The sequence below is a fragment of the Mercenaria mercenaria genome, chromosome 17 (assembly GCF_021730395.1).
Source record: "Mercenaria mercenaria strain notata chromosome 17, MADL_Memer_1, whole genome shotgun sequence".
In the NCBI taxonomy this organism is placed as follows: Eukaryota; Metazoa; Mollusca; class Bivalvia; order Venerida; family Veneridae; genus Mercenaria; species Mercenaria mercenaria.
Window position 1 is genome coordinate 68,877,143 of NC_069377.1, and position 124,711 is coordinate 69,001,853.

Sequence of the window (124,711 nt, forward strand, 5' to 3'; positions counted from 1 at the left end):
TTTGATATTTTTATCAGAGTCATATAATGCAGCTTTCTACCGCAAAATTTTCTGGAAACTCAAGTTCAGATTCTCATAATCGAAGAAATGATATACTTCCCATAGGCATCAATGTTAACTTCAATGCCGATTATCTCCCCCAAAAATGATAAAAAATTGAAAAATCTCTCGGTGAAACATTTTTAATTTTGAATGTCTATAAAGTGACCAAATTTCATTTAAATATTATCATCCAGTTACAAGATTTGAATTATGACTATTACACCATGTAATCCTTAATATCAAACTGTGTAGGTATAAGGTTTAACTCAACAAAAACAAAATAAAACCTTTCATATCAAAGAGACAATTTTGTACCAACAAGAGTTGTCCGTAAGACAGCGCGCTCGACTTATGAATTTGTCAAAATTCAATTCATGTATAATGTTCAAGAGATACTGAGAAAATTATTGGGCCTGCTATGTGAACTATTATCCTTACAACCTCTTTTGAAGTTATAATGCAATTATCTTCATTGGTTTCAGATATGTTCATGGAAAACAACAATTTTAACACATTTCCAAGTCAAAATGGGGACTGTTTTTGTTTTATGGAACTTGGTGAGTAAACATACACTATGATCTCAAAGGTTTGTGTGAAGTTCAAATCAAATGCACGACTGGGCTTCAGAAATATAGAAAGGAATGTCAATTTGGGGAAATTTTCCAAGTGAATAAAGGGAACATTTTTTTTTTCAAAACAAAAGTCAGAGTTATAAGACCTGGTATGTGAACTTGTCTTATGAGCCTTAAAACACATTTAGTTTTCAAACTTACATCTGTATACATGGGTTCCAGAGATGGGGCAGGACTGGGCGATGATTCATATATAGACCCCACCCATAAAACAAGGTTTGGTGGGGGTATAATGGGTAAAATTTAATGTTACAATTGTAAAATATCCAAGTTATGTTCACACCAGTATATGCATATACAGGTATACACTTAACTAATCCTCTAACAATTAAGTCTTGTTTTAACAACATCTTTTAAAATACTTCACCAAAACAAGCCTTTATAATAATCTATTGTAAACAACATATTAGAATTACAGCAAAATCAAGTTACGCAATCACATAATTTCATTTATTTTCACACTTACACATATTTCAGAAAAGTCACAAAATACAAATTAATATATAAATTTCATTCATTTAAGTATTTAAACTTGCTCGCATTTTATTTGTAAATTGGAGTCATCTAAAACATTTATTCCAAACTGCCTTTTTGAAAGTGTCATATGGGATAATTATACTGACATGTCAAAATATTTCAGAAGGGGAGTAACTCATCCAAGACACTTTTAACATGAATAATGAACATACCGAATAAAACGTACATTTGCTGTGTATATATTACAGGACTTCACTTCTTTTGTATAAATTTATTAATGTTAAGATACTTTCTATATCATTATATAAACATTTTCACAATATTAACCACAAGTATATGTCAGTAGCTTTAAATGATCAAACCTATAAATTTATTAAATGGACAAAAAGATGTATATATTTTAACTCTAAAGGACACATAAGTTTGATATGGCTGTAATGTTTATGCCAAGTTGTTTAAATATCCATGCATGAATAAGTTACTGCCTGGAATAGAAAAATTATCTAAATCTTTAGTTTCTAAGTGTTACCTTGACCTCTAAGGGCCTGGGTCTTGTGCAAGACATATTGTCTCATCATGGGAAACTTTTATGTAATTGATGGAAAAGTTAAAGGGGACAAACAAACAGACCTTTTTTACTTTTTACATACAATGAGACCTTGACCCTTCTTCAGCTTGGGGTTCAGGTGTTGTGAACCAGATCAACTCATTGTGGGTAATATTTGTACCAAATGATATTAAATCGTTGTTGGATGGTCGGCTTGAGTTGACCTTTGACCTCTGTGATCTTGACCTTTGAGCCAGGGATCTGGTAGTTGCAAATGACCTGACATTGCCTCATGGAGCATATATACATGTATGTGCCAATTAATATTAAAAGCCTGTGATGGATGGCAGAGTTATGTACTGCACACGGAAGTGTGGGAAGGACTGATGGATGGATGAAAAAGTACTATTCCATAGTCCCTAATGGGGACTTATAAACTTAAAATTGAAAATTTGAAACTTTTTGGCACCTGAATGACTGACAATTGATTGGAAAATACCTTATTAAAATCATTTAATGATGAAAAATTAAGTACTTGTGAAGAATCAGAAAACTATTATTCCTATTACCAACCTTGGAATTCTTTAAAATGGTGTAATAATATGACTGGTATTGTTTTATACTTAGAGAAAGCAAGGAAAATCCCTGTTACTGATTCTAAGATGAATCAACAAGAGGGTCACGATGACCCTGTATCGCTCACCTGAGTAATATGAACTACATTTTTCAAATGTCAAACTGATGATTTTTAGAAATTTGGAAGATTTTCCGATGTACAATCAAGTAACCCCTGGGGTCATGATTTGAAAAAAGTTTGTAGAAGTCTACTAGACAATGTTACATATCAAATATCTAATATCTAGGCCTTCTGGTTTATTTTTAGCAAATTTATGAAGATTTCCCCATGTATAATTAAGAAACCCCTGGTGCTGGGTCAATTTGACCCGGGGTGTGTGTGTGTGTGTGTGTGTGTGTGTCAAGATTTGAACAAATTTTGTAGAGGTCCACTAGGCAAGGCTACATGTCAAATATCTAAGCTCTAGGCCTTCTGGTTTATTTCTAGAATTTTTTTTGAAGATTTTCCTATGTAAAATCAAGTGACCCCTGGGGCGGCGTCAATTTTGACCCCCGGGGTCATGATTTGAATAACCATAGTAGAGGTCCACTAGGCAATGCTACATGTCAAATATCTAAGCTCTAGGGCTTCTGGTTTTTGAGAAGAAGATTTTTTAAGATTTTCCTATGTAAAATCATATGACCCCTCGGGCGGGGTCAATTTTGACCCCGGGGTCATGACTTGAACAAACTTGGTAGAGGTCCATAAGGGAATGCTTCACACCAAATATCTAAGGGCTTCTGTTTTTTTTTTTTAGAAGATTTTTAAAGTTTTTCCTTTCGGTTGCCATGGCAACCAGAGTTCTGCATGGAATTCAATTCTTTGAAAAAATTTTGTAGAGCTTCACCCTAAGAACATTCCTGTGAAGTTTGGATGAAATTGGCCTAGCGGTTTATGAGGAGATGTCGTTTAAAGTAAAAGTTTACGGACAGACAACAGACGACGGACTGTGAGTGATCACAATAGCTCACCCTGAGCCTGTGGCTCAGGTGAGCTAAAAATAAGGTTTATGTTATTAACATAGGGTATACATGTAATTGAACAAGAGGACCATGATGGTCCTGAATCGCTCACCTCTTCCCACATGACCCAGTTTTGAGTATGACGTCATTATTTGACATAGTGACCTAGTTTTTGAGCTCATGTGACCCAGTTTTGAACTTGACTTGACCTAGATATTATCAAGATAAAAATTCTGACCAATTTTCATAAAGATCCATTGAAAAATATGGTCTGTACAGAGGTCACAAGGTTTTTCTATTATTTGACCTATTGACCTAGTTTTCGAAGGTATGTGACCCTGTTTTGAACTTTACCTAGATATCATCAAGGTGAAGATCTCATGAAAAATATGGCCTCTAGAGAGGTCACAAGGTTTTTCTATTTTTATACCTACTGGCCTAGTTTTTGACCGCATGTGACCCAGTTTTGAAACTCACCTAGATATCATCAAGGTGAACATTCAGATCAATTTTCATGAAGATCCATTGAAAAATATGGCCTCTAGAGAGGTCAAAAGATTTTAATAATTTTAGATCTACTGACCTAGTTTTTGACCGCAGTTGACCCAGTTTCAATCCTGACCTAGATATCATCAAGATGAACATTTAGACCAACTTTCATACAGATCCCATGAAAAGTATGGCCTCTAGAGAGGTCACAAGGTTTTTTTATTATTTGACCTACTGACCTAGTTTTTTAAGGCACGTGACCAAGTTTCAAACTTGACCTAGATATCATCAAGGTGAACATTCTGACCAATTTTAATGGAAATCCATTCACAAGTATGGCCTCTAGAGAGGTCACAAGGTTTTTCTATTTTTAGACCTGCTGACCTAGTTTTTGTCCGCACATGACCCTGTTTCGAACTTGACCTAGATATCATCAAGATGAACATTCAGACCAATTTTTATACAGATCCCATGAAAAATATGGCCTTTAGAGAGGTCACAAGGTTTTTCTATTATTTGACCTACTGACCTAGTTTTTTAAAGCACGTGATCCACTTTCGAACTTGACCTAGATATCATCAAGATGAACATTCAGACCAACTTTCATACAGATCCCATGAAAAATATGGCCTCAAGAGAGGTCCCAAGGGTTTTCTATTATTTGACCTACTGACCTAGTTTTTGAAGACACGTGACCCACTTTCGAACTTGACCTAGATATCATCAAGGTGAACATTCTGACCAATTTTCATGAAAATTCTCATGAAATATATGGCCTCTAGAGAGGTCACAAGGTTTTTCTATTTTTAGACCTACTGACCTAGTTTTTGACCCCACGTGACCCAGTTTCGAACTTGACCTAGATATCACCAAGATGAACATTCAGACCAACTTTCATACAGATCCCATGAAAAATATGGCCTTTAGAGAGGTCACAAGTTTTTTCTATTATTTGACCTACTGACCTAGTTTTTGATGGCACGTGACCCAGTTTCAAACTTGACCTAGATATCATCAAGGTGAACGTTCTGACCAATTTTCATGAAGATCTTGTGAAATATATGGCCTCTAGAGGGGTCACGAGGTTTTTCTATTTTTAGACCTACTGACCTAGTTTTTGACCGCACGTGACCCAGTTTCGAAGTTGACCTAGATATCATCAAGATGAACATTCAGACCAACTTTCATACAGATCCCATGAAAAATACGGCCTTTAGAGAGGTCACAAGGTTTTTCTATTATTTGACCTACTGACCTAGTTTTTGACGGCAGGTGACCCATTTTCGAACTTGACCTAGATATCATCAAGGTGAACGTTCTGACCAATTTTCATGAAGATCTTGTGAAATATGGCCTCTAGAGAGGTCACAAGGTTTTTCTATTTTTAGACCTATTGACCTAGTTTTTGATGGCACGTTACCCAGTTTCAAACTTGACCTAGATATCATCAAGGTGAACATTCTGACCAATTTTCATGAAGATCTTGTGAAATATATGGCCTCTAGAGAGGTCACAAGGTTTTTCTATTTTTAGACCTACTGACCTAGTTTTTGAAGGCACGTGACCCAGTTTCGATCTTAACCTAGATATCATCAAGATGAACATTCTGACCAACTTTCATAAAGATCCAATGAAAAATGTGACCTCTAGAGTGGTCACAAGCAAAAGTTTACGGACGCACGCACGCACGGACGGACGACGGACACTGCGCGATCACAAAAGCTCACCTTTGTGACAGGTGAGCTAAAAACATAAAATTTCATTAAATGTTTTTGCCACAACTGACATTTATCAAAGGTTGTTAAAAATATCAACAGTCACCATGTTTATTATCTATGAATCTAGTTACAATGCAAATACAGGACAATAGTGCCTTTGCAGGAAGTCATTTTCTCATTTAGCAGTAACTGTTGGTATTGGCCTTCAAACTTAATTATCAAATAAATTATAAACTATGTCTTTTGTGCAGACTGTTCAAATCCTTTCCCCATTCACCTTTTTACAGTTTCTGATTCATAGAACACACAGATCATCAGCAATGCCAAGATTTGTACTCCCAAGATTTGTTTGAGTACAGATAATAACATTGTCTTTGTTTTGAAGCTGTCCCTTCTCACATCCTAACTTGTGAGTACTAACTTGTGAGCAAATTCATGACCATCATTTTATTATTCCTTCCAAACCATCATCAGGTAGCAAGGGAGTCTTTGAATGCCATGTTGATGATTTTCTTTGTGAACTCCACCAGTGAAGTCACCATATAATACATATCATTGCTTTGATCTTCATCTGTGAAGTAAGTATGGAACATAGTATATTAAGGTTACAGGTGCTAAAGCAGTCATAAACTTAACTAAAATGTCAAGAACATTCATATAGAGCAAATATATAAAGTGTAATCTGAAGCAATAAGAAACAGAAAAGAAAGAAGTTGAGCAGGCGACTGAGGGTCTAAACAGACTACCCCATTCATTTTGCTTGGATGCAGATGATCAACTTAACATTTATTTTTCTTAATGATGATTACACTTCACAGTCTCTATTTCCTACTTATTTTCTGTGCAGCTTTAAATAGGTCAACCTTTGAATCATTTTCTTTTTGGTGAGGAGGCTGATCTATACATGTGCACTCTTTATGAATAAATATTGGAAAATTCTGGAACCTGTGATTTGTTGAAAAAGTAGGAAATGTTACCAACAAGAGCTGTCACTATTGGTGACAAATACCCCCGAAGCATGCCCAAGAATACCACAACAGTTGTCTGCACAAAAAAATCACACATTATTTTGTGACCTTTACCTTGACATGAGAGACCCGGGTCATAAGTGTGACACACCATCTCAATATGGTCAACATTTGTGTCAAATTATTTTCAAATCCCTTGGTAAATGGCAGAGTTATGACCAGACAAGAAACACCTTTGACTTCTAAGTGTGACCTTGACCTTGAAGCTAGGGGTCTGGGTCTTGCGCATAACACATCGTCTCAATATGGGGAACATTTATTCCAAGTTATAAGAAACAGACCATGTTAAACTTTAACCTAAATGTGTGACCTTGACCTTAGAGCTAGGGGTCTGGATCTTGTGCATGACATGTTGTCTCATTATAGGGAATATTTATACCAAGTAATTTTAAAATCCCTTCATCAATGGCAGAGTTATGGACCAGACACTAAACAGACCCTGTTAACCTTTAACTTCTAAGTGTGACCTTAACCTTGGAGCTAGGGGGCTTTTTCTTGCGCATGACACATTTCATTATGGTAAACATTTACGCCAAGTTATTTCAAAATCCCTTCTTGGATGGTAGAGTTATGGACCAAACACGAAACAGACCCTGTTAACCTTTGACTTCTAAGTGTGACCATGACCTTGGAGCTAGGGGTCTGGGTCTGGCGCAAGACACGTTGTCTCATTATGGTGAACATTTATGCCAAGTTATTTTAAAATCCCTGTATGGATGGCAAAGTTACAGCCCAGACAAGAATTTACACGGACAGTGCGATTTTTATATGCCCACCTTTGGGGGCGTAAAAATACCAGATATTGCCTACCAGATACTGAAATACTACTTTGCTTAGTAAGAACTTTTTTACTTATCCTTGACTATTATTATAATAATGCATGGCTTCATGGGCTTCCTGCAGGGCAGTGTTTATATTAAGGTGCTCACCTTTGCCCAAATTAAAACTTTGCATAAAGAGGTTCCTGTTATCTTTCTACACCATCAAAGCTTGAAAAGTTTCATATAAACACCTTACATGTATTTGTGTGTCCTGAAACACAGTGCAGAAATCCAGAATAGTATAACTTACCGAATTCATGTAGATCAATGATCAACTCTTTGAACATATCCATTATACTTGAGAAAAAGTTCTGTCGTTCCTTAACATTGTCAATCACAGACAGCACATGTCGGATCATGGTAATCACGTAATTCAAGCTCAGGCTATTCTTTACACATACCTGGAATACAAACAAATAAGACTGAAGACAAACTGTTATTAACTCATTCCTAGAACACACAGCTCAATTATGTTTAAATTGTTCTTTACAGGTACATAGAACACAAACACATAGCTCAAAGTTAGACAGCTGTTTACTCATTTCAAGACTTAAAACACAAACAGAATGCTCAAAGTTGGACTGTTATAAAAATTTTCCTAGAAGAACAAATGGCTCAATGTTAGATTGTTCTTTATAAGCACCCAGAATACAAATACATTCCTAGAACACACAGCTCAATATTAAATTGTTCTTTACAAGTACCTAGAACACAAGCACTTAGCTCAAAATTGGACAGTTGTTTACTCATTTGAAGAACACACAGCTCAACATTAAGATTGTTCTTTATAAACGCCCAGAACACAAATACATAGCTTAAAGTCAGACTGTTATTTACTCATTCCTAGAACACACAGCTCAACGTTAGATTGTTCTTTACAAGACTTAGAACACAAACAAATAGCTCAAAGTTGGACTGTTTTTAACAAAGGCTTAAAATACAAACTCATACTGTAAAGTAATTTAATTTTGTGGGCACAGATTTAGGCAAAATTGACTATGAAATCCATAATCAAAGGCCTGAAGGGCCTGAGTCCGCTTATGATTGATGTACTGACAGTATAGTCTACCAGTTTCAGTTTGTTTTTAGTTTTTTTCCCCAACTAAAGAGAGATTTTGTTACAATATATGAAATGAACATTCGGTCGATGCCTAGTAAAACTTTGATTGACATTATACAAGTATTTAAACCTAATATATTTCTCTAAAATTGAAGAGTGGTTCGCAGAAATAACAAGAGGACCATGATGGTCCTGAATCGCTCACCTCTTCCCACATGACCAAGTTTTGAGTATGACGTCGTTTTTTCTATTATTTGACATAGTGACCTAGTTTTTGAGCTCATGTGACCCAGTTTTGAACTTGACCTAGATATTATCAAGATAAAAATTCTGACCAATTTTCATGAAGATCCATTGAAAAATATGGTCTCTAGAGAGGTCACAAGGTTTTTCTATTATTTGACCTATTGACCTAATTTTCGAAGGTACGTGACCCTCTTTTGAACTTGACCTAGATATCATCAAGGTGAACATTCTCACTAATTTTCATGAAGATCTCATGAAAAATATAGCCTCTAGAGAGGTCACAAGGTTTTTCTAATTCATACCTACTGGCCTAGTTTTTGACCGCACGTGACCCAGTTTCGAAACTGACCTAGATATCATCAAGGTGAACATTCAGATCAATTTTCATGAAGATCCATTGAAAAATATGGCCTCTAGAGAGGTCAAAAGATTTTAATAATTTTAGACCTACTGACCTAGTTTTTGACCGCAGTTGACCCAGTTTCAATCCTGACCTAGATATCATCAAGATGAACATTCAGACCAACTTTCATACACATCCCATGAGAAGTATGGCCTCTAGAGAGGTCACAAGGTTTTTTTATTATTTGACCTACTGACCTAGTTTTTGATGGCACATGACCCAGTTTCAAACTTGACCTAGATATCAATAAGGTGAACATTCTGACCAATTTTTATGGAGATCCATTCACAAGTATGGCCTCTAGAGAGGTCACAAGGTTTTTCTATTTTTAGACCTGCTGACCTAGTTTTTGACCGCACATGACCCTGTTTCGAACTTGACCTAGATATCATCAAGATGAACATTCAGACCAATTTTCATACAGATCCCATGAAAAATATGGTCTTTAGAGAGGTCACAAGGTTTTTCTATTATTTGACCTACTGACCTAGTTTTTGAAGGCACGTGACCCACTTTTGAACTTGACCTAGATATCATCAAGATGAACATTCAGACCAACTTTCATACAGATCCCATGAAAAATATGGCCTCTAGAGAGGTCACAAGGTTTTTCTATTATTTGACCTACTGACCTAGTTTTTGTAGGCACGTGACCCAGTTTCGAACCTGACCTAGATATCATCAAGATGAACATTCTGATCAATTTTCATGAAGATCTCATGAAATATATGGCCTCTAGTGATGTCACAGGGTTTTTCTATTTTTAGACCTACTGACCTAGTTTTTGACCGCACGTGACCCAGTTTCGAACTTGACCTAGATATCATCAAGATGAACATTCAGATCAACTTTCATACAGATCCCATGTAAAATATGGCCTTTAGAGAGGTCACAAGGTTTTTCTATTATTTGACCTACTGACCTAGTTTTTGACAACACGTGACCCAGTTACGAACTTGACCTAGATATCATCAAGGTGAACGTTCTGACCAATTTTCATGAAGATCTTGTGAAATATATGGCCTCTAGAGAGGTCACAAGGTTTTTCTATTTTTAGACCTACTGACCTAGTTTTTGATGGCACGTGACCCAGTTTCGAACTTGACCCAGATATCATCAAGGTGAACATTCTGACCAATTTTCATGAAGATCTTGTGAAATATATGGCCTCTAGAGAGGTCACAAGGTTTTTCTATTTTTAGACCTACTGACCTAGTTTTTGATGGCACGTGACCCCGTTTCAAACTTGACCTAGATATCATCAAGGTGAACATTCTGACCAATTTTCATGAAGATCTTGTGAAATATATGGCCTCTAGAGAGGTCACAAGGTTTTTCTATTTTTAGACCTACTGACCTAGTTTTTGATGGCACGTGACCCAGTTTCGAACTTGACCTAGATATCATCAAGATGAACATTCTGACCAACTTTCATAAAGCTCCCATGAAAAATGTGACCTCTAGAGTGGTCACAAGCAAAAGTTTACGGACGGACGCACGGACGGACGGACGACGGACACCGCGCGATCACAAAAGCTCACCTTGTCACTTTGTGACAGGTGAACTAAAAATGTTGAAAGTACAAACTACAATTTGACAGATGACACTAAGATACTGCCCTTTCCCCCTTTTTTAAATTTTTTCCAGAAAAACATTTGCCTCGGGCATTCCCAAAAGAGGCAATTACGGCTGGTATATATTCGCAAAAGGAAAAATTTGAATATGACAATTTATAATATTAAAATTTTACAGTGGGGGTTTTCCCACATAAATATGTAAGGAAGGGACGAAAAAAACAAAAAATTTTACAGAAAATTTATAAGGGGCCTTTGGCGACCCCCTTTGTAAAAAGTTAGGAAACTGTTAAATCAAAAAAAAATAAGTGATGTAAAATTTAAAGTATACTTACTTTCCCTTTAAAGAGATACATGAAAGTAAATGCTGTTTGTGCCCAATATAAAGTGAAACCCGATATTAATAAATGCAGTTTTTTTTTATTTAAAACAACCCTTTTTTCACTTCAGACTTGTTAACCCCCTTAAAAAATTCATGTCTTTTTAAACCCGAATCCATCCATTTTCCCAATTACCCCTTTTTAATTAAAGGAAGCCCAGACGGGCCCAGACGGGCAGAAAAAATTTTTTTGAGCCATTTTTCCCGTGGCCCGGTAGCAGGGGGGTGTGGGGGGGGGAGTTTCTTTCCGTTTTAAATTGCAGTAAATTTTGGGAAAGGGGCCTTTGGGGCCGGGTGAAAAAGGGGCCCAAATTTTATAAAACTGTAAATGGCAATAGGGGGAAGGGTGGGGAGGATACCCCCCTGGCAAAAATTTTTTTTTGGGGAAAAATTACCACAAAAATTTTTGGGAATATGAAAGCCCCTGAAAACAGCCTTTGGTGCGATTTTAACGAAAATCTTCTGTTTAAATTTCAAAATATTACTTAATTTTTTTCCCTAGAAATTACAATTCCAAAGTTTTACTGTCACCCCACCCTTTTTTATTTTCAGATAAAGCCTCGGGACTAAAATAAAAGACGGGTTTATAAAATTAAATTTTAGGTGTAATAAAAATAAATTCTAGAATTTTTTCTTTTACAAAAATATCTATCATGAAATGTTACTTAAATTTTAAAAAATTTCAAAACACAGCTCGATTTTTAACCCAAAATTTTAAATATCCGGAATATTACACTTTTCTCCATTTTCAACAAAATTTTTTACAAATTGTAAAGATACAAAGACATTTAGCAGCAATTGGCATTATCGGGCCCTTTTAAATTTTAAGGGTTTTTAAATTACCTCTTATTTAAATTTTTTCAAAAAAACCGTTTTTTCCCCGTTCGTCAAAGCACCAAACATAGACGATCTATTTTGGGGGTTTTTCAAAAACTACAAAAAATACAATTTAATGTTTCGCCGATTTTTTTTATTTCTCAAAAAAATCAGAAATAAAATAAATTTTTAATATCAGTAGAAAATAAACAAACCAGTAAGAGCTTCTTTTTCCCCGATTTTTATCATTTTTTCCCTGACTGCAAAATTAACCCACCCCCCAAAGTCGAGAAGCGTTTTTATAAACGGTAAACGCTTGTTCCCCCGACAAGTTCCAGAAAGGTATTTAGGATTCACCCCGCGAAGTCTCACGGAAAATTAACTACTGCACATATCTTTTTTCGGGTCATTTAAAATAAGCTGCCCCAAAAATTAAATTTCATCGATGGGGGTAAACTCTGATAACAGACTTTCAAAGGGGGTTTTTCAGAGGTACCCACTCAATAAAATACTAAAAGAATGTTCTGGAACTATTTTTGCTTTTCCCCTGGTGTTACCAACCCTTTTGTAATCTGCCCCCTTTCATAAAATGCACAGCGCAATCAATTTGTTATTTACGCAATGATTTTTAAGGATTTTTTTTTGGGAAACGGACAGGGAACCCAATGGATTTTTTTGGGCCCAAATAAGTTAATTTTCATTTTTTATTTGAATTTGTAAAACATCATATTTGCTATTTTGGACAAAAGGGCAAAAATTCGTCACCAAATCATATTTTCAATGTTTTAAACCAAAATCCCCCCAAAATCTTTATCGTTTTTAATGTTTAAAAGGTTACCGGGAAAAAAAATACTGGTTTTATTCAAAGTTTTGCCAATTCAAGCCCAAAATATGACAGTTTACATCGATATTGGTCATAGCAAATAGGTTTGATATAAATGAACTCATTCGATAAATAAACCCTCTTTGAAATTAGAGACAATCTAAGGGAAACCCTACATAAATTCGCTGTTTGGGTGAGGCCATTTAAGAATAGAAATGGGGTCGGAAATTTGTAAAACCTTTGACAGCGTTAGCCGACTAAAAAATTTGCCCCATGTGAATATAAATTTTTTTTCTGAATTTTTATTTTAAAACAGGTCCAAAAAAATTAAATCAAAAAGAGGGTTTGTTTTGTACTTTTTTGCCATTTTTTCCCTTTTAAAAAAACATACGATGTGAAAAAATTTTTTAAATCAACTTTATAAAATGAAACCTTAGCATTTCCCGAATTTTTTTCAATGTGCATCCCGAGGCAAATTTGTGGGTGGTTTTGGTGTGTATGGGTGTGTGGGTTTTGGGGGGGGGGGGGTGTACGGGCAGCCCTAAAGATGATAGTCTAAAAAAAAATTACCCTTTTTACCTTTAAAACTTTTTAAAAAAATAGATCTACCAAAAGGAAGATCGCCGTGAAGTCACGCTTTAAACCCATCTGTTTTTTCTATGGTAGGCAAAAAAATTTTTCTACAAAATTGTTTGGGGTACTTTTTGAAAAACACTGTAAGTTTAAATGGTTTTTATACTTAAACCCTTTTATTTTGAAACTAGAAGTGTCTGTAGGGCACGGGGTTTCCCCCCCCGGTAAAATTTCTCCCAAAAAAGGGGCAAAAAATTCAAATGTTTGTAATCTCAGTTTGAGGGTATAGCCCCCAAAAAACATTTTAAAGAAAAGGATTTATTATTCAGACCCTATACTTTTTAGCTATTTCAAACACAAACAAAGAACCACTTTTTTGGCTATTTCAAGGGCCCCTAACTCTGTAATAAAGCTAAGAAATTTTTAAAAAAGAATGCCAAGTTGCAAAGGCACATCACGATAAAGACTCCAGCAAAGGTTTTCTGAATTTAAATCAAATCTTTTTTAGCAAACACTAATTAAGGGGAAAAAATGCATTTTTTGCTATTTCCGGGCCATAACTTTAAAAATGGGGGGAAAGCCCGCCAAAAAAATTTGAGGTGTGCAAGTTAAATCATGAATTTAAAAATCATGCAAGTTTTCAACCATTTTATTTAAAATTCTTTTTGAGCTAGGTGGGGTCACAAAGCGAAAATTTTTACATTTTTGACTATTTTCAGGGGCCTAAATTAAAAAAAAAGGGGGCGACCCAAACGAAAAATAGGAAATGCCCCAAATTCTTTCCAAAGATTAAAAACTCATGCAAGGTTTCCCTGAATTTTTAACAAAATTTTTTGAGCAAAGGGATGTCACAAGGTGAAAATGTTTCATTTTTTTTACTATTTCCGGGGGCCCTAACTCTGAAAAAAGGGGGCGGAGCAAGATGAAAAATAGGGGGTGCGTAAGTTCAAACAAAGATTAAGAAAACATGCAAGGGTTTAGAATTTAAATCCCAAAAAATTTTTTTAGCAGGGGTGGGCACAAGGTGAAAATGTGCATTTTTTGGGCATTTTTGGGGGCCCAAAACCGGGAAAAAAAGGGCGGGGCCAATGAAAAAAAAGGGGGTGCGTAAGTTCAATCAAGATTAAAACTCAGCAAGGTTTCATGAATTTAAAACAAATATTTTTGAGCTAGGGGTGTCCAAGGTAAAACTGTGCTTTTTGACTATTTTAAAGGGGCCCCTAACTCTGAAAAAAGGGGCGGAGCCAGAAAGAAAAATAGGGGGGCGCAAATTTTTATATTTATGATTTAAAACTCATGCAAGGTTTCATAAATCAAACAAATACTTTTTGACCCAGGCCCTGTCCCCAAGGTAAAAATGGCATTTTTTTTAAATATATCGGGGCCAAACTCGAAAAAAAGGGGCGGAGCCAAAGGAAAAATAGGAGGTGCACAAGACCTATTATGATAAAAAACTAATGCAAGGTTTCATCAATTTATACAAATACTTTTCGAAACTAGGCCCCCGTCACGAACTTCGGACGCACAGACGGATGGACAAGACCAAATCTATATGCCCCCACCACTCATGGGGGGGGGCACAATAATTATTAAAAGTAACTTATAGATTGCTTGTATATAAACTTTCCAATGATAAAAAAAAATACTGATAAAAAAATCACATAATTTGTGATTTAAAAGGGTAACTGGGGGTAATAGGCCTCAATTTCATCAAAAGCTACATACAACTTTATCCCTGGAAGCTTTAAAAAAATGTCAAAAGATAGAAAAATTTTTATTAATTTTTATTTTTTTAAACCCCATTTTTAAAAACCCCTCTTTTCATCACTGTACACTTTTTTAAAAAGGGTTTTCGAATAAATTGCAAAAAAAACAAAAAAAAACCCTATACAAAATAATGCATTCCACATTAACAAAAATCTGAATGAAAACCCGTATAATTTAAAAAAAAAAACAAGGTAAAAAAAAAAAAAAAAAAAAAAAAAAATGTATCGGTCAGTTAACAAAATATTGTACAAAGAAGTGGGTTTGAGCAGGCTTTTTGAAAGCAGCTAGCGTGTCAGCTCCCTGATCTTGACAGGAAGAGAGTTCCAAAGCTTTGGAGCAGTGCACGAAAAGCTGCGATTGCCATACATCATGGTATTAGATTTGGGCATAACCAGTGACAGCGTGTCTTGCGATCTTAGGTCCTGACCGGTTTATACACTTCTAGCATATCCCTAATAAGGCAGGGGACTGATGTGTAACGCCTTAAAGGTGTGGGTCAGAACCTTGTACTGCACCCTGTATTTCACTGGCAACCATGAAGCTCCTTCAGACCGGTGTTATATGATTGCGACGGGGCGTCTTAGTGATTACGCGAGCTGCAGTGTTCTGGACATGTTGCAACTTGTTAAGTTGCTGTTTGGTATACCACTTAACAAGGCATTACAGTAGTCTAAACCGTGAAGTAACACAGGCGTGTTTATAAGGGTTTTTGTGGCATCACTGGTAAATACCCGTCTGATGTGACCTATTCTGCGAAGTTGTGCATATCCAGCCCGCACAACCGAGTTGACTTGTTGTTCCATATCCATACCGCTGTCAAATACTGCTCCAAGATTCCTAACACATTTCGTGGATTTATCACAGAATCACCGACCTTCACAGAAACGTCATCAATGTAACTTGGAGTTACGCTTTGATGTCAATAGCATTACCTCAGTTTTGTCAGCATTGAGCTTCAGCATGTTGGAATTCATCCACGACACAATTTCAGTCAGACAGCTCTCAATGCGGCGCAAAGCTTCACTTCTGGCCACAGCCTCTATCGCTTAAAAGATAGGTATAATTGAGAGTCATCAGCGTAGAAATGATGAAGAAGTCCATGACGTCTGCATATGGCACCCACGGGTTTAGTGTACATGATATAGTTCTTTGGACCAAGCACTGATCCCTGGGCACACTGTATTTCATCAACGAGGCGTCGACAACTCACCATCAACGCATACAGTTTGATAGCGGTCACTAAGATATGATGACATCCATGCAGTGCTTTGTCTGTGACTCCAAAATGATGTCGAGCCGGTGTAACAGTGTTTGGTGATCAATCGTGTCGAAAGCCGCAGAAAGATCGAGTAGCACGAGGACTGTTACAGAATTCTGATCGAGAGATTGAGATGTCATTCTGTACCTTTATCAAAGCCGACTCAGTTGAATGAAACTTTCTGTAAGCAGACTGCAGTCCCTCATGTAGCTCATTTTCACTCAAGTGCCGCTCAAGACGCGCATCTACTACCTTTTCTAAGATTTTTGAAATGAAAGGGAGGTTAGATACAGTCTGTAGTTTTTGAGAATGTTTGGTTCAAGACCTGGTTTCTTAAGCAGGGGTCTTATCCTAGCACTTTTAAACTCTTTTGGTACATAACCTAATTCCATTGATGTATTATGATGTTTGTTATCAGCGCAAGAGCTCGTCGAGACATTTCTTCAGAAGCCATGTTGGTAAAGGGTCAAGTTCGCAGGATTTTGTTTGGAGATTTTTGTATAATTTGTTCTACCTCTTCTATCGTTGTAGGAGCCAAATCATAAGACAGTTTGCTACTTCTTGGTGTTCGGACAATGCAAGTCTACTGAATCACGATCAGTTTGGCTATGCGAAATAATATCATTCCTATGTCTCAATTTTCTCGATGAAAAAGTCACTAAACTTCTGCGCAAGTTCCTTTGGTGATGTGTTAGAGGACGGAAGCATCTTGGCTGTCTCCTAGTAGATTTTTGGTTATCTTGCCAAACTTTTGTGGTCAGTGCCACACGACTTCACCTTATCAGAGAAGTAGTCGGTTCGGGCCTGAATTAGGAGTTTATTCATGGTAGCACATTGTTCCCTATAAAGTTGATGGTCGATTGTTAGTTTTGATTTACGCCACTTCCGCTCAAGCTTGCGTTTTAAGTGTTTAGCCTCATGAAGTTCGTCTGTAAACCACGGACAGCTAGGTCGAAGAACGATAGTTTTTGTGCGTAAAGGAGCGTGTTTATCTATCAGTAAGGATAATCCTTTTGAAATAAGGTGCATACTGACAAGTTATATAGTGACAAAAGTTCTCAAAAATTTCCTTTAGATTACCTCTCCTATTTTGTTATCTCCCCTGAAAACTAGAAAAAAAAAATATGATTTTCTCCTTTTCCCTATGGGGAATATTAGATTTGTTTTTGATATTTGTATCAGAATCGTTTAATGCAGCTTTGTACTGCAAAATGTTCTCAAAACTCAAGTTCAGATTCTCATAATCAAAGAAATTATATATTTTCCATAGGCATCAATGTTAACTTCAATACCCATTATCTCCCCAAAAAATGATAAAATTTGAAAAATCTCTTGGTGAAAAGTTTTTAATTTTGAATGTCTTTAAAGTGACCAAATTTTATTTAAATATTACCATCCAGTTACAAGATATGAAATATGGCTATTACACCATGTTATCCTTAAGAAAGTTTAGGCCCTTAGAAAAACATCACTTTTTACAAAAAACATGGACGTTTGGCGGCCCACCCGATCACTGTCTTATCAGTTGTAACAAGAGCTGTCCGTAAGACAGGCAATGCTCAACTATTTGAATTACTGTTTCAGAAGCAGGAAAATGTTAACCTAAATGTTAAAATATCTATAGAGTTTCAATCCAGTATCTGCATTAGTTTTGGAGATAGTAACTTGCATGCAAAACTTTAACCAGAAGTTTTACCATACGCAGCTTTTCATGGAATTACACACTAGTGTATCATTGCAGGTTCCATGTGCACCGCCGTATGAACACATCTGCAGATGTCTCTAAATTGTTTTTTGTACTTTTAGCATGTGTAAATGTTGAGTTCTGCTCAACCCGGGGCTAGAGGGCGTGGACGGTAGCATCAATTTTCACTATCGTCCATGAACAGGCTCAATCAAACTGAGCCTGCAACATTTTCATTTTTGTCGTGTTGAACGACCTGTGGAGTTTACACTTTTTCTATTTTATGTTCAAAAGGGGCTATAATTTGACCAAAATGCCAGAGTTATGGGACTTGATGCAATAAACTAGTTTTATAACCCTAAAAGCACATGTGAAGTTTCAATTTAATATCTGCATTTGTTCTGCAGATAGTAACTTGCACGCAAAACTTTAACCAGAATTTTCTAAGTCTAAAAGGGGGCATAACTGCCCAAAATACATGTCCGAGTTATGGGACTTGACCCAATGAGGTTGGTATTCAGTGAAAATGACTTCCGTTTATACTGCTCTAGTGTTAAAATGGAAGTTACAGTTAAAGGAATAATTCTTATTTTGAATTTTTACATCTTTAGCTGATTAGAAAGCTTCAAAGGTGTAACATTATAAAGCATTTTTCATGTTATTATTTTGAATTCTTTGAATTAAATAATTTACAAAGAATTCTCTGCTATGTATTATCTTTTTTATATTTTGAGTTGAATACTTGGTGCATATAATTGCAGAATTTAAGTTTCACTTTTTTTTTTTTTTTTTTACTACTGTAGAATACCCTGTTTTTACTGCTGTAAAAGGCACTGTTTTTACTGCTTTTTTTGCTTTCTGTAGGTTTACTACAGTAATTTTGTTTTGCTGCTGTAAAATTAATTTACTGCTGTAAGAATTTTTTTTACTGTAGTCAATTTCACCATTTTTACTGCTGTAAAATACGCCATTTTAACTGCTAATTTACACCCTTACAGAAACAAGCCTCTGTGGCGTACATGCTGCGTATGCAGGAGGTCACTAGAAACATTTTCAAGTACGCAGCACAGACTCTAAAAATTTTAAGGGAGTACACTCCCATGTACGCGGGAGGGACTTGTACAAAAAATAGTACACGGAAGTAAAACCGCAGATATTTTGAAATTTTGTCCCGTACACTTCATATACCGGGAAAAGACTTTTCCAATTCTTTTGGCTTTTATACGGGTTTTTTTTTTTTATAATTTAAAAAGCCCGGAAGTAAACTTAATAACGCAAAAGGGACTTTTTTCTTTTTCTTTTGGTTTTTTATATTTTAGTTTTTTTTTTAGGTAAAAGCTAAAGGGACATTTCTGCGGGAAAGGGTTTTTACATTTTTTTTTTTTTTTTAAGCAAAAACTTGTTTTTCCGAAAAATTTTTAACTTAATAGCATAGAGTAGTTCAGTTTACCGTTTTCCCTAAACCCAATAAACCAAATTTTTTTTTTTTCAAACTATTTGAAATTTTTTCTTTTGGAAAAGGGCTTACATCTTAGGGGATTTCGGCCTCCCACTTTGCTTTGCAGTGAAAAAATTTATTTCTTTTTCATTTAAAATTTAAATCCTGGAGCTTTCTAATTTGGGAAAATTTTGAAATCCCCCCCTTTTTTATTTGAATTTTCTTTGCTTTAAACTTTTTTGTAATCCCATGAAATAATTACCAAATAATCCCTTTCAGCGCCTGAATGAGAAAATTTTATACTGTCACTGTTCTTTAAAATATTTCCTTAAGAAAAAACACCTTCTACAGTTTTATAAAGGCTTTAATCCTTTTGTTAAAATAATTAAGGCCTCACCAAATTAAAAAAATTGTTCATCGGGTTTGCCCCCTCGTAAATTTTTAGAATGTTTTTTTTAATTGCGCTCGCCCCCTTGGAAAAAAAAACAATCCAAAAATTTTTTTTTGGGGCTACCTTTTCCGGGCGTAAAAGTGTAAAAAATGCCCTTTTAAAAAATTCCAGTCCTAGATTTGTTCTCAAATGGATTTTTAAACCAAAAAAAAACAAACTACGCAACAATCCCTCATAATAAATCATAACACTTTATTTTGTTTTCTTAAAGGTTTTTTTTCCCCTTGATTTCAGTTACGCCCCTTTTTTCAAATGTTTTTCCAAGTTAAAATGCTACAAAAACCCGATTTATTTCATTTTAAAAAGGGGTGAAAAAAAGCAAAACTAATTTTTTTGATAAAATCAATCTACATTAAATTTGGTAAGGGTAAATCTTTTAGCCCTGTCACTTATCTTTTTTCTGGGTTTTTTTTTTGTCCAAATTACAGCATTTTTCATACGAAAGTTTTTGGTTTGGGGGAAGGAATTTACATTATCCAGCAGTTTCGCCACAAGAGTACACAGCATGTATGCAGCAGGCTACACAGCATGTACCCGCAGACTCGGGCCAGAGTACACACAGCCCATGTACCCGCAGGCTCATTTGCATGTGAAAAGTGTATGTGCCGCGAAACATGCTGCGTACTATTCCCCATACTAATTTCCCTCCAGTGTACTCCTGTGTACTATGTAGTCCACAGCATGTACGCAGCAAGTAGTACGCGGCAGAGCTCTTTTGCATGTAAAAAGTGTACTACAAACGACAAATCGGTGTATGTGCGGTGTATATCCTGCTACTATTTAAACCCCTTTTGATTCAGTACACATCAATCTACGCTGTATGTACACAGCAAGAGTACGCAGCAGGCCTTTTTCTTCTGTAAGGGCATATTTCAAACAGTAATACTGTAGGTTTACTGGAGTAAAATCGAATTTACAGTGCCTTTATCTATGTTGTTTTAAATTTGAGTTGAACGGTATTTTAAGGGATTTACTGCTGTAAAATTTGGAAAATTACTGTCCAAATACTGCTGTAAGATTTCGTACGGGTTAAAATTAATCAAGTGCATGTAGTTTCTGAAATACACCTTGTTTTTTAGGTACACACTAAACTTTTACCAAATATTCTAGGTTGAAAACGTATCATATTTTGTATTAAACTCAGTCAAGATTATTTTTTATTTCAATAGGTTAGATGACACAAAAGCCTTATGTAAAGTTTTAATCCAACACATATATTGGTTGCTAAGATACAGGGTTTTCCCTGACGCACAAATCCTGCATCATAGTCGCACTTTTCTGAGAAATGACCCGTAAAAATAAATTCTGTGTGTCACAGTGGACCCAATTTCTTGAAAATCTAAATCAGGCCAATTTTGTTTACAAAGAGCGATTTTCTGAAAATGTACTTTCAGTTTCATAATCAGCATTCCCATTCACGTGAAAATCCGCGTAATTCACGCATAAAAAGTCACTTGCACGAAAGTTTTAAAATTCCACGGGTACAATGCATGCGTAAATAATCTGACAGAAAATACATTGTTCGTCCATAAAGAGCCGAAATTCGAGTAACCAACATATTTTTGATCCGCACAAAGCAAATTAACCGCATTACACACGTTTGACAATTTGCTATTGTCAAGACATTTTAATTTACATGCCGATAGCACATTTAAGCTCCGCCTACTCCAGTACTTGTGAGATTTTTGCGAGAACTGTGACAGCGAATCAATTATTCGTAAAACTAGACGCAATAGTATTCCAGCCAATCACGCGCTTTACATCTTTGACCCCTTCCAGATAAATGTCAACATGTGCAATGTTTTCGGACGTTTTTTTTTTCAATAAGTTGTTGAATAATTAAGTGGTCAGCTGGCATCTAGTACACAATTATTTGGTCTCCATTTTAAAAGAAAGACTCGTAAGCTGCTTGTTTATTAATATTTACAAAATGACCGGCAGACTGACTTTCATCGGGCAATTTTCTACAAATTACTTTCATTTTATTCGAGTCCGATACTGTTCATGCTAAATAAGTATCATAATTTTTTGTTGCTATATGTTGCAACAAGATACAGCAGCCAAAAAAAAAATGTTATAAAAACTCCGCGGGTGATACCTACCATCGTCTGCTTGAATTTTTGAAAACAGTTTTCTTTTTCAGAATTATGAATAAAGAAAAACTCATTGCATGGAAAATGATGTATCTAAGAAAAAGAACGGTCACATCAATAGTTTTTATCCATAAACAAGAAAATTATAGCCATCTTTTCAAATTGCTTCACAAGCTTGCTGGGTGTGTGTGGTGGTGGTGGTGGGGGGCGTATATCCTTACAGAAGCAAGCTTCTGTGGCGTACATGCTGAGTATTTGCTGTGTATATGCCGCGAACACAGTAGTACGCCAGAGGAGTACATTTTTCATACAAACCCCAGCCACGTACTATTTCGAAGAGTACCAGCATGTACCGCAGGGGGTCACTATACACTTCAAGTATGCAGCACAGACTCTGAAAATTTAAGGAGTTACACTGCATGTACGTAGGGGGGACTTGTACCAAGAAAATAAAGTACACTGCAGTACACCGCAGATACTTTGGGAAAATTTTTGCAGTACACTTCATATACGCGGGGAAAGGGCTTGTACAATTTCTTTGGCATTTATACTTATTTTTTTTTATAAGTTAAAGTCTGAAGTACACTTCATATACGCAGGAGGGACTTGTTCATTTTTTTTTTGGTGTTTATACTTAGAATTTTTTTAGGTAAAAGTCTGAGTACACTCATGCAGGAAGGATTTGTACATTTTTTTTGGAAGCAAGAACTTGATTTCCGAGTAAATTTTATCTTAATACATAGAATAGTTCAGATTATTTTGAACAATGAAAATTTGCCAAACTTTTTGAAATGTTCATTTATAAACTTACATCTAAGGATTTCTGAGCTTAACCTTGCATGCAATGAAAAATATTTTCTTTTTTCTTTTTGAATTTTTTTGGGGGCCTAATGTAATAAATTTTGGGAAAAAAAAAAATTGTTTTTTTTTTTAGTAAAGTAAAACCTGTATATGCTTTAAAAGAAAAATTGAGCAGTGAACTGTGTCTTCCCCCATGCTCCCCAAATTTATCGAGATTTGCCATATGTTTTAAGGCACTTGTTCCTTAATTTCCAAAGTCGAATTATGGGCTTTTTAAAGTCCTTTTAAAAAATTTAATTTTAAACTAAATAGGGATTTTGAGCTTTAATCTTTTTTGTTTGATTAGAAAAGGGCTCACAGACCAGTAAACCTTTTCACAGCATTTCCCCACAAGATACTAGCTGTACGCACGGGAGTACACAGCAGTAGCCGGGGGGTAGAACCGCACCATCTGCATGTGAAAAGTGAAGTGCCGCGTACTGCGGCATACTTTTTCCCCGGTGTATTTCCCCCCCGCGACTTTTCCTCCAGCTACCCGTGTTTATGTAGTCCACGCAGTAGCAGCAATTAGAAGGGGCAGAGCTCATTTGCATGCAAAGGTACTAAAAACATACTTCGGTGATGTGTGGGTATTCCCTACATTTAAACCCCTTTGATTTCCCCATTTCCCCCTAAAAAATAGTATTTTTTTTTTTCCCCCTTTCCGAGGGGCTAAAATTTCCCCTCAAAAATAAAAATAATTTGCCAATCAATTAAATCATAATTCACTAGATCTAGTTTTTTATTTATTTTATATAGAAAACAGTTCCCCGGGTTTCCCGCTTTTGTTTACATCGCACTGGTTGGAGTAACTTCCCTTGATAAATCAAAATATCGAAGGCTTTATTTTTCTCCCAAAACAACGCGTTGAATGTTATCTGTACAGGGCCCCAACGAAAACTTGATATTTAAAAAAAGACATAAATAATTAAGAGGGAACTGGGAAATTCAGCTTTTTTCTGCATTTTTAAATAAAAATTTTTTAGATTTTCTAGCTTTACAAATTGCTAGGGGTAAAGCATACTGCCATGGCAACAATCTTTTCCCTGTGGGTTCAAAAACCTCGGGCACTGAAAATTATTTTTTTTTCACTTTTGTAAAAAATAATTTTCCCCTTATGAGCCCCTGTAGTCAAAACAAAGAAGGTATCTAAAGCCGATATGGAATCAAATATTTTTAATATCAAAGATGATATTTTAAAAAATGCATGCACTTAAGCCATGCAAAAAAATGAACTACTATTGCGTTTAAAAAGCCATATATCAATTCAAACCTTTTAAAAAGAAACAAAAAAAAAAAAAAAGAAAAAAATAAATAAAAACGAATGAAAAAAATCAAATTGAACAAAAACCTCATGAAGATTGAACCCACAAAGATTGGTTTAACCCTTGTTGTCTGAAATTTCCCCAACGACCATGTTGCCATTTAAAAAGGGGGATTTTTAAAAATAAAAGAATACTAATTTTAAATTGTCAAGTAATGGGTAACCATTATAAATTTTTTATTTCATCAGTTATCATGAAAAATCGTCCTTGTGTTTGGCGGAATACGTTATCATTGGGGGTAGTAAAGATTTTCATTCTATTTTTTTTGGCCGGTAGTGTTTTAGTTTTTTCCATCCTTTAGTCAGTCAAGGGTTTTATTTTAGCTTTGGGGGGGGACGTCCAAGCATCTTTTTTTGATGGCTAAAGGTGAAAACCTTTTGCGATCCTTGCTATCCCAAAGATTTCTAAATGGGCCAAATAAAACCTGAAGGATTAGTTCCAAGGTTTCTCAAACTTCAAACAGTTCACTGCATGAAGAAATTTAAATTGTGTCAAATTCCCCCTTTTCATGACCATATACGTTAATCTGTCATATTTTTGACTTTTAATTTGCAATACTCGAATGTAACTCTTAAGCATAAATTGCATTTTAAGAAATTTCGCAGGCTTACAAACTTGGGTAACATCCAGGAAAGACAAAAAATAGTTCCACGGGCTCCAGATAAGATGCTATTAGCGAAATTACGTATAGAAATAAAGCAAATACGATGCTATAATTTCTAAGGTATAGAAACGTATATAAAATTACAGAAACGCAACAATGCCTTTTTTTTAAAAAAAAATCTAATCGTCTGGTGCGTTAGGGAACTAAATTATTAATTTAAAATTTTAATAAACCCACTAAAGATTTCTATAAACTTTTTAATTTTTTATCATAAAATAAATTATCGAAAAAAATTCTTACGGGTTTTTTTAGACTTCTGAATTTTAAAAAATTTTTAAATTTATTTTTGGAAATAAACAAATCCAAAAATTAAATTGTTTTTTTTTTGTTTTTTAATCGAAAGTAGTTATTATGTTTTGTTTTCCAAAAAAAATTTTTTTGAAAAAAAATAAGGTTTTTAAAAAGTAAATTATTTTTTTGAACTGATTTGGTAAAGTTTGAACAAATTTAAATTTTTTCAAATGGAGAAAAAGGCGTTTTCGGTTTTTAAAATTTTGGGGAAATACAGCTTTTATGAAAATTTTGAAAAAAACTAAAAGAAAGGAAAATGGTGACTTCTTCGACATCAATCATTACCCTCAGGCATTTCGCCCCTTTTTTACAGTTTTTTTTTTATGTAAATGTAAATTAAAGGTGCAAATTAGAATTTTTCGTAATAAAAAAACGCATCTATTGTTTGGAAGGGCCATTTTGGTTGTAAATTTTGGTTTGTTTTATGGATTCTTAATCCCCCGAAAAATTTTTTTTTGTTATTTTTTGGTTTGAATTTACATTTTGTTTTGTCATGTACATGCCTTATGGGGCCCAAAATTTTAATAAACTTTTAAAAATAAGTTTATTAACACAATTGAATTCCCCTTTTCTTAGTTTTACGTCGTATTTTTCCCCCTCCAAAGGGCACCGACCCCCTTCCCCCAAAACTGAAAAAAATCACTGCATGTACCCACTTTTCAAAAAATCAGTGGGAATGCTGATAATTATATGCAGACTGCATCACCGACTTTCTATATTTGCGTCGATTCAAATTTCACAAATTTAATACCCAGTCCGATACTTTGACTGATTAACACTTTGTAACAGTTGTTATCGCTGCTTGCTACTTGTACCAGTCTGCTGTTTACTAAAAATATTAAAATGGCTCAAAAGCAAAGCAAGCTGACGATGTTTGTGACATCGTCGGCAGCAAGTACAGTAGGACCCAGCAGTTCAAATCACCTGTTTCTACAATAACACTGCCTGGTAAAAGTACTAAAACCTATTTTAGCACATATATAAATAAAAAGTCAAACATCAGCTGTTTTTATCATTTTATGCAGTGACAAATATGAGGAAACACTTCAGTCTGTATAATCACTAGTATAAGTAAAACAAAATTTTATAAAAAAAAACCCTAAAAGTATAATAATAATAATAATAATAATAATAACGACTTTATTTTATGAGGCTAACACATTTGGATCTGTATGACCCCCAAAATTTGGAAATGACCCCCAGATGTGAAACACTGGGGGTCACAATGACCCTCATTTTCAAAAGTCAAGGGAAAACACTGAGATATGAACTTACATGCAAAACTTATCCAAGGTGAGGATGTCAACAAAGGCGACACCAACACCAGAGTCAACAGAATAGCTCTCACTATTTTTCAAATGCACTTGAATTTTGAAAAGTTCGGCAATTTTATATATGTATATCAAATATTTACACACAATGTTTTCCAAAAAAATGAAATAATTGACAAAAAGTGATACTGCGTGTTTACTTTTTTAGAGTGTACATATCGGTTCAGTATTCCATAATTGGGCAATTTGACTATATGTGTCTCAAAAGTTAGTACCAATAAACTGATATTTTACGCACTCTTATTGTAGTAACAATTAAATGAAAATAAGGAAATGAAATGCAGCTAAGTAACATGTATATGTAATATATTGGCTTTACATTATCTTGAAATTCTCAGAGTTACATATTCTATGTTATTTCTCACACTTGTATTAAAGTGTTTTGCGAAAGTCTCAGTTTTAGTGATCTCAGACCTCAATAGAAAGTGATGTTGCAATAATAAAAACAATAAAATTACTTTACACAAGTTTTAGTACAGTTAATGTTTTAAGACTGCGGGAGTATATCCACACACTTCACTGAATGTTATTGATGGCAAAAATGATATGCAGCATGTCCGGTTAAAAATGTTCATTTTGAGTGTAACTCCCTTTGGGGCCTCTTGAATTATATATGAAAGTTCAAAGAAAATGCAATATGTCTTAGTTTTTATATGCACTGGAGACTATAGAGGATAAACATTCATTTCTTAATTACATGTTAATATCAATGTACTGCAAATTTTAACATACTGGATACGTCACATCATCATGTAAATGCCGTCTGACAGAGAACCCCCAATTTAGGGCCTCTTGGTTTTTAATTCCACTTGAAAATTACATTTATACCTCAAATTAAATTATATAGTTGAATCTTTCCACTCTATTATATATTTAAGTCAGATTTACCTTAACCTGCTATTTAAACAGCATTTTACTTTCATTATTATTTCTTATCACGTGCACCTCTTTTGGGGCCTCATGAAAACTTGAAAAGGGATACTTAAGCCTGGTATCCACCCTGGCTGAATTCCATATACCCTAACGAACATTTTGATGTATAATACCATATTGTACTAAAAAATGCCTACGGATTTTTTTCTCGAGGCTTTCACCAACTGTCTAGTGAAAGATATTTCAATCTTACACTGAAGCAAACAAACTGCCTCTATGTCTTGTCAAAGTAAAAACAAAAACTTACAACACAGAATGATGTAGTCAGACTCGACAGCTCCAATGTCCTCCCATTAATAGCTTTACTTATGAGCATTTTTGAAGTTATAACATCCCCACACAGAATAAGAAGATGAGCCACATTTTCTGCCAGCCATTCATCTGGTGAACCTGCAATTATCAGAAACATATGCTACATAATACAACACTTCAAAACACAGTTGAATAAGCAAATTTGATGAATTAGTATCCCCCACCAAAAGGGTTTGTGATGTCAGGAATGGCAAAAAAATATATCTGGCAAAAAGTTAAGGATGTTACTAAGAAACAAATAATTTCATTAGTCAAAATCAATTTAACAGAAAATGAATGCTTTTTTTTCTCTTTCTTGTGTGTATGTGTGTGTGGAGGAGAGGCATGCATGATCAAGGTTGTGACTGGGTGAAGGGCATGACTGGGTGGAGGGTGAGGTGGGGGAATGGTACAACTTTGCATGTTGATAAATATTCATGGAAGGTTTAAAAAACAAGAGGACCATGATGGTCCTGAATCGCTCACCTATCCCCACATGACCCAGTGTTGAACTAAGTATGACATCGTTATTTCTATTATTTGACATAGTGACCTAGTTTTTGAGCACATGTGACCTAGATATCATCAAGATAAAAAATTCTGACCAATTTTCATGAAGATCCATTGAAAAATATGACCTCTAGAGAGGTCACAAGGTTTTTCTATTATTTGACCTAATGACCTAGTTTTTGAAGGCACGTGACCTACTTTTGAACTTGACCTAGATATCATCAAGATGAACATTCTCACCAATTTTCATGAAATATCTCATGAAAAATATGGCCTCTAGAGAGGTCACAAGGTTTTTCTATTTTTCGACCTACTGACCTAGTTTTTGACCGCACATGACCCAGTTATGAATCTGACCTAGATATCATCAAGCTGAACACTCTCACCAATTTTCATGAAGATCCATTGAGAAATATGGCCTCTAGAGACATCACAAGGTTTTTCTATTTTTAGACCTACTGACCTAGTTTTTGACGGCACCTGACCCAGTTTCAAACCTGACCTAGATATCATCAAGATAAACATTCTGATCTCTTTTCATGAAGATCTCTTGAAAAATATGGCCTCTAGAGAGGTCACAAGGTTTTTCTTTTTTTAGATCTACTCACCTAGTTATCGACCGCACGTGACCCAGTTTCGATCTAGACCTAGATATCATCAAGGTGAACATTCTGACCAATTTTCATAAAGATCCCATGAAAAATATGGTCTCTAGAGAGGTCACAAAGTTTTTCTATTTTCAGACCTACTGACCTAGTTTTTGACCGCACATGACCCAGTTTCAAATTTAACCTAGATATCATCAAGGTGAACATTCTGACCAATTTTCATGAAGATCCATTGAGAAATATGGCCTCTAGAGAGGTCACAAGGTTTTTCTATTTTTAGACCTACTGACCTAGTTTTTGACCCCACGTGACCCATTTTCGAACTTGACCTAGATATCATCAAGATGAACATTCTCACCAATTTTCATGAAGATCCATTGAGAAATATGGCCTCTAGAGCGGTCACAAGGTTTTTCTATTTTTAGATCTACTGACCTAGTTTTTGATCCTACGTGACCCAGTTATGAACTTGACCTAGATATCATCAAGGTTAACACTCTGATCAATTTTCATTAAGATCTCATGAAAAATATGGCCTCTAGAGAGGTCACAAGGTTTTTCTATTTTTAGACCTACTGACCAAGTTTTTGACCGCATGTGACCCAGTTTCGAACTTGACCTAGATATCATCAACATGAACATTCTGACCAACTTTCATAAAGATCCCATGAAAAATGTGACCTCTAGAGTGGTCACAAGCAAAAGTTTATGCACGGACGGACGACGGACGCCGCGCGATCACAAAAGCTCACCTTGTAACTTTGTGACAGGTGAGCTAAAAAACTAGAAATGTGTCCATAGGACACAGATGCCCCCACTACATAACAAAGGACATATTTTTTTTCCTAGGTCAGGGGCCATAACTCCTATAATACTGAATGAATCCGGACGCGAAACCCCAGGTGCACAACTGCACATGCTGACCAACATTCCTGTAAAGTTCTGTGACTCTACATCAAATACTTTTGGAGCTAGGCGCGACACAACACTAAAATGACCAATTTTTAACTAAGTCAGGGGCCATAACTCCTACACAACTGAATGAATCCAAACGCAAAATCACAGGTGCACAACTACACATTCTGACCAACACATTCCTGTAAAGTTTTGTGACTCTACATCAAATACTTTTGGAGCTAGGTGCGACACAACACTAAACTGACCAATTTTTACAAAGTCAGGGGCCATAACTCCTACACGACTGAATGAATCTGGACGCGAAACTCCAGGTGCACAACTACACATGCTGACCAACATTCCTGTAAAGTTTTGTGACTCTACCTCATATACTTCTGGAGCTAGGTGCGACACAACATTCTCGGACGGATGAACAAGGGCAAATCTATATGCCCTCCCCCCCCCCAAAGTGGGGGCATAAAAATAACAAGAGGGCCATGATGGCCCTATATCGCTCACCTGAGTACCATTGCTCTTAATGATAAGATCAAGTTTTGACATAGATCACATAGGCATACACTTTAAATATCATCAGGATAAATATTTTCTTGTAACAGTCCCATTTGGTCCGAGAGCTCACGGACTTTTATTGCAACAATTGAGGCCAAAAGAAGTTTATACATTTTTGGAAACACTATTTCATATCCTCCATGAAAACCCATTTCTTAAGTGTCAAAGTCGTGCCTATCTATATTTTGTTCACTTATGTTTGTGATATGGAAGGTTAAACTCACTTGTAAAAATTTAGGGGGTAGGGTAAAGTTTAAGTTTACCAATCTTTTCACTGTTTAGTTACAGTAGCTGTTTGATTGTCAGTAAATGTATATATGTCAACCAATGTCAGCAAAAAGAAATTCATCAAAAAGGAATGAAGGGCAAACTTGATATTTAAGGTCAAAGGTCAAATTTATGTACAAATCACAAAAATTGGCATATTTGAAATTTATTTTTATTCTTAAAAATTAGTTTGTTATCATAAGTCACTCAGTTTTACTTATGTAATGTGTTTATATCAGCCAAAGTCAGAAATGCAAATCTTGTTGCAAAACGTCAAAGTCAACCCTGATAATTGAAGGTCAAAGTTCATTTTCATGCAAAAAATGTGAAAAATGTTACCTTTACTTTTTTAATCTGTTTAATATGTATTCGCATTATTAGTCACCGAAGTTAATTTGATTTAATGTCTGCATGTCAGGCAAAGTCAGCAGTGCAGATGTAACCCCAAAACTGCCAAGGGTAAAGCTTATATCAAAGGTCAAATCTGAGTGAAACTTTGCATGAATAGCTTCCTGTTTGAAATATAAATGCTATTCCTAATCATTATTAGTAATTGCTCGTGATTTATTTTAGTGTATATGTGTCCCACAATGTCAGTAATAAAGATATCATCTGAAATCAGAAAAGTTCAAATGTGATATAAAGGGTCAAAGGTCATTTTCATGTAAAAGGATGAAAAAAATGGCTCTTTAACTTTTCTTCTTGTTGATAATATTTTGTCGATATTAGTAAACGATATCAGTTCATTTAATGTATAAATGTTAGGCGATGTCTAGTATGCACATACAATTTCAAAACATTCAAGGTCAACCATAACTTCAAAGGTCAAAGTTCAAAAAAGTGAATAAAATGTTGCAATAATATCACCTGTTTGTAATAATTTTTTATGGTTTAAAAGTATTTGTTTTGTCATTTTAGTAACTGATCGTTTTTCATTTTACTGTATATATGTCAGACGGTGTCATGGAAGAGAAAATAAGTCAAGGTCGAACCTGGTATTAAAGGTCAGGGGTCATTTTTATGTAAAAGATCAATTTGTAGCATACTTACTCAATACTTTGTTCAAAAATAATAGCTCTTGTTCAGCGTTCGACACTAACTTTTTTGCCAGGTATCCCGAAGGAATACCTGCTGGGAAATTTAGGAATCCCTGCTGAAAATTAGGAGTCCCTGATAACAAAATGTGGTAAGAACATGAAAAAAACTAAAATCTAACAAACACAACTGTTTACAGTACTAAATGTATTTTATTTCCACTTTATTTCCATTTTACATCAATGACAACAGTAGCTAGTATGACTTTTGCTGTAAAAGAATAATGCCATTTCTGTCCAAGTCCTCTTCCCCCTCATCTTCACTACTATCGCACTCCTCTGCCATTTGTTGTAGTTCGTCTAAATGTATGCCGCCTAGTTCATTCCCCCTTATAACCCCCTTATCTGTAATCATTTTTTTGACATAAAAAAAATTCCGAAAAGTCTCCCTTAAATAAAAAAAAAATTCAAAAAAAAAATTGTTCCGACCTACCTACCCTAATTTTTTGAGCATGTTACCAGATACAAAGATTTTTTAGGCCTGATTAATGCAACTCCCACAGACTTTATCTAAAACTAGTACATTGGTCATAACAGATTTTCTTAAACATTTCATATTTTAGTTGTTTTATTTTGCACATTGCCTAAAAGTGGGTGGGGTTTAGTGTTTGCATGCTTTTATTATCAGCAAATTCTTCTAAACAAGAGCTGCTTTGGCAACAGTGATAATATTTTTGGTAAATGCAGACGTTTTATTGGCTTTTTATTTTAGTTTGTACTAGAAAAATCTTGTAAGAAATGATAAAAATGTTCGAAAATGTCGGTCTAGAAAGCGAGTGACAAATACGAAAAACAAAAGTAACAGTTAAAGTTCTAGAACGGATAACTGTTTTAACTTTATTTTCTCATCATACCACGTATAATTTCTGCTTATTTAATTTGTTTTGCCCAAACAAAGCCTCGGCCAATGATAATAAATTTGTTATAGACCGTAACAGCCGACCGGCTCATGTAATCGTATCGAGCACACAAAATAATGGTACAAACACGATAATCTAAGGCTGCATTGTTTATCAATTAACTTGTAAACATTGATCAATAAACACCTTTGATAATGACATGGCATATTGTACTAAATACAAACCGCGAGATAAGCACGTGTCATTTGGCGCGTGGCGTGACTGACATCTGTCGGTAGCTAATTAACATACGACGCTCCGCCTACTGCCATATTTCCGCTTGTGCCGGCGAACAATATTGAAATTCACTGGGATTTTGATTGACAGGGGGCAGAACTATCGAACTCGGAACGCATCTAAGTAAATTTCCGCGAGTCAAGCCGACGCACGTGCCGTAATTTATGCGGGTAAAATACGAGTTTTTCTCGATTTTCGCGGGTCAAAACCCGGGACCTCGGGTCAACTGAACGCCCTGGCTTAGCAAAAGACCGATGTTTGAGCGAACAAGACTGGGGAATTTCATTTTTTTAGAATCATATTTTATCTGAAAATCAAGAGTCCCGACGGAACACCGAAATTGTGAACTTTAGGATCCCTTGCGGATTTTTGGTGTCCTCGGGATCCCGGGACACCGTTAGTGTCGAACGCTGTTGTTAGAATTTTCTGTTGCAATTTATTTTAATGTATACATGTAAAGCAAGGTCAGGAATGTAGGTCTTATTCAAATAAGGCAAAGCAAAACCTATTCCCAAAGGTCAAAGGTCAAATTTGCGTGAAAATTAGCCAAAAAAAATAAAACAGTATTTTTGCAACAATTTTTCATTATTTTTTAGGGTATTTAAAAACTTTTAACTAATTATTATTCATTTTAATGTATTTATAACAGATGATATCATTCTTGAAATAATAATGAAAAAGTAGTCAAGGTCAAATCTGACATTAAAGGTCAAAGAAGAGGGCCTTAAAAAACTCGCCACTATGAAAAAAAGACTGGCTTGAACAGGTTGGGGAGTGAATGCAAAGTTCCTCTGCAAGTCTACACAGGCAACGTACGATACATAGCATAGTACGCATCAACCTCATTGGTACCTGCTTCCAAAACCAGTAAAGATAAACTGGACAAGGTTAAATTTCAGGTCTCAGGGGCAATGAAAACAACTCAAATAAAATGAATCGAAAAGACAGCCAACCCTGAACAATTAGAGACAAGACGAGAGTACAAAGCTTTTGACCGTGCATAGAAGGCAAAGAGACTACCATCCCACCCACTTCACTCAAAATTCGAGAGCAGAACCAAGAACAAACTGATAAGACAGAGTCTTATCCACATCGTCAAAACCTGCAAAAATAGAAAGCAGCAGCACTGGACACGGAGGCAGAGCCGCTCGAGCCCAATGAATGGTTTCCCAGACAATGTACTCCCAAGATCACATTTGAGGTGCCAGGAGTAGAAAAAAAGGGAAAGCAAAATCAGGCTAACCAACAATCTCTTACGCTAGAAATGATCAATAACTGCTATCCAGCACACTCTTGCATCCAAGAATATACCAATGGATCAGTGAAAAAAGCAGTTCAGAAAGCTTGGGGTGGTGCCTACATCAAATTTTCAGACAGCTCCTCCTTCATACTCTCTCATACAGTCGGCAAGAGATGCTCCAACTACAGATCCAGATGCAAGCCCTCACATCAGCGACACTGGAAAGTATGAGCGAGGAGAAAAGGGACAATATATTCCTAACAGACCCCAAGTCAGCTCTTCAGGCTCTCTCAGCAGATCCATCAGACAACTTAATCAGACAGCTGTTGAAAAACATCAGTCTCCTGCCTGAGAACAACAATGTAGCATTTCGATAGATTGCTGCACATATGGGCATAGCTGGAAATGAAGCTGAGCACAATCTTGCAAAGACAGCAACCAGATAAATACAGCCCAAACCTCAAACTTAATACAGAGAAGCTCAGACTCTGTGGAAGAACAGCTTTGCGTCAGACTTGAAGAACATAAATGGAGGTTACCCGCCAAATCATGACTGTCTACACAAGCTAAACAGCCAATTAGAGAAAGCTAAATGTCAGTGCAGATCAGAGGAACGAACACCGTTTCACATTCTGCAGAGTTGTTCCTATCTGGAAGAAGCACGCCAGAAAGTTTGGCCAACAGACATCCCATTTGAGACCAAGCCGTGAAGAGATATCAGCGACCTGCAGAATACGATGCAGTTCATTGCCGCATCTAATCATAAAATATAAAACGGCCATAAGAAGATGGAAGGCAGTAAGGAAGTAAAGGCTAACTTTAAAATGAATTAACATCAAGCTATAACAAGATATGTTTGAACAAAGAAATAAAATAACAATGCTATCTTTTGTATTTATTACCCGAAAATGAATTTTAAACTTTAACTTCAGGACTGATCTAGACCCATGTCTTATGATATCTCCATTGTAGACATTGACCCATATATAGATAATGTATATACATGTATGAGACTTCAAGGAATAACCATAAAATATTAATATTAATAATGACAAAATACTTTTAAACAATGAAAAGTATTGCAAAAATGCTACTTTTTGCGATCTTTCACGCAAATTTCACCTTTTACCTTTGATATAAGCTTTAACAATCACTGTTTTTGAAATTAGATCTGCATTGCTGACATTGATTTACAAATAAACATAAGACAAAATTGCTTTCAATGAACAACATGACAATATAATTTGTAACAAAGAAGAAATTAAAAATGCTGTATTTTGAATTTTTTTACATGAAAATGACCTTTGACCTTTAATGTGAGGTTAGACCTTGACTTACTTTTCATGATTATTTCAACAGTGATATTGTCAGTTGTATATATTTGAAAATGAATACTGATCAGTTTTACTAGTAGTGACAGAAATAACCTACACAATAAAGAATCGAAGCCTTGAAATGTCTGATGGTTGCGGGTTTTTGGTAGATTTATTTTCTGTTTAAAATGCCAGTCTATGAATATACATGAATGAGAAACAAATACAAATTTAATGTGCATCATATCTAAGATGAACTCTGCCTGACCCCGCTGGTGATGTAACCATGGGCTGGAATACCTTATCATTGATAGATCTTATATAATCTAAATGGTTAGTGTGAGTGGATACATGTTGAATAAGAATTTCTTGTTCATTGATAATTCATCCGCACTGTGCATGAATGGGACTATTTTGTGTAGCACATGAACATCTTTTGGATTTGATTTCTGAATAAAATAAAGATGCTATGATAGTCAGAAATACACTTTAACTTCGGTAGCGGGATAAACCCGCAACCAAAAATCATTGCAAAATTCTTGTTATTTTGCAAATTCTTACACAAATTTGACCTTTGATAATAGGTTTGCCTTTTACTTATAAGGATAAGACCTACATTGCTAACAGTGAATTATAACAACAAGCTATTTTTGATTAAAGTAATGAGTAAGTATGGTAAAGGTTGTGATTTTTTATACAAAAGTGACCCCTGGCCTCCAATACCAGGTTTGACCTTGACTTATTTTCTCTTCTATGACATCGTCTGACATATATACAGTAAAATGAACAACGATCAGTTACTAAAATGACGAAACAAATACTTTTAAACAATAAAAATTATTACAAATAGGTGATATCTTTGCAACATTTTACTCACTTCTTTGACCTTTGACCTTTGATATTATGGTTGACCTTGAATGTTTTGAAATTGTATGTGCATACTAGACATCGCCTAACATTTATACATTAAAGGAACTGATATCGTTGACCAATATCTACAAAATATTATCAACAAGAAGAAAGTTAAAGAGCCATTTTTTTCTTGCTTTTACATGAAAATGACCTTTGACTCTGTATATCACATTTGAACTTTTCTGATTTCAAATGATATCTTTATTACTGACATTGTGGGACATATATACATTAAAATAAATCACGAGCAATTACTAATAATGATTAGGAATAGCATTTATATTTCAAACAGGAAGCTATTCATGCAATTTTTCACTCAAATTTGACCTTTGACCTTTGATATAAGCTTTACCCTTGGCAGTTTTGGGGTTACATCTGCACTGCTGACTTTGCCTGACATACAGACATTAAAACAAATTAAATTCGGTGACTGATAATGCGAATACATATTAAACAGATTAAAAAAGTAAAGGTAACATTTTTCACATTTTTTGCATGAAAATGAACTTTGACCTTCAATTATCAGGGTTGACTTTGACGTTTTGCAACAAGATTTGCATTTCTGACTTTGGCTGATATAAACACATTACATAAGTAAAACTGAGTGACTTATGATAACAAACTAATTTTTAAGAATAAAAATAAATTTCAAATATGCCAATTTTTGTGATTTGTACATAAATTTGACCTTTGACCTTAAATATCAAGTTTGCCCTTCATTCCTTTTTGATGAATTTCTTTTTGCTGACATTGGTTGACATATATACATTTACTGACAATCAAACAGCTACTGTAATTAAACAGTGAAAAAATTGGTAAACTTAAACTTTACCCTCCCCCCTAAATTTTTACAAGTGAGTTTAACCTCCCATATCACAAACATAAGTGAACAAAATATAGATAGGCACGGCTTTGACACTTAAGAAATGGGTTTTCACGGAGGATATGAAATAGTGTTTCCAAAAATCTAAAACTTCTTTTGGCCCCAATTGTTGCAATAAAAGTCCGTGAGCTCTCGGACCATATGGGTCACGTACTAGTCAGGGCCAATCTCCATAACAAGTTTGAGGGTCCTAAGGCTCAAATGCTGCATTTTTGTACTAGCATGACTATTCCTTACCCTGGAAGACTTAAATAACATTTTAAACCAATCTCATTAGATGCTGCTGAGGTATATTCATTTACATAAAATAAAGGGAGGTAATTTGTCATAAAGTGGAAGAAGTAGAAGTATAGCTTGATCCCCTGAAAAACTGATCTTCACTCTTGAAAATATGATTGTTAAGCTGAAGAGTCATTGATTTTCAGAACCTACCAAACACCCCGGCATTTATGTAATGCAGCTATAAATCAGGTACACATCTTTGATCAGCATTTTAAATTATGTGCGATATTGTCAAGGTATGTACAAAAACACTTTGTTTTAAAATCTGTGTTATTTTATTTATTTTGTGCCCTTTTCACTTGCATATGTACTTAAATTGGAACACTGTGACAGTCTGATTCACTTATCTATATATCGTTAATGAATATAAATTTTTGTAGTTTGTTACTTTATAACCACCCTTTATTAATAAATTTTTGAGAATCTAAATAATTATCTTGTGCTATAAATATCAAAATAGAAATTACTACTGATCTAAAAATAGATTACTAGTAGCAAAACCTTTAACTTCACCAACATTTCAACCCGTAAATGATAAAAATATATGCAAAACTAAACTAAAAGGCATGGTACTAAGCACAAGTACAAAGTATGTTTGAAACTCCATGTGTTGTTTCAAAGGAGTAGTCCAGACAAACTTTTATGACAGACAGCAAGACAAGACATTTGAGGATGCATGATCAGCTATTAATAGGTCTGCTTCTCTTTAATTTAACGTTATTTCTTATTTCTGACTTACTTGTGATTTCATCAATAATACTGACAATGTCATCTTCTGACCACTCTTCTTTATAGTGATGCAGAATTTGAAGGGCATTTGCTAATTCGCCTATATGTTGTGTAGATTGTGCTGCAGTTGCTGGGGTGTTCTCACTGAGTTCATACCATAATATCTCATCTGTAACATTCATAATTCACTGTTTTAATACATATATACACTTAGCATCAAATATCTTATTCTTTACATATTATGACCATCATATTTAACCAGTAATTTCATTAGGAACATCTATGAAGATTATCATATTTCAGCTAAGAGCTGCAGCCCTAAAATGTGAATGGTTTATTTATGCCATAAAATACTTCAGATTCAACATCAAAATATGAACTCCCCTTACAGAAACAAGCCTCTGTGGCGTACATGCTGCGTATTTGCTGTGTATATGCCGCGAACACAGTAGTACGCCAGAGGAGTACATTTTACATACACCGCATGCCCCGTACTATTTCAACGAGTACACAGCATGTACGCAGGAGGTCTCTAGTACACTTCAAGTACGCAGCACAGACTCTGAAAATTTAAGGAGTACACTGCATGTACGCAGGAGGGACTTGTACAAGAAAATAGTACACTGCATGTACACCGCAGATACTTTGAAATTTGTTAAGTACACTTCATATACGCGGGAAAGACTTGTACAATTTCTTTTGGCATTTATACTTAGTTTTTTTTTTATAAGTTAAAGTCCGAAGTAAACTTCATATACGCGGGAGGGACTTGTTCATTTTCTTTTGGTGTTTATACTTTGAATTTTTTTAGGTAAAAGTCTGAAGTACACTTCATGCAGGAAGGATTTGTACATTTTTTTTTTTTTTTGGAAGCAAGAACTTGATTTCCGAGTAACTTTTATCTTAATAGCATAGAGTAGTTCAGATTACCGGTATTCTGAACAATGAAAATTTGCCAAACTATTTGCAATGTTCATTAGTGAAGCTTACATCTTAGTGATTTCTGAGCTGCACCTTGCATGCAGTATAAAAATATATTCTTTTTCATTTTGAATTAATCCTGGAGCTTTCTAACTTGGATGGTAATTGAAAAGCCTTATTTGAACTTCGTTGCATTACATTTTGTAATACATGAAATAATTACCAAGATAATGCCTCAACAGCGCCTGAATGAGAATTAATAGCTCTCACTGTTATTTGAATACTCTTAAGCAAAACACCATTCTATCATGTTTTATAAAGGCTTTAATGCTCATTATGTTAACTCATTAAGGCCTCACCAAATTAAAAAGTTGTTCGTCGGATTTGCCGCTCGTATATTTTCAGAATGTTTTTGGCTAATTGAGCTCGCCCCATTGGAAAAAATCAATCCAAAATTTTTTTGTGCGCTACCTTTTACGGACGTAAAAGTGTATAAATGCTTATATAATTCCAGTCCTAGATTGTTCTCAGATGGATTTTAATCAAAATAAATACATACTACGCACACATCGTCTATAATAAATCATAACACTTATATTTAGTTGCATTAAAGTTGTTTCCCCTTGATGCAGTTACGCCATTTTCTTCAAATGTTTACCAAGTTACATGCTACAAAAACTGATTTATTTCATTGAAAAGTGGATGAAGAAAAGCATACTAATTTATTTGATAACATCAATCAACATTATTTTGGTAAGGGTAAATACTTATTGATGCATGTCACTTATCTTTTTTCTGTTTTTTTCTGTCCAAATGATCAGCATTTGCATACGAAAGTTGGTGGGGTAAGGAATTTACATTATCACAGCAGTTTCGCCACAAGAGTACACAGCATGTATGCAGCAGGAGTACACAGCATGTATGCAGCAGGAGTACACAGCATGTACGCCGCAGGACTCGGGCCAGGAGTACACAGCATGTACGCCGCAGGGGTAGTACACCGCAGGCTCATTTGCATGTGAAAAGTGTATGTGCCGCGTACATGCTGCGTACTATTTCCCGCATACTAAATTCCTCCAGCGTACATCCTGTGTACTATATAGTCCACAGCATGTAGTACGCGGCAGAGCTCATTTGCATGTCAAAAGTGTACTACAAACGTACTATCGGTGTATGTGCGGTGTATATCCTGCGTACTATTTAAAGCCCTTGATTTCAGTACACATCATGTACGCATCATATACGCTGTATGTACACAGCAAGAGTACACAGCAGGCCTTTTTCTTCTGTAAGGGTCTCATGCAAGCTGTAAAATATTTCAGCTGTTAACATTCAGTACTGTATACTTATTGAATGGCTTATCAAACAGATAGTCAAATCTATCTGCTCAAGGTCTGAACCATTGTTGGAACTATATATGTATATATATATAGCACAAACTATGGACCTGTGACTTATCTATATATTCATAAATTTTATAATAATATTAGAATATTATATATATATATATATATATATTTATATTATATAGCACCCTTTTCATGATAAACTCGTTCAAAGGGGATTTACATACAAGGGTAGCCACACAGGTTGCCATTCATCCTATACTAGTACAGACAGACTGCAATCTGACCAGAAGAACATATATCTAGAAAAAGCCCCAAGATCAGAGAGAGAGAGAGAGAGAAATCCATTAGATAAGGCCAGCAAACTTAGCTTAGGTCTTTGCTTATTGACATTTTGGTTGTTTAACGTGCCCAGTGTGTAACACCAATACATAGGTCCAACATTTTCTGGGAAGAACTAGTGCTGGCTTCTTCGATAGGTGGGAGACACTTAAGAGCATCTCAGAAATTTTCAGACCATAAAGCAGGATTTGAACCCCACCCCTCTGGATTGACAGTCAAGCGTGTCACAACTAGACCATCAGGCCAACTATTTGAGAAATTAATTCATTTTTTTGGAGTTCATGTGAAATGAACAACAGATTAGGAACAGTAAACTGAATAAGGTACATTTGTGTAATCAAGAAAGTAAGAAGGTTTGTAACTGACATGTCTTCATGCCATGCTAATCATTTGTAAAATTATTTTCTTTTAATCCGTACATGAATGACAAAGTTAAAGACAAGACATTAAAACTTGATGGAAGAACAGACATTGCAATTACTATATGCCACCCCCAGGGGATACTTGATACATTAAAAAAACCACTAGAATACCTGATAATACTGGTCCATACAGCAAGAAAAGAAGTCTTGCCTGATACACAAGTGGCCATGGTTTGAGAATTCTAGTTAACCAGAAAGCTCTATCCTGCAGTGATGAACAATGGTCAAGAAACACTCGTCTGAAAAAACATCTTATCTCAAATTCTAGTCTTTGGTGACCACCTGAAATAGAAGCACCTGTTTATCAACTAAATGTTGAAACATTTTGCAAATGAAAATATGCAAGACAAGAGCAGTTTGTAAAATACATATATACCCCCTTGATGGACTGTTGGAAGCAAGTTGGCATGTATTTTTGCATGCTGTAAACTTGACCGTAAACATTTCAGGAAACAGTAACAAACAATTTAACAACTTCTCCTGCTTAAGGACATTTTTCACACAAAAATATTGCCTGTCAATATGATGCAGGGGTGTAAAATTCTTTTTCACACCACTCGCCCTGCAGGACTAGTAGCTAGTAAAATCTACTCGCCCTTAGTGAACAGTCACTCGCCCTAATAATTGACATTTTTAATACTGTCACGTTTTATGGAAGGAGAATTATGTACAAGCAAATTTCAAACATAACACATAGCTCGTACACTACGTTTCCTTTTTGATTATTCGTTTTTGTTACTCTTAAATTTCCTTTTCACACGAGACATTTTTCTTTTACTAATTTTGTCATCTCCACCACCAAGTTGCTTTCCATAATAACTGCATCGATAGTAAAAATAATCACATTCTAACCCCTACCGTAGTTTCCCAAAGTGTCAGGAAATTATTAAACATCAGTTATTTTCATTTTCTCAAAACTTATTTCCTGAAAAATAATTATTTTGAAAAGTGTCCTAAAAATATGGACACAATAATCATCATCCACCTACCCGTCTTGAAAACGAAAAAAAAAGTTGACGATCATCGGTAATTATTCTGTTGATAAACTAAGTAACTGGCCTGTTTTCATCATCAATTAACATCCTCTCAAAGAGCTAAAAGAAGTGTGTCGGTATCATGACATCTGATGTGGAGATCAAAGCGGTATTATTGCACGAGATTGTCATGGCATTACGTCATATTACAGTTTTCGCGCCATGTGACCTATTTGCCCTCAAGGAATTTACATTATGTTTGAGAAGAATATTTTATAAAATAAAAATACATGTACAAAGATTCATTTAAAACTATTAAAAACCGCAACAACATCATTTTGTTTTATTTTAAAACTACATTTCTATTTACGTCCACGAGACCTTTTTACCAAAAAAAAAAAAAAAAAATCGTTTTACTCAATGTATTTAAATTGCTGCCGCTTTTTCATTATTTAAGATTTTTTAATTCTGTTTTTTGTTCTTTCTGGTCAAAAGTCCGAATTTTATGCCCATAGTATGTATCACTTATTTTCTCTTAGAAAGAAATCAGTAATTAAGATCGCGCTGTTTGAAATTTAACAAATGATTATATGAAAATTCGACCGTTTTCATACAATTTTGCTTACATTTCCGTCGATATTTTATTGAACTCTTAGTAGATTTCAAATTGTATTACTTCTCAAGCGATGTTGAAAAACTGAAGCGATAATGTTAAAAAATGAATGCACTACGCACGTTTTTTGTGTACGTGTCGATAAACAAAAGTAACGGAGATGTAAATTTAATATTACGATAGGTCGCACGTGCTCTCGGAATGGAAAATTACTGGCATGACGTTTTGATATCTTTACGCTTCGCGGATAAATTCCAGTCAATCAAAGTAGCAACTGAACTATCTCAAAGTTTGTTGAGGCTTTTCAAGATGTAATTTCTGAATTTCATTAAAGCTACGACGTAAAAACCACTCGCCCAGTTGGTCGAGTATACAGCGAGATCCACTCGTCCTATCCATACTTTAACTCGCCAATGCGAGCGAGCGAGTGGAATTTTACACCCCTGTGATGTCCTCTTACATATTCAGTAAACATACCAAAATTGTCTATAAATTATAATTGTATACATTTCATAAAGGCATATGTAGTTTAAAAATGACTGGAAATCTATAACTGGTGAAATCTAAAACTCACTGCTTTCAAAAAAAAGTTGATATATGTATTATTAAGATCTAGTTGTGACTTTATTTTCAAATCTGTAAGAAAATAGAAAACAAGGGCTGTCACTATTAGTGACAAATGCCCCCGAGCATTTACGCCGCAAAACAATTTAAAATCCCTTCATCCATGGCAGTTCTTGGCCGGACAAGAAACAGACCATGTAAACCTTTAACCTCTTAAGTGTGACCCTGACCTTAAAGCTAGGGGTCTGGATCTTGCGCATGACATGTCATCTTATTATGGTAAACATTTATGCCAAGTTATTTTAAAGTCCCTTCATGGATGGCAGTGTTATGGACTGAACACCAAACAGACCCTGTTTTAACATTTGACCTCTAAGTGTGACCTTGACCTTGAAGCTAGGGCCCAGGGGTCTAGGTCTTGCGCAAAACACATCGTCTCATTATGGTGAACATTTATGCCAAGTTATTTCAGAATCCCTCTATGAATGGCAGTTACAGCCCAGATAAGAATTTACACGGGACACACTGAAGGACAGTGAGATTTTAATATGCCCACCTTCGGAGGCGTAAAAACTTGAATTGTGTCCATATGACACCGTCACACGGATGCCCCCACATACTGCGCCATCCCCTAAATAGCAAATTTTCTTGTACCGACCATCTCACATGACGATGGCTTGGCGCAAAACGGGTCCATCTGCATTTTTTAAAATTTTACAGGAGAAGCAAAAAACTGTTTCTTTTCTTAAGAAAAAGATGAAACTGACTTAAATTAAGAAATATCACTAAACAAAATGAATGGATTCCATTCCTAATCACAATTATTTTTTTAATTTTTATGGAAATATTACTTTTGTGACTTGGACTTATTTGTACCAGGGTTTTCAGTGCAAAATAGTCCATCTGCAGATGGACCTATTTTGCACTGTAATTTTCTATAGCAGGTCAATAATTTAATGCAGATAAACTTATCTTGCATAGCATAAAGACACAAAACAAGAAAAAAGAAAGTAAACTTTAATTTCTTTATTTCTGAATTTAAGCTAATTTTATGATTTCAAATGCAAGCAGTTAAAACAAGAACTGTCCTATCATTAAGAATGTCCTGAAAATGATAATTCAAAGCATAAAATAATTTATACTGTACTTATTATATCTATAAGGTAGAACAATAGTAGGAGTGTTATTTACAAGTATATGTACCAGTATGTGTTTAATTATCTGATTTTTTTTTTCATAATTAAATATTTTACAAATTCTTGAGTAAGTAATAATCATTTATACATGTAAATAAAGTACAATTGTTATTAATTGGAAACAACTCAAAATAAAAAAGTAGGGAAAGAATTCACAACAGCCATATACCCCAGTACACTGGAAGTAAAAGTATCAGCATTTCTCTATGCTCCTGTGCATTTATAAAAACTTTGAAATAAACATTAAATTTACATTCAACAAGGTAATGCGTATGTTACAAACGTTCCTAAAATTCAAAAATGTCCTTGGAACAATGATTCAAATGTATTGAAGTAAACTAATACTTCCTTTTCTGATGCTTTGTTTTAATGATAGTAACAAAACATTTTGTCAGGCATTTTTGTTATAAACACACAATTTTATCAGCATTTTATGAAATTGTTCAAACCTTATGGCTGTACAATATCAAAACATAAAAATCTATTTTGGTGTACATGGCAGTAAAACTGCACAGTTTTTTTTCAAAAGTTCTGACATTTGTCCACCATGTCAGTTATCTTCATGCCTAAGTGAATAGAAAAAGTTGTGGTGAACTCGTGGGATCACATTTGAACTGCACAAACGGACTAGATCATTATATTTAGCAGATGTGAGTTTTGGCAAGTTGTTTCCTGGTAAAGTGTACATCCGCTGAGGATGAGGTAGACTAAAGTCTGGAGTTCTTGATAATCCTCTTGTGCTTATGTTGCGAACATTAAGGTTCACTTCTACAGATGATTTATCACTGTAAGTTATATTAACAATCTCTGGATTTTCATTTTCAAAAGACACAACCTTTATCTGCATCCATTTTATTTTCTGCCCTCTAGTGTCAACATCTAGATTTACTATTGACTTAGACAGTAGTTTAAAATCTAAAAAGTCATTGGAATCTAGTTCCTTGACCTGGTAAGGCCTTGGATTTTGGCGTGCCATTCTAATTGTAGCTGCCCATTGCGGAGTTGTGTAGATGGACTTTCCTCTGCTTGCACGCTCAATGGTAGCATGAACCGAGTCATTTTCATTTTGAGTATGTCCACGTTCAAGAAATTTATGCTGCAGTGATTTGAATTTTAAGTATTTTTTGGCATGACACAACATTGTCAAAAAGTAGCGGTTTCTGTTCTGCCCGCTGCAGTTGTCTGGGGTAGAGTACGACTTTAGTTTTGCTTTGTTTTGCCTTCAGCTTTAAGTAGCGGTAAACACATGATGAAATTTCATTTGGTCCTCTACCAGACTGTGTCTCATTCCAAAGAAAGCAGAAGCCATTTCTTGTACCAATGTCATACACTGTCAGGTTATATGTACACAGTTTACGGCTGTAGTATAGGACAGACTCATTACTGTGTGGTGTTAGAAGTATCTGCTGCAAGTCGAAACAAGCAACTGCTAGTTCCTCATCAGTTTGGCATTTCTCCTTGTCTTCAGCCTTCATCTCCCTAGCCCATGTTTTGCATTTCACATGTCTGTTAAACATATCATTCATGTTGCTTTTCTCCTCCTCGCTAGCATTTTCGTATCTTGCACATAAATCGCAGCGATCTTTCACTGGTTTGTGAAAAGCCAGATTGAAATGTCTGTCAAATATGTAACGGTATGTGTAGATTAGAAACAGGACTGTCATTACTGCTTTCACACTTGGTCAAGTACAGACTGTACATTCTAGGAACACTAAGCCCTGGTTCTAGATAATATTTTTCAGATCTTTACGGCAATAATGGGATTCTATTTTTGGGAATGAGTCAATATGTTCTTTTACTTGCAGAAGCTGTTCTGGACGGATTTTGTTTACTCTGTTTGTGTGCTTACCACGTTTGTCAGGAGAACAAATTCCACTTGCAAGGTTTTCTTTATTAGGTCCTTTGCGCAATGCAGTATCAACTGCTGTATGACTAATGCCTAAAGTATCCAGGAAAAATGTCTTGCATACACGTACAAGTTGCCCATCTGCTTTCAAATGCCACTTCTTGGTGATATTCCGAACTGATCGTGCATTTGTTGTTCTTTCGCTTTTTGTTTTCCCACAGTTACCCAGCATGAAAGATAATCCCTCTGTCTCTCAACATCACCCGTTTTCCAGAATTCATGAAATATCTTCTGTCTCATTTCATCATGTATGTTTTTGTGGCATTTGAATTTACACCTATCACCACAACCCTTCCTTAGGTTACGGGCTGGCTTACTTTTTCCAGACATTGATATGTATGACTTTCCACTATTTCTTAATTTCTTTGCTATATTTCTCTTCCAGTTGCTTTCATTTCTTATACGTTTTCTTCCACGGTTACCTAGGGAAGAGCTGGATTCTAAGGTTGTTTTGTTTGCAGGTGTTGCAACAAGCTTTTCTCTGACAGAACTGAGTGGTATATCATCATCAGAATCACGCTTTGTAAAAGATCTAATGAAAGGCTTGATTCATTTGCAAGTCCTTGCAGAATTATTTCATCAATGAATGAGTCATTGAATAGTTGTTCCCTGTGTGGTGAAGTTAGAGAAGCACCTTCCATTCTGTTTGCTACTGGGGAGCCTGTTTTTCAGTATATGGATGACTGATCTGTGGAGATGTCACTTTCACTACTTAGATCACTTCCTTCAGTTGCATAAGACAAATCAAATTCAGATTGAGAATCCTCATGGAACTCCTTTTCAATTTCATTTACTTTGTCCTTCAAGTTTTCACTTATAGCATACAAGGTGCAGTCGTATTCACCATCACTGATAGTTGAGAAAGCGTCAAAGTCATCATCACTACTATAAGATTCTTCAGAAGTAACAATAATCCGGGTTAGTTCAAACAAACCAAATCACCTTTGGTAATGTGGTTGCAGCTAGATGTCTAATGAATTGGCACAGATTTACAAGACTTTGGTGTTTGGTTAAAATGGCTTTTCCATCAACACATGACATTCCAAGCTCATTGCGACTGTGTGGATCGAACATAAACACTTTGTCATCTCGTTTAAGTATTGTTACAGTATAGCATCCAACAGTTAGTAGTGCTAAGTCTTCTACTTTCTGCACTGAATCTTCCAATGTCATAAAGGGATATTCCGTATCCTTCCTGTCAAGTGTCCACAGCACGGTAGATCAAATACCACAGGATATTTTGAGTTTTGAAACATCACACTTTTTGGTAGTTCAGATACCAAGAGATGGTCGTTTGGTTTTTCAAGATTTAGATACAGTTTGTCCCCTTCTGTAAGTATTGTGTCTAAATCTGATGATATCCAATCTGTTGGATGTTTTTCTTTGCTGTATATGGCGGCAACAAGGCTGTTACAGGTACACTGTTTGCCTGCACCCATAAAGCTTTGGTCGCCTTGGTGCAAAGATGCTTGAACTTCCATTTTGAACTGAAATGAAATAAAAGATTTAAAGCTATAAAACCCAACAGAACAACTTATAATAAAAAAAATATCTATCTGTAAACAATATTACTAAATCATAAATATAATAAAACTTTAATATTCATTTTGAATTATTATCAAGAAGGAAAGCATTTTCTTTTTTTTCCTAAGGTTATATTACTGGTAATGACTTATTAATTAATGCAAAAGTTGATTCTATTTGCATGTTTTATCCTGACTTAGCATTCAGAATATGTATTAAAGGAACAATAAAACAATTCTTACCTTATCTGATGCCATTTTGCACAGTCGAAATTCAAGGTTCTAGTTATAATTCAACTTCAAAATACAGATAATATTAAAAGATAAATGCTACTGTAGAGTATAAAAAGGACTAGGTCTGAAATGAACATTATACAATATAGTTTGTCAACAGGCTTGTCTTTGAGAAATAAAATCTGATAAGAAGATACTATATAGCACTAATGCTCAACTGACAAGCTTTCTATCACAGTAAGAGTTGGCAGAAAAAAGCAACACTTCATGTGTTTAATGAAAGGCAACTATGACACTGTTACTTTTACTTAAGTGACATTTGATTACCTTATCAGGTACTCAATCAGATTATAATAACAGATTACTAATATGTAAGCTTATTTTTTGGTCTTAAAATCTATATATATTAATTAAGTATGTTTCTGTCAGCTGAAACTTACATTCCAGTATTTTTAAACAGCTAACTGGTTAATCTAGCATTAGCATTATCATTTTCTATGAAAACATCAGTGTAAAATAAGCCCAAGTGCAGAAAGACTTTAAGAGATAAGTCAGATTATAATGCAAAACAAGACCAAGTGCAGATGGACCTATTTTGCATTACAAATTTGATAAGATTCAGATAGACCTATTTGCTAATTAGAAATTATGTAATTAATTAATAAGATTTTTTTCACAATTTTTTCGGAGAATGTGTGTCTCATCATGCTTTATCCAAATATGCAAAAAAGTGATTTTGTGAAAAATTGTCAGATGGACCGGTTTTGCGCCAAGCCATCGATGAAGGTGAAAGACTAAAAGTTTGAAGCAAATTGTATTCAGATAATATTGTGTATCTTGGAATCCATTTTTTCAAAATGTGTACAAGGAGTTGGCCAAAGAAAACAAGAGCTCCGCCAAGTGGGGTAATATACGCCCGAAGGATTACATCAGAGGATGGGAGCAAAATTTAAAACAAGAGGGCCATGATGGCCCTATATCGCTCACCTGTTATCATTGCACTTGAGGACAAGAAGGTCCTCAGAAAAAATATCTAAGTCCAAAGGACAGGAACAACTAGAACTGTCACAGGAGTGACTCATACCCCCACCATACGGTCTTGTCACAGAAGAATGGCAACCATAAGAAATCTTAAAAATACTTTGGTGTACTTCATCCTAGGTTTCCACATAGAAGTAATACTAGTATAATACTAGTAAATATATTAAATCTCTAATATTAGAGATACACTAAAAGTGAATACAAAAAAAGTGTCTTACCGGCCCATGTTACCACAGAAAAATGTTTTTACTTTTTACAAAGGACTTATAATAAAAAAGTTAGAAAAATACCTAAAATATTGAAAATCTAAAAATAGGACTTCTAAAAATAGACTTATTCCTGGAATTTAAGGGGAAGAAACTCAGTACAAAAGTTAAAAAAAAGGTTACTTCCCTTTGGCTCTAAGCCAATCAGAATGAGATATAGTGAAAATACATCAAAATTAACCTTAAATTCTAGGTAAAAGGGGACACAATTCAAGAAAAATTAGTGTCAGAGTTATGCACCTTGTGTCACATGATGTGGGTGATGAGGTGGAACATCTATTTTAAGTCTGAATCAAATCCATTCAGTAGTAACTGAGATATAGTGAAAATACATCAAAATTAACCTTAAATTCTAAGTAAAAAGGGGCTTAATTCATGAAAAATTGGTGTCAGAGTTATGCACCTTGTGTCACATGATGTGGGTGATGAGGTGGAACATCTGTTTTAAGTTTGAATCAAATCCATTTTGTAATAATTGAGATATAGTGAAAATACATCAAAATCAACCTTAAATTTTAAGTAAAAGGGGACATAATTCATAAAAAATTTATGTCAGAGTTAAGCACCTTATGTCACATCATCTGGGTGATGAGGTGGAACAACTATTTTAAGTTTTAATCAAATCCATTTGGTAATAACTGAGATATAGTGAAAATACAACAAAATTAACCTTAAATTCTAAGTAAAAGGGGACATAATTCATGAAAACTTGGTGTCAGAGTTATGCACCTTGTGTCACATGATGTCGGCACATGATGTGGGTGATGAAGTGGAACATCTATTTTAAGTTTGAATCAAATCTATTCAGTAGTAACTGAGATATAGTGAAAATACCTCAAAATCAACCTTAAATTCTAAGTAAAAAGGGGCATAATTCATAAAACAATGGTGTCAGAGTTATGCACCTTGTGTCACATGATGTGGGTGATGAGGTGGAACATCTATTTTAAGTTTGAATCAAATCCATTTAGTAATAACTGAGATATAGTGAAAATACAACAAAATTAACCTTAAATTCTAAGTAAAAGGGGACATAATTCATGAAAACTTGGTGTCAAGAGTTATGCACCTTGTGTCACATGATGTGGGTGATAAGGTGGAACATGTATTTTAACTTTGAATCAAATCCATTTGGTAATAACTGATGTAATAGATTTCGGGACGCGACGGGACGGGACGCGACAAAACTGACTCCTATATACCCCCCTCAAACATGTTTGGTGGGGGTATAACAAAGGGAAGAAATTTAACCAAAGAAAAAAAAATTCTTACAAGGTACAGATATGTCAAAATACACCTAAAAATTGGAGGTACAATCCATGTTGAACCACAGAAAAGTGGTCTCGGTTTTTCCCTACGGCCAATAATAAAAAAGTTACTAAAAATAAGCAATTTATAGTAACGTAAAAGGGAAGTAATAAAAAAAAAAATGATTGTAAGTGAACAAAAGAAGGATCTGCCAAATAAATCTGTTGACATAAATGAAATTTCAGATCAGTATCTTCATTAGTTACAGAGATATACCCATTTTAATTTGAAATAAAGGGAGGTAATTTGACATAAAATCAGTCCATAGTTATCTACCCTGATTGGCTCAGTCCAACTAATGACAATAATGAAATTTCAAATAAGTCCTATAAGTACTTACTGATATAAATCCATTTTGATTACAATCAGGGGAGGTAATCAGATATAAAATAACTCTGGAACCTACGACTGGATCTGATTTGTCATGGAATCCAAGATTTATTGTTGTTGAAGATATTTTGGAAGTTTGTATCAAATAAAACCATAAATGAAGTATCTTTATGGCTGCAAAAGCCAAAATAGCCATTTTGGACCTTTAAGGGGCCATAACTCTGGAACCCATGATGGAATCTGACCAGTTCAAGACAGGAACCAAGATCTTGTGGTAATACAAGTTGTGTGCAAGTTTGGTTAAAATCAAATCATAAATGAAGCTGCTATTGTGCAGATAAGGTCAAAATAGCTAATTTTGGCCCTTTCAGGGGCCATAACTCTGGAACCTATTAAGGGATCTGGCTGGTTTAAAAAAGGAACCAAGATCTTATGGTGACACAAGTTTTGTGCAAGTTTGATTAAATTCAAATCATAAATGAAGCTGCTATTGTGCAGACAAGGTCAAAATAGCCAAGTCTGGCCCTTTCAGGGGCCATAACTCTGGAACCCATATAGGAATCTGGCCAGTTCAAGAAAGGAACCAAGATCTTATGGTGATACAAGTTGTGTGCAAGTTTGGTAAAAATCAAGTTATAAATAAAGCTGCTATTGTGCAGACAAGGTCAAAATAGCTAATTTTGGCCCTTTCAGGGGCCATAACTCTGGAACCCATAATGGGATCTGGCTAGTTTAAGAAAGGAACCGAGATCTTATGGTGATACAAGTTGTGTGCAAGTTTGGTTAAAATAAAATCATAAATGAAACCACTATCATGCAGACAAGAAATTGTTGACGGACGGACGGACTGAAAATTAAAAAAAAAGTCTAAGTCCACAAAACAAAAGGGCCAAGATGGCCCTAGGTCGCTCACCTGAGTAACACACCATAAAAGTGTAAACATGTCTGACCTATTGATTTCATGCAAACAAATATTCTGGCCAATTTTCATTAGGATTGGACCAAAAATGTGGTATCTTGAGTTTAAACAAGAATTTTCTTTGATATGACTTGACGACCTAGTTTTTCTTAACCAAATTTCATGAAGATAAATTGAACAAGAGGGCCAAGATGGCCCTAGGTCACTTACCTGAGAAACACACCATAACAGTGTAAACATGTTTGACCTAGTGATTTAATGGAAACAAATATTCTGGCTAATTTTCATTAGGATTGGACCAAAAATGTCTCTTGAGTTTAAACAAGTATTTTCTTTGATATGACCTAGTGACCTACTTTTTGACCCCAGATAACCCATATTCAAACTTGACCTAGATTTCATCAAGGCAATCATTCTGACCAAATTTCATAAAGATCAATTGAAAAATACATCCTCTATCACATACACAAGGTTTTTCTTCGATTTGACCTAGTGACCTACTTTTTAACCCTAGCTGGTGAAGATTGAAAAATACAGCCTCTATTGCATACACAAAGTTTTTCTTTGATTTGACCTAGTGTTCTAGTTTTTGACCCAAGATGACTCATTCAAACTTGACCTAGATTTCATCAAAGCAATCATTCTGGCTAAATTTCATGAAGATCAATTGATAAATACAGCCTCTATTGCATACACAAGGTTTTTCTTTGATTGGACCTAGTGACCTACTTTTTAACCACAGATGGCCAATTTTCAAACCTGGCCTAGACTTTATAAAGGTTATTATTCTGACCAAAATTTATGAAGATCAATTGAAAAATAAAGCCTCTATCGCATACAAAAGGTTTTCCTTTGATTTGACCTAGTGACCTTATTTTTGACCCCATACGATCCATTTACAAACTTGGCCTAGATTTCATCAAGGTAGTGACAAAATTTCATTTTGATCAGTTGAAAAATACAGCCTCTATCACATACACAAGCTAAATGTTGACAGACAGACAACAGACAGACAGACAGACGACAGACGCTGGACATCGAGCAATCACAAAAACTCACCTGAGGGATCTGCCATATAAAAACAAGAGCACTGCAATGCAGAGCAATATAAACAAAGCAGTCATATATGACCTTTGACCCCTAAGTGTGACCTTGACTTTGAAGCAAGTGATCTGAAACATGCGCTCTGCACATCGTCTCGGTGTGGTGAACATTTGTGCCAAGTATTTTTGAAATCCTTTGAGCACTTCCAGAGTAACAGAGCAGACACGAAACAAACTGATATGACCTTTGACTCCTGTGACCTTGACCTTGAAGTGAGACATCCAAAACTTACACTCTGCACATCGTCTCTGTGTGGTAAACATTTGTGTAAAGTTTCTTTGAAATCCTTCAAGGGGTTCAAGACTTACAGAGACATGAAATTGCTAACAGACGGACGGATGGATGGACACCGGGGGTATAACATAATACATCCCTCTGGGCAGATAAAAAAAAGATTGCTCCATACTTATCAAAGTTATGGCCTGGAAAAGCTCTAAAATTTCCGCTGACTTCTGTGACCTTGACCTTTGAAATAGGAAGCTGGGGTTTGCACATGACACACTGTTTCACGAGTTAAACATTTATGCAAAATACAAACAAGATTCCTCAATGCAGGTCAAAGTTATTGGCTGGACAAGATCTGATATGATCTTTGACCTCCAACTGTGACCTTTACCTTTGAGATAGAAACCTGCATATGACACTCCCTCTCTTTGAGGCTAACATTTATGCCAAATATAAACAAGAGGGCCAAGATGGCCCTAGGTCGCTCACCTAAGAAACACACCATAACAGTGTAAAACATGTTTGACCTAGTGATTTCATGGAAACAAATATTCTGACCAATTTTCATTAAGATTGGACCAAAAAATTGGTCTCTTGCGATAAAACAAGCATTTTCTTAGATATGACCTAGTTTTTGACCCTAGATGACCCATGTTCAAACTCGACCTAGATTTTATCAAGGCAATCATTCTGACCAAAATTCATGAAGATCAACTGAAAAATACAGCCTCTATCACATACACAAGTTTTTTCTTTGATTTGACCAAGTGACCTAGTTTTTTACCTCAGATGACCCATATTCATATTCGACCTAGATTTCATTAAGGCAATCATCCTGACCAAATTTCATAAAAATCAATTGAAAAAACAAACAGTCTCTATCGCATACACAAGATTTTTCTTTAATTTGACCTAGTGACCTAGTTTTTGACCTCAGATAACCTATATTCAAACTCGACCTAGATTTCATCAAGGCAATCACTCTGACCAAATTTCATGAAGATCAATTGAAAAATACATCCTCTTTTGCCTACACAATGTTTTTCTTTGATTTGACCAAGTGACCTAGTTTTTGACCCCAGATGACCCATTTTCGAACTCGGCCTAGATTTTATCAAGGTAATCATTCTGGCTAAATTTCATGAAGATCAGTTGAAAAATACAGCCTCTATTGCATACACAAGGTTTTTCCTTGATTTGACCTAGTGACCTAGTTTTTGACCCCAGATGACCCATTTTCGAACTCGGCCTAGATTTCATCAAGGTAATCATTCTGACCAAAATTCATGAAGATCAATTGAAAAATACCGCCTCTATCGCATACACAAGGTTTTTCTTTGATTTTACCTAGTGACCTAGTTTTTGAACCAAGATGACCCAGTTTGGAACTCAGCCTAGATTTCATCAAGGCAATCATTCTGACCAATATTCATGAAGATCAATTGAAAAATACAGCCTCTATTGCATACACAATGTTTTTCTTTGATTTGACCTAGTGACCTAGTTTTTGACCTGAGATGACCCATTTTCAAACTCGGCCTAGATTTCATTAAGGTTATCATTCTGACCAATAGTCATGAAGAATAATTGAAAAATACAGCCTCTATCGCATACACAAGGTTTTTCTTTGATTTGACCTAGTGACCTAGTTTTTGACCGGAGATGACCCGTTTTTGAACTCGGCCTAGATTTTATCAAGGCAATCATTCTGACCAATATTCATGAAGATCAATTGATAAATACAGCCTCTATCGCATACACAAGGTTTTTCTTTGATTTGACCTAGTGACCTAGTTTTTGACCTGAGATGACCCATTTTCGAACTCGGCCTAGATTTCATCAAGGTTATTATTCTGACCAATATTCATGAAGATTAATTGAAAAATACAGCCTCTATCGCATACACAAGGTTTTTCTTTGATTTGACCTAGTGACCTAGTTTTTGACCTGAGATGACCCATTTTCGAACTCGGCCTAGATTTCATCAAGGTTATCATTCTGACCAATATTCATGAAGATTAATTGAAAAATACAGCCTCTATCGCATACACAAGCTAAATGTTGACAGACGACAGACGACGGACGCCTGACATCGAGCAATCAGAAAAACTCACCTGAGCATTGCTCAGGTGAGCTAACAAGGCTGCTCCATGCATGTCAAAATTAACATCCGGACAAACAAATCCAGCCAGACGGTCACACACCAAACAGCCATTTGAACATGTCGTCACTTCCACAAGCTGGCTTGACAAAAACTGCACGCAAAGGTTCATATAAATCTTGGCTATTATTTTTTTTGTAGGTTCAAAAGTTGGTTATTATTTTTTGAAGGCCAGTGTGAGCCCTGACAACTATAGTCAAATATGTTCTTTAGTTATTGAAAGGTAACAATTTTCAGTGGTGGCCATGATTTTCACAATTTTGAGTCATCCAAGGGCTAAACTGCCAGAAAGACTTTATCTAACTTGGCAAAAATATTATGCCCATTAGCATTGAGACCAAGTTTGATGAACATTGGATAAAAACTGTTAAAGTCAGGGAGAGGACCCTTTAAGGAGTGGACACTGTCATTCCTTTTTTCAATTTTTAAGAATTTCAAGGGCCTTAAAGGTCCAATACTAAGGAAAGTGAACATTTTAATTTCTTTTAAAAAGCACAGAAACTATATCATTTTATTGGAAAATGAAAGTTGGTATGTAGAAATTCGAAATAAATCGAAGTATATGTACAATTATTTTTCTATGAAGTATGAAGAAAGTTAAAAAGACCTGGGGGGTCATTCTGTCGATTCATTGAAATTTCAACATAATACACATACATTTCTTTGAGTTCCAAAGACCTTCTGTAAATTTTGACCTGCCAATCTTCATTATTTAGTGTCTTGCAGAAGTCTATGCACTGGCTATGAAAAAAATTGCCAACTCACTTTCCCTTAGAAATGGACCTTTAATTCCAGAGCTACTGATACAATCTATATGGTTACTGAACTTGGCCTTATATTATACCAATTAACATTGTGACTTAGTGAAGCGAACACTGGATCAAAACTACTCCAGATAGAGAGCCAGTTTTTGCAATTTTGAGTAAATCAAAGGCGGTAACTTCAGAGCCACTGAGACAATTCAGCTGGTTATCAATTTGGCTAAGACATAATGCCCATCAACATTGTAACTAAGTTTGGTGAACGTTGAATAGCATCTGCTCAAGTTAGGGAGTAGACAACTTAAGTGGATGCTGCCCACAAACCAGATGCTCCCATATGTCCTGTATCACAGGTGTATCAAAATGAGAAAGATGCAGGAACAAATCAGGTTAACTTAAGATGTCAGTGCTTTATTTAACTGATATGTATACTGTTCTCTATATAAAATATAAAACATGAAATAACACACTCTTCCATTCAGCTAATATCCTTAACCTTTACCCTGCTAGATTTCTATAATGAACTTGTCCATTATTCAATTTTGGCAATACCATTCATTATTCGAAGGGGTGTTCACTGAAAATTTACTGACTGAATAGGGAACAGTGCAGACCATGATCAGCCTGCATGGATGTGCAAGGCTGATCTTGGTCTGCACTGGTCGCAGAGGCAGAATCACTAACTGCCAGCAGGCTAAAGGTTAATTTACTTATTATGTACAACATACCTGATTTTGAAGTCATGACAAGTTTGACATTTTTCAGAAGGCAAGAGTGATTGCAGATGGCATCATAAGCTCTGATACATTCACAGTCATCCCAGCCTGCTATTACAGTGTGTAAAAACTTGCCGAAACATGTCATTGCCATACATTTGTTCAGATCCTCACAACATTCCATAGAATTTGTGCACAATAACTACAACAATAACAACAACAACACTAATTCTATTTAAGTGGAAATCTGGCACAAGAGTTAGGTAGTTTAGTTCAAGAGCAAATCCCTCTTTTTCAAGACCAGATAAATTCTTTCTGCCTAATACCATTTTAGAAAATTAACCTTTACAAAGCAAAAACCTGTGTATATAAACCAATATCTATCTTCCATGAGTGGTGTTGCTATGCAGAGGCTGCACTGTTCACTTTAAATAATATGCATATAGGTATCTAAAAATGTAGTGGTATTTGAAAAGGATTTCTTTGAACATTTATTTTATCACAATGTCATGATGACTTCAACAAAATAAGATTATTTAAATGCTGTAATACAAGTAATATCAAAACTCATTTCATGCTTTAGAAATATACAGAATATATGTATACCTTTGTGAGAACCTCATTAATGAATTTTAGCCTTTCTTTTGTTGCATACAAACAGGTCGATCTTTTCAACAACAATCCTGTAATATATTAAAAATATGTATATATTTTTGGTAAATAGTTAAGTCTATTAAATTAAAGAGAAATATACTAAATGTAAAAATTGTCTGAACTATGAATGATTTGGTCATAGTGGATGATTTTACAATGAATATCTTTAACAAGTAAATGCATTATGTCAGTCTAAAACTATAGTTATGCTTGTAATGTCATATATGATTACCAACAATAAACAAGAGCCGTTTGTAAAACATGTTGGTCTGTCCCATTTTCAGTAACTACAACCTTGATCTTTTGGATGTTCTGACCCCTAACACTAGGAGCAATTTACTATTAACCACAGGCAAATATCCTATGAAGTTTGTAGACTCAATGCCAAAGCATTCTCAAGTTATTATGTGGAAACTGTTCTCAGTCTCAAGCTTCACCTACTGACCCCCAAAATATTTAGGCTCACTAACTGACCGCAGGCAACCATCCAGTGAAGTTTGACATCTATTACCCCAAAACCGTTTTCAGTCCAGATGTCTCACTGACCTTGACCTTCAGCTGATTGATTCCCAAAACAATTAAGGGGTCTTTTATTGACCACAGACAAACATCCTAGGAGTTTGATGTCTGTACATTCTTTAGTTATTGAGTGGAAACAATTTTCAGTAACAAGGCACGTGACCTTGACCTTCAACCTACTGACCTTAATATAATGTCATCTACAGATCTCTGACAACCATCCCTATAAAGTTCTTCAAAGTGGGGACAGGGGGAAGCATAATGAACAAATTTATTACAGATTAATTACCTAATCTGGAAAAAGTGTTAAGAACATCACATTGTTTTGATACAGGTGTTGGTAGGTACATGCTCTGCACATGTAATCTGTTCACCAAGTCTTTCTTCAACACTGGATAGAAACTGAAATAACCTTCTATCAAATCTCTGAATGCTTTTGATGAAATGGTAAGAATGCTCAAGTCTTCAACTGAAAAGCAGAAGAACAAAAGCTGTCAGGACAGTGCGCTTGACTATTTGAAAATGTTTACCAACATGGAAGTGAAAATGACAGGTGATAGTGAATGCAATAGAAAATTGTACCGATATTTTCATCTTTGTGTTTTGTTGTTGGGGGAGGCAGACAGGAGAAAGTGCAATTGATGCAAAATGTGTGAGAAATGTAAGAACAACAAAAAAATTTGATAGGGGCTATGACATAGATATACAGTATAAGTGTGAGGAATGTCAAGACTTATTTTGTTTGGCATTTTTTGTGGCCTGTGGGGGGATGGAGGGGGCAGCACCAATCTCTCCAAGTTACAAGTGGATGAGCAAAATGGTCAAGCAATCCCTGGATTTGAGCAATCTAACATAAAAAATATATTAAGGAAAGTGTCCTAAGACAAGAATTGCTTTGAGCTACTGATGCCCAAGCAAGCAGTGTTTTACTTTACTTCCTGTCTACCATATTCTGTAAAGAATATTACAGCGAATGAAATGGTTTAAAGTTATTCTTTTTAGTTTCTTTTCCTTACTCCACATATTTATTAAAGCCGAACAGATAAAAATCAATTTATGTATTTCAATCAAAAGTGTGTCCATGGCCAGAAGGTTAAGGGCACTGACTTTGAATCACTTGCCCCACACTGCTACGGGTTTGAAACCTCCCTCGTGGTGTAGAAATGTTTCATGTGAGGAAGCCATACAGCTGTATTGAAATAATGCCAAGAACACTGGAAAAGCTGGAAACTGGCCATATGACCAAAGACATTAAACTAAAACAATACCCAAATTGGCCTTAGTCACTTATTTGCGAAGGACCTTCAGACTTGCTTCTGACCAAGTTTGAAAAAGATCCATCTAGTGGTTCATTAAAGACTAAGAGTGTTCAAATGTTTTTCTATTAACAATGTGCAGGCCTCTAAAAGCGGCCAAGGGTAATCATTTGAACGAATGTGAGAGATGTCCATAACAGGCAGGGTTCAACAAATTCTTTTAAAGCAACTCACCCTGCAAGAAGAGCTACCAACAATTTTCAACTGATGGATTGTAAGCGAAATCGAACTTATCCTACATTTTATAATCATATACCTGTCTACCAAACATGAATCTGATCAATTCATCCTTTCAAGAATTATGGAACGGACACTGACAGGGTTTGAATTTAAGCTTGCATACTCGCAAAATGCGAGTGACTTTTGCCCAAACTCGCAAAATTTTGCGAGTGCAAAATCTCAAGTAGAAATTACGATGGTTTTAATTTCTTTAACTTTCAGTTTCGATCTGCTGTAAATACGTATTTAATGATGATGTTAAACTAAGTACGCACCTACTGATGATGTTTTTACAGCGCACGGACTGTTTGCAGATTTTGATTATGCAACACGGTAACTACCGGTATGTGCGCGCAAGATACTAGATGGAAAAAAACATGTTTTGTACTACTGACGCTTACCGGTACTGTTATTGAGGACAGAGCCTTGTACGTAGAAAAAACGGTTGAACAAATTGCGACTACAATTTATAAATAGCGAATTGAAAGTTTTTGTACTCGCAAAAATTTGCAAGTGCAAAAAACTGTTAAATTCTAACCCTGACTGAAAATTTGTTAAAATGGGCCATAACTCTGGCAAAAAGTAGTGAAATGTCATCAAAATCATCCTAGACCTGTAAACCTTATGATTAAATACCCGTGTACTAAAAATGAACTCAATCCACCTATCACCGCCTTCGTAGCCTAGTGCTAGAGTGCCCACTTAGAGAGTGGAAGGTAGTGGGTTTGCTCCATGGTGACGTCATACCAAAGACATGAACAAGAGGCAGTGTTCGCGTTTACGGCGTAAAAGTATCTAAATACGCAACAAATTTGGTTGGTACGCAAATTTTTCAAGACCACTGCGTACATGGGACGCAAAGTAAAAACGGAACTGAATGTTTTAATTTAAAGACAACAAATACTAATCACGATGTCGGAATCCCAATTTCATTTTCAGCAGCATTATTTTCTAAAAATAACACAGAGTGACGTAGCCTGTAGTCATTCAGTGACGTATTCAGACTGGTTTAGCGTACTGATCAAAATCTCTACTTATCGATGTAAATTATATGGAAACAGTCCAGGTACTTCTTGCATTGCAAACCGAAAGTAAGATGGAGTCTCCGGCGAACGCGAACACTGGTTTTATTTTTCAAAGCAGGGCTTTAGCTAGAGGTCGACATGAGTGAAATTCAAGTCGCCGAATTTTTGTTATTCATCCACTAACAGCCTATTGTGGTACAGCATGTTGACACTTTACTCGAATACACATGGCATAATTTCGCCTCTGTCTTCTGATACAGAGAAGTTTGAAAGCAATTATAATGGTCGCTGACAGCTTTAATTTGATCAACTAAACAGTAGGGATTTAGAGCGCTCTATATTACATTAACTTGTACATTCTCCTTTGACTTTTCAAAAAATTATCTTACCTTGAATAATTTCCTTAATTCCGCGTTATTTGAATCATTTTACTCCGAACTTAGAAACATATCACTGACACTTTCTGTGACGAAAATAACCTTACTGAAATTTACACAAATTTCTGACAACTGCTGCAGAAACTGGGTTAAACATGATTGACAACTTTTTCTTTTGATGTGTGCCCACATTAGGGGATCAAAAGGACCGTGTACCCTTTGTGTGACGTTACTGCTGCTGATGTCATGATGGCATGTATTTAACTCACACAGTCAGTTCTGGTACAATATTGCTTGTTTTGACTAAACATTGCACTAGGAGCTTGATTTATTTTTTGCTGGGCTAATTTTAGAATATGAAATGATCAAACTGTTTTGAAATTGTATTCATAGATCTAACTAAAAGGTGTTTGGTTTTGGCAGTGATTAGGAAATTAACTGGAAAAAATACTTAGAATTACAATTTACAGTCAGTAATCACATTATATAAATTCAAAAGAATGAGAAATTAGATTAACAAGGATAAGAAAGCAGATTCACTGATCTTTTCAGCTGGTTTGTTTTATAATTTGATAGACTTGAAAAAAAAAGATTTAAACAAAGAAGTGACTTTTTCCGTAAAATCTTAGTCTAGTGCTTAAACCTGTTAAAGTAACTATTAGCTGGTCAAACCCATTATATTTGATGTAACTTTGTAGATTCCAATATTTTTATACCTCTTATCAGAACTGGAATGCATTTATGAAGTTAAAGAAGAGGTGTTATTTATTGTGAAACATGGACATTTGTCAATATTGTAGCTGCAAAACCTGGGACTCAACCATATTTGGCTGGGACTCAACATTTTTTGGGAGTACTGAGTCCTAGGGACTCAGTGAAATTTTCAGAAAACGCGAACACTGAAGAGGGTCTTGATGACCCTGAATCGCTCACCTGAGTTATATGAGCCACATGTTTAAAATGGCAAACTGATGCTAAAATATTAACAAGAGGACCATGATGGTCCTGAATCGCTCACCTCTTCCCACATGACCCAGTTTTGAGTATCACGTCTTTTTTTCTATTATTTGACATAGTGACCTAGTTTTTGAGCTCATGTGACCCAGTTTTGAACTTGACCTAGATACCATCAAGATAAAAATTCTGACCAATTTTCATGAAGATCCATTGAAAAATATGGTCTCTAGAGAGGTCACAAGGTTTTTCTATTATTTGACCTATTGACCTAGTTTTCGAAGGTACGTGACCCTGTTTTCAACTTTAACTAGATATCATTAAGGTGAACATTCTCACTAATTTTCATGAAGATCTCATGAAAAATATGGCCTCTAGAGAGGTCACAAGGTTTTTCTATTTTTATACCTACTGGCCTAGTTTTTGATCGCACGTGACCCAGTTTCGAAATTGACCTAGATATCATCAAGGTGAACATTCAGATCAATTTTCATAAAGATCCATTGAAAAATATGGCCTCTAGAGAGGTCAAAAGATTTTAATAGTTTTAGACCTATTGACCTAGTTTTTGACCGCAGTTGACACAGTTTCAAACTTGATCTAGATATCATCAAGATGAACATTCAGACCAACTTTCATACACATCCCATGAAAAGTATGGCCTCTAGAGAGGTCACAAGGTTTTTTTATTATTTGACCTACTGACCTAGTTTTTTAAGGCACGTGACCCAGTTTCAAACTTGACCGGGATATCATCAAGATAAAAATTCTGACCAATTTTTATGGAGATCCATTCACAAGTATGGCCTCTAGAGAGGTCACAAGGTTTTTCTATTTTTAGACCTACTGACCTAGTTTTTGATGGCACGTGACCCACTTTCAAACTTGACCTAGACATCATCAAGATGAACATTCAGACCAACTTTCATACAGATCCCATGAAAAATATGGCCTCCAGAGAGGTCACAAGGTTTTTCTATTATTTGACCTACTGACCTAGTTTTTGATGGCATGAGACCCACTTTCGAACTTGACCTAGATATCATCAAGGTGAACATTCTGACCAATTTTCATGAAGATCTCATGAAATATATGGCCTCTAAAGAGGTCACAAGGTTTTTCTATTTTTAGACCTACTGACCTAGTTTTTGACCGCACGTGACCCAGTTTCATACTTGACCTAGATATCATCAAGATGAACATTCTGACCAACTTTCATACAGATCACATGAAAAATATGGCCTTTAGAGAGGTCACAAGGTTTTTCTATTATTTGACCTACTGACCTAGTTTTTGAAGGCACGTGACCCACTTTCGATTTTGACCTAGATATCATCAAGGTGAACGTTCTGACCAATTTTCATGAAGATCTTGTGAAATATATGGCCTCTAGAGAGGTCACAAGGTAATTCTATTTTTAGACCTACTGACCTAGTTTTTGATGGCACATGACCCAGTTTCGAACTTTACCTAGATATCATCAAGGTGAACATTCTGACCAATTTTCATGCAGATCTTGTGAAATATATGGCCTCTAGAGAGGTCACAAGGTTTTTCTATTTTTAGACCTTCTGACCTAGTTTCTGAAGGCATGTGACCCAGTTTCGAACTTGACCTAGATATCATCAAGATAAACATTCTGACCAAATTTCATAAAGATCCCATGAAAAATGTGACCTCTAGAGTGGTCACAAGCAAAAGTTTACGGACACACGCACGGACGGACGGACGACGGACACCGCGCGACCACAAAAGTTCACCTTGTCACTTTGTGACAGGTGAGCTAAAAAGTAGGTCAGTAGGTCACATTCATGGTCACTGAAAGTCAGTTCTTAGACCTGTGTGCAAAACTGTACAATGTCATGTCATCCAAATTTCAAGGCTGTGTCTTAAAAAACAAAAAAGTAGGTCAGTAGGTCAAGGTCATAGTCAAGTGACCCCTAATCACTTGGGGTCATCAGGTAATTATAATTTAGCAGTCTAGGAAATATGATCTGATAATTTTTCATGTATTTATTCCTATATAACTCATATAACAAGTGACCCCCAGGGCTGGGCCTTTTTCACCCCAGGGACATAATTTGAATAATCTTGTTAGAGGTCCACTACACAATGCTACATACCAAATATCAAAGGCCTAGGCCTTCAACTTTCAGACAAGAAGATTTAAAAAAAAATTCCTATATAAGTCTATGTAAAACTTGGGACCCCCAGGACTGGGCCTCTTTTCACCCAAGGAGCATAATTTGAACATTTTCTATAGAGAACCACTAGGCAATGCTACTTACCAAATATCAAAGCCTAGGCCTTGCAGTTTCAGGCAAGATTTAAAAAAAAAATTCCTATACATATGTCTATATAAAACTTAGGACCCCTGGGGCGGGGCCTCTTTTCACCCCAGGGTAATAATTTAATTGAACAATCTTGGTAGAGAACCACAAGGCAATGCTACATACCAAATATCAAAGGTCTAGGTCTAGTAATTTCAGACAAGAAGATTTTGAAAGAGTTTTCCTATATAAGTCTATGTAAAACTTAGGACCCTCAGGGCTGGGCCTCTTTTCATCCCAGGGGCATAATTTGAACAATTTTCATAGAGGACCATTAGATGATGTCACATGCCAAATATCAAGGCTCTACACCTTGTGGTTTTGGACAAGAAGATTTTTAAAGTTTTTCCATGTGGTTGCCATGGCAACCAGAGTTCTGCATGGAATTCAATTCTTTGAACAATTTTGAAAGGGTGGCACCCAAGGATCATTCCTGTGAAGTTTGGTGTAATTCTGCCCAGTAATTTTCAAGAAGATTTTTTTAGAAAATGTTGACGGACACACGACAGACATCGAGTGGTCACAAAAGCTCACCATGAGCCTTTGGCTAAGGTGAGCTAAAAATGGTAGTAGTAGCAATGTTGGGCGGTTAATTACTTGGTTTACTGGTCAATTAGTCAATACTGACTGTTCAGAAAAATTAAACAAGAGGGTCATGATGACCCTGGATCACTCACCCGAGTAATATAAGCTACATGTTTCAAATGTCAAAGATTTTCCGATGTACAATCAAGTAACCCCTGGGGCAGAGCCAATTTTACCCCGGGGGTCATGATTTGAACAAGTTTGTACAAGTCTACTAGGCAATGTTACATATCAAATATCTAAGATCTAGGCCTTCTGGTTTATTTTTAGCAAATTTATGAAGATTTCCCTATGTACAATCAAGTGACCCCTGGGGCGGGGTCAATTTGAGCTCAATTTGGTCAGGTGAGCTAAAAATGACTGGGGCTTGATTAAGGTGAAATGCAGGCATTTATTATTAGTTATAGAATGAATATTTCTCTAAGTTTCCCAAGTGGTGCATGGTCAAACTGGTTTGCATAAATTGTCAATTCGAACATTTTGTAGAGGTGGACCTAAAGTATTATTTACTCTGAATAAATGTAATTGCCAGTGGAATATTCTAAATTTTATTGAAAAATTTTAGAACGACAGTACTCGAGTTGGTCATTGCTCACATTTAACACTTGAAGGTTCTAAGGTTAGTCAGTCAATTTGCGGTTAATATATTAGAGATTTATTCAATTATCAACTATGTTAGAAAATTAACAGGGTCATGATGACCCTGGTCACTCACCGTAAATATAAGCACTAGTTTCTAAGTCAAGATTTCGATTGTCCAATCAAGTAACCCCTGGGCGATGACCATTTACTCGGGTCTTTTCTATTTTTTTCAAGTCTTGGAGTTCATATCAATGATCTAATCTGGCATTTGGTGATATTCCTTAGCAATTTTGAGATTTGCTAAAGTACAAAAGACCCCTGGAACATGGTGATTAGATATATTCTGAGCCTTTGGTCATTGAGCTGAAAATGACTGTAGCTAGATGTAAGTAGATTGCAAATATTATTCAGTCATAGCAACCTGGAATACTCCATTCGAGTGGTCGAGTTGTAATACTTTGTTAGAATAAAATTGTCATGAAATTTTCTGTAGATTATGATACCAACATATATTATTTTACTCATAACATGTCAATGAAGTGGATAACTCTATTAATTAAGAATAATTTTTTTCTGTATAGCTCTCCTTCTTGGCTTACAGCATTTAACATATATTTACAGGAAGTAATGCAGTTATTCTTTAAGGGATAAGAAACTTTTTAATCAAATGATATTTATGAATACCATGTACTGTCAATACCTACAAGTAGAAAATCTAGGAGTTTGTCAAAACCCTGTGGAGCTTTCTTGACTGACTTTCCTTTAGCTTTCCTTATCTTTCTTCATCATTTTGAATCTAGTGGCTTCTACATGGATTAAATAGTGATACATAAGTGTGAATGGAATGCAAGAGAACCTCTGAAACAAAACATATATTAATATATTCAGTATCTTATCAACAATTTCATAATGGAATTTCCGTTCTAAAAATGTCTGAATGAAGACAAGTCTGGTATAATTCTCATTGTCTGGTAATAAGTTTGGAATTTTATGAATGAATATTCCCTACGACATGGTGACCAATAATGTGCACTTCTTAGCAGGCTAACTGCAGAAAAAGTCAAGAAAATTTCCAGTCAAGCATAAATTTTTGCCTAAAAGATTCATTTCTCAATATGAAGTATGAGTATTACAGAAAAATATAGAAGTAATTTTGGATTGTGAATCCATTTACAAGGTGTAAATTGGCTGAATGTTCATTTTCAAGGAAAATTGTAACGGGTTTATTAAAAAATGTGACATAGGGTTGAATTCAAGTGGCCATTAATGATGAATAAATTTCAGAATAGTGGGGTTAGATACCAGTGAAATAGATTGGAACGTAAATGAAATCTTAATTTATCAAAATATTTGTTTTCTGACAATGTTTGTTGTTTTGAACTAATTTTAAATTCACCATTTCTGCATTTAAATATGACATGAAAATAAAATTCTACCAAGAAAAGTTATTGCTCAATGAAAAATAATTAACATATTATTATAAAACCTATTTTTTTCTCGCAGTTTGCATGTTCATCAACCGCATGCCAAATTTCAAGAATGTACTGCAATAATAATTTCGAAAACTGTCATCTCAAAACTGAGTTATTTTACAGGTGCACAGGGGACACATATTTGAAAATCATTGTTGTATTCATTTATTATTAGTTTTCTGTTTATAAAAAGACTATTGGCAGGTGATCAACTTAAGACAAATCCTTTCAAATAAATAGTGTATTCCACAAAATAACTACAAAACTGAAAATTTTCGCAACAAAACATGAAAATTCAGCAGCATGTAATGTTTTAAATGAAAAATAAGTGACTTTAAACATAACTAACACATTGAAATCGCTTAGTTTACATGCAATGCTTATTCAAAGTATAAAAATGACAAAATGTCATGCAGGGTAAAATGGAATGGCAAAATACATGCATACTTTATAATGTTACTGAAAAGATGCACAGGGGAAAAATTGCACCCAAAAATATATTTATAGAATATGTTCATATTTAAGTAGAATTCTTTCAACTACACAATATTCACTAGTGAACATTAACATATGTAGGCAAACTTGACAGCTTAAGAAGCAATAAAGTTGATATTTCCAATTCACGGTGGAACAAATGTCACACGAAGGATGGAGTTCTTCTGATAACCTGTCATGTTTTCTTCTGATAACTGTTACGGAGTTCGTCTGATTTCTGAATGACGTGCCAAGGAATCGTAGGAAAAAATGGTAATTATTTATCTTTAAATAGAGAGAATGGGGTGTAAAACTAAAGTTTGATGATCACGGTTGCCTGATGTCTTGTGCTATGCGTCAGAAAAAACTGTTTAGTCTAATAATCAGCCCCACTACTTTGAAAAGAAGACATTTTGAGTAAAATATCGAAATCGTTTGCTCATTCATACATATTATTCTTCTTATTCACGTTCTTCATCCGCAGCACATGCAATAGAATAATTTTAGTGCAAAGTTGCAAACATATACCACTTTCTAACAATTTTATGCCCGATTTTTCAAATGTTACGGAATTCCGGTGATAACTCTGAAGATGTCGTAGAGTTCTTATGATAACTTTTATTACTGCCAGGGTGTTTCTTGAGCTATGGTAAGATACTTTTTAGCTAATTTTATTATTTAAAAAGGGTGTTAACGATGTTCTTACGTAATATATTTATCAAAGGCACAGTATTGTGGTTATATAATGTACGGTATGTGTGTTTTTGAGTTCCAATGATAAGTTTTTAGTGTTATATTTGTTATTCTGACTAGATGTTACTTTTAAAGGGACTGTGTACGCTAATAATGATGATCTGGCTATGGTTAATTTTTTAAATACAAATTGCACATAAATGCTGTACAGTGTTAAACAGTTACAGAAATATACTCTTATTTTCATATCCAACACGATCCGCAGCAGTTGCTATATAAACATATAGCAAAATCGCCTATACATGAATCTACGATAAAATATAGCTGTTCCATTCCACCCTACGATTGTAACATGACTGTGAGATTCTATTCTGCTTGCGTTATATGCCGACTAAATACTCGACTTTTTCAGTGCTAAGCAGTACTAATAAAATGTACATCAAATTTTCTGAAACAAACAATTTCTAACTGATGAATTTATTTATTAATATTTTTACCGTAAGAAAATGTTTCAGCCTGGTAAGTTTCAATCTCAGCATCAGTGCATCTATCTGGTCGTGTACGTAGTTTACAATTTCTGCGCTGTAAGCACCACAAATGCCAACTAGATTCTACTTTGACATTACTAAAATAAAATTATAATTCATGTTCCAATCTTCCAGACTCAAGTGTTTACGTGTTTATATGCCGCAATGTTCTGGCGTGTATGTTTCAGTGCCATCATGTAGTGACGTGTACATTTTAAGAAACTGCATATATATAAGGTTTGAATAAAGTATTTACATCTGATTTCTATATCTGACCTTAGATATTATTGAAAAAAACATTTTCACAACTTAATACTTTAATTAAAATTTAATGAATATCGGAAAATTCCGTTTTATGCAACGCTTTCCATTCGTGGGAGGTTTTTGTAATAGCATATGGCCAGCCGAATGACATATTGAGCTAAAATGTCGTGCTGTAAAATGCGCAGAATTTGCGTGGTTAGAATCGAAATAATAAATATGTTCCAATAATTTTATCAGTTAATAAAATATGGGCAGTCGTTCGGATGCGAATATTAAATCACTCGTGCTACGCACTTGTGATTTAATATAGGGACATAATTATTTATTATTTCTTAATTAATTGGCTTGGAAATTACATTGTGGATTCTATTGTAAGAAAGTGCAGACTCCTCTTACTTTATAATATTTCCAGCTAAACTCTAAAATGCCATTCTATTCATCTTATAGCATTTAGATAGCACTTTAAAATTCACATTTTCACTTATTATGATATTCTATATGACAAATAGTCACGCACATATGAGGATGACAACCCCCTATTTGGTACGCAGTATTCAGCGCATCGAAAATTATATGCATTCTGTAAGATATAATAACAATACTGCAGTATTAACGCCAGTCACATTACGAACATGTCGGTTATCTGCCTCAAATCTGTGGTAAATATGCTTTATTATACCTCACTTTTGTCTACAATGGTAAAATCCCATTACCCGAAAAGGAGATATTTTGACTATCAGAAACATTTTCAGTCTTTTTGACACGTGACCAAGCGAAAGTGACTGTCAGGTCATGTGACCGCGCTGATATTTTGAATGTCATATAAGGGCAAATAACTGCTTCAGGTTTTTAGCCATATGATTGCGTCCCTTGTACACAGTGTCATATTGTAATGACGTCGCTATTCAGTGTGTACACAACTGATTACCGCGCTAAAGATGAAACTGTTGAATTAAATGAACCAGAAACATTTTTAAAACTTTTTTATGTGTTTAGTTTTGTTCGGTATAATAAAATAAATACCATATGGCAGCGTGTGTGACATTGATATTGTCAACCCTCGGAACAGAATGTCACCACTCGGCTATCGCCTCGGGTGACATTCTGCCCTCGGGTTGACAATATCAATGTCACACACGCTGCCATATGGTATTTATATAATATCATTATATGACTCATGTCAACTGATTACACATGAAGCGGTAGCTCGCTCTCTGTGTTGTGTAGTGTCGCATTGTGACTGTACTTTTTCAGTGTCAACTATATGAAGGATTTAAAAAATTATGATGGTAAAGTTATAATTATCATGGTAAATCATACTATATAGCATTATTTTTTATCATTAATCCGATCAACCACTTCAGAAACAGACAGCCTCTGCAAATGCAGCAATTATTAGGGGTACCCTAAATTAAAGATAACGGATTTGATTTCAATTCAGTGATCAATCAAAACGGAAACCAATAAATCGTTGTTCACGAACATTAGCACATCCATTGATAGAACGAAAAAATACAATTTACTGCATTTATTATCTATTCGTATTTTACTATATATGTCATTATACTGCATATAGTTTTAAACTTAACAAAAGACTCATACCGTACATTTTATAACCAGAATACTGTGCCTTGGATAAATATATTACGTTAGAACATCGTTAACACCCTTTTTAAATAATAAAATTAGCTAAAAAGTATCTTACCATAGCTCAAGAAACACCCTGGCAGTAATAAAAGTTATCATAAGAACTCTGTGACATCTTCAGAGTTATCACCGGAATTCCGTAACATTTGAAAAATCGGGCATAAAATTGTTAGAAAGTGGTATATGTTTGCAACTTTGCACTAGAATTATTCTATTGCATGTGCTGCGGATTAAGAACGTGAATAAGAAGAATAATATGTATGAATGAGCAAACGATTTCGATATTTTACTCAAAATGTCTTCTTTTCAAAGTAGTGGGGCTGATTATTAAACTAAACAGTTTTTTCTGACGCATAGCACAAGACATCAGGCAATCTTGATCATCAAACTTTAGTTTTACACCCCATTCTCTCTATTTAAAGATAAATAATTACCATTTTTTTCTACGATCCCTTGGGACGTCATTCAGAAATCAGACGAACTCCATAACAGTTATCAGAAGAAAACATGACAGGTTATCAGAAGAACTCCATCCTTCCTGTGACACTTCCTCCCCCGTGCACTTTTTAACTTGAAAATTGGCAACTATGGCAAAACATGCAACAAAGAATTTTAAATTGTCCAGGGTTTCTTTTATAAAGCTAAATTATCAAGTAATGCCTAAATTTTGTGTACACATTGCTTAGAACATAGAACTGCCACCATATATTACAGCAGTGCTAAGGTAATTGATGAGTGTGAAAAAAAGGGTGCACAGGGGACATCACTTTTGGCTTTATGAATGTTTAACAGTCCCTTATATGTGAAGCTGAAAGCTGCTTTTGTATTCACTGTAACTCCCTTTCAAGGAAAATAAAGTAAAATCCCATTTTATTTAAAGAATAAAAGAAATCTGATGCTTAACTGCTGAAAAGGTGCACAGGGGACATTTTTGGGTGTATAGACATTCATCAAGATTCTGAGGAAGCTGATTCATTAAACAAAAAAAACATATTGTGTCTTCAAAGCTTAAAGGATTAAGATCTTAGAAAAACATTAGAACTTAAGAAAAGTAATGGGGTTGTGAAATTGTAGAGGTCAATATTTAAATTTAGTATTTTTTTTCACTATTTTTTGTGAAGGGGGTTCAATCACAAGATGTGAGATATTGGTAAGAACATGATGCTGTTTATGAAAAAAAGTATTTTGCTTTAAATGTGGGGAGTTTAAGTTTTATGAAAAACCAAAGCTTTAATAATAAAGCTTGGTTTGAAAACAATAAGACACTGTTGAAAACTAGCCTTACTGTAAAATGTCACACTTTTTTGGTTGCACAGGGGACAAAATTACCTATATAATTCAATGTAACTTTAAAACTGCTTGAGTCATTTACCTGAAACTGCACACATTTATTAACTACATTGATGTGGATATAATAAACCCCAAAAGACTTTCTAAAACTGAACTGAAGTAAAATAAGGTGAGAGAGAAGAAAAATCTTCATTATTTTGAAAACCACCTATTATATTTAAACATTTTAATGAACGTTTATAGTATAAATTGACAAATTGACTTCAATTGTAGTAATGTTACCGATTTATTTCAATGACATTATGGTCAAAAGTTGTTGTCCCCAAGATTTCGAAAATGTCCCCACACTTTTCATACAAAGGGGACATATTATCCCCACCATTTTTGATCCTCCGCAGAACACTGAGGTCAGTTTGGCTGGGGATGGAATGCTCAACATTGTTTGGTCAAAAATGGATGTCTTATCCTCCACATTAGAAAAGCTTATTTGATCATGTAATAGTCTTGCCATCTGATATTATTATGCTACATTTTGTTAAATGTCATGACGTATGTCACATGCCCTTATGGGCCCTGAATTTTTTTAATAAACTTTAAACTTGTTTATTTCAACACCAACAAAAATTTCCATTTTCTTAGATTTACGTCGCTTCCCCCCCCCCCCACCCCCCTCCAAAGGACACCGACCCCTTTCCCTTCACAGTGAACAAAAAAAAAAAAAACACTGCATAATATTTAACAGATTATTCTTGAGTTAATTATTAGAGAACAATTATCCTGAAAACATTTACATTGTATACAGGCAGTACATTTCGCATAGGATTTAGAATTTGGCTTTTGATCCTTCAGACTCGTTTGTTTTTCTATACTAAATTCACTGGTTACAGCTAGGTTTTTTTCCCTTCTATAATAGAGCCTGTCATAGGCTCCTTCCCCCTCAGAAAATTTCTTTTAAATTATGCAGTTTTCCCCAAAAATTGACTAAATTACATCAGCTTTTTTATTCCACTTTGCCTAAATGCCAAGCTATTTTTTCCCCAAATCACTGTCCCGGGCCCCTTCCCCTCCCGGTAAAAAAAACCAACCTGGGTTATATATCACAGTCCATAACAATAGGTATTGTACTTTGGGCTTTTTTTCCCTATGAAGTGTCACGGTATAGGACTTAAATATTAAAACGGGGAGAAAGTGTGTAGGCGGCCGGGTAGCTCAGTCAGTAGAGCATCGGAACGGTATTCTGAGGCCCCGGGTTCAAGTCCCAGTCTGGCTGCACATTTTTATCACCCTGTGACATTTGGCGCTCAACGTTGGGCCGTGACGGCATTACACTGGTTAGTCTCTAACTCCTGTAATTGCTTATATATAAAGTACCCGCTGAATTCAAGGACGAATTTCAAAATGGTGGGGAAACATATCACGGCATAGGACTTGAATATTAAAATGGGGAGAAAGTGTGTAGGCGGCCGGGTAGCTCAGTCTGTAGAGCATCGGAACGGTATTCCGAGGCCCCAGGTTTGAGTCCCGGTCTGGCTGCACATTTTTCTCACCCTGTGACAAAAGCTACCACCTGTAAAAGGAGGCAATCCCAATGCAAAAAAGTATGTTTTTTCCCAATGTTGAACTTAAAATTCCCAAACCATTGTTACTGCCTAGTTTTTTTTTGGCTTTTCAACAATAGTTTTGCTAATTTGTAGACTTTAACTCATTAAATTCAGTAAACAGTTATCAATATACCATCACACATTTTAAAATGTTATTCAAAAAGAAATAAAAGTACATTTTGTTAGTTTCCATTATTCCCAATTAAGACAAATTACAGAGGTATTTTCCCAACTGTACCGCTGTTGGTGGCATTCCCAAAATGATGAGAAAAAGCTGAACTGTTATTGTTGTATTATAAGTTACCTGCACTTATATTTGTCAAACAATGGATGTTCAACACATAATTTGACAGAGGTAAGACTTTCGACACTTTCATGTGAATTGCCTATCCCAAATGTGAAAAAAAACACTAGAAATAAGTATTTATTTATAGCCATCAAAATAAAATTTGCGATAATTTCTTAAGTGAAATTCAATAATTGTTATTAAGGAACAGTGATTTTTGTTCTAAATAGAATTAATCTACCTGTATATATTTAGATATAAAAAGTGTTTTGTCCTTGTACAAATTGTTTTCCCACCCGTGCATCAAAACCATATTTGGCCAGCATATGTAGATATTAATTATACACATTTTCTGTGACTATTGCGTTGATGCAAGGGGTGGAACAGTACTTTTAAACAAAAAATATAACTACAGGGTGTTCCCAAATGTAAAGTAACCAATACTTTTTATATTCATTTTTAATAAATTGATAGTCACATATTTTTACATCTGTTTGTAACTCAAATACTATACAAATGTTTGAAAGGGTACACATAAGCATTTTATACATGTACTTTAAGTAGTAAAAGAAGCAAATACTGTGAATTCATTATTATTCGTTGGGTAAAATTTTCATTGGCTTATCCTGGTTGTTTGTTGCAGTAGATTGACACATATGTGCTTTAACATACCCCCCACCCCACTCACAACGCGCACGTCACTGGCGATGAGGATGTAATTTGTTTTCCATTTTGTTTTTATTATGTTTTGTATTTCTTATATATTTTTCATTTCTGATTGATATGCCTGTGATGCATAGGTCAAGAACAGTAGCTTCATGGCAGGTCATATCAGTGACGGTTTCACATTCCGTGTGATGCCACGAAAGTGATGTGTCAAGTCGCTTTCTATGCAGATGGCATATATAAATATGTCTAGACGCGAAAACGAACTAAAAGATCCAGCCTAGTTTCAGGTGGATTTTTATGCAGCCACCTGGATACATTTTTATTACATGTTTAAGCCGAATGAGCCATGCCATGAGAAAACCAACATAGTGGCTTTGCGACCAGCATGGTTCCAGACTAACCTGCGCAGTCTGGTCAGGATCCATGCTGTTCGCTTTCAAAGCCTATCGGAATTGGACCAACCGTTAGCGAACAACATGGATCCTGACTAGTCTGGGCAGATGCGCAGGCTGGTCTGGATCCATGCTGGTCGCAATTGCACTATGTTGGTTTTTTCATGGCACGGCTCATTTGGCTTAAACATGTAATAAAATGTATCCAGGTCGCTGCATAAAAAATCCACTTGAAACTCGGCTGGACCTTTTAGTTTGTTTTCGTCTCTAGCCGTATTTATATATTATGTCACCTGTTGCTTTTCTCATGGCGCGGCTCAAATGTTATCTGTGCCACTGGTACTTATCCCAAACAAGACCTTGATAAGATGACTGCCTTTTCTTAGTATTAATGTTATGCTGCACACAACTATCTGCCATCACTTCAGGGTTAGATGCTTACTTTTTTTCTAACAATGGCGGGATTCCTCCTTACAAATTCAGCTGTCCCTCCCTGATTTCAGGAATCCCTCCCATTTTCAGTGAACAATCGATAAAATCAATGGCTTTTTAATGGCTGGTTCTGTAACGCCATCGATAAATTTCCACATGACTTTTTGACAGGTAAACAAATAATCGCGAAAATACAGGACAACCGAAAGCGAGGCTACATGGTAAAACCCCGTACCCGGACCGTACTGTACATGTTAGACTGGTACCCGCTGTCTCTTCTGTGATTTCACACTATATATTTTATAGGACGCGGAACCAGTCTACGTACATGTATGTATTCGAGAGTAAACATCCAGACTGTGGTTAGAACAGATGTCTACATCGAAAATCGTTTCAAAGCAAGGTTTTTCTTTCATTTTGATATTTTTTTTAGCTATATTGAACTGAAAACTTACTGTCCCGACGGGACAGCCAGCTTCCAAGTTCAGGAGGCCCTCCGCTAAAATAGGTGTCCTCGGGATCGCGAGACTGCGTTAAGATCGAACCCTGCACTTATAACAGAACTATACAGAAATGTACATGTACTTAAATAACTACCTGAACCACTATAATAAAACTGACCGGTCACTTATACATGTATACCTATTCACACATGTAATGCATCAATAACTTTACATTACGAACAGGGTATAGATAAATCAAGTACAGGTTGTTTGCAAAAATAGAGTTCTATTTTTTATTTATTTATAGGATTTTAATCTTAAAATGTTATTTTTTCCTTAAATAAAATGATTTTGTCACTTTATTCGACTGGAATTCATATATTTAAAACTTCCGTAAAGTGATGGCATTACATTTTTACGGAAATTAAACATTTTATTTTTCCAAGAAAATATACCCTGGCCAAGATAAAATAAGAAAAACATCTCGACAGGAACAGATACAAACCAGTTTCTGCTGCAATAAGTTAACTAACACATTTGTTTATCACTGACTCGAAACGATTTGGGTATTGTTTAAATACTTAATGGGAATTTTGCCTTCAAAATGTAGGCTAGAAGCATATGATAGTGTCTGAAGTCCTTTATTCAGGGATTTCCCGGACATGTGTTTTTTGCATCCCTGACTCATATTTTAGGCCAAGGACTCGCATTTGTGAACTGGCGTACGTCTGTGGCAGGGGTCACGAAAGACCTGGCAAATTCACAGGACAGTCGGTCTGGTAAACATTATTTTTTTACAGGACCGGATAATATTTTACCAGACCGAATTCTATTTGATAAATTTGATATCTGGTCTTAAAAACTGGTATTTATACATAGCCTGTATAGACAGAATTACACAATTTACATCTCTTAAGTTTATTTCAACATATTAATTAACACTGTTTACAAACCAAACAATCATTTTACTCAGTAGATTTATACAGTTTTCTATTTTATCGTTGTCCACACCCCCCAAAGTTCATTTGATCCCTTGAGTTTATTTCCACATTAATTAAAACATATTTCTGACATCAAGTCTTCATATTTATTTTCTGTATCATCCCCGTCTTTCCCCCCACAAAGTTCATTTATGTAATCTATAGCATCCTCAAAATCTTCCTCGTCATCAAAATCCTCTGTATCGCTGATACACTCAGCCTCTGCAGCTTCAGATTTGCTGGCTGCTTTAGTTCGTCTATATCCTGGCTTCCTGGGCTTAGCCGATGTTGTCTAGAAATGAAATAAGTTAAATATATTTCTATGATTATAGTGAATAAAATATATTTATATGCTAGTTACAACTTGATATTGGTGGACTATATTATAATTATGATCTACATTTTTAAAACATATTTGTCTTAAAAAACATGGGTGTTACCTACCAGCCATTTATCAATTCCTTCATCAGGGTTAAATTTGTCGATACCAGGTGACTGCAACTTTACAACCATCAGATCATTTAATGTCTTTGCTTGCAAGCGTGTGCGGCGATTTGTCTTTACCAGTTTCATCTGCGAAAAACTTGTTTCGCAAGAAACACTTGTAGGTGGCAGACTTAGCAGCAGGTGGATCACCAACATAATCATACAGAGTTCCTCGTCTATAACCTCGTCATAGATGTTAGCCCATGATTTTTTGGCTAAGCTTGTACCATATCTGAATAGTTATATATTCAATTTAAAACAGTCAAAAATACAGTCCAAAAATGGCATTTATACTGATGGATGTTTACTTAAGATTTAAAACTGTCTGCAAACATTCAAAAACAAGCTGGAATATTTTACTGGATACAAACATAGAAGTTATTTCTATACATTAGATATACTACCTTTTTGTCAGTGCCTTTTTCAGAAGTTGCCACTCACTAAGTGCTTCTTCAGGGTCAAAACACCTATCAGCTCTACTGAGGGTTTCTGTATAGTGTGAAACCACCAACTTTATCTCTTCACAGCCAAAGTCTGAAATAAGTTTTGCTTTAAAAATCTGGCCATAGACTCGTATTTCATTCTACTAAAAAGGTATTAATACTGGGTGTTAATATTTTCACATTCTAAAAAGGTCTTAATTAGAATGTTATACAACAGCAGTTTTTAATTTTAAGAACATATTCAAGTAACCAGGGATATAAAATTAGCAGGGGCCCAGTAGCCCATGGCCCCTAGATTTTGGGCTAGGCCCCTAAATTGTTGGAGAAAATGCCCATATACCTAATGTTAAACATTTATTTTAACAGTCTGGTCCCCTAAATAAAAATAGCTAGTTTATATCTCTGGTAACTCTATTAATCCAATCCAAGACCAGACTTTGACAAACTAAAACACTGTTTATCACTAATAAAGAAAGAAATATTAAAACTGAATCAACACAGATTTTCTCCAACAGGAACAATAACAACGCAACACATGAATAAACGTTCAACCAAACAACCAAGATCTCAACATCATAACCTCTAAATACTGCATCGTCATCAACAGGCCAGTGTTTTGTACTCAAAACTCTTGTGGCATCAACAACTGACTTTTCAGGGCTATTCAGTTAAAACCGTGATCTTAGTGCTTCAGAGAAACCCTTAACCATGGTTTCCCTGTAAGCCATTTCTGGACGTTGTCCCTTCAAGGTCACTCCAGCTACAGCCCCGGTTTCTAACACCTCTGTAAGCTGATCACTGTTTCTATGAAAATTCAATTAATGCCATTGGTTTCTAAGTTCAAAATTTAAACCAGATTTACAAAAGTATTTAGTTTTATTTATTGAATACCTCTATTAATCAACACTGCAAGTAAGTTAATGAGTCTACCGACACATTCCCTTGCATAAACTAGAGGTACTAGAGAGTGCATCCTCTTAGACATATTAAGTCATTCTCTCAATCATGCTTGATACCATGTTCTAAAATAGATTATGATGCATTTTGTAAATCATCTTATTCCGTATGTTAGGCTCGATAGTCATACCTTGCAAATGAGTCGTCAATGAGACTTGCCGTGGTGTCAATCCAGAATAGACTGTCTGCCAAGGTGATATCATCTTTCTGTAGACGCAGAGATAGTTTCATCAATGGGTCTAATGTGTCCTGTGTATGAATATATTTATATGAACTAAATGACTAAATTTTAGGATAAAACTTAAGCTTGAAGATAAGATCCTTTGATTTGAATACTTTTTGCAGGTTGGTCTTAAAAAACTGGTAACCACTGAATTCAGTTTTAATAAGGCGTACTGTAACCAAAGAATTTGCATGGACATATTCTTCATAAAATAAACCTGTTTACATTTGTATTCAGATATGTTTAACATACCTTTAAGAAAATGGCAAAAGTGATCAGGTTCCTGTCTGTCAGCATCTTATAAAATCCTTCAGCTTTTGGATTTTCATGGCTGGCTGTAGAAAGGTGCATCTCATAAGCCTTGAATGTTTTTAGCAAGCTGGTGATGCCCTGAGTGAGGTGGGGAAGCCACCTTGTACCTGTAACCCTAGGTGGCAAGACACCTTTGACAGAACTTGCATCCATGGCACTCAGTAGGCCTTTTTTGTTTTTGTATTGTTTTTTGTAAAAATAATGCAGTCCAACGAGCAGTGTCATAAGTTTGTCATAAAGCTTAGACCCCTTTACAACATCTCTGAAGCTAAGCTCCAGTCGGTGACAAAGACAATGTATGTTGACCATTTCTGGATTGACATCCTGCCTCAACAGAGTTGCCAAACCAGTCTTGGAGCCAACCATATTTGAAGCACCATCACTGCCCATGCCAACAAGCTTCCCTTGAAAAAAATGAGATATATGTATGAACTGAGAGTAAAATGGTTCTGTCTAAAGGCTTATAGTATGTCTGTTTATTAATTCTTTGGGAATCAATTAGTATTACAATTTGGTATTTATCTGACCTAAAGCATACTAGTATTGTTTTTAATTTGTAAAAATATAGCTTTTTTTTTTTATAAAATCAAAAACCTTTGTCAATCCCATAGCCATCGAGGGCCTCCATAACAAATACTTGCAGATCTGCAGAACAGGTACTTTTAGGAGAGCCAATGCACAGGAACCTCTCTATGATACGTCCTTTAGCTGCACTCCTAACATAGAGCGACTCTTGTTCGTCTCCAGCAATGTCAGTGCTTCCATCCATTAGAAAACTGAAGAATGGGGCCTCCTTCAAAATTGACAGTGTCTTGTCTGTTGTTGTACCTGAAATGGCAGAAAGAAAATCCAGGGCAGCTTTTTCGTTTAGATAAGTGTCGCCTAAATCTAGACCTTTTGCTTTATCTACCTTACATAACCAGGTATAGTCGGTTAAAGGTCTATTATTTTTTGCAACAGCATGGATATTGCGAAAAAGGTAGGCAAGTCGATGTCTTTCAGCCGATTTCATGGACATCAATGCATGGCCTGCAGGCGAGTGCAACACTTCTTCGCAAGAACTTGACTTTGACTTATAATAAGAGTCAGCTTTCAAGTGACTCTTAGAGTTTTCATGATCAGTAACAGCACTGATCTTACGGTTAGTGCAACCTGAAATGAAAGTGTTATTGCCTCTCAAATTTGAAGGATCGGATACCTTACCTTCAAAATATGAGATACAAATAGAACACTTCATAGTGTCATTGTCACTAAATACTAGCCAAGATCGACCTATTTTCCACTTTTCATTTAATTTTCTCTCGGGCCGATTTTGCTCATACTTTTTACTCTTTGATTTTACATCCTCGGCCGTGGGGTTCGTTTTCCGTTTAAGACCAGGCTTTGCACCATCAAAGTACTTCAAATTTGATAACATGTTTATTAAAAATAAATTTTAACAACAAAAACGAATAGTATGAAATCGAAATCACCTTTTTCTTCCTCGCTCCGCTGACAAACACCGAATGTCACGTTGATGTTGACATTGAAAGATGACCTCGAAATTTCTGGAAATTCCCGCCTGGTTCTCGCGCTGTTGCTAGAAAAATTGAATGCGTACATAAATCGAGTACCATCCACGATTAGTCGGAACAACGCATCCAGTGATACGCGCGTTCTTAAAATTGTTGTGACGTCGTAAGAGGTTTCCACTGTTTCTATTTTAAGGACCAATCAAACAAGCGCTTACTAAAATATATTTCGACAACAATTTCTCGGGATTCCATGTTATAATGAAAGTAAGTTTTTTTTTGTTCAAACTTTTGCGAAGTCGTGGAGAACTTTCTTCTTATTTTATCATATTGACCTGTAATTTTTGTATTTACCTGCAATTTTTATCGGACACTCGGTCTTGTGAACTTGATATATCACGTCGGACCGGATCAAAATTTACCGGACATGTCCGACGGCTTTCGCGACCTCTGCTGTGGGACCCGCTTTGGTATATATAATATGTCCATTACCATTCCATTACCCATTCCCTGGTCACAACCAGTGCAAAAACTGATGATGTAAATGTAATGTGACTCCCTGTTCAAACAAAGCTTAATTATGCTTAAAGAAAATACACTGATTCTCAGGTGCCCCACTGATTCAGGTAACTGTATGATATTCTTACAGGTACTACCGCATCAACTGTTAGTGTACACCTGGGTTTTCCTTCATTTTTGTTTGTTTCTTGAATAGATTATTGTTACAATTTATTTAAGTGATAGTAACAAGCACACCCTGTCTTTTATGATAGGTCAGATTCCTGAGCATCATCAAATGTCTACTCCCCGTGTCCATGAGGGGTTTGACACTATCGGAAAATACATGTAGATAGATATATGACGGGGATTGACTTTATGATGCCTTCAATATAAAAATCATATATTCTGTTAACTATGGTGGCATATTTCTGCCATATTTCCGCCACGAGATAGCTAGGTAGCTATCACAACAATATCAGTGTTCGAAATTCACGGTAGTCCGACAGCCCGTGGCTACCAAATTTCAGCTGGGGCTACCGATTTTCCACAGGTACAAGCCCGACTGGGCTACCGAATTTTCCTCATTTGTTTAAAAAAAACATGTTAATTAAACGAGTTTCCAAACTGAGAAACGCTTATGGAATTATTGGTTTTTGCACTCTTACGTGGTGACAATCAAACACAGTGTCAAAGACGTAACCGCAGCGCTAATTGGATGAATACAATCACCTCTAGCGTAACGGATAATTTGATTAGCTTTCACACTTCTCGCGAAAATCTCACAAGTACCTGCAGTAGGCGGAGCTTAAATTATGCTATCAGCGTGTGTGTAAATGTGTATTCAGCACTCGGTATTACATCTTACAAATTGTCAACAGTCCGAGTTGCAGTAATTGGCGAGTGCGGATCCTAAAAAATCGGGCATAGCAGTTTAGATTTCGTTTTGGCAAGGAGTGTCATGTCCAATGCTTTTGGACTCTGACGATGCTGATCTGGACTGGAGTATTTCGAGTTAAAATTTTTCAAAAACATGGCAAACATGTACTGTATGTCTTTTATTACTTCAAACATGCATAGAGATGTCTGTAAAACAAAATGTTATATGGTGCAAAAATTATGTATTTTAAGGTGTTAAAGTTCGGGCTAGTGAAATTGATGTCGGGCTTGGAAAATTTTTAATCTGGTAGCCCGAACGGGCTATTGGATTCAAATCTGAATTTCGTACACTGCAATATTGTGAACTTTCTAAGAAATATGTGCATTTTTTTAAAAAAAAATATTTTCACATTGGTGCTTGAAACTGTCAAGAGATAATGGTAAAGGTATTTATGGTGGTACATTTCTGCCACGAGATAGCTAGGTAGCTATTGCGATACTTAAAAAAAGTTATTGTGATAAGGTGAAGTTTTCTGAAAAGAATATCTCAATGGTTGACAGTATAATAATGTTATTACTCTGTATTTTTTGCGTAAGTGCCAACAGTTACCATTTATTAGGTAGATAGTTATCTTGATATTGACAGAAATCATCTTGATATTTGAAACTTTTCTAAAACGTTTTTCTGAATAGCCTAAAGTTTCCTGGAAATAAAAAGCATATCTGGAAAAAATGATTTATTGCGATGTATTCAGACAATTGCACAACTTTTCTGGAAAGTTTAGAATATAATCGTGATAGCTACCAAGTAACTTGTGGCTGTTTCAAGCACTAATGCGAAATTTTTCAGGAAACAAATAAAATATCTAGAAAACAATGTTTTGCTGAAATGTTTTCAGGAAAATGCACAAATTTCTTGAATATTATTATGATAGCTACCTAGCTATCTCATGGCAGAAATATGCCACCATAGGTATTAAAAAATTATATTTCTAGATATGCTTTTTATTTCCAGGAAACTTTTCGTTATTCTAAAAAACGTGTCAGAAAAGTTCGAAAATATCAAGATAATTGTTGACAGTATTGATAGCTATCTGGCTAATAAATGGCAGCTTGGCCACTTACGCAAACTAATGCAATTAACGTAATAGGAGAGATCGGCATGACGTCACGCATAAATACCTGTTTATCTGGTGGTGGGTAAAACAAATGTTTTTACATCGTTTGTGTATGGGATCTGAATTTTTAATTTTTAATAACTTTCAGGGCTCTTGCGAGTGGGCGACTTGAGCGAAATAGGCGCTTTGTAACTTCAAACTTCGCTCAAAACTAACCTCAAAGCGAAATGCAAGTCGCCCGATTTTCTTTGATATCCGCATTCGCTAATTACCGCCACCCGGACTGTTGACAATTTGCACGGTGTCAAAACGAGTGTTGAATACACAGAGACACACGCCGAAAGCATAATTTAAGCTCCGCCTACTTCAGGTACTTGCGAGATTTTCCCGAGAAGTGTGAAAGCGAATCAAATTATCCGATACACCAGAGGCGATTGTGTTTAGCCAATTAGCGCCGCGGTTACATCTTTGACACTTTGGGTTTAATTGTCAACATGTTCGAGAGCACAAAAAAAATGTTTTTATAAAGAAATTGCTGATTATCCATGCGATTAATTGGAATATTGTACACAATTATTTGTTATCTATGGTAAAAGAATGACACGTATGTTGTATTACCTACGTTAAATTGATTTCCATCGATGAATTTATTTGAATACGTATTTCTAGATTACACAGTTTACTTTCAGTTTTATACGAGCCAGATATTGTTACCGAGGTGGTGACTCGGTGTTAATTTAATAAATACTTCATACAGATATCATCAAAAATCGGCGGGTTAGATTAACAGCATCGGCTTGAATTTTGAAAACGACTTTTTTTCAGAATTTTGTAATGAAACAATAACCACTGTATGGGAAATGACCTAACTAAGAAAATGAATGGTCACTTCAATCTTTTTTATTTAGAAACAAGAAAATTACAGCCGTCTTTCGTAGCACTCAACAGCATTGCGGTAGGAAAAGTCTTCCCACTTCTCTCTAAAGTCTCCCCACTTCTCCCTAAATCAGCTGGAGGGAGAAGTGACTTCTCCCAAAAAATTGGACCTAGCTAGACCCCTGAACTTTTTCGCTCATTTTAAATATGGATTTTAAAAATTCAGAAAGTTTTGAAATGCTTACGATTTTCGTATTTTCCCATTTAAATATCTTTTTAAAATGAATAACCGTTTTAAATGACATAAGATTTTAATAGCGGCATAGTGATCCTCCAAACTTTTTGAAAAAACACTGTATGTTAAGCGTTCATAATTAATCCATTTAATTTCAAAATTATAATCAAAAGTAAGCAATAAATTGCTTGTTTTATACACTTTCCATTGATCAAAAAATTATTGATATTATTTGTGTTTTAAGAAAGTCAGGGTCTTTCAAAAATGAATTTTTGAGTGACCCTGAGAAAGTTTAAGCCGTTAGAAAAACATCACTGTTTACAAAAAACATGGACGCTCGGCGTCTACCCACCCGGTCTTTGTCTTATCAGTTCTAAAAATAGAAAATACAATGGATTTGTTTACAAACACGATCTCTCCTATAACATTTCCGGGAAACTTTCGTCTTATGGAGATAATCTTCAGAAAACTGCATTTTATCAAGATAACTTTTTTTTAAGTAGCTCTATCGAGATATCCCGTGGCAGTATGTCACCATAGTTTACTAATGAATAATATTCGGCTTCTTTTTAAAATCCAAAATACCTTAAACAACAAAAAAAGCACAAGTTATAACTGAACGCACAAAAACAACACCACACAAAAAAATAAACTGACGCATGCAGACGACAGGAAGCGCGTCTTTGATACCTCCGCATTGAAGAGTATCGAAATAAGGTCAAATAGAATTAAATATACGTCGATGAGATATGTGATGGCGGTCAGTGTTAGGCCTTATTCTTGATATACGTTAATGATATAGCTGAAAATCTTGAAAGTTTAACACGTCTTTTTGCTGATGACAGTTCCTTACCTGTAACTAGTTGGGACTCAAACTTTATAGAATTAACTCTCAATGAAGACCTTAAACGGATAAAAGAGTGAGCAAAACAGTGGTTAGTTACCATTAACCGTAACAAGACAGGAGTTCTTTACTGCTCTTTTACTAATAATCCAACACATACTTTGGTGTATTTTGATATTGTTCAATTAAATTTTACTCAACACCATAAACATCTTGGTCTAACATTAAGTGATGAAGATACTTGGCATGAACATATTTCAAATATAACGAAATATGCCTCAAAAATTTGGGATCAATGTGATTGTTAAAATTCAAATTAAACAGGAAAACTTTAAATCAAATTTACATTTCGTATATGCGGTCTATATTGGAGTATGCCAGTGTAATTTGGGATAGTTGTACCGTATACAAAAAGGAAAATATTGAAAAATTACAGTACGAAGCTGCAAGGTTATAGTTACTGGTTTAACCAAGTCCATTTCGATCGAAAGGTTACTACAAGAAATAGGATGGGTATCATTATCAGACCGTCGATTGATTCAAATATTAACTATAATGTATAAAGCAAAACACGGCGATTTACCAGACTATCTTAATACTGTCTTTCCACATGAAGTTTCAGAAACTAATCCATATAACTTAAGAAACGATACTAATTATGTTACAGTTGCAAGAAGAACATAAATATTTTCCAAATCATTTATACCATCTGCTATTTCTGCTTGGAGCAACCTAGAAATTAATATTCGAAAATCGTCCTCTTCAAACGCTTTTAAAACCAGTCTCAAAGAAAAATTTTAACTTCCACGAGTTCCTTTGTTTTACTTATCTGGTGTAAGGACACTGTACGTCTGTCACGCCAGAATTAGAAATAGATGTAATAGTTTAAATGGTGATCTTTTTAAAATCAGCTCAGTGTGAATGTGGCTATGGCATTGAAGATGCTGAGCATTTCTTTTTTAAATGCAATCGTTTTCGAGATCAAAGACATCCATTATTTATAACCACACGCCCCTATCATCCCCTAAGTACTAACGCATAAAGAAGATTTAACAATGGAGGAAAGTTCACTGATATTCAACGAAGTGCAAAAGTTTATAAAACACACAGAAAGGTTTAAATAATACATAGTATTAACAACAGATCAAACAACATCTTACTAATATCTGACTAAATTTATCCACCATTATTCAAAATTATATAAACATTTAACATCTCGTGACAGTCGCAGAGAGACCAAAAGAAAAAAACAAAGATAAATATCAAACAGGGAATGCCACGTACCAAAATCGCAGCCTCCCCAAAACGAAACTTACAGCACGCAGACGTGCACACCACAAACACACACACACATACACATACACGTGCACACAAAGCCAACACACGAGGACAAAATGAACAAACAAAGGAACACAGTGGGGCACCGCCTTGGAACGGCCAGTGGCAAAAACACCACTGGGGAGCTTAAACCGGTTTATGGTGCGCACCCAACCTCACTCTTACCCCCACCATGTTCCAAAGACACGGGACAGTGTAAATAAAAGTAATCCCCGCCAGGTGAATCTCTAACACACGTAATGGAAACAAAAAAGCAAAGCATGTAAAACACAAAAATGCTGGTGTATAAATATATAAAAAGCAAACCTTTAGAACCAAAAACGTATGTACTCAATGCCTTTTCAGAAGACAGAGCAACAAGAGAAACACCCTTAAGGGCCCGACGAAACAGGCCAGAAGACAGATATCAAAACAGTTCAGTCCTGGTAGGATTTTAAAACTGCTTATCATAGAGTCCTCCCCCTCTTCCGTCAGACATAATCAAAGAGGGAAGCGTAGTGTCCAACTGTAAACTCCAAGCCATCACATCGAACGTTTTTTTCTTTGTTTTGTTTCTTTTGTGTTTTTTTTTTCATCGTGAAAAAGTGTTTTTATTTTCATGACTTTATTTTCTCTTATAAACACTTGTATATCCGCCATCTGTAGTTTATGATTGCTCGAGTCTATTTGATGTTATTTTCTGTGTTCGTTTTAAATTTTCTATCTACAGCTTAAGGGAAGGACAGTCTCTAATGTTGTCAGAACTTGTTGTCCGACCCTTTTGCCCTTTGATTATGTATGTTGGAATTGTTATTGTAATAACTTCATATCAAAGAGTAATAAAATATGATTAAATCAATCGAGGATCGAACTCAGGACCCCGCGATCCGAAGACCGGTGCTCTCCTTATTGTGCTAAGCGGGGGCGGGTTGTAAAGACTGGTATTACTTGTGGTGTACCTCTAGGGTCAATTCTAGGTTCTCTTCTGTTTTTTGATGTATGTGAATGACATGTCAGCAGTCGTAAAACAAAGTTACTTTTATATGCTGATGACTCAGCAATTTTGATCTCTGGTAAACATAAACTTGATATTGAATGTATATTAAGCCATGAGTGAATGGCTTATTTGCAATAAGCTTTCGTTGCACCTTAATAAGACCTTTTTGTCAGTTACCCATTTTTCGATTTTTTTCTCGGTCAGATAAAAGTTATAAGGCAGTTTGTCCAAGACTTTCGTGATGCCTGCTTTATATATAGCTGACTTCAGGGTGTAACAGATAGGGATTTTCATTTCCACTTGTTTTATAATATATATTTCTGACATATACTGACTGCGAGGTACTTTTGTGGTGAATGTTGGCGGTGTTTCCTTTCATAATGATCTCATGAAAACCAAAGCTACCCGATGAGGACTAAATCCGTGTGTATAATATCAACGGCAGGAAGTGTCCAAAAGCATTGGAAAAAGCTGAATGATTTGGAAAACATGTATATTTTGTCCTTCTTGTCTATTTAAGAAAAAAAAAAAAACATCGGGTGTAAGTTTTGTTTGCAGTTTTCATTAAAAATAATCAAATAAAGACCAAAATTATCCATTAAAGACTAAATCAGTTTGTATTTATAAGCAATGGCAGACAGTGAAAATGCATTAATTTTGAAAGAAATTTTAGAAGCTGAATGTTTTGCAAAAAGGTACTTGTTATTCTGATATATAATAAGAATTCCTAATATATCACGTTTTTCCCCAGTATTTTACAAAATGATTAGCAGCAATTGCAGCCACCATCGTGCCTTGAGCGCTTTGATGTAGTGGAGGACCGAACAGTGTTTATTTTTAAATATCGTACCATAACTGACTAAATGACAAAAATCAAGATACAGGCATTTTTGTTTGCTTGCTTGTTTTGGGTTTAAAGCCGTTTTTCAACAGTATTTCAGTTATGTAACGGCGGACAGTTAACCTAACCAGTGTTCCTGGATTCTGTACCAGTACAAACCTGTTCTCCTCAAGTAACTGCCAACTTCCCCACATGAATCAGAGGTTGAGGACGAATTATTTCAGACACAATTTCTTTTATCAAATTGTCACGGAGAACATACGGCCCGCCCGAGAATCGAACTCACGAACCCGCGATCCATAGATCGGCACTCTCCCTCTTGAGCTAAGTGGGCGGGTTGGAATTTTTGTCCTGACACTTAAGTGGATAACACACAGTTTTGTCATGAACAAGTGACATTTTTTACGAAAATTTCGAGATAATTAATTGGATATGGGGTTGGCAGAAATATGCCACCATAGAGCTGCGAGTGTTAGTTTAGGTCCGAAGAAAGATCTTGTCAAAGATATTTTGTTTGAGGGACAGACTCTAATAAGACTTGGTCATGAAGATAGTATTTTTGAATGACATCTTTATCTTCAGTGTAAGATTTGGCAGTTTAAAGGGTTTGATTACATGTCCCCCTGCTTCTCCAAGATCCGCATCTTGTCAAGGTTTTGCTGTAAGGACTGAGAATCGGACATAATTTACAGTAATTAAGGTTGACTACAGTATCATCGACAAAACGTCGAACTTAAGATTAGAGACAGAAGACACTAAAGACATTTAAAAATTTAAGACACCATAGCTAGTTGATAACCAATATGTTGCTAAAATATGTTGTGAGAAAATCCAGAAATTTATATGTTGGTATTGGTCACCATTAGAATAAATTCGCGTAGATTCGATCTCTTTTTATTTCACTCCTAATAAGAATTACAGTGAATTCCGAAATAATTAAAACGTTTTAGACTAATGTTTTACACAAAATTGATTTATTTATGAATGAAAAAATGCGGTAAGTTACTGACAAAATTAGTATTAGAATTGTATTTAGAAAATGATATGATTGAGAAAAATCATACCTTTTTACACAAACTATAAATAAGTTTATGAAATATTTCTTGCTGCTGTTGGATGAGCAGAGTCATAAAATTCAAGAGAAACATTTTTGTCAAGGCAGTCAAGGCAGTGATGTACTAATAGCATAACATAATCACCTGTCCTAAGCTGTGAAAACCATGGCTTGCATTGACTTAAACTTCTTACGCTGCATCCTCCGGAGGACCAGCTACTCTGACACCAACCTTACTGAATTCTTTGACTCCTCTTGAAACACCACTTTTGTCAGAACATAGAATGGGGGAGAGTCACCAGCCCACTGATCCAGCCTGGAAAAGTTGTAAAAGTGTAGCACAAGTATAATTATATTTTAAAAAGCATCATTCATATTATATTTAAATTCTTAGAAGTCTGAGGTGTTAAACCCAAAATAAAATGTACAATATAAGTCATAAATATCGTATAGGTATAAGTTTCATGCCATACCTGCTCGCACTAAATTGTTGATACAGGTTTCATAAAATATTATTCAATATAGTATAACTTACTCTCGACATGCTTGTTCGTTCTAACACTCAGTCCTAACACAGGCCATTCTGTCACATCCCAGTAGTGGTGTTACACGGTCAGCTGAGTTCAAATCAATCATCGCATTGAATGTCGGTCCGGTAGGTTCGGGTGGAAGAAACAGTAAACAAATCATCTTCCGTATGTATGGGAACGTTCAAACGTGTTCTATGTATTCTGTAGCGAGCCCCAGGTTCTGTAAAGATGATAAGATTACATATTTATCTAAATTATTTCTATTCACAAGTTCCCTATAAGAAAAGATCAGTGACCTGAATAACAGCGAGACTACCAATATCATGTTCAAGCAATTATTTCCATTTTATACTTTGACATTGATCAACCAAACTCCTTTATGGACAGATGAAATAGACAATAGTGTAAGGTTTAAAATAAAGATTTTTAGAATGTACCCTGATATGGCGCCAAACTGACTGAGCAAAGAGGAAGAAGTAGCCTTTGATCAGCAATATGAATATAACTTACCTGTACCAAGGGTTCTGTGATTCCAGTTGCCGCACGAGTTATAGACAATGGCATGTTGACACGGGTTTCAGTTCATTTCTACACTTAATACAAGGGTAGACCATACTATCATTATATTATAAAAGCACTGATATTTAAACAATCCAAGCAAATAACAATCCACCGCAATATTCACAGAGACAGACAGTAAGAATTTTGGTTTTAAAAATATTACTGGCTGAATATAATTTTCTGTAGACATTAAAGGTCCATTACTAAGGGAAAGTGAGTTGGCAATTTTTTTCATAGCCAGTGCATAGACTTCTGCAAGACACTAAATAATGAAGATTGGCAGGTCAAAATTTACAGAAGGTCTTTGGAACTCAAAGAAATGTATGTGTATTATGTTGAAATTTCAATGAATCGACAGAATGACCCCCCAGGTCTTTTTAACTTTCTTCATACTTCATAGAAAAATAATTGTACATATATTGCGATTTATTTCGAATTTCTACATACCAACTTTCATTTTCCAATAAAATGAAATAGTTTCTGTGCTTTTTAAAAGAAATTAAAATGTTCACTTTCCTTAGTATTGGACCTTTAAAAAAATGTTTGCAGCATAATAAATCAGTTAAAGCAGGAAAGATTAAAGATTGTTTTATAGTAATTCCAAATGTTTGCATGTTTCAATTTATTTAATTACTTAAATTGATGCAAAAGTTTCAAATTAAAAGACAAGTGTATCACTCAAATTTAAGTTGATAAAGCATCAATCACATGCAAACGATTGTTTGCAGCTTAGCATTATTAGGTTGTTTGGACACTTTCATTAATTATAATATTTATAACTTTTAACACATCAATTTATCATTGTGCCATTAAACTTTAAGTTACCGGTTAGCAACCATTTTATTTCAACCATTATCACTTTGACCTCATGCAGTTGTAACAATTATATTTATATTAGACAGACAAAAAACAAAGAAAAATATCAAACAGGGAATGCCACCCACCAAAAACGTAGCCTCCTCAAAACGCAACCCCCAGCACGCAGACGCGTGCACCACACACACACACACACACACACACACACCCAAAGCCAACACATAAGGACAAAACGAACAACACACACGCACAGACAGACTTCATAACAATGCTATAACATTCTAAAACTAATGGTTTACAACATTCTTATTAAAGACACTGATTCTGGTATGCCAGGTATGTGGCCTATGGGAAGTATTGGTGGTAATGGCCAATATACAAGACTGGACCATTGATAGACTTGCTTCTGTTTATCATAATAAGCTACTGTATAGCTACTGTGCAGTACATAGATTACAGGTGATATTTCCCACCTTCATAGCAAATCAGTTCTCACCTTTATTACGAGTTTAGAAAGCTTGATTGAATTATGGCTAAATAAACAAAGTGATAAGATAAAACAGTGTTTTTATCATATTTTGAATAATCAAGTTTTTTAACAATTACATTTCATCATTGCTGTTCTTTTTTTTTAATCAAAAATATAAAAAATACATTGAGCACATAGCTTTTAGAAATAATTAATTATGTGTATTTTGAACAATGCTATCTCTTTATTGCTGGATTTTTTTATACATAAAAGAAACGTTATTTAGACAACACAAGGGGAATTATGCATTTTTAATATATAAAATCCTTCTGTCCATATTCCATTTTATCTATTAAAAATGCAACTGAACGCTTCTTTAATTTCTAATAAAATCCGACAATAATCACTTTCTTTTCTGGTTTTTTGTTACTTTTGATAAAAAGATCATAATCATTGAATAAACAAACCTTTAATTTCTTTTATTAAGTTAAGTTTTAAATAATTAATTAGTGGTTAATGAGTGAGAATTGCTTTGCTACAAGAGTTATAATTAAATTGGCCTGGACATTATTCAACATCGATTAAAATAATTTTGTGTACATTCCAAAAAAAAAAAAACAAACAAAAAAAAACAACAACATTTCAATCAATAAAATGCAAAACACAGGAAATAAACTGATTTATCTGTAGGCAATAAAATTTATGATTCTCTGACAATAATTAGGCTACATGTCAAGTCTACAGGGGTTTTATGGACCCTTATCAGACTGGACCAGACAGGATCTTGTATATTGGGGATTAAAAAGTCTGGTATTGGGGTGGGGGGGGGGGGGGGGTCACTTATATAGGAGATTTTCTTTGCCTTTAAAAGCCATACATGTAAAAATGTAATAGGTTGGCTATACCTGTTGTTTCCCAAGTTCTCTCTCTGTATATATTTTATAATTTATTTAATACAGGAATACCTTTAGAAAGTACTAGACAATACAGTAAACGAGTTCAAGACTTTTATTCCATACAATTAGCTATTTAGTAACATCTTTTAGGCGAAACATTTTTGTATTTTCAGTGAGAATACCTTTAAAAGCTTGAGAATAAACCTACATAATTTACGGAAAATTTGGACACTATTTTAGAATAACTTTTTAATTGCCCCAGCCAAAATAAATAAAATAGCCAATATCATAGAGTAGCAGCTACTACTTTTACATTTAGAGTCTTGAGGACATTATACGCACTCTTTCGACTTTTTTTTTTTTTGAAATTCAGTTTAATTGCCATGCGTTCTCTGCAATTACATGTGTTTTCTGCAAAATGTATGTTATGAATTTATATATCTTGCTTCAATTCAAAATTGTTACATATTTTGATTTCAGACTAAGAGAGCTGACGAGCAGATAATGAGAATTGTGAAAGACTACGGAAAGAGGCCAGTCTTGGATTTTCTGAAGGAATAAGCTATAACATTAAATATTAACTTTATGGTGTCTATAGACAATGACTAAGTCATTTAAATGGAATTTCAAGTGCTGCTATCATCATGAGGTAATGTAACATGTGTTGATTTATCAGTATATTGTGTACTGTTCGGTTAGAGTTGAGTAATGATGAATAAACATTTGATGATGAATCAAGGTTTGCGGTTGAGTCTACGTTTTAATCGGGTTGAAAACTGGAAACATATTGAGATGAACAGCCCTGTATAAAAGTGTAACAGTCCAATCGATTGAATCCTTGATCTTGTACTAAGTCTACTGAATACAATACCTTTTCTTACAATCGGCAAAGTGGATGAGTTAAATTCGACTAAATTCGACCAAATTCGACGAATATTCGGTTAAATATACACTCGACATAATGTCCTATGAGACCAATTGTACACTCGACTAATTGCCCTTTCTGTCTAATGTCTTTTCGACCAAATGTCTTTCGACGAATAGTCATGGATTCCCAAAAGTTACCGAAAGAAAGTGACACTGAATTCTGACAAAAGGTAAAATCTACCTTGCGAGTGTCTTTGAACTAGCAAATTAAAATGAAAATATCTCGGCTATATATATCCTCTGCACGCTAAACGCATGAAATTTTCATGACAACATTTAAGGTCACTTACTTAAACACATGAGTGGGAATTTCGACCCAGACTTGGGCTATGTACCATTTAGATGTGATCGCAAGAAGCAAGCAGGGGAGGTGTATTTATAGCAGTCATAAATACTATAATAGCCCAAAAAAGCCACTGAACTCTGCACAAATTGCAAAAACATCTAGGTTAAAATCCCATTGACAACAGGTACATGAGGTAAGTCTGTCTTAATCTGAAGTTACTATAAACTGAGAGAGAGATTGATCAAGACAGTTTGTTTGAATTTAAACGTTCTTGTGAGCTAACTTCCAAAACCAATGCCGTTCTGTGGATTGGCGGGGACTTCAATATGCCAAAAATGGACTAGACCAGTATGACCCTAGTCACAGACTGCAAATAATCTTCATTTTACAGGGAATTCATAGACCTATCTTGTGACAACACTATTACCCAGGTTGTCCAGGAACCAACTCTTGACCATAACATTCTTGATCTTTTCCTAACAAGTAATCCTACTCTTATAAATAGACCCAGTGTTATCCCTGGTATCAGCGACCATGATGGAGTCGTCATAAACACAAACATCACTGCTCTCATGAGACCACAAAAACCAAGACAAATATCCTTGTACAAAAGAGCTGACTAGGATGGTTTTAGATCACACATGACTAACTTCCATAGGGACATGTGTAAATCTGGTAAGTATGATTGTTGCTTTGTTAACCAGTTGTGGACTTTATTTTCAGATTGCATCAGTATGCAACACACAAATTCATCCCAACTAAAACTGCATCATTAAAAATTAAATTGCCACGGATCAAGTTAGAAAACGCTTGTACAGGAAACGAGACAAACTTTACAGAAAATACAAAGCATCTAGACAATCAAAACACCACCAAAAAGCAATACATTGACTTAAAACACTTCTGTCGGAAGAAACAAAAAATGCTTATGAAAACTATCTTAAAGACAATCTCAACATCTGCACAGACTCCAACACAGAACAAACTAAACAAAAACCGAACAACAAGAAGTTATTTTACTCCTTAAACACTCATCAGAAGATGCTTCAGGTATAGACACACTTAAAAAACAAAATAAAATTTATCAAGAAGGCAAAGACAAAGCAGACATACTAAATGAACAATTCAGATCTGTTTTCACAACCAAATCTCCTCTCTCACTAAAGTGTCTCTGTGAAATCAAACTTCAAGATTCAGCAGATGCAGGGAATCTAGCGCATACAACATATAGTCCACAAAGGCAAATGCCAGACATTGAGATATCCACATCTGGGATAGAGAAACGCCTCTCTAACCTTGATCCCCACAAGGCGGCTAGTCCTGGCCAGATCCGACCTATCATTCTAAAGATTATTTGCAAGGAAATTTCTCCATTTCTTCAGATTCTCTTCTTAAAGTGTCTCCATTCTGGAAACATTCCACAACCCTGGAAGATGGCATATGTTGCTCCAATCTACAAAAAAGGCTCTAAAATAGATATATACCTCAAACTATCGTCCTATCTCTCTTACTTGTATTCTCTGTAAAACCCTTGAACATATTGTCTCGTCCAGCGATACAAAGCATATCTCAAGTTCTAACCTTTTCTATGAACTTCAACATGGCTTTAGAGAAAAAAATCCCGCAACACTCAACTTCATATGCTCGTTGATGGTCTGCTGAAATCTGTAAATCTCAGAAGCCAGGTAGACCTGCTTCTTCTTGATTTCAGCAAAGCCTTTGATATGGTAAATCATGAAATACTTCTGTACAAACTTCACTTCTATGGCAAATGACCTTCTTCAGTATGTTTCTCACTCAAAAGTCCGCCTCTCTGCAGATGATACTGCAATTTATCTTTCTCTCACAAAAGCTACACACTCCCAATACCTGCAAGACGATCTCAACCAGCTCCAGAAATGGAAATCACTATGGGATGTGAATGTTAATCCATCTATTTGTCAATTAATCCACATCACAAAAAGAAAAACTGAAAAAGACACCAAATACACACTCCACAACACCACGTTAGAAACAGTCTCATCAGCATAATATCTTGGTGTCACAATCGTAAATGTTCCATGTCTTTGGAACATGGTGGGGGTAAGAGTGAGGTTGGGTGCGCACCATAAACCGGTTTAAGCTCCCCAGAGGTGTTTTTACCACTGACCGTTCCAAGGCGGTGCCCCACTATGTTCCTTTGTTTGTTCGTTTTGTCCTCATGTGTTGGCTTTGTGTGTGTGCACGTGTATGTGTGTGTGTGTGTGTGTGTTTGTGGTGTGCACGTCTGCGTGCTGTGGGTTTCGGTTTGGGGAGGCTGCGTTTTTGGTACGTGGCATTCCCTGTTTGATATCTGTCTTTGTTTCTTGATATGGAACAAGCAACATCACCATTAAGGCAAATCAAACACTAGGATTTCTCCGATGTAACATTAAAGTTCACCCAGTCAAACTTAAATCTGCAGCATATACAACAGTAGTGAGACCAGTCGGAGTACTGTTCCTCTGTATGGTCACCACATACTAGTGTTGGTATCAGACAAATTGAGTGTGTGCAGAGACGAGCTGCTCAATGGGCAATGCGCAATTATGGACGCACCCCAGTGTTACCGACATAATGTCTTTATACCTTTACCCAAAGGGAAGCAATTCATACCAGGAAGTACAAGGTAAAAGTAAAGGTAAATTTTTATTTACCGTTGCCTTGTGAAACAATTAAATAAGATAAGCTCTGTAGAGCTTTTGAGCGACCCTATTTTAGAACAGTTAAAACCAATGATACCTAAACTGGACAGAAGATGGGCCATATATGCACCGCAGTGGGAGTAACCAGGATTCGAACCAGGGGCCTTCATCTCGGTAGGAAAGCATCTTAGCCCTCTCGTCCAGGCATACAGACACAAACAGAAAAATGGCGCGAAAAAAATGGTATCGCGTAATGGCGGATATAAATAGTCCTCAGATTTTTTTTTTGCTCTGTAAAGCTATTTTCCATATTTTCTTTGCATTTTTTGCTAAAATCACATGACAGATGTATGCTTGACATGTAGGTAGCATTTTCATAATGAAATAAAAACATGACAGAATTTTTCATGGAAACTTAGATCATACACCACCACTTTAATTTTGGGTCTAATTTTTGAGCTGATTTTGCAGTTTGTGTGTTTGGCTGAAATTATTTTTCTTGCATCAAACATGACCCCCACTTTTCTTAGATTTTTGTTCAACTCTGACAATATTTTTCAAGAAAATGTAAGTTTCAGACATTTAAAATGGGTATTTATGTGTGCTGAGACCATTGGAAATAGGTCCATTTTATATAGAATAAAGAACAACAACTATTTAGTGTGTTATAACCTCCAGTGCGACCCGCAAAAAATTTAATGTCTTTATACCTTTACTCAAAGGGAAGCAATTCATACCAGGAAGTACAAAATTCAAAATGGCCGCCATGTCAGAACCGTTACATTTAGACAGAGGTATTTCCTTTAATTTCTTGTTTTTTCTTATAAGTAATCTTATATCGAAAATAAAATCAGTTGAGTACAACCATAAGTGTATATTTCAACATATCTCAGTTGATTATAAAACAGATTATCGCATATGCTGCTTTCTCCTTGATTCGAGCCTCTTAAATCTTTTAGAGGTGTGCAAATTTTTGTAAACCTGTTCAATTAAATAATTTTTGTTTTTTGTTACAAAAATATTTGCATTTAACAATGGGCAATAAGAATTACAATGTCATCATCTTTTATATGTAATTTTGCATGAGACTGAAGGAGGTGAAACTCCACATCATTTTAAAACTTTCTCATCGATTCCAGCCCTCTGTTTGGAAGGTCATTAAATGTTTATGTTTGTATATTCTATTTCCATAAAGCAAATTTCTATCAAGTTTGACTTCTTGTTCACTCGTTACAACAGTCGAAATATGCTCGGGGTGCTTTTAATTTGAAATTTGGGCTCACAATATTACCCACTATGTAATTTCCTTTTGAAATAAGTAACTTTAGATGCAAAAATTTAAAATAGGTATTTCATCAATTTTTCAGTGGTTTTATGACTAATATTTTCCAAGGCATTTTAAAATGTAAATGACACAAGTTTCTGATGGAAGAACATGCTACATGAGCATGAATTTTACTAAAACACAAGGGCTCGAATCGATGAGAAAGCTCGAATTGACGAGAAACAGGCATATAGTGCGGCAAATTCCTTTGAAATAAATTCCAGACGTTTCACCCCCAAGACTTTTCCTCCCCTAGACATTTCACCCCCAAGACATTTCCTCCCAAGACTATTCACCCCCAATTTTACAAACCCTAGACTTTTCACCCCCAATTTTTAATATAGTGAAAATATCATGAAATATTTTGTTATTTGATATTTAAAATCTTTTTTGTATATTTGTATAGGTTGTTAGGGCATTTATGAAGATAATTTGTTACTTTACGGACCATAATTCTATAAAATATACACTGAATTTAGGGTAAAATACATGTAGTCAACGTCATCAACTCAGTGTTCCAGATAAGCTGCGTATCGGCGTATTTTACGCATAAAAATCAACTAAAAACGCACATGATTTCATTTTGATGCGTACATTATACGTACATGACTTTGAACTTACGCACGACATTAAAACTTGAAGCGTACCTTAATTATATTTAAATGAAAACATGTTGAAAACAGCTGATCACTACTTCCGTATAAACAATGCGACTTTATTAACTTCGCTAAAACGTTCTACCTGTCTTAGAAACCGTAAACTAGTCTACTTGAACATCTGCGTCGTCTAGGCGCTCTAGAAATTTTATGTATTTACTTATCAAAATCAAGCGTTTGATCGTTGTATTAAAACAAAAGAAACACATTATTTTTTATCATGGCTTCCGAAGCAAAACAGAGAAAAATTGATAAGTTTTTTGTGGTTAAAACACCTCTACCGACTAAGAGCTTGGTGCAACCAATAATCGAAGACATTATTTCTGCCGTTTTAAAAAATAAAAAGTCGCATGTGGCTGTCACAGAATCTACCATTGAAAGTTGGAAAAAATCAAATCCTTGGATAAAACTTACTGAAAAGGACAGTTTATGGTGTTGTTATAATGTCTGTCTTTGTCTCTATAGTAACGGTAAGTATTGTTAAAATTACCCTTTATCCGAGTTTGGAATTTTGAATTTACCCCCATCTTCTGAAAAGTGGGGGTAATTACCCATGGGGTCAAAAAATTATCTGGAACACTGCAACTGATCTTTTTTAATGTCAATTTGTTGAGACTTCTTTATGATTAATTTTCTGTCTATGTTATTCAACTGGATTCAAGTTTTAATTATGTAATATAATTATGAAAAATATGAGTAGATTTAGATTACAATAGTAGATGTAAATATTAACTAGGGGTTAGAATTAGAGGGTATATGTTTATCCTTTAGTATATTAACGATAGTCTAATTGTGATAACGTAATATGGGTATGTATAATAATAATAATAATAATAATAAATTCTTTATGTAAAGAGGGTAAGACTCATTAAGTTTCATACATAACATACAAATCTTATTTTCAATGAGGCCCTCTAACAAACACAAAACCATTTACTCATACAAATGAAAATATCACAGGCATTCCATAGAGCAGACTTGTAAAGAAAAAAATAAACAAAAACAAAAAAATGTATGTATAAGTGCAATATGATGTGGAATTTATTTTTATGACATATTTTTATATATTTAACAAGATATTTAGTCTCAGGTAACTCAGTATTGAGTGACAGCATTCGATATGTTTAATGTTATTATATGTAATACATGTACATGTATATACTGTGATGTTATTTATGTATGCTGATGAGACTGAAATAAATAAATAAATAAATAAACTAATATTACAATTTGAAAGTCATTCATTTCATTGTAGGTCAATATTTTAAACTCTTCTCAGGTGTTGTGATTAATCAACACCTTTTGATTGACAGAAATAGGTGTTGTGATTTAATCAACACCTTTTGATTGACAGGAATAAGTGTTAAAATATAAATGGATTAACTGGCTAACCTGTAGTATATTAAACTTTAATGAATCTAAACCTTGACTGATCCTATGGAAATAAAAAAAAAATAATCATACTCATCACTCAAAAATGATGTTGCTTCAAAAGTCACATTTTCAATCATTGAATAAACAAATGGATTAAAAGATAACCTTGTAAATAACTTATATTTAAAGTTTATGGTCATCTCTACTAACAAACAGCATAAAATATTTTTTTTTTTAATACCTAATTATAATACATATGATGAAATTATTCATAACTATACAACCCCCTCCCCCACCAAAAAAACATTATAATCATATTTAATAATAAAAACCAATAGGGGGTGAAAAGTCTTCATATGCTATAAAACACCAGACTTTTCACTCCCAAATTGGGGGTGAAAAGTCTTGGGAGGAACAGTCTTGGGGGTGAAACGTCTGACACCCCTTTGGAATTATGTGTCACTTAATGTACCAGACACTTTATGTACCACTTTGGACACCTTATGTACCACATATATGATATATAGTGGATGATCATTTTTGTAATAATATGATGAAAATGTTACATTTTAGCAAGTGTCTAGCCGTCCGGTAACCGGACGCCTAGCCTGCGTTCTAGCCATCCAGTTACCGGACGACTAGCAAATCCTCGGGGGGTTTTCTAGCCGTCCGGTAATAGATTTTTGAATGAATAAATAATGATTTCATATAGTTTTAATGTTATTTACATATCGATAGTTATCTGTGAACAAAATTTTGAGTGAATACATATTGAAGAGTTACAATACATCCCTGCATTAATCAGCTGATAAAACAGAAGTTTGCCGAAATCAATAATGGCGAGATTGCCATGACGTCACTCATTAAAATCTGTTCATCTGATGACTTTTATTTTCGGAATATTTAAATTTTAACAACTTTGTCACTGGATTTACAAAATTAAAACAGTTTTGAAATAGATTCTACTTACAATTTTCATATTTATCCTGTTTTCTCATATTCTCAGGGGCTTAAGGGGTTGTTTTTATTCCCAATAACAGATTAACCATTTCATAAACAGGTTTTGGGTGTTATTTTGTAGAAAATTCATTTTTCTTTCAGATGGAGTCATAAAATGTTACAGAAATTATCCCATTTAATTATTTTGTTACTGTGTTTGATACCACCCTCACCCGCAGAAATGGACCAAGAGTTTCTCGTATTCCCGTGGATTTAGATTTGACTTTTCACCACAAATAAGTTGTAGAATTTAAAACATTAAAATTACCATTGTGTAATAAAATTATATATTCTGTAGTAAATACATCAAGAAATATGACAATTAATTGCATAATCAATAATTTATGACAAATTTGCTAACACCACCAGAAAAAAATAAGGATTTTTTAAAAAACTGAGTAAAATGCTGATAGTTTCGTCAATATGCATTCAAATTACTTGAAATTTTCAGTGTGTCAGTTTTGTACCATGCCTGTCTAGAAAATAACAAACACTAAATAATTTGACAACTTTAAGGCAAAAAACGAGAATATGAGAAACCCCGAGAATACGAGAAACAGGGATAGTATTCAGATATTTTTTAATGAATAACTATTTCATTTAATATCAATAGCGGCAGTGTGATGTTCAAAACTTTTAGTAAAACAGTTAAGCGTTTATAATTAATCCATTTTATTTCGAAATAATGTCAAAATTAATTAATGAATTGCTTGTTTTATAAGCTTTCTATTCTTCAAAACAAATATACTTTGTTTTTAAGAATTAAAGTTTAGGCTGTTAGAAAAAAATCACTTTTACAATAACATCGACGTTCGGCGATCAATGTTTTATCATTTCTAAAAATAGAATATCAACGGATTTGCAAACAAACACGATCTCATTCGTTTTATTGACTGAAAAATCAGATAAGTATTGATATCTTAAGTAAATAACATTTAAAACTATATAAAATCATTACTAATTCATTAAGAAATCAATTACCGGACGGCTAAAACGCAGGCTAGGCGTCCTGTTACCAGACAACTAGACACTTCCTACATTTTATGTTACTTGAAATGTTTTTTACTAAATTTAAAAGTTAATTTTCATAATTAATAAGGTAAACTTTAACTCTTTCCCATAGAAATGTTAGCAACATTCTATGGACTTAAGCTGATTAAATCAAAGTTGTTTTCACAGGTAATTATCACATATTCACAGTGCTACACTATGAGATACAATTACTAGTCTATATAATATATCCTGGAGAGCCCAAAGTTCGATATGTTAACGAAACAATCCGTTTGAAACCATGTATCCATTTCATTGTTAAGGGACTGTCCTTAGACTGTTTACCTAGTTGCACTGCATAGTCTGATGCGATATCGACACACTCTTGCCGGGAGTATCCATAACCAAAAGCAGCCATAGTTTTCATGTGTTTGGCTAACTTGTCTTCTTCACTTAGACTAAACAATGGAGGTTTCCCTGTAGATACAGTGTCTGGATGAATATTACCCAAAATTCTGTCCCTTAATGTTGTTTCAGGAACTCTATATATTCTGGCAGTTTTTCTAACTGACATCCCTGTATCCTTAACATGCAGATAGGCATTGGTGAGTGTAGTTGGTGAATAAGATCTATACTTATTCTTAATCTTCTGTGGCTGTGCCTAAAATATATTTGAAAAATATATAAGGACATGTCAAAAAGAAACACAACATAAAATTTTGTTGGCCTTAAATAACAACTTCTGGTTTACCACTTGTCATAGCAACCCCAGCTAAATTTTCAAGTTATGTGTTTATCAGTTTTAATAAACCCAAAACAAAGAGCTTGTAAATACAAGCTCAGAACAGTTTGATTTTTTAAAATATCTTTATTAGAAAAAAAGTTATGGGATTTTGAAGTTGTGAATTTCCGACAAATTTTCAACTGCTTTTTCCACATTTTTTGTCGATTTTCGACAAATTCTCAGAAAAATGATGGCACCGAAAACGCTTATTATTTTAGAAAAACTGCTGTAACTTTTTTAAATTTGGAGATATTTTGATGAAACTTGGTCACTTTATGTATTTTTGCATGTTCTTTCCATTTATGAACTTATTTTTTGTCTAAAACCTAGTACTGGCAAGTTAAATTAGAAAATTGTGAAGAAAAAGTCAGAAATATTTTTAATATTTTATTCACATGTCAAACAATAAATATCATCTTCATACTAGCATTAAAATACAAATGCATGTTGAAATAAATAATTTAATATAGTAATTCTATAGAGTCATTACACATTTAAACAAGAATACACATCCTTATTCTTCTTTTTCCAGCAAATAAGAGCATGTTAAAATATATGCAAATAACAATAAGTTCATAACATAAATATCATAAATTTACACATGAGCATTTGATTGATGATCACACTCACAGTCTTTGTCTTTATCTACATTTTTGTACACTAAGAACATTATAGCTCCAGCACCATTTAAAAGTATATCTTTTTTTATTTTTCATACACTGCATGAATATTTGCATGGTCTTCAACAAACCATAAACGTCCAGAATTTTTGCATTCTAGAACAAAGCCGTGTTTGATTACGAACTCCTTTGATACGCGCTGCACATCCTTCCTTGCAGGCCAGGTGAAGTACCCCGGTTTTCTTGTTGATGTCAGAAAGTTCACAACTAAACAGTCCTCAGTGATATTTTCAACAATACCAGGATACCACATATCCTATGGTATGCAATTTTTTTTCACGGGCAATTTTTACGGGAGTAACGCCATTTGGAAGCTCATCTTTTTCTCTGATTGGATTATATTACCTCATAAATATTCATAAATGGCAGGTTCACCGCATCTTTCAATGAAAACACACCCCGTCATAAACATGTGTCCACCATAAATAGGCGCGCGCGTAGGTGTGAAAAATACCGATTATTACCAATAATTGGTAATTAATAAATTAATTAACATACTTATTGTTAATGGATTTTCTTCAAATTTGCAGCTTTTGAAAGATAATTCATTTCTGATTTATTTGATATTAGTTTTATGTAAATTGATCAGTAATAAAATGGTTTAATTGGCTAATAAACCTAATGACCCTTAGAAAATCCCTATCAGTGAATGGATTATTGGATTAAGCTGGGGTTGCTACTTGTCATTGATAAAATTGTAAACATTGCAGACGAACTGACAAGACAGGTTTATAATTCATAGTAGGTGATAAAAGGGGCCATTTAAAGGAAAGGGTAATTGGGATTAGTAAAATTAATGTTAAAATACATGTTCAGGGTTCTCCCCAGGCTATTATCTGTTTGTGAAAACGTCCCTTGTATCTCTTACGGCTACCAAATGTGTGAAAAACATAAATTTATTGAGTGTTCCTCGGTTATTTACGTTCCGAAAGAAAATGTAACAAATTGGATGAACGTTGTTATCTGTAAACCATTTAGATTCAAGTTTAAGGTGAATTCTGATGGAGTGTTATTTTTATTTCATTTTCAACAAAATTTGAAACGTAAATGACCCGTAATCTCTGGAAAAAACGGAGGTCCATATCCCTAGAAAACCCCTAACAGGCTTGTCTAAGGGGTACGGATCTGTACCTCTAGAATGAGATTTTGGAGGTACGGATCCGTACCCCTAGACACTTCCTAAAGTTAAAGGTTCATTGTTTACTAGTCAAAATAATTCAATGTTCAGATTGTTTTATATTTTTGAAGGGGGCAATCTAAATGTAAAAACTTTGACATGTTTGAAGGACCAAAATAATGGAGGATAAATCACAGTACACAGTCATGTTAAGTTAATGGTTTTATCGCTTGCGCATATTGGCGTGTAGACACGGTAAATGTTAATCGTGTATAGTACATACACAGGTTTAAATCACCCGAAAATTTGTAATTTTGGATATTATTTGATAATTTTTACATAAATCAATGAGAAATTGAATCCCCTTCCGATACAATCATGTAAGTTTTATTTGAATTTATGGCCAATTCGTGACATAATGGACATTTAAACCGATAGCATGTAAAGCGTCGGCAGCAAAATGAAATTGCTTCCACTATTTTGGTCTTTCGAGTGTTTTACACGAGTGGGGATATTGCCCCTATGAAAAAAATTATCTCAGTATTTCCTAGGATCGTGTCATATTTGTTGGAGTACATTGTAATAGGACGTTTCGAGACAGCGTGATAACTTTTGACTTATATTATTCTGCCTCTCTCTGTTAGGAAATCCCAAATTGAAATCCATTGGGAATGTTTTCTGGTACATGTACAAAGTATTTGTAATGATTACATCTATGATAAACCGCCTTGGAAGCCTAGTGGTACTGTGGTAGAGCATCCGCTTCGAGTGCGGGAGGTCGTGGGTTAGATCCTCGACCGCGTCATACCAAAGACGTAAAAAATGGTATTAGTAGCTTCCTCGCTTGGCGCTCAGCGTTTAGAGGATAGTGCTAAGACTGGTCAGTCCGGTGTCAGTATAATGTGACTGGGTGGGGTATCATGCCATGTGTCTACGGCGTGATATTCCAGTGAGGCAGCACTATAAAATTGGGCATTGTGCTCACTGCTACAAGTAGACACCATCGTTTATGTGACTGAAAAATTGAGACTTAAGCTATTGTCCAATATCTTCATCCACATTTGAGTTATTAAACACTCTAGTGAAAGCTGCAGCTTCCTCATTTCACTATCCAGCATTGAAATAGTCAAGCGCGCTGTCTCCTGTGAAAGCTCTTATTAAAATAAGTCATAGGTCTCCCAATGGCTTAAAGCTACTTTCCATAGAATCGCAAGCAATCTTATCATTTGTCTATATTTTCTTTATGGTTTCAGACTATGCAAATAACAATTATTTGATCTAAATTCCATTTTTAGCTCATCTGATTTTTTGAAAAAAAATGATGAGTTATTGTCATCACTTGAGCGGTTGTCGGCGTCTGCGTCTGTGTCGGCGTTGTCTGGTTAAGTTTTATGTTTAGGTCAGCTTTTCTCCTAAACTATCAAAGCTATTGCTTTGAAACTTGGAATACTTGTTCACCATCATAAGCTGACCCTGTATAGCAAGAAACATAACTCCATCTTGCTTTTTGCAAGATTTATGGCCCCTTTTGTACTTAGAAAATATCAGATTTCTTGGTTAAGTTTTATGTTAAGGTCAACTTTTCTCCTAAACTATCAAAGCTATTGCTTTGAAACTTGGAATACTTGTTCACCATCATAAGCAGACCCTGTACATCAAGAAACATAACTCCATCTTGTTTTTTGCAAGATTTATTGCCCCTTTTGGACTTAGAAAATCAGTTTTCTTGGTTAAGTTTTATGTTTAGGTCAGCTTTTATCCTAAACTATCAAAGCTATTGCTTTAAAACTTGCAACACTTGTTCACCATCATAAGTTGACCCTGTACAGCAAGAAACATAACTCCATCCTGCTTTTTGCAAGATTTATGGCCCCTTTTGGACTTAGAAAATATCAGATTTCTTGGTTAAGTTTTATGTTTAGGTCAACTTTTTCTCTTAAACTATCTAAGCTATTGCTTTGAAACTTGCAACACTCGTTCACCATCATAAGCTCACTCTGTACAGCAAGCAACATAACTCCATCCTGCTTTTTGCAATAATTATTGTAAATATTGCCCCTTTTGGACTTAGAAAATCATTTTCTTGGTTGAGTATTATGTTTAAGTCAACTTTTCTCATAAACTATCAAAGCTATTGCTTTAAAACTTGCAACAGTTTTTCACCATCATAAGTGGACACTGTACATCAAGAAACATAACTCTATTCTGCTTTTTGCAAGAATGATGGCCCTTTTTAGACTTAGAAAATCATGGGAAGGACAATATTTCTATTACACAAAAAAAATCAGATGAGCGTCAGCACCCGCAAGGCTTGTGTTACTTTGTAATCGCTTATTTGCCTCAGGGTTATGCAGATAGCAATTATTTGATCTAAATTCCATTTTGTTACTTTGTAATCGCTTATTTTCCTCGAGGTACCGAATCCTATTTTTAGCTCGACTATTCGAAGAATAGGGGAGCTATCCTACTCGCCCTGGCGTCGGCGTGAGCGTTAGCGTGAGCGTCACACAAATGTTAAAGTTTGCGTACCACCCCAAATATTTTCAAAGTCCATTGAGATATTGCTTTCATATTTTGCATCCTTGTTTACCATCATGACCCCAGTCTGTAAAAAGGAGGAGGCAACTCTATCAAGCATTTTGACTGAATTATGGCCCCTTTTCGACTTAGAATAAATGTTAAAGTTTGCGTACCACCCCAAATATTTTCAAAGTCCATTGAGATATTGCTTTCATATTTTGCATCCTTGTTTACCATCATGACCCCAGTCTGTAAAAAGGAGGAGGCAACTCTATCAAGCATTTTGACTGAATTATGGCCCCTTTTCGACTTAGAATATGCTTATAGTCAGGGTTCCTGCTGTCGGTCGCCAATGGCGCCAAATGCGACAGAATGTAAATTCTGGCGCTAAAAATCTTCAATTCGCAAATTTCATTGGCGCCTACAAGATAATCATCGATCTCATCTTCTGATCTTTCTCAAGGACGCAGTAACGGATTATCCGATATTTAACACTACACGAAGACAATACACAACGTGTCAATATCGGTTTACACCTCGGGGCATAATTTAAAACTTCGCAGAGTCACTATCTAGAGCGTTCCTCCACATAAGAACGATTATCAGTCAATCTGATTCGCCAAATTTAGCCCCGCCTACTTACACGAAAGCAAATGAAACGAAATATTAGCTGTGTGCTTCGTCAAATGCACCACCTTTTTTATGATGCAAAAAAACACGAGATAAATTTACAGGTTATTTTAATGACAATCCGATTCGCCGAAGTAATCGAGACCGAGAAAATGCCGGAAATAATGACACGTCAAAGCGCGATCAAAAGATACACATATTCTCCGATCGTAAATGGATAAATTTTGCACAAGCGTTGTCATGTTTTAAAAACATCTATTTAGTGAAAATGACCCTTAAAGGGAGATAATTAAAAATGGCAGACTATATCAAGGGATAATTTTAAAGATGAGCAATTACTTTTGTTTAGAAAATGTTCTTGAAAATGGTTGAGAAGATTAAAAACTATTTTTGATTCAATGTGATATTAGGATAGACTGGTTCAGCAAATTGCATGCTTACTGTAAAGAATCAAATGAAAAAGAGATTGAAAAAGAGATTGAAAAAGAAAATGGTATGTCGCCCATCACAGACTATTGGCTCCAACTTGAGAGCCACTGGCGCAAACTTTTCCTGATTGGCGAATTTATTGGCGCAAAGTGAAATTAACCCAGAGGAAACCCTGATAGTAATGTTAAAGTTTTACTCATTGCTTATATTATACTATCAAGCACTGAGAATAGTCGAGTGCGCTGTCCACTGACAGCTCTTGTTAGAATGTGAAATTGAAAGTAGACTATGATAATCAAAAGAGCGCACTTTTAGCTGGCAAACAGTAATAAAATGGCTGCCGTAGCGCACAGTAAGGCTTCTGGATAAAGAAATTAGGTACTTAATGGCAAATATTCTATGTACGGCCTTATATGCAATGTAAATGTTCGTTGGGGGTTCATATATTATTCAACAGCTTAAAGACAAACAGTCAGGGAATGTGACACAATTTATTATACATGAATTTAAACATGATGTTAATTTTTTTAATGCATGTAGAGCAACGCGCATACTTTGAGAATGAATAGGGTGTATTAATCAATTTTGTATGTAGCTGTCAAGGGAGAAACGCCGTTAGTGAACATAATGAAGAGCAAATAATTACTATGCCAGGGAATATGACACCACTTACTGTACACCATTTTAAAGGTATTTATATTGTCTTTCAAATGCTTGAACATGCAGTGTTCTATCTTTGGGAAAGTACTTCTAACGGCATTTTCATAGAATACATAAGGTAGAAGATTGAATGAACTACCTAAATCATACCTGAGATAAAAACCTGAGCCACAATTAATTTGAAAGACAGTAGATATCTTAAAATATCTGTAAAAGGATGTATGATGTATTGTATTATATATTCCCTGAAAAGGAACCTGTGCCGCACATTTTTAAGCTCCATCGACCAATAAACGTTAGTGTTTGCAAACGGTGTTACTGCTGTTTCTGTTACTGTTGGCCAAACAGTGCTTATCTTATAACAGTTAAGTGTCGTCGACGACACTTAGTAGTTTACCATTCAAATCTTTGAAAGTACGCCAAATTTAACAATGATCAATGTTTCACTATTGAAACCAGAATTATTGGACCACCTACAAGACTTTGTAGAATTATTTTTTTCTATAACGAAATTTAATTAGAGTGTGGAAAGCAGCTTTAAATACACACTTTCCGATGCAGACACTTATTATACCACCAAGGTAAAACCTGCCTAAGCTAGTTTTAAAAATAAGCTGTCTCCCAATGGCTTAAATACACTTAAATACACTTAATTAAAGGTGCCAAAGACAAATAAAAGAATATAAATCTTAAAAAAGACTACACGTTTTGAAATATACTACTAAACATTACGATAGCTGTGCAATATTCCCTTGAAGTCAAAACATGTGCAGAGAAACAAATGATTTTGTGTACTGAAATGAACTTTGATCTTGAGATTGACCTAGTGACCTACTTTCACATTTCTGAAGCTACAGCTTCAAATTTTGACCGCATGCATATTTTTGTGTTCTAAATTGAAATTTGACATTGATTTTTACCTACTTTCACATTTCTCAAGCTACAGCCTCCAAATTTGAAGCACATGCATAGTTTTATCTTCCGAAATGAACTTTGACCTTGAAATTGATCTACATTGTAGTGACCTACTTTCACATTTCTCAAGCCACAGCTTTCAAATTTGGACCACATGCAAAGTGTTTTGTACTGATATGAAATTTGACCTTGAGCTAGTCTTGAAATTTGGAACATTCAAAAATGGCTCAGTGGTGGGTGCCAGTATCACTCTGTGATCTCTTGTTAGGTTAAAAGGTTAAAGGTCAAGGTCAGATTGAACCAGAGCGGTAGAACTTTTGTTTAAAGTGAGCATATAATTTCTGTTCCTTGTGCAATTACTGATTGCATCAAGTTGGGGCATTTCGTGTTCGACAAGCTCTTGTTTTAGCCAAACTTGCACACAACTTGTATCACCACAAGATCTCGGTTCCTTTCTTGAACTGGCCAGATCCCATTATAGGTTCCAGAGTTATGGCCCCTGAAAGGTCCAAAATGAGCTATTTTGACCTTGTTTGCACAATAGCAGCTTCATTTATGATTTGATTTTAACCAAACTTGCACACAACTTGTATGATTACCTCCCCTGATTTTAATAAAAATGGATTTATCTCGGAAGTATTTATAGGACTCATTTGAAATTTCATTATTGTCAATAGTTGGACTGAGACAATCAGGGTAGATAACTATGGACTGATTTTATATCAAATTACCTCCCTTTGTTTTCAAATTAAAATGGTTTTATCTCAGTAACCAATGAAGATACTGATTTGAAATGTCATTTATGCCATCAGATGGACTCGGACAATCAGGGTAGATAACTTTTGACTGAATTTATGACAAATTACCTCCCTTTATTTTATGTAGATGAATTAACCTCTGCAGCATCTAATGAGATTGGTTTTAAATGTTATTTAAGTATTCCAGGGTAAGGAATAATGCTACAAAAATGCTGCATTTGAGCCTAGGACCCTCAAACTTGGTATGGAGATTGGCCCTGACTAGTATGTGACCCATAGGTCAAAAGCGACTGTTACAAGAAAATATTTTTCCTGATGATATTTAATGTGTATGCTGTATGTCAAAACTTCAGCTTATCAATAAGAGCAATGGTACTCAGGTGAGCGATATAGGGCCATCATGGCCCTCTTGTAAACTTTACACATGCCTCCAGCATCATGAGATGACCTCACAGGACATCTTACATTATAATTCTAGCTTTATATTGTCAAAATTATGCACTTTCCTAATTTTAAAAAGTTTGTTTACAATTTTGCATGTAAGCAGGTTCCTCCGAATCTGCTTGGCTGCATGCTTTCAAACTCTGCACAAGTCTTGAGCATCACAGGACAAGTTATATAACTCTGGCTTAACATTTTAGAAAGTTGTTCCCCTCTTTAACTTAAGGCAATGACACTCTGTCATTCCCGTGTGATTACGTACTTTCGTTATGCAATTCAGCATTCTTAGGACGTAAATGTAGCAGAACACGCATATGGCTTTCCATATAGAAGTGGATAATGCCGAATCTTATACAGAGAATATGTAATATACCGATTGTCATTATGGAATATGGGTCCGCTACCTTAAATTAGAATTTTTATTCTACCTTAAATTAGAAATCACAGGACAAGTTACATACCTCTGGCTTAACATTTTAGAAAATTGTTCCCCTCTTGTGAAAGTTTTGCATGTAAGCAGGTTCCTCACAAAGTAATAGGTTACTTCTTCTATAGAACACAGTCAGTGGTTCAGGATATGGTTCTCTCAAAGAAATTGTGTTCAGAATCTACAAGATTGCACCATTTAAGGTCCTAATTTGAAAAAATGAAGAAAGAGGAAAATTTGATATTTCTGATATTTTGTTTATGGTAAATGTAGCTTACATTCTGAATATTGTTTTATTATTGTTTCAGATATCAACAGAGCTATTGAGTTGCTTGATGCATTGCAGAAAAGTAAGTTGACATTAGAATACTTGTATATTATGAAAAGTTACCTCCGTTATATTGCACAATATTACCAGAAATTATAACACAAGTCTGGTTTATTGCAACAGTAACAAGGGACAGTTTATATACTTTATTTCAACCTGCAGTAAAATCTCTTGGTATATTGTACATATTCATTTGGGCTTTACAGTTACTTTGTTCAGGGTGAGTTATTAATAGTATACTTGGAGGGCTTGGTGCCCATCATCTTTCATCCATTGGCTTCCGTAAACATTTTTAGCCCACCATCATCAGATGGTGGGCTATTAAAATCACTCTGCGTCCGTGGACCGTCCGTCCGTCATTCTGTCCGTCCGTCCGTCCGTTAACAATTTCTCGTTATCGCATCTCCTCAGAAACTACTGGGGGGATTTTGACCAAACTTTGTCAGAATGATGTATTGGTACCCTAGTTGTGTCCCCCTGAAAATCAGACTGGTTCAACAATTTATGAGTGAGTTATGGCCCTTTGTTTATTTCTATATTTTACATAGATTTATATAGGGAAAAGCTTTGAAAACCTTCTTGTCCAAAACCACAGAGCCTAGGGCTTTGATATTTGGTTTGAAGCATCTGACATCATCTAGTGGTCCTCTACCAAGATGATTCAAATTATTTCTCTTGGGTCAAATATGGCCCCGCCCTGGGGGTCACATGGTTTATATAGACTTATATAGGGAAAAACTTTGAATAACCTCTTGTCCAAAACCACAGGGCCTAGGGCTTTGATATTTTGTATGTGACATCATCTAGTGGTCTTCAACTAAGATTGTTCAAATTATACCCCTAGGGTCAAATATGGCCCCGCCCTGGGGGTCATATGTGGTTTACATAGACATATAAGGAAAAACTTTGAAAATCTTCTTGTCCAAACCACAAAGCCTAGGGCTTTGATACTTGTAATGTAGCATCATCTAGTGGTTCTCTACCAATTTAGTTCAAATTATCCCCCTAGGGTCAAAAATGGCCACGCCCTGGTGGTCACATGGTTCATATAGACTTATATAGGGAAAAGCTTTTAAAATGTTCTTGTCAATAACTACAACATTCAAATTTGGACCACATATATATTTTTGAGTGGCAAGATGAACCTTGACATGAGTTGACCTTGATTTTGACCTAGTGACCTACTTTCACATTTCTGTAGCTACAGCCTTCAAATTTGGACCACATGTGTATTTTTGAGTGGCAAGATGAACCTTGACATGAGTTGACCTTGATTTTGACCTAGTGACCTACTTTCACATTTCTGTAGCTACAGCCTTCAAATTTGGACCACATGCATAGTTTTGTGCACTGGAAAAAACTTTGACCTTGATTTTGACCTAGTGACCTACTTTCACATTTTTGAAGGTACAGGCTTCAAATTTGGACCATATGCATAGTTCTGTGTTTCAAAATGAAATTTGACATTGATTTTGACCTAGTGACCTACTTTCACATTTCTCAAGCTACAGCCTTCAAATTTGGACCACATGCATAGTTTTATGTACCGAAAAAAACTTTGACCTTCACATTGACCTAGTGACCTACTTTCACATTTTTGAAGGTACAGGCTTCAAATTTGGACCACATGCATAGTTTTGTATTCCAAAATAAAATTTGAAATTGATTTTGACCTTATTGACCTTCTTTTACATTTCTCAAGCTACAGCCTTCAAATTTGGACCACATGCATAGTTTTGTGTACCGAAATGAACTTTGACCTTTACATTAACATAGTGACCTATTTTCACATTTTTGAAGGTACAGGCTTCAAATTTGGACCACATGCATAGTTTTGTATTCCGAAATAGAATTTGATCTTTATTTTGACCTAGTGACCTACTTTTACATTTCTCAAGCTACAGCCTTCAGATTTGGACCACTTGCATAGTTTTGTGTACCGAAATGAACTTTGACCTTAAGATTGACCTAGTGACCTACTTTCACATTTCTGTAGCTACAGGCTTCAAATTTAGACCACATGCATAGGATTGTGTACTGAAACAAACTTTGACCTTGACATTGACCTAGTGACCTACTTTCACATTTCTCAAGCTACAGCTTTCGAATTTGGACCACATGCACAGTTGTGTATGGAAATGAAATTTGACCTTGAGCTAGTCAGTAAGTCTTGAAATTTGGAACACTCAAAAATGGCACATTGGTGGGCGCCAAGATCACTCTGTGATCTCTTGTTAACAGTGATCTCCTGGTCAGAATTACACCAATCTTGGTTTGTAGCATCCTGGCATTGACCTGTCTAAAGTACGTTTAAATAATTCTACTTGGCTCTTTTCAGGGGCAGGCAGAGTTAAAAATACTAGAAAATAGAATGTAGAGACTGCCAGATCTAAAAGTAGAAAAAAACATTAAATGGCTTCTTCTTATGAACCACTTGATGGATCTTCACCAAATTTTGTGTGGAACATCCCTTTGTATGGACTTCTCTGAATGATTTCACTTGTCCCCTTTTAGCCATTGCTACCGCTAAAAATAGAAAATCCTATAAATGACTTTCTGTAACAAAATTTTGAGATGAATGTGCATGTTTTACAGGTGGTCAGGTGCCGCCGCAGAAGCTTGCTGCTCTGCAGCGTGTGTTACAGAGTGACTTCCTGAATGCGGTTCGAGAAGTTTATGAGAGTGTGTATGAGACAGTAGACATCTCTGGTAACCCGGAAGTAAGAGCCAATGCCACTGCAAAAGTAAGTAAGCTTGAGACCTGTTTAGGCTCAATACTTCTTGTTGTTGACCTTGTCAGTGACATTGAAGCGATATGGTCTGACAAACAGTTTTTAGCTCATCAGAGCCTAATGTAAGCTTTTGTGATCACTTATTGTCTGTCTGCCTGTCTGTCTGTCTGTCATGTGTTCATTCACACTGTACTTAAAACAATGTCTCATCTGAAACCATTTGACTGAAGTCAGTGAAACTTGGCCAGGATGGTTTGCCTCCAAAGTTGTTCAAGCATAACTGCTAGGTTGCACATAGTGGTCCCAGAGCTAAAAATAGAAAAAAAAACAACTCCTCAGATCCTTAAATGCTGGTCCAGTTTTGACCCTCCACTTAATGAAAAAAAATATAATTATTCCAGTTTGTAAAAAACATGGCAACCAGGGGGCATGGTTGATTTTCTTTTTATGTTTATAGCAGAAATTGTGGCTTGATTTTACACAATTGGTCCTTGGTGACCCTCTTCCAAGATAACACAAATGGATGTATACAGCGGAAAATTTAAAAAAAATTGTCAGAAAATGCCAGCCTGATTTTAAATATCTCCACTCAAATGTTTCTTGATTGACACTTTACCAAGATTGTTAAGAAATGTTCTATTTCATAAAAAAACATGCTGCCAGTAATAAAAACAGAAAATGTCCAAAGAACATCTTAACCATTCCTCAGATTTTGAAATAATTTCATGGAAGTATTGATTGTGTCACCTTGTAGCAAGAGTATTTATATTATTCCAATTTGTGAAGGAACATGGCCGCCAGAGCTAAAAATGGAAATGCCAGCTCCTAAAGCACTGGTCTAATATTGATATAAGTTAAAAGATGTAATTCTGGAGTACCCATCCACTAGAATTGTTAAAATAAACTTGACTTGTCAAAAAGAACACTGCTGGGAGTGGGTCTAGTTATTCTTGTATTGGTCTATGGAACCTTTGAAAATGTTCTCCTCTGAATCTGCAGGCCATTTTTCAAAGTAATTTGGCAGCAATATTTCTTGTTATACCAGTTTGTGTTGTGGAACTTGGGTGAGCAATATGGTGTCAGCATGTATGGTCCTCTTGTTTTCTATTGCTATGAATGAACCAACCAAGAATGTGTAAGAACATGAGATGCCTTAAACTTTGATCGATAGTAAATGTTTAGTTGATGTAAATTTGTCTTTTTGTTACAGTAGAGTAAAAGTAAGTTTCGACTTTAATTTAAAAATGATAAAAAATCCTTGTCAACAATATAATCAGTTTTAGCATACCAGGATCAGAGGTTGCAGATAAGTTTCAAAACTCAAGCATTTCATTGTTTGCTTCCAAGCACACTTTTGAAATTGACCAATAGCTTGCCTGCATTGTTAGGATGGCCTCATTGCTCAGTTATATAACCTAAAATTCAGTTCAGACTTGTTGTATAATATATTTTACATATCCAGGCAACAGTGGCAGCATTTGCAGCCAGTGAAGGCCATGCTCATCCTCGTGTTGTTGAGCTGCCAAAGACGGAAGAAGGACTAGGGTTCAATGTGATGGGTGGGAAGGAGCAAAATTCACCAATATACATCTCTCGTATTATCCCTGGGGGTGTGGCTGACAGACACCAAGGCTTGAAGAGAGGCGACCAACTCATCTCTGTTAATGGAGTGGTATGTAATTATATCCTATACACGCAAATAGATATGCCTCTTAACTTAGCATAGCAGAACTGCGAAACATGTCCCAACATGCTAGTGCATATGCATATTCTGTTTTAACAAATTTACTCTTTTTCTCAAATTTAACTTTTACGATTGCCTGTGTAACTATAATGTTCATTCTAAAAGCTGCAGTTTTAAACTTATTTTTTCAGAGTGCAGTAATATTGAAGCTTGTAGGTGTTTATCGTTTGTGTTTAGCTAAAATATGAATATTTACGAAACAGTTTTGAATATGCAATAATTGATATACTACCCGGTATTAATCTACTAGTTAGATATCTAGTTTATTCAGTTTTCTTATAGCATAGAATTACATGAAAACAAAATTTGTATTTCAGAGTGTAGAAGGAGAACACCATGAGAAAGCTGTAGAACTGCTGAAACAGGCACAAGGTAAACATGATATAATACACATTACAGATGAATAATTCCATGTTTCTGAAATAGATCTGCCGGAATATAGTGCAAACTTTATGATACCTGGGAAGACTGGAAGTTGTTTGTGGTACAAAAGTTGTAGCTCTATATTGGTCTATTTACTAATAAACTGATCTAGTTGGGCAAAAAATATCTGCATTTTTAACTCACCTGAACTTGGTTTTGGTGAGCTATCAGTATAGGTGGATGGTCCTGCATCCTGTTTCAGCATTCTGTTGAAACATCTTGTTAGAAACTACTGGTCAGTATTACAGCAAATTTGGACTGTAGCCTTCTTGCATGAAACTCTGTCAAGTTAGTTCAAATAAATTTGATTTACCTCTCCTAGGGGCTGCAAGAGCTAGAAATAGAAAAAAACTTTAAAATGACTCTTTTCATGAACCACGTGATGGATATTCACCAAACTTGTATTGGCCTTATTTTGTTTTTTATGGGCTCTCAAAGCTAAAAATAGAAAAATAATTTTAAACAACTTCTTTTCATGAATCATACGATGGATTTTCACCAAAGTTGGCCTGTCTCTTCCTTGTATGGTTTAAATGGTTCACCTTGACCCGTTAGGAGCTGCCAGAGCTAAATTAAGAAAACCTGTAAACACTTACTCATTGTTTGTTAGATCTTCACTAAACTTGGGTTTGTAACTTGTTTGTATGTGGACCTCGCTCAAGTTTATTCAGATGGTTCTGCTTAATGATCTGTGGCATCTTTGCATAGACATGTTTTGAATTTGTTCAAATGGTTCCACTTGTCTCCTTTTAGGGGCAGTCAGGCTAAAAATGGAGAGAAAAAAATCTTTAAAACAAAATTTGCCTGAAACCTCTTGATGGATCTACACCAAACCTTGCATATATTTAAGGTGAAAAGGTCAAAGTCAGACAAGCCTCTTTATGGTTCATTTTGATCCTTCCGTAGTTTACAGGAGGTATTTGGTCTACAGAGGTTTTGAGGTTATGCTGTAATACATAATGACTGGTCATCAGTAACCAGGTAACCTGTCCATTATAAATAGACAGACAGCAATACTGAAGTATCTACAGAATATCTATTTGATGCATCTCTGTAGTTATGCATGCTCCTATCCCGCATTACCCAGTATGATCTCCAAAATCAAAAGAAGTAGCAAAATATTGCCTTCAGATAGAATAACAGTCTTTGTCTTTATTGATAAACTGAGAACAGTACTGTTTTCCTAACAACCACATTTCTAGAAACACACGTTTTGCTAGAGCTATTTTTAGCTCACCTGAGCAATGCTCAGGTGAGTTTTTCTGATCGCTCGATGTCCGTCGTCTGGCGTCTGTCGTCTGTCAACATTTAGCTTGTGTATGCGATAGAGGCTGTATTTTTCAATTAATCTTCATGAATATTGGTCAGAATGATACCCTTGATGAAATCTAGGCCGAGTTCGAAAATGGGTCATCTTGGGTCAAAAACTAGGTCACTAGATCAAATCAAAGAAAAACCTTGTGTATGCGATAGAGGCTGTATTTTTCAACTAATCTTCATGATTATTGGTCAGAATGATAACCTTGATGAAATCTAGGCAGAGTTCGAAAATGGGTCATCTCGGGTCAAAAACTAGGTCACTAGGTCAAATCAAAGAAAAACCTTGTGTATGCGATAGAGGCTGTATTTTTCAACTGATCTTCATGATATTTAGCCAGAATGATTACCCTGATGATATCTAGGCCGAGTTCGAAAATGGGTCATCTCGGGTCAAAAACTAGGTCACTAGGTCAAATTAAAGAAAAATCTTGTGTATGCGATAGAGACTGTTTTTTTCAATTGATTTTTATGAAATTTGGTCAGGATGATTGCTTTAATGAAATCTAGGTCGAGTTTGAATATGGGTCATCTGAGGTCAAAAACTAGGTCACTTGGTCAAATCAAAGAAAAAACTTGTGTATGTGATAGAGGCTGTATTTTTCAATTGATCTTCATGAATTTTGGTCAGAATGATTGCCTTGATAAAATCTAGGTCGAGTTTGAACATGGGTCATCTAGGGTCAAAAACTAGGTCATATCATAATCTAAGAAAATGCTTGTTTTATCACAAGAGACCAATTTTTTGGTCCAATCTTAATGAAAATTGGTCAGAATATTTGTTTCCATGAAATCACTAGGTCAAACATGTTTTACACTGTTATGGTGTGTTTCTTCGGTGAGCGACCTAGGGCCATCTTGGCCCTCTTGTTTAAGCAAGATTTTTGTAGCGCTTACGAAAAATTCTTCTTTTCAGGTAAAGTGCGTCTTGTTGTTAGATACACTCCTCGTGTTTTGGAAGAAATGGAAGCAAGATTTGATAAAACTAGGTCATCAAAGAGAAGACAGACACCTTGAACACCAGATATCAGAAGTTTGGTTCTTCATAGATAAATATTTCTACAATTTGTAACACTTGAAAAATACAAGCACATGAGTGCACCTGTAAAAGATGTCAAAGAACAATATTTAGATGTATGTAAATAATCTAGGTTGTGAATTTTGTGTATTATATTAACCATAGAGACAAGTAAAAGATTGTAACTTTAAGACTATATAAGCCGTGCCATGAGAAAACCAACATAGTGGGTATGCGACCAGCATGGATCCAGACCAGCCTGCGCATCCGCGCAGTCTGGTCAGGCTCCATGCTGTTCGCTTTTAAAGCCTATTGGAATTGGAGAAACTATTAGCGAACAGCATGGAGCCTGACCAGACTGCGCGGATGTGCAGGCTGGTCTGGATCCATGCTGGTCGCATACCCACTATGTTGGTTTTCCCGTGGCACGGTTCATATACATGTACAGAGAAGATGCTATTACTTCGTTTTCACTGCCATAGATTTATTTCCTTGCAACTAAATCTTTTTCTAGAGAACTAATTGTGTAAAGATATATGTCATTTATGTGTTGTGTATGTTAAAAGATTTATTCCTTAAGCATTCCATAGATTATAGCTGATACAGTTATACTAGGACTGGTGCAACTTCTCGTCAGTGTAATTTGTTATAGAACAGGATACTTGAACTTGCTATTGTTCCGGTCATTGTAAATTGTTAAATGACAGGATACATTGAGCTACTGTAGTGTAAAAACTTAAAAAGTCTGTATTTACCTTTATTTTGTAAAGTTACCCTCAGATAATCAGGTTATTGATTGGCAAAGCCATTTCTGTATTAGTCATCAGAAGAAAATTGTCAGGAGCAGTTAGCTAATGTTATATTGATTTGTAACTTTTTAATAAAGGTGTCAAAAAAAGCGGAAAGTGGGAATTTTGTAGGTAGAAGCTGCCACATTGATAAAGGTCTATTTAACTTTTGTTATGGTTTTTACATACGATTTATTAGAAGCATTTACTTCCATTTTAAAATACAAGAGAAGTATGCTCGGTAGACAGTGTGAATTGTACTTTAGCAACATAGTCATTTTATATCATTTTTTTTTCTGTTTTATGTAAATTTATCAATTTATTGTACTAATAAAAAAAATATTTACAACTAAATTTTTATTCATTAATGTCAAGAGTTCAAAGAGACTGCAGTGATCTAGTGGTTAGCTAAGATGTTGGCCACTCAGGTTTGAGCTTCGATTTGGTCACAACCAAACAAGTTTTTTCCAGGAACCAAATTCGCGAGTATTGAAGATGACTTAAAAGCTTTACTCACAGTCAAGGTTAATACATAAAGTAATTATTCAGTCAGCATTTCACCGCCTCGGTAGCCTAGTAGTAGAGCGATGTGAAAAATGGTACTTGTAGCTTCCTCGCTTGGCGCTCAGCATTAAGAGGATAGTGCTAGGACTGGTCAGCCCAGTGTCAGTATAATGTGACAGGTTGGGGTATTATGCCACGTGTCTACGGCATAATATTCCAGTGAGGCAGCACAATAAAGTTGGCATTGTGCTCACTGCTACAAGTAGACACCATCGTTTATATGATTGAAAAATTGTTGAAAAAAGACGTTAAACCCGAACACACACACACAGTCAGCATTTCCAGCTGAAAACTGGCTTTTTTCTCAGCACTGAACAAATCATACTGTAAACAAAGAGTATTAAGGTAAGCTGCAAGGGACAGTTAGCGATTGTTAAGAGTGAAGAAATTTTGCTGGTCATTTAAATTGGTTTTCATGGATAGTTATGGATTCTTGATGATGTTTAATTTTTGGAATATATTTACTGTTCAGTTGAATAGGGGTTAAGAGGGTGAAGTAGTTCCAGTCCTGGCCATGCGATGTACATCTGTACACAGAACAACTGATGTGAGCAAAACAATGCACAGGAGGTGCCAGGGGTGGAGATTCCCCTTAGAAACATTTCTGTCAAATAGTTCAAAAATAGTCTAAAGTTTTAGGATAAGCTGTTTAAAATTTTTCGCCATTGGCATTTAAAGTAGCTGTCATTTTTTAGCCCACCTAAGCACAAAGTGCTCAAGGATAGCTATTGTGATCACCCTGTGTCAGTCGTCGAGCAATGTCTGTCGTCAACACTTTAAATTTTAACACTCTAGAGGTCACAATTTCTGCCAAATCATAAGGAAACTTGGTTACATGTTACCCTCAATAAAATCATGGACAAGTTTATAAATTGGTCATTAGGTAAGTCAATAGGAAAACCTTGTAAACCTCTGGAGGCCGCGTCATCTTTCTTTGCCAGAGTGGTTTTCTCCGTAGAATCTAGGTAAAGTTTGAAACTCGGTTACCTGAGATATATGAACTTTGTCACTAGGTCAAGTCGTAGGAAAACCTTGTTAACAGGCCACATTTTCTATTTGATTATCATAAATGTTAGTCAGAATGTTCGTCTCTGTGAAATATAGGAAAAGTTCAAAATTGGATTACCTAAGGTCAAAAACTAGGTCACTTGGTCAAATTATAGAAAACTTTGTTAACACTCTAGAGGCCACATTTTCTATTTAATCTTCAAAAAACTTTGTCAGAATGTTTGTCTCGTTGAAATCAACAAGTTTGAAGCGTGATTTCCAGAGGTAAAAAGCAAGGTGATTAGATCACTAGATCAAAGAAAGGGGCCTCCATGGCTGAGTGGTAAAGGTCACCCTTTTTAAAACACCCCTCACCGATGTTGGTTTGAGCCTTGCTCAGGTATTGAATTTTTCATGTGAGGAAGCCATCCATCTAGCTTACAGAAGGTCAGTGGTTCTACACAGGCACCTGCCAATGATGAAATAATGCACGGAGGGTTTTTCCTCCACTAACAAAAGCTGAAGTCATCACATGACCTATAATTATGTCGATGTGATGTTGAACCCAACAAAAAAAAAAACTAGATCAAAGAAAAGCGGTATTAACCCTGTATTCATTATAAGGATCTTACATGCTTATCTGTGTAAGACAGGCTTTTCGCGACCCGAGGGACAGTGTGGAATGAAAAACCAACCGTTAGGGAGGTTTTTTTTATCCAAGCTGTCCCGGGGGTTGGAAAAAAAGCTGTCTTATACAGGCAGACATGTTGGATCATTTTTCTTGCCTATCACATTCAAAATAGATTGTGATGACGAATAGATTTGGGCATTTCCATGAATTATTTTTTATAGTTTACAACGTCATAGTAGTGCCAGTACTATGTGACATCACCGGAGTATTCGCTACTTTAGACAAGGTTTATAGACAACCTTTAGACAAGGAAAGACAGAAATATCTATCCCTGGCGCATGCTCGGACAAATGTACACTTGCCCTGCTAGGTAGGCAAGAAAGCACAATCTTCATACAAAATGGTCAGAATATGTCAAATTTGAAACCAGGTTACATGAGCAATTAAGTTAGGTCACTACATCAATTCATAGAAAAACTAATAGCACTATAGAGGCCACATTTTCCACTTGATCATAAATCTTTGTCAGAACATATGTCTCTATGAAACTTTGAATGATTCATGTAACTTTGAAGGATTGTCTGGATTAAATTAAGGTAACATTCAAAATTTGGTTATCTTAGTTCTTAAAAAGTAGGTCACTAGGTTGCATCATACAGAAGTCATGTTAACACTCTGGAGGTCACATTTTGTACTTGATCATTGTCAGAATGTTTGTCTCTTTGAAATCTGTGTCTAGTGAAAAAGTGAGCTGCTTGCTTAAATCAAATTATAGAACAAGAGGACAATGATGGTCCTGAATCGCTCACCTGTCCCCACATGAACCGAGTATGACGTCGTTTTTTCTATTATTTGAAATAGTGACCTAGTTTTAGAGCTCATGTGACCTAGTTCTGAACCTGACCTAGATATCATCAAGATAAAAATTCTGACCAATTTTCATGAAGATCCATTGAAAAATATGGCCTCTAGAGAGGTCACAAGGTTTTTCTATTATTTAACATAATGACCTAGTTTCTAAAGGCATGTGACCCAGTTTTGTACTTGACCTAGATATCATCAAGGTGAACATTTTTACCAATTTTCATGAAGATACATTGAAAAATATGGCCTCTACAGAGGTCACAAGGTTTTTCTATTATCTGACCTACTGACCTAGTTTTTGACCGCACATAACCCAGTTTCGATCTTGATCTAGATATCATCAAGATGAACATTCTGACCAATTTTCATGCAGATCCCATGAAAAATATGGTTTTACTATTATTTGACCTGATGACCTAGTTTTGGACCGCACGTGACCCAGTTTCAAACTTGACCTAGATATCATCAAGATGAACATTCTGACCAATTTTCATGCAGATCCCATGAAAAATATGACCTCTAGAGAGGTCACAAGGATTTTCTATTATTTGACCTACTGACCTAGTTTTTGACCACAGTTAACCCAGTTTCAAACTTGACCTAGGTATCATCAAGATTAACGTTCTGACCAATTTTCATGAAGATCCATTGAAAAATATGGCCTCTAGAGAGGTCACAAGGATTTTCTATTATTTGACCTACTGACCTAGTTTTTGACCACATGTGACCCAGTTTCGAACTTGACCTAGATATCATCCAGATGAACATTCTGACCAACTTTATTGTTTACTATGTGACAGGTGAGCGAAAAACCTTGTAGGTCTTCGTCTAATTTAAAGAATACGGTAACCCAGTAGTTGCAAAACAGCTTGCTCATATCTCTTCTCCCACTAATTAATCCCCCGCTACAAGTGGTGGAGGGTTATAGGAATGGTCTCTGTCCGTAACAATTGTGTCTGCTCCATAGAACTTAAATCCCTTGAAGGATTTTTATGAAATTTGGGTCAAATGATCACCTCATCAAGACGCTGTGCAGAACTCATGAGGCAGCCATGTTGGCTCAAGGTCAAGGTCACAACTCAAGGTCAAAGGTTTGAGACTTCAATTTTGTGTCCGCTCTGTATCTCCTAAACCCCTTGAAGGATTTTCATGAAACTTGGGTCAAATGATCACCTCATCAAGACGATGTGCAGAACTCATGAGGCAGCCATGTTGGCCCAAGGTCAAGGTCACAACTCAAGGTCAAAGGTTTGAGACTTCCATTTTGTGTCGGCTCTGTATCTCCTAAACCCCTTGAAGGATTTTCATGAAACTTTGGTTAAATGATCACCTCATCAAGGCGATGTGCAGAACTCATGAGTCAGCTGTGTTGGCTTAAGGTCAAGGTCACAACTCGAGGTCAAACGTTTGAGCCTTTCATTTAGTGTCTGCTCTATATCTCCTAAACCCCTTGATGGATTTTCATGGAACTTGGATCAAATGATCACCTAATCAAGACGTTGTGCAGAAGTCATGAGTCAGCCATGCTGGCTCAAAGTCAAGGTCACAACTCGAGGTCAAAGGTTTGAGCTTTCCATTTAGTGTCTGCACTGGATCTCCTAAACCCTTGAAGGATTTTAGTATGACTTAGCTGTAATGTATACTCCCGGTTATTTTTATATTAAACTTGTTCTTGCAATTTCTCAACATGGATTTTAAAATATACTGCATCCGCCCAATACATCAACCCTTTTACTATCCAAAACAGCGGCGGGGGGATATAGCTGTCTTTCAGACTGCCTTGTTTCAATGGTTTTGAAAATGGTAGTTGCTACACTGTAAAAAAATACATAAAAAAAATCTTCATGGGTGACTTTAGTATGTAACAGGAAGTTTCACTCAACTTAGTCAGCTTTACTGAAAGTCTAGATTGACCTAATATTTAATTCCAGAACAACATTCAGTCTGTTTGCCAAAACCACATGACGGCAACCATCCAGGACTTTTGACACCATTGATGATCAGATATTGCTAGACTGACTTGAGCACCATACTGAAGTCACAAAGCATCATGCTGCTTGTATGGTCTGAAGTTGTCTAACTAAGCACAATAGTGAGCTATCAACATCTATGCTGATATAGTACAGTTTACCTAGGGATCAATACTGGGTAACCACAGTGAAGAAATATGCAGATGCTATAGAATGCTTTATCATAGCTACACAGACGCAGGTCAGTTGAACCTGTGTACATTATCTTGAAAAATTGTTGAAAAAG

At 35.4% G+C, this 124,711-nt stretch overlaps 4 protein-coding genes across 4 annotated transcripts; 1 reads left to right on the forward strand and 3 right to left on the reverse strand.

The window, feature by feature from the left end:
- Positions 1–4,132: 4,132 nt before the first annotated feature.
- LOC123537383 (F-box only protein 47-like) lies at positions 4,133–59,081 on the reverse strand. Its single transcript, XM_053527895.1, has 9 exons — positions 59,075–59,081; positions 58,348–58,527; positions 57,492–57,568; positions 56,898–57,087; positions 41,156–41,326; positions 38,024–38,182; positions 27,529–27,671; positions 7,583–7,733; positions 4,133–6,054 (listed from the first exon to the last, which is right to left on the reverse strand). The coding sequence occupies exons 1-9, from the start codon at positions 59,079–59,081 to the stop codon at positions 5,954–5,956; spliced, it is 1,179 nt and encodes a 392-aa protein (XP_053383870.1). The 3' UTR covers positions 4,133–5,953.
- A 17,477-nt stretch (positions 59,082–76,558) lies between these two features.
- LOC128550296 (uncharacterized) lies at positions 76,559–77,738 on the reverse strand. Its single transcript, XM_053529098.1, has 3 exons — positions 77,507–77,738; positions 77,061–77,334; positions 76,559–76,908 (listed from the first exon to the last, which is right to left on the reverse strand). The coding sequence occupies exons 2-3, from the start codon at positions 77,262–77,264 to the stop codon at positions 76,687–76,689; spliced, it is 426 nt and encodes a 141-aa protein (XP_053385073.1). The 5' UTR covers positions 77,265–77,334; positions 77,507–77,738; the 3' UTR covers positions 76,559–76,686.
- Positions 77,739–77,882: 144 nt separating this feature from the next.
- Positions 77,883–81,480, reverse strand: LOC128550295 (zinc finger protein 862-like). The gene is made up of 4 exons (XM_053529097.1): positions 79,632–81,480; positions 78,978–79,441; positions 78,633–78,751; positions 77,883–78,349 (listed from the first exon to the last, which is right to left on the reverse strand). The coding sequence occupies exons 1-4, from the start codon at positions 80,452–80,454 to the stop codon at positions 78,214–78,216; spliced, it is 1,542 nt and encodes a 513-aa protein (XP_053385072.1). The 5' UTR covers positions 80,455–81,480; the 3' UTR covers positions 77,883–78,213.
- A 15,596-nt stretch (positions 81,481–97,076) lies between these two features.
- LOC123536554 (protein lin-7 homolog C) lies at positions 97,077–119,763 on the forward strand. The gene is made up of 6 exons (XM_053528537.1): positions 97,077–97,149; positions 111,368–111,409; positions 113,983–114,131; positions 115,582–115,791; positions 116,181–116,235; positions 118,520–119,763. The coding sequence occupies exons 1-6, from the start codon at positions 97,113–97,115 to the stop codon at positions 118,618–118,620; spliced, it is 594 nt and encodes a 197-aa protein (XP_053384512.1). The 5' UTR covers positions 97,077–97,112; the 3' UTR covers positions 118,621–119,763.
- Positions 119,764–124,711: the final 4,948 nt, after the last annotated feature.

Coding starts and splice junctions, on each gene's coding strand:
- LOC123537383 (XM_053527895.1), bottom strand. Junction 57,569..58,347: donor TAACACTTTTTCCAGATTAG/GTAATTAATCTG, acceptor AATATATTACAG/GATTGTTGTTGAAAAGATCG. Junction 41,327..56,897: donor TGTCATGACTTCAAAATCAG/GTATGTTGTACA, acceptor CTTCTATTTCAG/GTGGTCACCAAAGACTAGAA.
- LOC128550296 (XM_053529098.1), bottom strand. CDS start 77,264: ATGATTATGTTGGTGATCCACCTGCTGCTAAGTCTGCCACCTACAAGT. Junction 76,909..77,060: donor AAGGAATTGATAAATGGCTG/GTAGGTAACACC, acceptor TTTCATTTCTAG/ACAACATCGGCTAAGCCCAG.
- LOC128550295 (XM_053529097.1), bottom strand. CDS start 80,454: ATGTTATCAAATTTGAAGTACTTTGATGGTGCAAAGCCTGGTCTTAAA. Junction 78,752..78,977: donor CTTTTGCCATTTTCTTAAAG/GTATGTTAAACA, acceptor ATTCATACACAG/GACACATTAGACCCATTGAT. Junction 78,350..78,632: donor ATTGACGACTCATTTGCAAG/GTATGACTATCG, acceptor GAATTTTCATAG/AAACAGTGATCAGCTTACAG.
- LOC123536554 (XM_053528537.1), top strand. CDS start 97,113: ATGGCCGCCATGTCAGAACCGTTACATTTAGACAGAG. Junction 111,410..113,982: donor GCTTGATGCATTGCAGAAAA/GTAAGTTGACAT, acceptor CATGTTTTACAG/GTGGTCAGGTGCCGCCGCAG. Junction 114,132..115,581: donor GAGCCAATGCCACTGCAAAA/GTAAGTAAGCTT, acceptor TTACATATCCAG/GCAACAGTGGCAGCATTTGC.